The sequence below is a fragment of the Lepus europaeus genome, chromosome 5 (assembly GCF_033115175.1).
Source record: "Lepus europaeus isolate LE1 chromosome 5, mLepTim1.pri, whole genome shotgun sequence".
Taxonomy (NCBI): Eukaryota; Metazoa; Chordata; class Mammalia; order Lagomorpha; family Leporidae; genus Lepus; species Lepus europaeus.
This window is the reverse complement of record NC_084831.1, coordinates 135794677-135938855: the sequence shown is the minus strand read 5'-3', so window position 1 is coordinate 135938855 and position 144179 is coordinate 135794677.

Sequence of the window (144179 nt, the reverse complement as noted above, 5' to 3'; positions counted from 1 at the left end):
CTTTTTTGCGGTTGGTTTACCCTCCAATGGCCGCTGCAGCCGGCTCATCTCGCTGATCCGAAGCCAGGAGCCAGGAGCTTCTCCTGGTCTCCCATGCGGGTGCAGGGCCCAAGCACTTGGGCCATCCTCCACTGCCTTCCCGGGCCATAGCAGAGAGCTGGCCTGGAAGAGGGGCAACCGGGATAGAATCCGGCGCCCCAACCTGGACTAGAACCCAGTGTGCCGGCGCCGCAAGGCGGAGGATTAGCCTGTTAAGCCACAGCGCCGGCCAGGGGAGGAATATTTATAAGACACTCACTCCCTGGGCTATGTAGGGAAATCTGGCTTCTTGAACAAGCATTCAGTCACCAAGGACCCCTGGCAGAGCTGATTTCCTTGTTTATGCACCAAAGTTTAGCACCGTTTTCTGGAGAAGGTAAATAGAAGAAAACAGGGGAACAAGTTAAGAGCAGAGTTTTCTTTTGATGTATGTTAGTATAATAACCCTGTATCTGAAGTAGAGGAATCTGTCTTCTACCAAATATACACCCATATGCAATGCCCTTAACACAGAGTTGTCACATAAGGAAGAACTTTCATCTTTTGCCGATTCAACAATGGGAAGCTGTTTGGCATAGAATTAATCAAACCTTCATATAAAACCAGCAGAGTGACTGCCAGAATTTTTATACAGAACGTAATTTTTGGAGTTGTCCTGATCCTGGAAGTGCTGAGCCGCTTTGCAGAAGGAGGCCAGTAAAAAGTGGGGAGTGCTTAGGCTAAGCTAGGAATGTTGGGTTTCAGCCTTCACCGAGGTCTGCTCAAGGTTCATGCTTGGTGTCACAGGGGATCTTTGAGATAACCATACCTAACACATTTTTCAAAGGAGTTTTTAGGCCACAAGAAGATGAAAACTGGTAATATATGAAAAGACATACAACATTTTAGCTTCATAGTCTGTATTAACAGAATCTAACAGGAGCATGAATAAGTCAGATTCACTGTATTCAGTAAAATTCTTATAATTTTCCATATTGCAAATAAAAATGATGTAATACTTTCTTTTTAAGTTAAAAAGTACCCATTATAAAAGGAAATTAGATTTTTTCTTTATAGAAAGCTTTTATTTAATAAATATAGATTTTGTAAGTACAACTTTTGGATTATCGTGGTTCTTCCCCCCATACACGCCCTCCCACCCCCAAACCATCCTACTCCTACTCCCTCTCCCATCTCATTCTTCTTTAAGATTCATTTTAATTCTCTTTATATCAGAAGATCAACTCTATACTAAGTAAAGATTTCAACAATTTGCACCCACACAGACACACAAAGTATAAAGTATTGTTTGAAGACTAGTTTTACCGTTAATTCTCATAGTACAGCACAATAAAGATGGAGGTCCTACTTGGGGAACAGATGCACAGTGACTCCTGTTGTTGACTTAACAATTGACACTCTTATTTATGACTTCAGTGATCACCCAAGGCTCTTGTCATGAGCTGCCAAGGCTGTGGAAGCCTTTTGAGTTCACCAACTCTGATCTTATTTAGACAAGGTCATAGTCGAAGTGGAAGTTCTCTCCTCCCTTCAGAGAAAGGTACCTCCTTCTTGGATGGCCCATTCTTTCCACTGGGATCTCACAGAGTTCTTTCATTTATGTCATTTTTTGCCACAGTGTCTTGGCTTTCCATGCCTGCAAAACTCTCATGGGGTTTCTAGCCAGCTCTGAATGCCTTAAGGGCTGATTCTGAGGCCAGAGTGCTGTTTAGGGCATTTGTCATTCTATGAGTCTGCTGTGTATCTCATTTCCCATGTTGGATCGTTCTCTCCTTTTTAATTCTATAAATTATTATTAGCAGACACTGGTCTTATTTATGTGATCCCTTTGACACTTAATCCTATCATTATGATCAATTATGAACTTAAACTGATCACTTTAACTAGTAAGATGGCATCGGTACCTACTAACTTAATGGGATTTGGAGTCCCATGGCACGTTTCTAGCTTTACCCTTCAGGGTAAGTCTGAGGGAATGTGTGCCGAGCTGTAGATCTCCTCTTGCTCTTATTCCCACTCTTATTTTTAACAGGGATCAATTTGCTATTGGATGTAAACACCTAAGAATAATTCTGTGTTAAGTAAATAATTCAACCAATGGTATTAAGTAGAAAAAGAAAATACTAAAAAGAATAAAATAAGCCAGCGCCGCGGCTCACTAGGCTAATCCTCTGCCTTGCGGTGCCGGCATACCGGGTTCTAGTCCCGGTCGGGGCACCAATCCTGTCCCAGTTGCCCCTCTTCCAGGCCAGCTCTCTGCTGTGGCCAGGGAGTGCAGTGGAGGATGGCCCAGGTCCTTGGGCCCTGCACCCCATGGGAGACCAGGAGAAGCACCTGGCTCCTGCCATCGGATCAGCGCGGTGCGCCGGCCGCAGCGCGCCTACCACGGCGGCCATTGGAGGGTGAACCAACGGCAAAAGGAAAACCTTTCTCTCTGTCTCTCTCTCTACTGTCCACTCTGCCTGTTAAAAAAAAAAAAAAAAAAAAAAGAATAAAATAATAAGCTGTTCCTCGACATAAAATTTACCTATTTGGAAATTCGCTTTTGAATAAAAGAGAATTGGATTTATTTTAGTGCTTTTCTAAAATGAAACAAAAACATCAAATAATCCATTTGTGTCATTAAGGCTAAAATTTTCTCAGAATAGCAACACCACGTTTGGCCATTTGCTTTGTACCCTTAATTCAGCCTAAAGAGAAGCCATTGCAATCTCTTTTGGAAAATTTCTTTGCATGCTACATAACTTTTGCTCAAGTCTCCCTCTGAAGAGAACAAAGCATCATCATCTAAGAGACGCTTGTCATAAACACACCCCAAAGAATGAGAGGCTCTTAACAGCCTGCAAACCAGCGGGCATGTGGTCCAGTCAACGTGTCAGTAACTTAGCACACCTCCACAGATGAGAAAATACTCAGGGGAAGGCATCCAGAATATCAGATTCATGTACTACTTATTAGATAGCAGAGGGCTAAGTACATCAGAGAGTGCCAAGGAAATATGGCACAGCACAAACTAGGTCAAAGAGAGAACTGGTTTTCTATTACCTAGTGAGGAATGACTACCTAAAATGAAACAAAGAGGAATTGCTGGTAAGGTCTGATATATAATGAACAAGAACTAGGAGATATGCTTAGGAGCTTAGAAGCAAAAAGGACCTGAAATGTCTGTTGCAGTTTTATTAGGGAAGAGATGAAAAATGATTTACTGTCCCTGTTTCTATGGATACTCCCCAAATCTCATCATCTGAGGGATGAGAGGATGAATATTTTCATTTTGAGCCAAAGCCTAGGATTTCTGTTATTTCCTTGGATCTACAAAACTGTTGCCAGTTGGACATTGAAGCACAGTAAAAATATACTTTTTATAACATGTGTTTTGCACAATCTTTTATTGTGGTAAAATATACATAACATAAAAATTTATCTTCTTAACCATTTTTAAGCATACAGGTCAGTGGCACTGAATCCATTCATAGGGTTGTGCAACCATCAGCACCATCCATCTCCAGAATTCTTTTCATCTTGCAAAACTGAAACTATACTCATTAGCCAGGAACTCCCCGCTCCTCCCTTCTCCAGAAACCACGATTCTACTGTCTGTATAATTTTATTTACTCTACGAACCTCTGTAAGTAGAATTATATGGTGACTTGCCTATTTTTGTGCCCGGCTTATTTCACTTCATTGATATAAGATCCTTCGGGTCCAGCCATATTATAGCATCTGCCAGAATTTCCTTTCCTTCTAAGGATGAATGGTATTTCATTTCATATATACCAGATTTTGCTTATCCATTCAGCATTTGTGAATGTTTGGGCTGTTTCCACATTTTAACTATTGTGAACAATGCTTCTATGAAATATGGGTGTACAAATATCTCTTTGAGACCCTGTCTTCAATTATGCATGCAAAAATGCTGACTCTTACAGTAATTCTGTTTTTAATCTTTTGAGGAACCACCATAATATTGTTGTTTTCCACATTTTTACACTCCCACCTTTTCACCCAAGGATCCTAATTTCTTCCCATCCTCACTAACGCTTGTTATTTTCTGTTTTGTTTTGTTTGCAACAGGCATTCTAATGATTTGTGATGGTATCTCATTGTAGTTTTAAGTTTTGAAATTAGATGTGTTTGAAATCAGAAAGTCCTCCAGCTTTGTTTTTCTTTTTAAAATTGTTTTGATTTCTTGAGAGTCCTAATGAATTTTAGGGTGCACTTTAAGGAGTATTGATATCTTAATGATATTTAGCATACTAGTCCATGAATATGCAATGTCTTTTCATTTATTTTCATCTTCTTTAATTTTCTTCAATAATGTTTTGTAGTTTTCATTGTATAACTCTTTCACATCCTTGGTTAACTTAAATCATAAAGGCCAGCGCTGTGGCATAATGGGTAAGGCCATGGCCTACAGTGCTGGCATTCCATGTCGGCACTGGTTCGGGTCCCACCTGCACCACTTTCGATCTGGTCTCTTCTATGGCCTGGGAAAGCAGTGGAGGATGGCCCAAGTCATTGGGTCCTGCTCCTGGCTTCAGATTAGACCAGCTCTGGCCTTTGTGGACATCTGGGGAATGAACCAGCAGATGGAAGGTTTCTCTCTCTTTCTCTGCCTCTGCCTCTTTGTAACTCTGTCTTTCAAATAAAACAAATAAATCTTTAAAAATAATATATTAAATCATACGTATTTTATTCTTTCTGATGTTATTGTAAATGGAATTTTTTCTTGATTTCTTCTGTGGGTTGCACTAGTGCATAAAAATGCAACTGCTTTTTGTGTGTTGATTTTGTGTCTCGATATTTTACTGAATTTATTTATTAGTTCTAATATTTTTAGTGGAATCTCAAGTTTCCTACATATAAGAGCATATCATCTGTTAACAAAGATAATGTCTAATCTGGTTGTTTTTACTACTTGTCCTTACATAATTGCTCTGGCTAGACCTTCTAGTACTAAATGAAAAAAATGTGTGAAAATGGGCATTCTTGATTAAGTTTTTCCTGATTTTTCACTATTGAGTATGCCTGCTGTGGGTTTTTCATATATTGCTTTTATTATGTTGCAGTGGTTTCTGTCTATTCTTAGTTATTAGGTTGATTTTTTACCATGAAAGGGTGTTGAGTTGTGGTCAATTATTTTTCTGCATGCATTTAGACAATCATGTGGGTTCATCCTGTGCTTCATTCTATTAATGTGGTATATTGCTTGATCAGCTTTCATGTTGAACTCATTTTCCCTTCTAGAAGTAAATTTCACTTGCTCATGGTATAAAATCTTTTTAGTATGAATCTGGTTTGCTAGTATTCTGTTGAGGATTTCAAATCAATGTTCATGACGTGTATTGGGTCTGTAATTATCTTTTCTTGTAGGATTTTTATCAGGCTTTGATATGAGGATAATTCTATTCTCTTAGAATAGTTGGGAAGTGTTCTGTACTTGAGATATTTGGAAAGCTTGAGGAGTAGTGCGTTTGAAATGTATAATAAAATTCTGCAGTTAAACCGTTGGTTTGAAGAATTTTCCTTGTCAGGACATTTTTGATAACTGATTCAATCTCCTTATTAATTATGAAGCTATTCAAATTTTCTGTTTCTTAATGGTGTGCCTGGTCTGTACTGGAAAATAGCCGTATGCACATGAGAACGTGTATTCTGTTGGTGTTCGGTGGAGTGCTCTGTATCTGTGTATCAGATTTTGTTGATTGAGTGTGTTGTTCAAGATCTCTGTTTCTTGACTTACATTCTTACATTTTGTCGGTTTGATCTACTCATTATTGAAAGTGGAGTATTTAAATCTTCAATAATTCCTGAAGAACTATTTCTTGGTGTCGGCATTGTGGCATGGAGGGTAAAGCTGTGGCCTGTGATGCCTACATTCCATATGAGCGCTGATTTGTGTCCCAGCTGCCCCACTTCCAATCCAGATTCCTGCTAATAATCTGGGGAAAGCAGTAGAAGATGGCCCCAGTGTTTGAGCCCCTGTACCCACATGAAGCTCCTGGCTCCTGGCTTCTGCCTGTCCCAGCACTGACTGTTGTGATAAACTGTGACAAACTAGAGTGAACCAGAGTGGATGTAAGATCTTTCTCTCTCTCTCTCACTCTCTCTCTGTCTCTCTCTCTCTTTCTCTTTCCTTACGTCTGACTTTCAAATAAATAAATAAATTATAAAAAACTATTTCCCTCTTCAACAGTCAATTTTTGATTCATGCATTTTGATAATTTGTTCTTTGGTGTGTAATTGTTTATTATAGTTTTATCTTATTTCTGTATTAAAAACTTTATTAAAATATAATGCTCTTTATCTTTTGTAAACCTTTTGACATTTAATTCAACTTATTTTTTCTTAATTAATGTAGCCATTTCTACTTTTTTTTAAGACTTATTTTTATTTATTTGAAAGGCAGAGTTATTGAGGCCAGCACTGTGGCTCAGCAGGTTAACGCCCTGGCCTGAAGCACCGGCATCCCATATGGGTGCCGGTTCAAGACCCGGATGCTCCACTTCCAATCCAGCTCTCTGCTATGGCATGGAAAAGCAGTAGAAAATGGCCCAAGTCCTTGGGCCCCAGCACCCATGTGGGAGATCCCAAAGAAGCTCCTGGCTCCAGGCTTCAGATTGGCGCAGCTCAGGCCGTTGCGATCAATTGGGGAGTGAACCAGCAGATGGAAGACCTCTCTCTCTCTCTGCCTCTCCTCTCTCTGTGTCACTCTTTCAAATAAATAAATAATTTTTTTTTAAAAAAGGCAGAGTTACAGAGAGAAGCAGAGGCAGAGAGAGAGAGAGGGAGGGAGAAGGAGAAGGAGAGAAAGAGAGAGAGAATGTCTTCCATCTACTTGTTTACTCCCTCTGCAACAGGCAGAGCTGCAATGATCTGAAGCCAGGAGCCAGGAGTTTCTTCCAGGTCTCCCATGCAGGTGTAGGGGACCACGGACTTGAGCCACCACTTATTGCTTTCCCAGGTCATAGCAGAGAGCTGGATCAGAAGTAGAGTAGCCAGGACTCGCACCGGTGCCCATATGGGATGCCAGCACTGCAGGCAGCAGCTTTACCCGCTACACCATAGCACCAGTCCCCACTTGTACTTTTAAATACTGTTTGTGCCAAATATCTTTTTATACCCATTCACTTTCAATCTCCTTTTCCTTTTGAAGTTACAGTGAGTTTCTTGTAAACATAGTATATTCAGATCTTATTTTATCCATTCTGAAAATCTTTTTCTTTTGGTTAAATAAGTGAGGTTAATCCATTCACATTTAAGGTAATTATTTGTAAGGAAGGAGTTATCTCTGTTACTTTCTATTGCTTTTGGCTGTTCATCTTGTAATTCATTTGTCCCTCATTTCCTGCATTACTGTCTTCTTTCTTGCTTGCTTTTTTTTGTAGTGAAACATTTGTGTGTCTTGATAACTTTCTTTTGTGTGTGTGTTTATATATTATATATATATATCTATATATATATAGATATATATATAGATATATATATATATATAGCTTTGTGGTTATTCTGGCTATTGCATTTTTTTTTAACTTTTTGACAGGCAGAGTGGACAGTGAGAGAGAGAGAGACAGAGAGAAAGGTCTTCCTTTGCCGTTGGTTCACCCTCCAATGGCTGCCGCGGCTGGCGCACTGTGGCCGGCGCACCGCGCTGATCCGATGGCAGGAGCCAGGTGCTTCTCCTGTCTCCCATGGGGTGCAGGGCCCAAGAACTTGGGCCATCCTCCACTGCACTCCCTGGCCACAGCAGAGAGCTGTCCTGGAAGAGGGGCAACCAGGACAGAATCCGGCACCCCGACCGGGACTAGAACCTGGTGTGCCGGCGCCGCAAGGTGGAGGATTAGCCTAGTGAGCCGCGGCGCCGGCCGGCTATTGCATTTAACGTCCTAAAGTTATAATATTCTAATGAGAATCAGACCAACTTAATAATATACATAAAACTGCTGTTACAGCTCTTTCCTAAACCCTTTCAGTTGACATTTTCATAAAGATATATCTTTGTATATTCTGAGTCCAATGACACAAACTGATGATTCCTTTATTATATTATTATCTTAAATTATGTAGAAAACAAAATGAAGAGTTACAAACCAAAGTTATGGCAATGACAGTTTTCAGACTGCTTTCAGCATTAGTCTCATGTCATGTGGGAGAAAAGGTAGGTTGTAAATTAATGTTACAATAACATCAGATTTTATAATTGCTCTTGCATTTATCTTTATTGAAATGTTTTTTATGTATATGTCTTTAAATTGCTGTATGGAACACTTTATATCAACCTAAAGGACACCTTTGGGAATTTCACACGGAGCGAGTGTAGCAGTAACATCCTCAGCTACTGTTTATCTCAGAATATCTGAATTTCACCTGCATTTTTATTGGACAACTTTACTAAATATGAGGCTCCTAACTGACAGATTTCTCCTGTTTTAGAACTTTGATTATATCCTGTAACTGTGCTTTGGCATCCAATTTTTATGACGAGAAATCTGCTGATAATTGATGAGTATGTCAATGAGAGTAGTACACTTGTATATGATGAATTGCTTGTCTCTTGCTTTGTCTTTGACTTTCAGCAGTTTGCTGTGTGTCTTTTTTTTTTTTTTTTTTTTTTTTTTTTTTTTTTTTTAGTTTATCCCACTTAGAGTTCATTTAGCTTCTTGGATGCTTGGAAAATTTATAACCATCATTTCTTCATATAGTTTCTATTTTCTATGTCTATGTCATCTCCTTCTGGGACTCCCATGATGCATACATTGGTCCATGAATCTCTAAGTCTCTCGTCACATTTCTTTAATCTTTTTCCTTTTGTTTTCTTCAGACTCAATCATTTCCATAGCCTTGTCTTTATGCTCACTATTCTTTTTTCTTTTTTTTTTTTACCTTAGTAAAACAAACTATGTTTATTTTAAAATTTTGAGTTTAATGACAAAACTCCAAATAATACTTCCTATTTCAGTTTGTTGTTATCTGAAATGTCAAAATACTGGAATCATGTAATTTGTCAAATACCAAAGCTATGAAAAGCATTATCTCAAATGAGTAACGTGCATATTCATTGACTCATCCTCCTCACTAAATTGTACATAATAATATATTTTAATTTAATATAAAGTATTTGAAAGAAATGAAAATGTGTTTAAAGAGCAGAAGGAGTAAAATTATAAGTGAAATTGGCCCTTTAGGAGACACAAAAAGTCTTCTACTCAACTGAGTACATATTTCTTCAAAATGTCATGTTTACTAGAAGCAAATTTAGACAATGCTTTTTGAATTGCTTTAGAAGAATTTTGTATCTTCCACATTTTGCATTGGACCAAACTTCTTATAATTTTTATTGATATTCCTTGAGTGATTTAAATGAAAACTTGAACCAAATAATACCCATTATTATTTATGTCCATTCACATATTCGTTTATTTTTTCCATCTTTAATATTGTTAATAATCAATTTTAAAATGTGTGCATGTTATATGCTAAGCTCTGTACTAACTGTTTTATAGAAATTATAATATAAAACTAGATAGATAAGTAGACTGAAAGAGGGCTTCATTCACATAAGCCATGAACTGGTAAGGAGTGAAAACATAATTGGACATAGCTTCGTATGACAGACCCTATCTGAGCTTTGCTGGCAATAATTTAGAAATAATGCATCATCAACAGTATCTGAAATTATTAATAAAATAAAGACATTAATAACAAAATTTTTAGGCTTATATGTGCTATGCAATTTTATCTGCTGATGTTTAAAAAGTGAATTCATAATTTAAAATCCTTTAATATCATTTGTGTTTATTAATCAGATTTATATTATGAATTTATAATAAATGTTCAAAAAGTTCAAAAAGTTTTTTTTTAAAGATGTTGTTATACATTTTTTTTTTCTTTTTCTTTTTCTTTTTGTTTTTTTTTTTTGACAGGCAGAGTTAGACAGAGAGAGAGAGACGGAGAGAAAGGTCTTCCTTCCGTTGGTTCACCCCCCAAATGGCTGCTACGGCTGGCTCGCTGCACTGATCCAAAGCCAGGAGCCAGGTGCTTCCTCCTGGTCTCCCATGTGGGTGCAGGGCCCAAGCACTCCACTGACCTCCCCAGGCCACAGCAGAGAGCTAGACTGGAAGAGGAGCAACCGGGACAGAATCCAACGCCCCAACAGGGACTAGAACTCGGTGTGCTGGTGCCGCAGGCGGAGGATTAGCCAAGTGAGCCGCAGCGCCGGCTGTTATACATTTCTTAGTATAAATTATGGAATTTTATTCCTCTAAATGAAGTTAAATGCATTTTGTTGTTTTTAGAGGCAGAGTAGTATTTTTCCATCATACCTGCACTTGATTCATAATACCCATCCCTCTGACTCCTGGTTTTTCTTCTCGTAATAGTAACAGAGATTTCTCACCATCAGGAGAAAATGATTTGAGGAACTGCTGACAATCTAATCAATTTGATGTTCTGAGATTTTTGAAACAAAATTTATACTAAGGGCCTGACAGACATAACTAAAAATTGTTGTTTTGCATGCTACTTGATTCTTGGACCTGCTTGTGTGCTATACAGAATTTCACTTTTTTAAAAATTGAATTTAAAAACACAATTCTCTTGTTGATGCAATATTAATACAAAGAGAACAGATTCAATGTAATTCACAGATACATTCTAATAATATAATGATACTCCCCCCCCATCCATCTTCCTTTCCTCCTGCCCTTCTTCTCTTTCTTCCCTTCTTTCTTAATTTTTGAGGAACATATTTTTAATTTACATTATAGTCAAAGATTTAATGCTCCACTAAACAGAGAGTTCCACATGTAAAAAATATGAAGATCCAAAGCACAGGGAACAAAAGCAAAATTAACTGAATGGGGCTGTATCAAACTCAGAAGTTTCACAACAGCAAAGGAAACAATCAACAGAGTGAAGAGACATCCAACAGAATAGGAAAAATATTTGCTAGGTACCTATCTGACAAATTATTAATATCCTGAATACATCAACAACTCAAAAAATTTAACCTGAAAACAACCAATCTAGTTAAGAATTGGGCAAAGGATATCTATAGACAGTTCTCAAAAGTAGATACAAATGGCTAACAGATATATGAAAAAATGTCAAACATCACTAGCTATCAGGGAAATGCAAATCAAAACTACAATGACCTATCATATCATACTATTCAAAATGGCTATTATCCAAAAGACGGAGAACAATAAATGCTGGTGATGATGTGGAAAAGGGGGAACTCTTATATACCGTTGGTGGGAATTTAAATTAGTGCAACTACTGTGTAAAACAAGCTTTTTTTCTTCATACTATTTGTAGAACTTTTTATTTAGTATAGGGTTACTATTATGTGTATACAATTAATTGAAAATAGATCTTTGTGAAAAAATAAGAATGGGAATAAGAGAGAGAGGAGGAAGAATGGTGGGAGTGTAGACAGGAGGGAAGGTAGGCTAGGAAGAATCACTCTGTTCCTAAATTGGTATATATGAAATGCATGAAGCTTGTATACCTTAAATAAAAGATTTTAAGGTTAAAAAAAAAGCATGAAGATTTCTTTTCTAGTTTTGTAACTAGAAATAACCTGCCATATGATCTAGCAATCCCACTTCTGAACATGAACAACATTAAATCAGAGATACCTGTACCACCATGTTTCTACCAGCACTGTTCACAGTAACCAAAATATGGATTCAACCAAAGTGTCCTACCACATTTTATTTATTCACATTAAATATGGTGACTGCTCACCATACTCCAATATGTCAGAACAAAGGATCACAAAATAAACAAACCAGCTCTCTTACCTCACTGAGGATATGGCCAAGTGGGTAAATAAAAAATGGTGACCATTGCAGAAGAGGGAAAACGACTGAGCTCAAGGTAGCAGATAGCTGATGAATGTTTGAACTTTAATGTGAGTTAAATCTTTAAGAATATTATAATACTCCAAGTAAAGGTAGATCCAAATGAAAACATGTCTTACTCTATGAGGACACATACCAGAAGTAGCTGGAGTTATGATGATAAAAAAAAAAAGCAATCTCAAAGTGGATTTATTCATGCTAAAGTTCCATGTCACTAAACTGAAACCTAAGTTACTCATGTGTTAATCTAATCTTTCAAGAAATTAGGAGAGCAGTGGCAGCCAAGCCTCATTAAGCCAACAAGATTTCATTTATATCCCTATTAAGAAAATAACCTTGAAATGGTCAATTGCAATTTACTTCTTGGTTCTGCTGACTTCTTCCTTTCTCCTTATATGATGAAGCCTGCTGTAGTAGTTCCTTAGAGTTCCTTTCTATTATGTAGCCTGAGGGCTGCGTGGGTCATGAATTGAGTAAAATCCAATCAGATCTTTGAAATTCAGTTGGTTGAAATTTGGTCTTTTGACAATTCACATTTGATTCAATCAACTTCCCCAAGTAAGGATTTGATGCCTAATCCATTCATTTTTGCCATTTGACTTGTTCAATCTAAATCCACATGAACCCATTCATCTTCTTCAGTTTATGTGGGTGTACACATGTGAGTCTGGATAAGATTTCTCCTAAATTCTTTGAAAAAATTAATAAAAATCACAGTTAGGCTTTGCTCTACAAATATGACCAATCTGATTTCCAAGGAAGATTTTGTATTTGTGAAGATGATGGCTATTGCTCCCTTTTTGGTTTCCAATGTTGTAAATTACATGTATATATAGTATTATATATATTATATATATATAGCATATAATATTTATATAACATATAGTATAGTATTATAATACTATATATACCATACATAGTATTATATAGTATAGATATAATATGTAGTATACATAGTATAATATATAGTATATCAAATATACTATTAAGATACAATATGTATAGTATATCAAAACTACACATTTAATGTTACTATATATAAACTAAAAAATTTCTGCATTCTTAAATGTCTAAGAAAACACATAGAGAAAATGGTCAGCTGACCTAATTTGAATTTACTTCAAAAAATAAAATTGCTAAGGCAGACTCAAGAATTAACTTGTTAAGGCAGACTCAAAATTAACGAATGTGTGATGACAATGGAGCCAGTGGTGCCTCACCGTAATAGGTTCCAAAGCTATAGCAAGAATCTTGTCTAGCCCATGGAAATCAAATCCACAGATTCTATGTACCTAATATAAGCATTAAACTGGTAGCTGCATTTATAAGAGTTTTCAAAGAAAATTTTTTTGTGTCTAGAAGATATATATTTACCAAAAACAAGAACAGGTGATTTCAAAATGTAAATCAGATTTCACCAGCTCAGATCCTTTCCATAGATATCTAAAGGTGGATATAAGATATATGGGCAAACTGGAGAAACTGATTCTGTCTTTTCTTGATTGTAGGGACTTCAAGAAACTCCTCTACTATGGGCCACTCAATATTCGGACAGAGAGAAAAAGACCTGAGATTCATCCTTTTTATAAAACTGTAAACATCTATCAATATTTGTCTAGATTGTAGAACTGATTAAGTGATATTGTTATCCCTGTCACACATCAGAAAAAAAAATATATGCAGTGGTTGAAAACTTGGATCAACCATCTAGGGATTTTACAAGCATCAGAATAGAAAAAAATGGCAACAGCTATTCACCCTGATTAAGATAGTGGAAAAATAATTTTGGCTGAAGATAACGAACACCAAAGTAGACCATCTCTGGTGAAAATCGGCATTCTATGAGATTCCAGGAGGTCACAGAAAACATTTCTCAGGAGCCTACTGAGTGCATTCCAGAGTTATTCCACAGCCCCTAAGCTTCCCAATAAACGTGAGCAGTAGTGTAGTCCTAAGTCATTTCTGGTTCAGGATAAGGATGGGCCTAAAACAGAGTAATCTTCATGGATCAACATTCAATGATGTGAGTTGCTCTCTGCCTTAGTTGTTTCATTTACACATTTCATTAGTTATTTTTATTAACTTGGTATATGAAGTTGTATATAAGTAGATAACACTCAAAAGAACTTTCCATTATTTCCTTGCTATTTTTCCTGAATACTAGGATGGCATATCCTATGGCTCATGTGAAAAAGTGGGTATTATGAAAGTTGATACAACAGATATCTGCTTCCTTAAACCTCACAGCTTGTCTCACACACAATGAAACCAGGAGCTGTTTATCATGTGATGAGATGCTTGGAGAAGGCCATAGAAATTTGGATTGTCTCCAAATAGTCTAGCATATAGAAAATCTGTGGTTGAGGATTGCCCAATTTAAATAACAATTTCCCACTAGCTATTTGAGAAGGAGAAATTCCCCCTATTATCTAGCTTTTTCATCTAGCATCCATTCAACCTTCTTCCTTGACAATATTGTGAGAAGCAATGAGTCTTTTGCTAAGACTTGAGAGAAAGACAGATTGGGGAAAGAAGATACTGTTTTTTCTGTTGGTTTAGGTCTGAAATCAGCAGAGCCTTAAACTGCAGATAACTTTCTTGTCATTTCGTAGAACCTAAGAATGAAGCTAATATTTAAGAGGCAGAGCTGAAAGTGTAGAACAGCTAGGCTGTAGCAGGACCCATTGAGTCTCTGGCTACAGTTGTGTCTGACACTGCTTCTACCCCAAGACTTTTCAATTAGGAGAGCCAATAAATCCACCTGCCAGAAGTACTCTGTTTTGTTTTGTTTCAGAGGGGAGGATCATGAGCCAAATTTCATTAGATTTGCCATCATCACAAAAAGACAGGGCTGATACGGATGGTGGATAACTAAATGCATAAGATCTATTCCAAAGCAGAGATCCTGATGTTCTGAGTCAATTACATTATAAACTGGGTGTGGTGTATTTCACAAGTAGAATCAAAATTTGAAACAAACATAATTCAATGCAGAAGTTAAATTCAAGGGTAGATTTTTTAAAACCTACAATATTACAGTTGGAACTGTTTTGCAAGAGAGAGCTGAGTGGAGAGATGGGAGACAGAAGGTTCGTTCATGTGGAGGTTATGGGTAAAGCTGAGGTTAAATATGTGTATAGCTCTTAGAGAGAGGGTCTTACAAAATGTAACTCTTCCCTCCATTGCACATATCATGGATTATTATCTGGAAACCATTGAAGTTGAGGATGTTGTATATGCCTTCAGTCTCATAATTTCTAAATTCCATTTTCCTTTACAGAATCGAAATCACATACCAAAAACACTGTAATATCTTAATAAGAGGAACTTAGCATCCCTTTGGCTGCTAGATTGCTTTCAGTGCAATGAATTTTTAAACCATGCAGAGAAAATCTGTAGTGGGTGGTGACCTTTCAAGGATGGTGTTGAAATCTGGTTTATGATTAAAGCAGGGTGTGGTTAAAAGGGGCAGGGATGGAAAATTCTGTTTTGGCAACTTCTTAGAAATGTGGGGGTTAAACTGTTCAAACAGCCATAAAAGCCTGTTGCCAGAAGAGAAAAATAAAAACTCTAACAGCAGCTTTACATCGGGCCTAATGCTGTGTTAACTGCTTTAGGCATGATCTCATTCAATTCTAAAAGTCATGTAGATTTCCTAATATCATGAACACTACAGAAGAGGAAGTTAGGGTAAAGCCATTAAAGAATTTGTCCAAAGTTTCACAGAGATTCGTGGTAAAGAAAAGCTTTGAAACCAGGTCTGTCAAATACTTGCTTTATATTCTTACCTATCAATAGATAACTCATCTCTGTTGCCAATTCCAGCATAGAGTGGAATTTTTTTTTAAGATTTATTTTATTTATTTGAAAGGCAAAGATACAGATAGAGAAAGAGAAGGAGAGACAGGGAGAGCTTCCAACCACTGGTTCACTCCCCAGATGGCTACTATGGCTGGTACTTGCCATGCCAAAGCCAGAATCCAGGAGCTTCTTCCAGATGGCCTAAACGCTTAGCCTATCTTCCTACACTTCTCCAAGTGCCTTAGCAGGGAGCTGGATTGGAAGTGGAGCAGCTGGGACTCCAACTGGCACCTTTATTGGGATGCCAGCATTACAGGCAGGGGCTTAACCTGCTACGCCACAATGCTGGCCACTAGTGTGGGTTTTATGAACACTGCTCTGCTCACTCAACTTCAGGACTTTATTTTTTTTCCCCCTAATGATTCTCAAATTGAAATTTCCTCTGTCAATAGTGGACATTTGACCTTACAGCTAGGATGGCGTTTGGGGCACCCGGATCCCATATCAGAGTACCTGGGTTTGAGTCCTGACTTTGCTCCCAATTCCAGCATCTTGTTAATGAGGCCCCTGGGAGGCAACAGATAATAGCTCAAATAGATGAGTCTCTGCCATCCATATAGAAGGCCTGGATTGAGTTCATGGTTCCCAGTTTTGGCCTGCTCAAATCTCAGCTGTAGTGGGTATATGGAGACCAAAACTGCAAGTGGTAATTCTCTCTCTCTCTCTCTCTCTTTCACTCTCGCTGTCACTTTCATCTCTGTCTCATAAATAAAATAAATGATTTAAAAAAAAAAAAAAACTTCCTTTATTGAAAAGTAGCATGCAAGGCATTTTGGAGAGGTGTTTTATCTTTCCTGAAAATATTCTTTCCCTCCCAGTCTGGATTATCACAAAGAACACTTTTTTAACCTGCTCCTTAATTAGAGAAAGAAAATGCACCATTTAATTTTTTAAAGCAAAAATCTTGATATTGTTTCCTAATTCTGCCAATGAAGAGTCTTTTGTTTATTTAGTTTTTCTTCTTAATAAAATGAATATTTTTAAAACTTCTGAAATCTAAAGAACTGTTAAAAAAAAGGATCTGTCCTAGTTTACCATGAATCTTTAGGCGTGTTTTGGGATTACCTAATACCAAAGCTATCTAAGGGTTAACTTTCTAAAAACAGATATTCACTCTCATGGCTAGCTGCTTAGAAATGAGGTACAGGCTGATTGATCTTGGCTGAGATATCACAAATATGCAATAAAGGATACCGGGGGTGGGTTATGTTTTATTTTTTACTTTTTGTAAATTGATATCAGGTGAACAAATTTCACGGATTTCATAGATACAAGGAGCATAGTGGTATTTTCCACCCTACTCCCCACCCCCACCTACCTATGCTCTCACTCTCCCTCCTCCTTCCTTTCTTATTTTTTCGTTTCTTTTTTTTTTGTGTGTGTTTTCATTATTTATTTGACAGGTAGAGTTATAGACAGTGAGAGAGAGAGAGAGAGAGAGAGAGAGAGAGAGAGAGAGAGAGAGAAAGGTCTTCCTTCTGTTGGTTCACTCCCCAAATGGCCGTTATGGCCGGCACTACACTGATCCAAAGCCAGGAGACAGGTGCTCCTCCCTGGTCTTCCATGCGGGTGCAGGTTGCCCAAGTACTTGGGCTATCCTCCACTGACCTCCCAGCCACAGCAGAGAGCTGGGCTGGAAGAGGAGCAGCTGGGACTAGAACCCGGTACCCATATGGCACCAAGTGAGCCACGGCGCTGGCCCCTTCTTTTAATTTTTAAAATGACATGCTTTGTATATTTTATAATCATAAAATTAACCCTTCACTAAGCAATCAGCTCGTGTCCTTTAATACTTTATCCCTTTTAGTATTTTTTTTTTTTGCTCTACTTAATACTAATGGTTGAACTCTGTAATTAACACACAATTATTCTTAGGTGTTCAAATTTAACTGAAAAGTGATCCCTGTTAAATATAAGAGTGGGAATAAGAGAGGGAGGAGATGTACAATCTGGGACATGTTCAATCAGACTTGCCCCAAATGGTAGAGTTAGAAACGTGCCAGGGGATTCCAATACAATCCCATCAAGCGGGCATGTACCAATGCCATCTCACTACTCCAAGCGATCAATTTCACTTCACAATTGATCATAATGATAGGTTTTAGAGTCAAAGGGATCACACAAACAAGACAAGTGTCTGCTAATAATAATTTATAGAATTAAAAAGGAGAGAACAATCTACATGGGAAGTGGGATATGCAGCAAACTCATAGAATGACAGATGTCCTAAATAGCACTCTGGCCTCAGAATCAGCCCTTAAGGTATTCAAATCTGGCTAAACAGCCCATGAGAGTATCTCAGGCATGGAAAGCCAATACACTCTGGTAAAAAAAAAAAAAAAAAAAAAAAAAAAAAAAAAAAAAAACCTAAATGAAACATCTCTGTGAGTGAGATCCCAGTGGAAAGAACAGGCCATCAAAGAAGGAGGTACCTTTCTTCTTTCTCTGAAGGGAGGAGACAACTTCCACTTTGACTATGACCTTGTCTAGGTCATATGTCCAGGAACTCAAAAGGCTTCCATAGCCTTGGCAACTCATGACTAGAGCCTAGGGTGATTACTGATGCTGTAAACAAGAGTGTCAATTTGTTGGGTCAACAACAGGAGTCACTGTGCACTTGCTCCTCATGTGGGATCTCTGTCCTTAATGTGTTGTACAATGTGAATTAATGATATAACTAGTACTGAAACAGTACACTTTGTGTTTCTATGTGGGTGCAAACTGATGAAATCTTTACTTAATATATACTAAATTGATCTTCTGTATATAAAGATAATTGAAAATGAATCTTGATGTGAATGGAATGGGAGAGGGAGCAGGAGATGGGAGGGTTGTGGGTGGGAGGGAAGTTATGGGGGGCAGAAAGCCACTGTAATCCAAAAGCTGTACTTTGGAAATTTATATTTATTAAATAAAAGTTTAAAAAAATTACAGGAATGTATATTGTAAACAGATATGCATTGATATCAAAATTTGTACCACAAAAAACTTAATTTTAATTTCAAGAAAAGCAAAGAATTTAACAAAGGGTAAGAAAAGAGAAAGTATTCTTAAGTAGTAGAGACAAAGGCTGTAAACAACAATTAAATCTCAAAATGTAAATTTTGCTCATATGCAATATATTTTTATACTCTATTAGTTATCACAGATCAGGGAAAGATGAACTACGCAACTGGCTTAGTTCACTAATAAGTTGAATCCATTTTGTTGCAAAAGACAGGATATCATTCTTTTTTGCAGCTGAGTAGTACTCCATGGTGTATATATATATAAGATTTTCTTTATCCAGTCACCAGTGGATGGCCATCAAGTTTGATTCCATATATTAGCTATTGTGAATTGAGCTGTGATTAACATGGGTGGTACAACTGACTCTATTAGGCCGATTTAACTTAATTTTGGTAAATTCCCAGGAGTGGGATGGCTGGTTCTTATGGCAAATCTATTTTCAGATTTCTAAGGAATCTCCATACTGTCTTCTACAATGAATGGTTGTACTAGTTTGCATTCCCATTCATAGTGAACTAGGGTACATTTTCCCCCCCACATCCTCATCAGCATTAATATTTTTTGATTTTAGAAAGGTAGCCATTCTAACTTGAATGACTGATACCTCATGGGGGATTTTATTTGCTTTTCCCTGATGGCTAGTGGTCCTGAGCATTTTTTTTATGTGTCTGTTGACCATTTGAATTTCACCTTTGAAAAGTGCTAGTTCAAATTCTTTGCCCATTTCTTAACTGGATTATTTGTTTTGTTATTGTTGAGTTTCTTGATCTCTTTATGGATTCTGGATGTTAATCATTTATCAGTTGCACAGTTTGCAAATATTTTCTCCCATTCTGTGAGTTGCCTATTCACTTTGTTGAGTGTTTCCTTTGCAGTGTGGAATCTTCTAAGCTTGATATAATTCCATTTGTCTATTTTTGCTTTTATTGTCTGTTTCATGGGGTCTTTTCCAAGAAATATTTGCCTATGTCAATGTCATGCAGAGTTTCCCCAAAGTTCTCCTCTAGTAATTTCATGGTATCAGGTCATAGATGTAGACCTTTAATCCATTTTGAGTTGATTTTTGTGTAAGGTAGAGGTTTTGTTTCATATTTGTACATGTGGATGTTCAATTTTCCCAGCACCATTTGTTGAAGAGACTGTCATTTCTCAAGGGATTGATTTTAGTTCTTCTGTCAAAGATTAGCTGGTTGTGATTTTTGAGGATTCTATTTTGTTCCATTGGTCTATATGTCTATTTTTTTGTGCCCACCCCAGGCTGTTTTCATTATGATTGCCATATAGAGTGCCTTGAAATATGATATTGTGATGTGTCTGGCTTTGTTTTTGTTGCTTAAGATTGCTTCAGCTATTCTGGGTCTTCTGTGTTTTCATATAAATTTTATCATCATTTTTTCTAGATCTGAGAAGAATGTTGTTGGTATTTTGGGGGGATTGCATTGAATCTATAAATTGATTTCAGCAGTATGGACACTTTGATGATATTAATTCTCCCAATCCATGAACATGGAAGATTTTTCCATTTTTTGTGTTCTATTTCTTCCTTTAATGTTTTGTAATTTTCATTCTAGAGATCTGTCACTTCCTTGATTAAATTTTTCCAAGGTATTTAAAACTTTTTGCAGCTATTGTGAATGGAGCTGATCTTAGAAGTTCTTCTCCAGCCATGGAATTGTCTGTGTATACAAAGGCTATTGATTTGTTGTGTTGATTTTATATCCTGCAACTTTACCAAACTCTCTTAGGAGTTCCAATAGTCTCTTAGTGGAGTCTTGGTTCCCCAAATATAGAATCATGGCATCTGCAAGCAAGGAGTATTTAACTTCCTCCTTTCCAATTTGTATCCCTTTGATTTTTTTCCTTGAAAAATGACTGGCTAAAACTTCCAGAACTATATTGAATAGTAATAGTGAAAATGAGCATCCTTTTCTGGATCTAGAGCTTAGTGATAGTGCTTCCAGCTTTTCTCCATAAAATATGATGGTGGCTGTGGGTTTGTCATATATTGCCTTGATAATGTTGAGGAATGTTCCTTCTACACCCAATTTGCTTAAGGTTTTTGTCATGAAAGTATTTTGTATTTTATCAAATGCTTTCTCTGCATCTTTTGAGATAATCATGTGATTTTATTATTCAATTTGTTAATTTGATATATCACATTTATTTATTTGTATATGTTGAGCCATCCCTGAACAGCAGGGATAAATCTCACTTGCTCTGGATGAATGATCTTTCTGATGTGTTGTTGGATTCTATTAGTACTTCTAAAAAGATTTATTTTATTGTTTATTTAGAAGTCAGAGTTACAATGAAAGATAGAGATAGAGAGAGAAGGTCTTCCATCCACTGGTTCACTCCCCAAATAGCTGCAATGGCCAGAGCTGGTCCAATCTGAAGCCAGGAGCTTCCCTCAGGTCTCCCATGTGGGTGCAGAGACCCAGGGACTTGGGCCATCCTGCACTGCTTTCCCAAGTGCGTCAACAGGGAACTCATTTGGAAGTGGAGCAGCCAGGACTCAAACTGGAGCCCACATGGGATGCAGGCTGGGGCTTCAACTCACTGCACCACAGCACTGGCTCCTATTAGTATTTTATTGAGAATTTTTGTATCTATGTTCATCAGGGATATTGGTCTATAGTTCTCTTTCTTTGTTGTATCTTTTTCTGGTTTTGGAATTCAGGTGATGCTGTCCTCATAGAAAGTGTGTAATTCCCACACTTTCATTTATTTTATGCTTTGAGAAGAATTTGAGTTAGTTTTTACTTAAAAGTCTGGTATAATTCAGCAATTAAGCCATCTGATTTTGGTCTTTTCTTTGTTTGGGAGGGTCTTTATTGCTGATTAAATCCCTGTCTTGGTTATTGGTTTATTTAGGCTTTTCATGTCTTCATACCACAATTTTGGTAGTTGTATGTGTCCAGGAATCTATCCATTTTTTCTAGGTTTTCCAACTTGTTGGCATATAGCTGTTTGTAGTAATTCCTGATAACTCTTTTAATTTCTGTGATATCCATTGTTACATATCATTTTTCATCTCTAATTTTATTGATTTAGGTCTTCTCCTTCTTTTTTTTTTTTTTTTTGGTGAGTTGGGCCAATGTTTACCAATTTTCTTTATTCTTTCAAAATAGCCAGCTCTACTTTTCATGGATCATTTGTATTTTTTTTAGTTTTGTTTAGTTCTGCTCTAATTTTAATTAATTTTTTGCTCCTACTAATTTTGAGTTTGGTTCATTCTTGTTTTTTTAGTCCTTAAAATGCATGGGTAGCTCATTCATTTGATGCCTTTACAATTTCTTGATGTAGGTGCTAATTGCTATATACTCTCTTAATACTGTTTTTGCTGTATCCCACAAGTTTGGATATGTTGCATTGTCATCTTCATTTATTTCCACAAATTTTTTGAATTCCTTTTCAGGCATTTCATCAACCTCTTTGTCTTCACATTCTAATATTGAAATGCTGTTCTGGCCCATTTCCCCAAAAGAGGAAATGTTGTCTTCCTTGTTCTTGTTTTTGCATTTATTTTTAGGCATTCGTGGAAACACACATTGGTTTTCTTTTTTTTTTATTTAGTAAATATAAATTTTCAAAGTACAGTTTATGGATTACAATGCCCCCCCCCATAATTTCCCTCCCACTTGCACCCCTCCCATCTCCCGCTCCCTCTCCCATTCCATTCACATCAAGATTCATTTTCAATTATCTTTATATACAGAAGATCAATTTAGTATATATTAAGTAAAGATTTCATCAGTTTGCACCCACATAGAAACACAAAGTGTAAAATACTGTTTCAGTACTAGTTATATCATTAATTCACATTGTACAACACATTAAGGACAGATCCCACATGAGGAGCAAGTGCACAGTGACTCCTGTTGTTGACCCAACAAATTGACACTCTTGTTTACAGCATCAGTAATCACCCTAGGCTCTAGTCATGAGTTGCCAAGGCTATGGAAGCCTTTTGAGTTCCTGGACATTGATCTTATTTAGACAAGGTCATAGTCAAGTGGAAGTTCTCTCCTCCCTTCAGAGAAAGGTACCTCCTTCTTTGATGGCCTGTTCTTTCCACTGGGATCTCACTCACAGAGATGTTTCATTTAGGTTTTTTTTTTTTTTCCAGAGTGTATTGGCTTTCCACGCCTAAAATACTCTGATGGGCTCTTCAGCCAGATTTGAATACCTTAAGGGCTGATTCTGAGGCCAGAGTGCTATTTAGGACATCTGTCATTCTATGAGTCTGTTGTGTACCCCGCTTCTCTTGTTGGCTCGTTCTCTCCTTTTTAATTCTATCAGTTAGTATTGGCAGACACTTGTCTTGTTTGTGTGATCCCTTTAACTCTTAGACCTATCATTATGATCAATTGTGAACTGAAGTTGATTACTTGGACTAGTGAGATGGCATTGGTACATGCCCGCTTGATGGGATTGAATTGGAATCCCCTGGCACATTTCTAACTCCACCATTTGGGGCAAGTCCAATTGAGCATGTCCCAAATTGTACATCTCCTCCCTCTCTTATTCCCACTCTTATATTTAACAGGGATCACTTTTCAGTTAAATTTGAACACCTAAGAATAATTGTGTGTTAATTACAGAGTTCAAACAATAGTACTATCACAAAAAAATACTAAAATGGATAAAGTATTACATTGTACATCAACAGTCAGGACAAGAGCTGATCAAGTCACTGTTTCTCATAGTGTCCATTTCACTTCAACAGGTTTCCCTTTTGGTGCTCAGTTAGTTGTTGCCAATCAGGGAGAACATATGATATTTGTCCCTTTGGGACTGGCTTAATTCACTCAGCATGATGTTTTCCAGATTCCTCCATTTTGTTGCAAATGACCGGATTTCATTGTTTTTGACTGCTGTATAGTATTCAATAGAGTACATGTCCCATAATTTCTTTATCCAGTGTACCGTTGATGGCATTTGGGTTGGTTCCAGGTCTCAGCTATTGTGAATTGAGCTGCAATAAACATTAATGTTTGTTTGCCAATTTAATTTCCTTTGGGTAAATTCCAAGGAGTGGGATGGCTGGGTTGAATGGTAGGGTAATATTCAGGTTTCTGAAGAATCTCCAGACTGACTTCCATAGTGGCTTAACCAGTTTGCATTCCCACCAACAGTGGGTTAGTGTCCCTTTTTCCCCACATCCTTTCCAGCATCTATTGTTGTTAGATTTCTGAATGTGAGCCATTCTAACCGGGGTGAGGTGAAACCTCATTGTGGTTTTGATTTGCATTTCCCTGATTGCTAGTGATCTTGAACATGTTTTCATGTGTCTGTTGGCCATTTGGATTTCCTCTTTTGAAAAATGTCTATTGAGGTCCTTGGCCCATCTCTTAAGTGGGTTGTTTGTTTTGATGTTGTGGAGTTTCTTAATTTCTTTGTAGATTCTGGTTATCAACCCTTTATCTGTTGCATAGTTTGCAAATATTTTTTTCCCATTCTGTCAGTTGCCTCTTTACTCTCCTGACTGTTTATTTTGAAGTAGAGAAACTTCTCAATTTGATGCAGTCCCAAATGTTAATTTTTGTTGACTGGCTGTGCTTCTGGGGTCTTTTCCAAGAAGTCTTTGCTGGTACCTATATCTTGCAGAGTTTCTCCAATGTTCTCTAATAATTTGACAGTGTTGGGTCATAGATTTAAGGCTTTAATCCATGTTGAGTGAATTTTTGTGTAAGGTGAAAGGTAGGGGTCTTGCTTCATGATTCTGCACGTGGAAATCCACTTTTCCCAGCACCATTTATTGAATAGACTGTCCTTATTCCAGGGATTAGTTTTGGATCTTTGATCAAATATAAGTTGGCTGTAGATGTTTGGATTGATATCTGGTGTTTCTATTCTGTTCCATTGGTCTATCCATCTGTTTCTCTATCAGTACCATGCTGTTTTGATTACAACTGCCCTGTAGAATGTCCTGAAATCTGGTATTGTGATGCCTCCGGCTTTGTTTTTGTTGTACAAGATTGCTTTGGCTATTCGAGGTCTCCTGTGTCTCCATATGAATTTCAGCATCATTTTTCCAGATCTGAGAAGAATGTCTTCGGTATTTTGATTGGTATTGCATTGAACTTATAAATTGCTTTTGGGAGAATGGACATTTTGATGATATTGATTCTTCCAATCCATGAGCATGGAAGTTTTTTCCATTTTTTTGGTATCCTCTTCTATTTCTTTAAGGTTTTGTAATTTCATCATAGAGATCTTTAACGTCCTTGGTTAAGTTTATTCCAAGGTATTTGATTGTTTTTGTAGCTATTGTGAATGGGATTGATCTTAAAAGTTCTTCCTCAGCGTGGCATTGCCTGTGTATACAAAGGCTGTTGATTTTTGTGCATTGATTTTATATCCTGCTACTTTGCCAAACTCTTCGATGAGTTCCAATAGTCTCTTAGTAGAGTTCTTTGGGTCCCCTAAATAAAGAATCATATCATCTGCAAAGAGGGATAGTTTGAGTTCTTCCTTCCCAATTTGTATCCCTTTAATTTCTTTTTCTTGCCTAATAGCTCTGGCTAAAACTTCCAGAACTATATTGAATAACAGTGGTGAGAGTGGGCATCCCTGTCTGGTACCAGATCTCAGCAGAAATGCTTCCAACTTTTCACCATTCAATAGGATGTTGGCCATGGGTTTTTCATATATTGCTTTGATTGTATTGAGGAATGTTCCTTCCATACCCAGTTTGCTTAGAGTTTTCATCATGAAAGGGTGTTGTATTTTATCAAATGCTTTCTCTGCATCTATTGATCTATTGGGTTTTTTAATAGTATCCTGGAGATTCCCAACAATATTTTTTAGATTTCTAATTTCCTCTTCTTTTCTTTGGTTTGACTGTATACTTTACTGTACTCTGTCTTCTAAGTCCGATATTCTCTCTTCTGTTTCACAGAGTCTGTTTTTAAGGCTCTCTAATGTATTTGTCAAATGATCTATTGAGTTCTTCATTTCATTTTTATTTCTCTTCACTATCACACTTTCCTGTTCTACTAGTTTCTGCATTTCATTTTGATTCCTCCTTAAGATTTCATTTTCTCGAAGGAGATTTTCCATCCTGTCCAGTAAGGAATTCCATACCTCAAGCATTTGTTTTTGAAAACTTCTAATTGTTCTTATCATAAATTTTTTGAAATCCGTATCTTGCATTTCTTCCCTCTCTTCATCTTCATAATCTTGGCTTGGGGTGTCTTGTTCATTTGGGGGTGTCACAATGTCTTCCTTGTTCTTGTTTCCTTGGTTTCTGCGTTTGTTGCTTCCATTGTAGAGATATTCTTTGGATTCTTCTTCCCTCGCTGTGGTATTTTTTCTTGTTATACTATGACTGTAATAAGTGGACTGTCTGCTTTTAATGGAGCCTTACATTCTTGAGATGGGTGTGGCCTGAGAGCTCTGTTTGGTTCCTCAGGGTTAAGGGTGTGCCAAAGGTGACACTCCCAGGTTAGGCATGGTAAATCTCTCTCTTTCTTTCTTTTTTTTGATTCAAAAGGGAAGTAATTCCGCACAGCTGAGTGGAATTGGAGGTAGTTAGCAGGCGAATGATATACCCACAGGAGCCAGAGATTGGAAGCTCTTTCCCAAGGACCACTCAGGGAATCTGTGCTGCCCTCATTGTGGGCTCAAATTCTCCTGCAGTCGCCCACTGGGTTGCCAAGGTTACCAATTTGTAGCATCTCTGGAGAGTACTCATGTAAATTTCGTGAGTTCTCTCCCCCACCATCTCTTTTTTCACAGTCTCAGTTCATTAGCACCATACATTCACTAGGTCCTAATCTCCTGTTATTTCACCCCCACCCCCACCCCCCGCCCAGAGTCAGGTTTTTCTGCTTGGCTGAGGGCAGTTGCAGACCTGAGGTCACCCTGCTTATGACGTATGTCCAAAATGGTGCCTACTTTTTGTCTTGCTTGCCTTTGAGAGGTGAGTGGAGAGAGAGAAACTTGTGTCCGTTTCGGTCACTTTTTTTTTTTTTCCTCTCTCTTCTAGTTAACCTGGTGAGCTTTTCCCCATGGGGTTTTAAGCCTCCTTCCCTCTAGTCTCCTCTTTCCGCTTGCCCGCCCATGTCTCAGGCTATTGAGCTTCGGCTCACCTCGCATTCCAGCACTGGTGTGTTGATTCTGCTGCTCGTGTCCCAAACCATGGGCGCCCACGCTCTCCATGCAGGTGCACTGTGAATCACTAGTTACAGAAGAGTTTCCTCTGCTGTTTCTTCCCCTACTCTTCTTTAAACCTGCAGTATCTCCACTTTTATTAAACTGTCTCTTCCCGTCTGTCAGTGTGCCCCTTCCTATTCCGCCATCTTGCCGCTCTCAATACTTGTTGGTTTTCTACTCTGATGGGTTTTATCTTTGAAGTATGCCTCTGTGGCTTAGTTGAGTGTCTGCTCTTTCAATGAATATTCAGATGGGTGGGATGGTTGGGGCCAGGGAGCTCTGGTCAATGCTCAAGGTAAGGGCAAGAATTCAGGGTGATACCCAAGTTTGGCATGGTAGATCTCCTCTATTGTCAGCAGGGGTAAGTAATGCTATCATAACACCTGTTGGTGTAATTAGAACCTGAACTCCTCTCTTCCAAGGTGATCAATGCTCAGGGTTAACTCACAGTATATACAACTCCTACCCATACTGGCACCTGAACCACACAAAGGATATTTGTGGTCCTCAGTGTGAGTATAGAGCCCTCAGCAATGACCCACCCCAGGCAGTCAGGGAGCTCTGGGTCTTTCATACCAGACACAGTTATTGCCCAGAGACCCAGTTACACCCCATGCTCCAACGTACAGTCACAGAATTCCCACAGTCATAGCATGCATGGCTCCCACAGTCACAGGGTACAGAGAATCCACTCTCAGCCCTGTGAGCCTACCCTGTCCTTAGAGACAGCAGAGGCGTTCCAGCTGTCTGTGGATGCTCCACCTTGGCAGTTGGAACCCTGGACCCTGGGATGGCTAGGCACAGGAAGGTGAATGCCGCATGATCTCATTTATATGTAGAATTTTAAAAGGTAAAGCTCATAGAGAGAGAGAGTTCTTTACAGAGGTTAAGGGTGGAGGCAGTGACTATGGAAACAGAAAGTGTTGCTCAAAGGATTCAAAGTTTCAGTTAGACAGGAGGAGTAATTTAAGTGATCTATTGTGTCTAATGGTGACTATAATAAAGAATAATTCATTGTTTATTTCAAAATTGCTGAGAATTGATTTTAAATGTCTCCACTACACACACACACACAATTTATAAGTATGTGAGGTGATGGATTTGTTAACATTTATGCAAACATTTATCAAATCATCAAATTGTACCATATCAATATATACAATATTTTACACTTTAATTTTATTTACCAATTAAGAGTTAAGTTAAAAAGACATGAGCTTACTATTACTAATTACTCAGTTGTCTCACATAAGCTCGTTATCTCTCCATACATACGCCTTTCCAATTTAGGCTGAGAAGTCTTTTTTTAAATTAAGATATGCTTTGAACACAAAACTTAATAAACTTCTGTCTAGCTTCCAAGCATCCTGTAACAGAAATCAGAGGCACATTTATAACTTAGGGTGGATAGAAGGGACTTTGAAGAGAGCTAGGTCTTCTGCTGGGGAAAGTAGAATCCAACATTCTCAAGACAAGCAGAAGCCTCCATGCACAGGTTCTGAAGAGAGAACGTGGGGTGGGGAAGCGTCTTTCAGGTGATTTTCCACCAGGTCAAATAACATGCAGCCTGCCTCGGAGGAAATGTAACCAGAGAACCTCCCCTCCCTTAACTGTTACAGCTGTTCTGGCGGCAAGCAAGAGTGCTTAACTTAATTATATAAAACAACCACTACTGAGATAACTACCAGCATGCATCAGGCAATGGGACATGTGGTATGGTTGCTGCAGAATTCTCCTGGCAGACTAGTGTCACTATTGGTAAATAGTGCTGGACTCCAGGTTTTCTCTACTGTTAGGAATTATGCTCATGTTTCTTTGCAAAGACGACATGAAAGGTGGGTGTTTGGCCTCGCAGCTAAGCTGCTACTTGGGATGGTTGAATCTCATATCAGAGTCCCTGGGCTTGAATCTCAGCTCTGCTCCCAATTCTGGCTTCCTGCTAATATGCAGCCTGGGAGGCAGCAGGTGATAGCTCAGATACTTGGATTCCTTCCACCCATATGAGAGACCTGGACTGACTTCCAGGATTACGGCTTTGGCTCAGCTCAGCATCAGAAGTTGAGGGCTTTGGGGAAGTAAACCAGCAGACGGGATCTGTCTCTCTTTCTCTTTCTCTCTCTCTCTCTCATCTATCTCTCCTACGTCTTTCTCCTCCTGCTCTCAAAAATAAATAAAAATTTAAAAATAGAGGCAAATTCTTGGTAATGACACCACTATTCTCTGCACCACCAGTACTGTAACAATTAGTTCTAAATTTCTCAATGCCAATCTACCTGTGGACTGAGGGAAGAACCTCCCTGCATTTTGCCTCCATCTCCGGACTCATATCCTCCAGAGAAAACTCTCTTGTATACGTTTTAGTCACCCTGTAGGACTAGAGCAGAGTTCAATTCCTAGTCCCAGACTAGGACTGTTGGTGTTATAAGCCACAGCATCCACTGGAGTCTCCTAATAGGACCTGAGGAAGGGCCCATCCTTATCACACAGTTCTAGAGCCAGAGCATTACTCAGGCTTGCCAGTAAGACACAAGGTCAGCCACCTTTGTCTCCCTCAGCAGCAAGAACAAGGTCCAGTGCTATGGCATAGTGGATATAGCTGCCACCTGGAATGCCGGCATCCCATATGGGCTCCATTTTGAGTTCTAGCTATTGCATTTCTTTTTTTTTTAAGATTTTGTTTACTTATTTGAAAGGCGGAGTTACAGAGAGGCAGAGGAGAGAGAGAGAGAAAGAGAGAGAGAGAGAAAGAGAGAGAGAGAGAGAGAGAGAGAGAGAGAGATCTTCCATCCAATGGTTCACTCCCCAGATGGCAGCAACTGTTGAAGCTGCACTGATCTGAAGTCAAGAGCCAGGAGCTTCTTCCTGGTCTCCCATACAGGTGCAGGGGCCCAAGGACTTGGGCCACCCTCTACTGCTTTCCAAGGCCATAGCAGAGAACTTTCGGGAGTGGAGCAGCCAGTACTTGAACCGTCACCGATATGGGATACTGTCACTGAAGGTGGCAGCTTTATCTGCTATGACACAGTGCTGGCCCCTGCTCTACTTCTGATACAGCTCCCTGCTAATGTGCCTGGGAAAGCAGTGGAAGCTGTCCCAAGTACTTGGGCCACTGCACCCATGAGGGGAAAAAAAAATCTTAAAAACAAAACAAAACAAAAACACACCTCCAAATGCAATAACAGAGCAGGTAGAATCAGTACCAAATCAACAAGATGACAGGTTTTCTTATCTATCCATACTAATCCTGAATGTAAATGGATTAAATTCTCCATCCAAAAGGTTTAGGTTGGCTTCATGAATAAGAAACCAAGACCCCAGTATATGCTGCCTATAAGAAACTCCTTTCCCAAAGATACACAAAGACTGAAAGTAAAGCATTGGAAAAAGATATACCAGGCAAATGAAAACTAAAAACAAACAGATGCTGCTATCCTGATATCAGATAAAATAGACTTTAAATCAAAAACTCAAAAGCTGTAAAAAGAGGTAAAGAAGGACATTGTATCTTGATAAAAGATTCAATTTTGCAAAAAGACATAACAAGATCAACCAGATATATACAGAAAATACTATTAGAACTAAAGGGAGAGATAGACTCTAAAACAATAATAGTAACTTCAACATTCCACTCTCACCACTGGCCAGATGATCCAAACAAAAAAATTAATAGATGCATTTAAGTTGAAACATACTATGGAGCAAAGGGACATAACAGACATTTATAAGACATTTCACCTAACAACTGAAGAACACATATCCTTCTCATCAGTGCATGGAACATTTTCTAGGATAGACCACATGTTAAGACACAAATCAAGTCTTAGCAAATTTAAAAAGATTGAAATCATACCATGGATCTTCTCAGATCATAAAGGAATAAAACTAGAAATCAAACTACAAGAACAATAGAACACACAAATACTTGGAGATTATACAGTATGTGACTGAATGATCAATTAGTCATTGAAGAAATTTTAAAAAAAGTAAAAGCTTTCTTGAAATAAAATAAAATGACAACACAGCCTATCAAAAACTGTGGGATACAGTAAAAGCAGTATTAAGATGGAAGTTCATAGTATTAAGTGCTTATATTTAGAAAAGTCTCAAATTAAAGATCTAATGATGCAACTCAGAGACTTAAAAAGCAAGAATTAAAAAATGCAAATCAGCGGGAACTGACAAATAATAAGGATCAGAGCAGAGATAAATGTAACTGAAATTTTAAAAAATATAAAAGATAACCAAAATAAAAAATTGATTTTTAAGGAGATAAAAAATTAAATAACAAGCACAATTAACAAAAGAAAAAGGAAAAAACTCAAATAAAATTAGAGATGAAAAAGGAGACATTACAAGCAACAACACTGAAGTACAAAGGATCATAGGAAACTACTATGATGAACTATATGCTAATAAACTGGAAAACCTCAAGGAAATTGATAAATTCCTGGATATATATAATCTACCCTGATTAATCAAGAAGATCTAAACAATCTAAACGAATCTATAACGAGCAATGAGATTGAAGCCATAATCAAGTCTTCCATCAAGGAAAAGTTTGAGACCTGATCACTTTACTACTGAATTCTGCAAAACATTCAAATAAGAACTCCCATACTCTTCAAACTGTTGCAAAATAGTGAACAGAATGAAATTTTGCCAAATGCTTTCTATGAGGCCAGCATCACTTTGATACTGAAAGCAAACAAAGACAGGGCATGAAAATTTCAGACCTTTATCCTTAATGAACATAGATGCAAAGATTCTCAACAAAATACCAGCAAATTGAATCCAAAACCACATCAAAAAGATCATAGGTTATGATCAAGTGGGATTTGTTTATCTCAGAAATGCAGGGTGGTTCAACATTTGCAAATCAATAAGCGTCATAAATCACATCAATAGAATGAAAAACAAAACCATATGATCATCTCAATAGATGCTGAGAAAGCATTTGAAAAGATTCAACACCCCTTCATGATAAAAACCCTACACAAATTAGGTATAGAAGGAACATACCTCAACATTATGAAGGCTATCTATGACAAACCAACAGCAAATATCAAACCGAATGGGAAAAAGCTGAAAGCATTTACCCTCAGATCTGGAACAAGACAAGGATATCCACTTTCATCACTCTTATTCAATATAAAAAGCTACTGTTTTTCTAACTTGCTACTTTACTGAACTGATTTATCAATTATAACAGCTTTTTGATTTAATATTCGTTTTTTTCCAAGTACAATATCTTGCAAACACAGATAATTTGATTTCCTCTTTTCCAGTTTTGATGCCCTTTCTTTCTTTCCCCTCCTTAATTGCTCTTGCTAAAACCTCAAGCCAATATTTTAAAGAGAAATCAAGAAAGAAATCCCATTCACAATAGCCACCAAAATATCAAATATTTAGGAACAAATTTACCAAAGAGATGCAAAAGCTCTACAATGAAAATTACCAAATATTGATGAAAGAAATCGTCAAAAACACAAAAAATGGAAAGGTATTACTTGCTCAAAGACTGGAAGAATCAATATTGTTAAAATGTCTGTACTATGAAAAGTAATCTACAGAGTCAATGCAATCCCTATCAAAATACCAATGACATTCTTTAGACAATTAGAAAAAAATCCTAAATTTTATATGGAATCACAAAAGACCCAGAATATCCAAAGCAATCCTGAGCAATAAAAATCAAGTTAGGGATATCATAATACCTGACTTCAAAATATACTACAAAGCTATAGTCATTAAAACAGCATAGTAATGGCATAAAAACCAATACACAGATGAATGGAACAGAATAGAGCCCAAAAATTAATCCATGTACATATAGCCAACTGATTTTTGACAAAAGTTCTCAGATCATATAGTGGAATAAAAGTAATATCTTCAAAAAATTGTGCTAAAAAAACTGGATATATATATATATATATATGAATGATCTTAGAACCATATCTATCATTATATACAAAAATCATATCAAGATGGATGGATCAAAGATCTAAATGTAAGACCTGAGACTATGAAATTGCTGAAACAAAATGTAGGGGAAACCCTCCAAAACATTGGTGTAGGCAATGACTTCTTGGACAAAATCTCCAAAGCGTAGACAACAAGAGCAAAACTAATCAAATGAGACTATATAAAACTCAAAAGCAAAGTAAGCAATCAATAGAGTGAAGCAATCCAACATCATGGAAAAAATATTTGCATGCTACATATCCCACAAGAGATTAATATCCATAATATGTCAGCAACTTAAAAAACTCATCAATAGGGGCTGGCACTGTGGTACAGCAGATTAATGTCCTGGCCTGAAGTGCCGGTATCCCATATGGGCACCGGTTCAAGACACGGATGCTCCACTTCTGATCCAGCTCTCTGCTAATGGCCTGGGAAAGCAGAAGATGGCTCAAGTCCTTGGGTCCCTGCACCATGTGGGTGACCTGGAAGAAGCTCCTGGCCCCTGGCTTCAGATAGGTGCAGCTCCAGCCGTTGTGGCCATCTGGGAAGTTAACCAGTGGATGGAAGACCTCTCTGCCTCTTCTCTCTCTGTGTAACTCTGACTTTCAAATAAATAAATAAATCTTTAAAAAAAAACCTCAACAATAAAAATACAGCCAATCCCCTTAAGATATGGACAAAGGATCTCGATAATAGTTTTCAAAAGAATTACAAATGGCCAACAAATATATGAAAAAATGCTCAACACTGCTAATCATCAGAGAAATGCAAATCAAAACCACAATGAGATATCACCTCACCCTGTCAGAATGGCTGAAATCCAAGGCAGAGAGAGTAACGAATGCTGGTGAGCCTGTGGACAAAGGATAACATTTATACACTGTTGGTAGGAATGTAAATTGGTATAGCCACTGTGGAAAACACTGTGGAGATTTCTTTAAAAACTAAAAATAGAGTTGCCATATGATCCAGCAATCCCACCACTAGGCATTTACTCAAAAGACATGAAATTATTGTATCAAAGAAATATTTGCACCATCATGTTCATGGCAACACTATTCACATAACCAAGATTAGAAATCAACCAAGTTGTCTATCATTAGATAAATGGATAAAGAAAATGTGGTATATACGCATTGGAATTTTATTCAGTTATAAAAAAAGAATTAAATTCTATCACCTGCAGTGAAATATGTACAACTGGAAGACATCAGGTTGAGTAAAATAAGCCAGACACAGAAAGAAAATCCTGTATGTTCTCCCTTACATGTGGGAGCTAAAATGAAAGAGAGAGAGAGAGAGAAAGGAAGGAAGGAAGGGAGGAAGGGAGGAAGGAAGGAAGGAAGAAAGGAAGGAAAGAAGGACGATGAGAGGAGGGTTGGAAGAGAGGGGGAGGGAGGGAGGGAAGGAAGGAATATCAGTATATTTTTAGAATTGTATGTACAAACTATACAGCATCTTAAAAGCTAAAATTGAAATTAAAAAATAAAGAAATGAAAATTTTTGTAAAAGATATTATATTTAAGAAGGTAAATAGATAATAAAATTGTGCTCAATATATTGTTCATACTTTGACAAACTTGAAACCAAATTCAGTTTTCAGAGGAATAGTATGGCTGGGAGTGAGTGCATGGAAGAGTGCAGCATACTGTGAAAATGTTTCAGTGCGGATAAAACAAAGGGCAAAGTACCTCAGCCTTGCATTCTGTTTTTCTTAAAAATTTAAAAGGGAGAGAAGAAGACAGAGAAATGTGATGCCTCAGATATTGAGAGCAATGGTATCTGACCCATTGTAAGGCCTCAGAGGATGCCCAGCTGATCTAAAATGGACCATTCAGCAATTATTTGAGAAGTAGATATGTAAATATTTTAATGGTGGGTCATTAATTATAATGAAAATAAAATTTGCAGTTAAAAATCTGGATATAAATCATTAATTGAAGATGCCTTCAGGGAAGGAAATGAAGAAATACAATAAAAAAATTGGAAGTCCTGGTCAATGATCATAAGCATTTTTAAAAGATTTATTTATTTATTTGTAAGGAAGATTTACAGAGAGGCAGAGACAGAGAGAAAAAGAGAGAGAGAGAGAGAGAGAGGTCTTCTATCAACTGGTTCACTCTCCAAATGGCCACAATGGCCAGAACTACAACCATCCAAAGCCAGGAGCCAGGAGCTTCCTCCAGGTCTCCCATGCAGGTGCAGGGGCCCAAGTACTTGAGCTGTCTTGCACTGCTTTCTCAGGCCATAGCAGAGAGCTGGATTGGAAGTGGAGAAGCCAGGTCTTGAATGGGCACCCATAAAGGATGCTCACACTGCAGGCGGCGGCTTTATCCACTACACCATAGCATTGGAACCAGTCATAAGCATTTGATATATATGCTAATCAATGCATTCAACAAGAACAAGAAACGAAGCAATCCACTTTAAAACTCGGTTCTTTGCTTTCCAGAATCTCTCAGGAACCATGACAGGAGGTTTCTTCTGATTCAGGCTTGGCGTAAACCAGCATCAAACCAATAGACTGCCTTGTTCCCCCTGGCTGTGTACAATTCTCAGGAGTTGGGGAGAAAGAGCACAGGAGTCTACAATATGCCTAGAGAGAGTTCAGTAAGCAGAATTCTTTGTAGATATGTATTTCGTTATGTGGAATATCTGTGAGAGACTCAGGGCTAGTTGGAATACAAAAGTAGCTGGGGCCTCCACATCAAGAGAAAACAAGACTGCTTTCCAACTGCAAAGCATACATGGCTGCACATGTTCCAAATACCTCTAGCTTTTGAGATCTTGGTCTGCCATTCCACCAACAACAGTGATTAAGTTTCTGCTGGGTACAGTGAACAAGGGATTTCTGAATTCTGGGCAATTGCAAAGAACACATCTAATCTAGTCCCTCTCTCATGAGAGCTTATGGCCCCTCGGAAGGACTGCCACATGATTGCTTGCAAGAAATGCTGATCTAGAGTACACTTTTAGCTAATTTGCTTTAAAAAGAATCCAAGTGCTTTTTGAGCAGGATGCCGTTGGCTAGCAATTCCTCACTCTATGCTTTGTACCTTACACAAAATCTCCCACGTCGCACGCTCAGGAATCTCGTATTCCAGGGCACTGCCCACAGGACATACCTAGGAGTCCACAACCACAAGCTGATGCATCCTTCCTTGATATTTATGATCTTCCAGGCCTGTTGAAGTCATTATTGTATCACTATTAAAAGTATTCTTCTAGCTGAAGAAGGCTGAATGCAGTTTCTATTAACTTCTAGCTGAACCTGAAACTAATCCAATATTGCTGATGTTTGTGCTATCTAATTATTTACAGATGACCTCAGACATGTCAGTGTGCAGATGCAATGGCATTTTTCAGTGCAAGTTTTCTTCTTTTTTTAAACGCCCAGTTTATTTACTAGTTCTCTTAGTCAACTTAATTAGGACTAAGGGAAACAAAACAATAGTGACTGTGTAAAAATGGAAATCTCTTATAATAAATGTTGGAATCTCAAATTTGGGTTGGGATATAGTCAATATTTGAATGACTTCATTATCTTCCAGGAGGACCATTGTAACTTTTCTTCTTGTTATATATTATTATATGTAACTGTGTGTGTGTGTGTATGCCACCCAGAGAAATTCCTAACTTCCCTCTTAGATTGTTGTTTTTATTTTTTAAATTCTAGAACACTTAGTGAATAAAGCTAGGTAAACCATCCATGCATATTTTACAAATATGCATAAAATACGCATGCAAGTAATTTAAAGCAAACACTAATGTCACCACTATCCAGGTCGAGAGACAGGCTGTCACTAACACCCAAACACATCCTATATTCTCTTCACTCATCATAAGCACTCTCCCATAAGTAACCTTTGTCTTGATTTTTTAAAAACTAATTGCCCAGCTTCTTCTTATGGTTTTGTCACTCATGTATACATTCTTAAATAAGATGGTTTGGACTACCTGTTTTGAAGTTTCCTGTGAATGGGATCACCCTACAAGTGTTCTTTTATGACGTGCTTCATTTCCCCTGTTTGTATTTGTGACACTCATCCACATGGCTGCGTTAACCAATAGTGCATTTCCGTTGCTGCATCACAGCCCGTCGTATGAACACACTACAATCTATCTCTCCATTTGTACTGGTTCTATGAATATTTGTGCTGGTTCTATGAATAACATCTGTTAAGAATATGTTGCAGTGAGCATCTTTATATTTTCATCCTGGTACCTGAGTTTCTCTATGGTAGCAGTTCTCAAAGGCTGATCCGGGGACTCTTAGTTTGTTATCAAGATACTTTCATGGGGTCTGTGAGTGCAAAGTGATTTTCATAGTAATACTGAGACTTTATGTCCTTTTCCATTTCCACTCCATGTCTCTCATAAATGTAGAGCTGAATTTTCTACAACATCTGTGATACTGAAACAGATCAAAAGCAGAGGCTGATAAGAGAATCCAGTAGTCATCTGTTGAGCCAGATATTATAAAGATTTGCAAAACTTGAACTCTATGGTACTCAACTCCCTTACTTGTTTTTGCCTTTTGTTTTGGTTCAAATACTAAATTAACATTTATTTTAACAGTATTCTTCTCTTCAAATGAATATTTTAAAATTTCCTCATTTTTGATAATTTAGTACAGTAAATATCTATAGATATAAGCAACATAAACAAAGCTCTTAATAATTTAATAAGGAGTCCTGAGGCCAAAAAGTTTGAGAACCACCACTCTGGGACATATAAGATAAATGTCTCTCTCTCTCTCTCTTTTTTTTTAAAGATTTATTCATTTATTGTAGAGAAATGGTTACAGACAGAGCGGTCCTCCATTCACTGGTTCACTCTCCAAATGGCCACAAACAGCTGGAGCTGGGCTTATTTGAAGCCAGGAGTCAGTAGCTTCTTCCAGGTTTCCCACACAGGTACAGAGGTCCAAGCACTTGGGCCATCTTCTACTGCTTTCCCAGGCCATAAGCAGAGAGCTGGATTGAAAGATGAGTAGCCAGGACATGAACCAGTGCCATATGGGATGCTGGTGCCGCAGGCAGAGGCTTAACCTTCTGTACCACAGTGCTGGCCTCCGATACATGTCTCTTAAAATTTAATAGATAATGACAGCCTGTTTTTTTAAAGACATATGTTTTTCTCTCCACCTGGCAGCGTATGACAGTTTCCATTGCTTTACTACTAATCAACACCTGGTCTTGTTAGATGTCTGTTTTCAAACGCAGTAGAGGCTAAATGTACTTCCCTGAAGTATTGCATTTCTGTGATTACTAATGAAATTGTGTCTGTTTTCGTAGGTACATTGGCTACTCAGACTTCATTTTTATAAAGTGCTTGTTTAAGATTTTGTCTAATTTCCTATTCAGTTGTCCATCTTTTTATTAGTATGTAGAAAATTGATACATTCTGAATGTATTTTTTTTGTCAATTATACATGTTATACATGGGTGTTATAAGACAAATTAAAAACACTATTGATTGCCTTTTCAGTTTTTCTATGGTTTTTGATGAACATTAAGTATTTAGTTTAACATAACCAAACTTGGTAATCTTTTACTTACTGGTTATTATTTGAAGAAATCTCTTATCTTGATGTTGTCCTTATTGTCTCATAAAAATTTACAGTTTTATTTTCAAATTTTGGGTTTAACCTTATCTGGAATTTATTGTTATGAATGGTTTAATGGAAAAATGCATTTAGTTTCCCAGATTTTTGCTCATTTGTCCTAAATCCTGTGTTAAAAAATGTATTTTCCCTACTAATTTGTTATGCCACTTTTCTCATTTATGAGGCTCAGTCTGTGAATTGGCCTGTTTCTGGATCACTTCATACTATTTTCTCCCCTATTTGTCCCTGTGCAAAGCCACAATGTCTAAAGTCTATGTTTTTTTTTTTTTTTTTTTTTTTTTTTACAGGCAGAGTGGACAGTGAGAGAGAGAGAGAGACAGACAGAGAGACAGGTCTTCCTTTTTGCTGTTGGTTCACCCTCCAATGGCCGCCGCGGCCGGCGCATCTCGCTGATCCGAAGCCAGGAGCCAGGTGCTTCTCCTGGTCTCCCACGGGGTGCAGGGCCCAAGCACTTGGGCCATCCTCCACTGCACTCCTGGGCCATTGCAGAGAACTGGCCTGGAAGAGGGGCAACCGGGACAGAATCCGGCGCCCTGACCTGGACTAGAACCCAATGTGCCAGCGCCCCAGGCAGAGGATTAGCCTATTGAGCCACGGCACCAGCCCAAATTCTATGTCTTTATAATGAATTAAATATATGGTGAAGCAAGTTTCTATGATATTCTTCTTCAAGTGTTTTATTTCTTGGCTCTCTTGTATTTTAATCTTATACTACTTTTCCCAACAAGTAATCATGAAAAACGTGGGACTAATGCATTAGATACAATAGTAGACAAACTTTTTTGTGTAGTAAATGAGTGTGGAAGTGACCAGTTAGAGTCCACAAAGATTTGGTCTATTTCTAGGCTAATAGCTGGAGAAATATATCAATTAATTTTTTTAAGAGTGAATTTTGTTAACTAACCATCAAACTAAATTGGGATGATAAATTCCTTTTGTAAAATCTTACTTGACTTATTGAGTGGACTCTGATAAAGTAATGAAACTGGAGCAAAGGAAAAGACAAGTATGACTTTCATTTTTCTAAATCTGTAGCTAAATCCTTTATTTCCTCCAAGTTTCAGTTAGCATATTACAATCCAACTCAGCCAAAATGGTGGTGCCTGGAGTCATTTCTTTGTAGAGTGACTTGAGAACAGAGATTAACTAAATCACTTCTATATTCCAGAACCCAAATAACTGGTGCAAAATATGAAGCCAATCTGTGACTGCATGAGTGAATAACTTCATTATCTCAAGTCAGAATCCTGCAATTTAAAAAGACCATGGTCTTAATGTTAGTTTCTCCCCTAAAATGCACCTGCCCATGGGAGACCAGGAGAAGCACCTGGCGGCCATTGGAAGGTGAACCAATGGCAAAGGAAGACCTTTCTGTCTCTCTCTCTCACTGTCCACTCTGCCTGTCAAAATAAATAAATAAATAAATAAATAATAAAAATAAACAAATAAATAAATGACCAAATGTGACAGTAATAAGAGGGGGTGGCCTTGGAGGACTGTTAAGTCATAAGGACTCCACTCTCATGAAAGGGATTAGTGACTTTATAAAAGAGGTTCAAGGGAACTCCCAGGTCCCTTCTGCCACAAAAGGGCATAGATCAGGTCTCTCACCATTAAAACGCAATCGTTTTCTTCTCTTTGCACTTTCACTCACACCAAGTTACCATCTTTTATTTTTTAAATTTTTTAAACAAATCTTCACTTATGACCCTGCTTCCTCATTAATTCTTTCTTTAATTCCATGAAATTTGATTTCCATTCCTCTGTTTTTGTTTTTGAGATTTATTTATTTGAAAGACAGAGCTACAGAGAGAAGAGGGAGAGATCGTCTATCCTCTGGTTCATTCCACTGGGTTAGGCTGAAGCCAGGAGCCAGGAGCTTCTTTCTGGTCTCCCACATGGGGAGAAGAGGCCCAAGTACCTGGGCCATCTTCCACTGCCTTCCCAGGCACATTAGCAGGGAGCTAAATCAGAAGTGGAGCAGCCAGGACTCAAATCAGTGTCCATATGGAATGCCAGCATCACAGGATGCGGCTTAACCTCTACACCACAATGCCAGCCCTCCCTGTCTCCTCCCACTGTTTTTCAAGCCATGGATGTCTCAAAGGGTAATCTCCAAGTTGTCAAATGCAGTGTTTTCTCTATAGAAACATTTTTCAAGGATGGTAACTCCTTATAACTCTGTTGTTAATCTCACTTTCCTAAGGCTCTTTTGTCTTTTCTGAGAAACAACTGTAAGTAATCATTATCTGCCGAAATTTACCTGAGACTTGCTAACCCCCCCAGAGAGGGATCTCACCTTCCTTAGAACACCCATGCCTTTATTGAACCCTAGATTCCTAAGATGGGGTCAGGTTAAATCAGTCAGTTTGTAAAAGCTTCATTATCAACTCAGATCAGAAAACTACAGGACAACCTAACAGAGTGAAACATGCATGTTACCCTATTAAGGTTCTGATAAATCCCATAATAAAGGAAGAGATCTAAAATTAATTAAACATGTCTAAAATCCTTGGCGTTAAATTGTTTTTACTTGTAACACCTATTAACATCTCAGAAGGTGCATCACAGTGTGTAGAACACAGTTTAAGGAATGCTACCTTGCTATTCACTTAACTCTCGCACTGTGTTCATGCTTTTTCTCTTTCTCTAGAATTTATGCGCTTTCAAACCTGGGATTTGTCCTGTATAAATTGGTGTCCACATAAAACTATTTTTCCTTTCCAGGGATTGCTAAAAGAATTTCAGGTACTGACACAACTATAAGCTTGGATTCAGGACACAATGGAGAGATTAGCGTTCTGAAACTGAGGGATTTTATTTGTAATCCAGTAATAACTGAGGGCTCAAGTTCATAGTGAAAAGTTGAACTATCAGCTGTGACACTGATCTCTTAAGATGGAAGGAAAGAAAAGACGGTGTATGAAGTTACACTCATGGGTGATTACAGTGCGTCCATGTGTGTGCGGATCAGCTGTGGAAACTGGTCTGTTGATAGTGTGCTTCAGAATCCTTTGGGGGGAGTTTGTTAGCTACAGTTTTCTGAACCCAATTCTAGATTCACTGAATTATTTGGGAGTGGAGACCAGGGTATCTGCAAATTTGTTTCAATAAAATTCCTAAATGTTTCCATGCACATCGAAATTTGAAAACAACTGTTCTAAATGTGTATGTTTTGGCATGTTTTTGAAGACAATAATTTGCCCTTCACATTTTAAGAAAACCAGTTGCCTTAGGAGACAACATATTTATTCCAATGTTGCTGTTTCTCAATCCAGACATTTTTGGGGGAATACTCCTTTTGTGTTGTCATAATAGCTTTTAAAATATTCTTTTTGGTATAACATAGTGGTACAAATTTTCACTTTTACGGAGAGTATTTGAGTGTTAGCAACTGTCGCAATCATTTATAAGTATGTCTGATGATTGAGGTAAGTGACCAAGCTGAGTAATATGGTTTGATGTCCCAAATGTGGTGTGATTATGAAGAAACTTAAACTAGTTTTCTTGAGTGGATCGCAAAAAAGACTAAAATAACTAAGTTTAACAAAACAAATGCACTTTTTCATAGTCGCTATATTCATGCATGATGAATATTGTCAAAATATTACATTTGGCTCATGAAAATACACACTTAAAATACTGCGCTTCTAAACATTCCTGAACATACATTTATGCATTGCTTTTATACCAGAAACATGGAGAATACTTAATCATGATGCCCCAATTTCATCCATAGTGATGACTTTTTAGCACAGATGTTTTCACACCAAGCAAAAAGCTTATGAAATCAAGAGCGCTGAAAGGTAGAATTAGAAGGGACCCATGAGGACTGACTGCATTCTCAGTTTCCAAATAGCATCTTAATTATTGCTGCTTAATCAGTAATAAATCCATTGTTTCAAATGTCTACTTCTGTTGCACTAACTTCTCTCTGGACCCCAGGTTCTGTGCTAGGGTTCTGGTTTCTGACTCCTTGTGCCTCTCATAAGCTCACCTTACGGAGCCACTCCCCACGGATTCATATCTCCTGGCACCAGAGAAAACAGCATGGCCATGCGTTAGTAAAGTAGTATATGATTTGTTAGACCTGTGAGATACACACTAGTGCAACATCCAAGGCCTTTTGAATTCTTACAAAAATAATTTCAATGTTACATAGACAATCAAAACAACTTAAAATACTTTTCCTTCAATCAAGTTTGCCTTGAAAATCTTACTGAAAGTTAAGTTTTCTAAGCTTCAGTTCCATCATTTGTAAAATAGATGTGATGATTAGGTTGACTTCAAAGAGATTTTGAAAGAAAGAAAATAATGCAAGTAAAAAACAGCATAGTGTACAGCACATGAAGTGATCAAAAGTATTTATTACTACTGTCACCATGAAAGTGGCTGGCACAGTACTAGCCACATATGATTAAATAAATGAGAGCTATTAATTTTGTTATTTTAAGAATAAATCTTCCTGGTGAAATAGGCAGGAAAACTCTTTAGTCAATAATTTAGTTGACTTAGTTATATACATCCAGAGTAAATAAAATGCCAAGTTCTTAGTTTGTGGACACTCCCTGATGTATTTTTATCCTGGATAAATATTATTAAAACCATGGATTAAAATGTTGAGCATGACTTTCTGGTTGGAATTTGTCCATGCATACAAAAAAAAGTCGCTAAATTCTGAGACTTGCTAGGACTTGAGTCAATACTTTCACATCAGGGAAAAAACAATCAAGGAATGAAACTGAGATGTTAAGCATTTAAATCAAAGTTTTCAAGAGCCAAGACATGCTCAGCTTATTCACAACCAGTAAAAATAACCAAGAGTGCAGAAACATGACCCAGACACGCCATATCCTAAGTCAGACCCATTTATTTTTTATCTGAACTTGAAGATCAAAAATAGTTGAATGAACTTCGCATTTCTGTTTCCTTTCTTTCTTCTTTTTCTTTTCCTCCCTTTTTGTACTGTGCCCTTCTGTACTTCTTGGCTCTTCCCAGAGCAGGGGGAAGAACTGCCAAATTATCACAATAGGTGGCTCTCAGGGGTACTTCTTCTCAGGCAGGAAGTGCCAGAGATCTTGTAAAATGTCCAACACAAATTTTATTTTGCAGACTCTGGAGGTTTGCATCTGGATACACATCTGCATTTCTGGGTGCTGGGCCAGACTAAAACATTCAGTTTATCCATTGCTAATAAACATGTCAGCAGTTTCTCTGCTCTCACATCTGTTGTGAAAAATGTTATCTTTCCTGAAGTGTATTTATTTTGTCTTTAATACCAGCTTTCATGGATTACAAAATAAAGACACGCCTTTGCTGAACAAATTCAATAGCATATGCTTGAAAGCACCTCACAATAGTGATGAGATAAATTAGAGATGTATATTCTATCTTGGGTCCTGTGAAGGCAGCCAATGTGAGGAGTAACGATGACTCTCGGCAAGATTGTGCCAATTGAAACAGCTTGCCTCTGAAGCTAGATCTTCTCAAAATCTATTCAGACACTCTATGCATCACAGCAGTTCAGCAAAAGATTTTTAAATCTATTCAGACACCCTATGCATCACAGCAGTTCAGCAAAAGATTTTTAAATCTATTCAGACACCCTATGCATCACAGGAGTTCAGCAAAAGATTTTTAAATCTATTATCAGTTGTTTCATTATTAAGGCTGTCTTCAGTTGAGCTGATACCGTTCTTTCTCAGGGAAGCAATCTCCAGGCACTTGCATTGCATTCAGTATTTCCCAGAATACTTGACTTACCCAATTTACTGATGTTTGTGCTAATAGATGAAAAGAGGTTTTGTCACTAAGATGCTTTATAAATAAAAGTGCACACTATCATTTAATTGGTAAACTAATGTCAATATTCCTTCCACTTCCATTATTTCACTTTATGTTTTTATTTTTATTTATTTATATTTTTTTTTGACAGGCAGAGTTACACAGTGAGAGAGAGAGACAGAAAGAAAGGTCCTCCCTTCCATTGGTCCACCCCCCAAAATGGCTGCCGTGGCTGGTACACTACGCCGATCCGAAGCCAGGAGCCAGGCGCCTCCCCCTGGTTTCCCATGTGGGTGTAGGCCCAAGGACTTGGGCCATCCTCCACTGCCCTCCCAGGCCACAGCAGAGAGCTGGACTGGAAGAGGAGCAACCGGGACAGAATCCAGCACCCCAACCGGGACTAGAACCCAGGGTGCCAGCACCGCAGGCAGAGGATTAGCCAAGTGAGCTGCAGCGCCAGCATATCACTTTATTTCATAATCAAATATTTTCCCCAGAAACCTTTTATTTAAGGTACAGAAACTTCATGCATTTCATAAATACAACTTTAGTAATACATTGATTCTTCCCACTATACTCACCCACCCACTCTTCCACACCTCCCTCTCCTATTCCCATTCTTATTTTTTACTAAGATCGTAATCAAATAGTTTTATTTCAGGGTCTGTTCCATCACCCTCAGCAATTCTGTCTCCTTGGCTTCCCTCACAAATAATCCATTCTCTCAAAATGTTTTGTCAGTAGAAAAAATTGTTAGCCTCATATATGTGAGAAAATGCATGTTTGGAAACACACCATCAGGCAGTGCAAATAAGATAGTAGGAAAATCCATATAAAGTCCATATGATTCATACTGTGAATGGTGTATCTTCTTCAGATTCTTCCTTCGACATGTGAATATTCCAATAACCATGTCCTACCCTCTGAAATCCAAAGCTGTTTTTTACCCAACTGGTCCATCTTAGCTAACATCAGGAGCCAGGTGAGACTGACTGTCAATCTGTCCCTTCAGCTCCATAAGATAAACAGCAAACTCTATATTGATAAACAGAGTTCTTAGCTAAAACATTAAAATACCAAAACATTAAAATGATGTCAGAAAGAAATGTAACAGCAAGTGAACAGCAATTAGTTCATAAAACAGAATGAAACAATACAAATAGAGAAAATAAAAAATTCTATAATTTGCCTTCTAAAAATCTAATAAAATCTATCTGCCTTAAGAAAAATTAATGGGGAAAAAACATAAGGCACAAATAAATATTAAGAATAGAAAAAGCAACATAACTAGAGAAGCATCTCAGTTTAAAAAAAAAAAACAGAAGACTATTACTTAAATCTATCTGGCAGTAGATTTGAGGAATTTGGTGAGATGCACATATTTTTAGAAAAATGTAACTTACCAAAACTGAGTCATAGAAAATAAAAATCCAGAATTTTTTATTGTGAAAGAAAGTGAATTTGCAGTGAAAAATTTTCCACAAAGAAAACATCAGTTAAAGACATTTTACAAATAACTTCTACCAAGTATTCAAAAAACAGATCATGTCAATCTTACACAAAACTTCTTCAGACAGGAGATAAAGAGGAAAAATGCCCAACTCATTTTCTGAGGCTATTTGTAACCAAAACATTCTTAAAGGCATATGCTGAAAGAACTCACCCTACCAGATATCTTTCCTTAATATAAAAGCTCTAATAATTGAGGGATCATGATGTTGGTGCAGGGATAAACACAGCCCAGTGGAACAAAATAGGCTGTTTACAATAAACCCATCCAATCATGGAAATTTGATGTATGTCAGAGCTTTCATTACAAATTAGTGAAGAAAGAATAAAAATTTCAATAAATAGTTCTGGTCAATTTGGTTATTCATAAGAAAAAAATGAAATAAGATTCCGTTTCATAGTACACACTCATGCAATCCACAGAGAGCAAAATTTTATAATAATTTTTAAAATAGTGTAATAAATTTTTAAACCTGTGACAAGGAAGGATTTCTTAGACAATTTACAAAAATTAAAATAATACAGAAAAAGAAATAGAGCTACATTAAAATTAGAAACTTCTGAACATCAAAACACAAAATTAAAAAAAAGACACATCACAAAACAGCAGAGGATAATACATTAAGAACAAAAAAAATAAAAATCTTAGAATCTAAAATTGTGAAGCACTATAAATGAGAAAGAAAAGGACAATTTAACTTTTTATTTTTTTTAATTTTTTGGTATGTATTTTTTTATTTAGTAAATATAAATTTCCAAAGTACAGTTTATGGATTACATTGGCTTCCCACCCCCCCGCCATAATTTCCCTCCCATTCACACCCCTCCCATCTCCCGCTCCCTCTCCCATTCCATTCACATCAATATTCATTTTCAATTCTCTTTATATACAGAAAATCAGTTTAGTATATATTAAGTAAAGATTTCATCAGTTTGCACCCACACAGAAACACAGAGTGTAAAAATACTGTTTGAGTACTAGTTATAGCATTACTTCACATTGGACAACCCATTAAGGAAAGATCTTACATGAGAGGTAAGTACACAGTGACTCCTGTTGTTGACTTAACAATTTGACACTCTTGTTCTCTTGTTTATGGCGTCAGTAATCTCCCTAGGCTCTAGTCATGAGTTGCCAAGGCTATGGAAGCCTTTAGGGTTCGCTGACTTTGATCTTATTCTGACAGGGTCATAGTCAAAGTGGAAGTTCTCTCCTCCCTTCAGAGAAAGGTACCTCCATCTTTGATGGCCCCGTTCTTTCCACTGGGATCTCACTCACTGAGATCTTTCATTTAGGTCTTTTTTTTTTTTTTCCAGAGTGTCTTGGCTTTCCATGCCTAAAATACTCTCATGGGCTCTTCAGCCAGATCTGAGTGCCTTAAGGGCTGATTCTGAGGCCAGAGTGCTATTTAAGACATCTGCCATTCTATGAATTCTGCTGTGTTTCCCACTTCCCATGTTGGATCCTTCTCTCCCTTTTTGATTCTATCAGTTAGTATTAGCAGACACTAGTCTTGTTTGTGTGATCCTTTTGACTCTTAAACCTATCAGTGTGATCAATTGTGAACTGAAGTTGATCACTTGGACTAGTGAGATGGCATTGGTACATGCCTGCTTGATGGGATTGTATTGAAATCCCCTGGCACGTTTCTAACTCCACCATTTGGGGCAAGTCCGATTGAGCATGTCCCAAGTTGTACATTTCCTCCCTCTCTTACTCCCACTCTTATATTTAACAGAGATCACTTTTCAGTCAAAATTTAAACACCAAAGAATAATTGTGTGTTAATTACAGAGTTCAAACAATAGTACTATCACAAAAAAAATACTAAAATGGATAAAGTATTACATTGTACATCAACAGTCAGGACAAGAGCTGATCAAGTCACTGTTTCTCATAGTGTCCATTTCACTTCAACAGGTTTCCCCTTTGGTGCCCAGTTAGTTGTCACTGATCAGGGAGAACATATGATATTTGTCCCTTTGGGACTGGCTTAATTCACTCAGCATGATGTTTTCCAGATTCCTCCATTTTGTTGCAAATGACCTGATTTCATTGTTTTTGACTGCTGTATAGTATTCTATGGAGTACATGTCCCATAGTTTCTTTATCCAGTCTACTGTTGATGGGCATTTGGGTTGGTTCCAGGTCTCAGCTATTGTGAATTGAGCTGCAATAAACATTAAGGTGCAGATGGCTTTTTTTGTTTGCCAAATTAATTTCCTTTGGGTAAATTCCAAGGAATGGGATGGCTGGGTTGTATGGTAGGGTAATATTCAGGTTTCTAAAGAATCTCCAGACTGACTTCCATAGTGGCTTAACCAGTTTGCATTCCCACCAACAGTGGGTTAGTGTCCCTTTTTCCCCACATCCTCTCCAGCATCTATTGTTGGTAGATTTCTGAATGTGACACTTAAATCTACGACCTGACACTATCAAATTATTAGAGAGCATTGGAGAAACCCTGCAAGATATAAGTACTGGCAAAGACTTCTTAGAAAAGACCCCAGAAGCACAGCCAGTCAACAAAAATTAACATTTGGGACTGCATCAAATTTAGAAGTTTCTGTACTTCAAAAGATACAGTCAGGAAAGTGAAGAGGCAACCGACAGAATGGGAAAAAATATTTGCAAACTATGCAACAGATAAAGGGTTGATAACCAGAATCTACAAAGAAATGAAGAAACTCCACAACATCAAAACAAACAACCCACTTAAGAGATGGGCCAAGGACCTCAATAGACATTTTTCAAAAGAGGAAATCCAAAAGGCCAACAGACACATGAAAAGATGTTCAAGATCACTAGGAATCAGGGATGCAAATCAAAACCACAATGAGGTTTCACCTCACCCCGGTTAGAATGGCTCACAATTTAACTTTTTAAAAATAGATAAAATGCATGACCAAGTACCTTCACATATCACAGGAAGACACATGAATGGCCAGCATACTTATAAAAAGTGCTTTGTTTTATTTTAGCATTTCAGTCCATTTTCACTACTATCATGGAATTCTTGAGGTATGTTACTCTATAAAGAAAAGATGTTTATTTGGTTCCAAGTTCTGGAGGTGTAAGGTCCAGGAGATTCACCTAGAGATGCCTTCTCGATGCGGAGCCTCCAGGTGGTGGACCACCACACGGCAAGGGACATGGAGTGCAAGTGACAATATGTCTCTATCTTGCTGCTCATAAAACCACACGGATCAGTTGTGGAGGACTCACTTTAATGCTCTTGGTTAATCCTAATCACTTCCAAAGACACCACCTGTAAACAACATAGTGGGATTAATTTTTCACTCTCTTAATATCTCGCAAAGGAGTTAAGTTTCAATATACGAACATCGGCAGATACTTAGTATCCAAAGTATAGCAATTAGTAACTTGGGAAATGCATAATAACATCACAAGTAAGACAGAATTTCACACACATAAATTAGTAAAAAAAAAAAAGTTGGACAAATCCGAGTATTGCTGGAAATATAGAGCAGTGGGAGTCTAAATTGGAACAGCCATTTTAAGAAATAATTTGATATTACCTAGTAATGCTGAAATTACTAATAATCTATGATCTAGCAATTTTACTCTTAGTTCTATGCCTTAGAGCATTTATTTAATGAATAAGCCAGGAAACATGCCTGAACATGTTCATAACAATGATTTTGGTAAAAGCAAATAACTGGAAACAATCCAAATATCTATCAAAAGTAGGCAGTATTAACTTGTGGTATATTCATATCATAAACTCCTTATGGTAATGAAAATTAATTAAGCAACAGGCACAGATAAGCATTAATTTAAAAAGAAATAGCATTGTAGAACAGCCCTCAACCTAAGTGGAGTTGTTACTATAGAATGTCCAAACCTGGGTCACACAATCACTGACATCAAAAGAAGAAATTAAGAATTGCAAAGTGGAGAGCAATGAGCCAGGAAGCTATTACTTAATTCCCTAGGCTCTCCAAGAAGTTAGGCATGAAGTTTCTTATAGAACGGAATTGAGACTTAGAGGTATGTGATCAGCTAATGTTCAGGCTCCTGGTTGGTCAGTGGTGCTCATGACCTTGATTGGGTTTGTCACTGATGCTGTGCTCTTTATGGAATTTATTATGGCTACGTGGGCTTCAGCTGGTCTGAGGAATTACATGTGGGTGGTAGTTACCTTCTGCCCAAGATTGGGCATTTCCCTTCCTGGACCTGGAATTTTCCTAAACAAACCCCTCCAGACAATATTGGCCAAGAAGATTTCTTATACTGGAAAATTTCTTCATAGTTCAGTGATTAGAACCTAGTTACACCAGCTCTATCACTCCCTCAATTCAGAGAATTCCTTTTGATAAAGGACAAGAACACCCTGGGCTAAGGAAGATGGATGAGAGGCTGGGTCCTGCCTTTCCATTTTATAGGGGTTCAAGATCAATAGTAAGCTGGAAAAGCAAGTCAAAGAGGGCTGTATAGATATGCTGCCATGTTTGTAAACTTCAACAAATGCAAGACTAAACATCTTTTAGCAATATATGAGTAAGTGATAACATTATAAAGATTTGTAAAAAAATAGTGAGATATAGTCAGGAACAGGCTCAACAACTTTGACAATAATCTATTTCTTAAGCTTGATAGTGTTCATCTTATAATTCTTTAAAACTGCACCCATGCATATATTCAAGAGTAATAGCAGATTGATATACATGAATTTGTATGTATTTGTATGTATTAATTTCAAAGGTAATGAATATAGAAAGTAAGAAGAATCTAGGATGTATCAGTAAAAAAGATGTTAAGCTCCATGGGGACTCTGCAGGGTGCTGAGCACTAGGACCTGGATAAACAAAAACATGTCAATCAGAGCTCCAGGTGACAATGAGTATCAAGATTCCTTACGTTCTTGAGGAACCATTTTGATTGGAAGCCAATAAGGTGTTGGATATGCAACTAAGACAGAAACATCTAAAGAGAGAGCTGAACTTGACCTGGGGAACGGTGGATAAGCAAAAAGAAAGGGAAAAAAAGCAGTAAAGGGTGGAGTCAACAAAGCCTCAATTCCAAGAAAAATGGGCATCATCAACAATAATTTGGTAAGTCTTTACTGTGGGAAAGCTGCATCGGAACTCTGCTGCCCTTTAAGAATCTACCACAAACATTCCTATTTGTAAGGGATCAAATTTTATGTTTATGTGGACCTGGGGTGTATAAAACATGTTCTCAAAATATCCTTTTATGGAAATGAAAGAAATGGACTAAAGAGTGATATTTGAGCTTTCTCCTTTGGAGGTAGTAAAACAATCCTTCTATGAGGTACCAAAGGATGGCAGAGGGGACACTTATTACATGACCAAAGAGGAAAAATGAAAATCCCAATGGGAATGTATATTTATTTTGATGTTAGTGTTCCAGCGACATAAGTGGGTTTAAGTTTGACTCAGACTGAATAGAACTGGACCTTGGGGAAGTCACAGCCTTTCGCTCTGCTCCAAAGTTCTCTCCGCAAAATAGAAAGCCGTGCCTTTGCGTTCTTCAGGGTTCCTTGTCCTGATATTCCACAATGCTAATATTCATAAATTCAATGATTATGTTACAATTATGCTTTCCCTACTTTGACAGAGAAGTTAAGAGAGAATAAAGTCCACAAAAAATTTACTTCCCCCAATTTTCCATATCTTGGTTTGGCTTAGACTAACTTCCTTTCTACAGAAGGACTGTGGGCTGGCAGCCCAAAGGGCAATCATCTTCCAGCTTTGAAGTCTTGTCCACCTCCTCACCATCACTGGACATTGGGTGCTTCAATCCCAAAATATATTTTTATAACTAGCACCCCCATTGCTCAGCCTGGAGTAGCCCTTCATCAAGAAAGTGCCTTTCAAAGTTAAAAGAAATAAAGACCTCTTTGGCTTCAGTTAAAGAGTGCTTGAAGGTGAGCATGAGTGTAACATATATTTTTTTCTCTTTCTTCACATGGATGTTGATTTTTATGGCCTTCAAAAATAAAACAATTTTTATCTTAAAAGCAAATATTTCTACTGCTCTTAAAATGCTAACATTTGAAAACCAATATATACTGGCAAGTAACGTGGGAAATAGACATGCAGAACACTTAATAATGATTGAATGCATAAAGCATTTTTCTTTCATTTTTATGTGACAGCTGGATGAGTTTCAACTTCCTGCTCACGGCACAGGCTCTAAACTTCCAATTCTGCTTTTTTTTCTTCCTCCTCCCTGCCTCCCCATCCACTTCTTGCCTCCTCCTTTCTCTTTGGGAAAACACAAATGTTTTTGATTACATAATAGCTGTAAACTTTATATCTCCCACTTCAGTTGTTATACATCATAAACAGAGGAGTGAACTTCAGACTCCATTAAGACAAAGACTGGGTCTGGATCGTTGGAGGCCTTTCGTATTGGTATTGTGGAAAAAATAAGTTTCTGTTGACAAAGGGATGCACCGGGCCTGGCTCGAGATCATGATCTGACCAATTACCCACTGAACACAAAGAGTGACAAGAGATCCAAATTCTAGTCAAGGGAAATGCAGCCTGGAGACCAGAACAAATCAACACCTCTCCTGAAGGGTTCACTTAATCCAGTGGAAGCTTTAATATGTGAAGGCCAAGAAAGAAAAACGTTACGCAAAGACAGGCAGAGTCTACATAAAAGTTCATTCAATGTGCACATTCTATTGATTCAAATTCTCTTTCTAATCTGGAAATTGTTTTGTTTTACAAATTAAGTTTTATTATTGCCAGGGTGCTCATGTAAATTATTTGGAAACAAGGTAAGGCAGCATTTTTATTTAAACATCTACAAATATTTATAGAGCATCTATAAACAGGCACGGTTCTAGATTCTTGGGCACCTTCAATGAATGAAAGTAAGAATTGTCTCTATTGGAAGGGAAAAGGTCAATTTAAAAAGCAGTAGGAATAAGTGTATTAGCGTCTCTTAGAAGATGATGAGTATTGTGGAAAAAATAGAACAAGGAAGCAGTATATGGGAAAACTGGCTAGGGTGGGGAGTTGTGATTTTAAATAGGTGATCCATGGAAACTATGTTTAAAAAAATGGCATGCTCAGAGACAAGTTTAAATTCTGGAAGAAAGGAGACTGGTGACATTTCCATATTTGAAAAAAAAAAAAAACCTGGATAATGATCTCATTTTGTGTTTTCCCTTGATAATTTCTATGCTATCTGGTAGTGTGACTCCAAATGATGATATTTATAGCTTGCTTCTGAGTACATTTAATTCAATGCAATATAATAATTTTTATTGAGTTTTGACTACCTAATAGGGGTTGGAGCAGAATCATTCAGAAGGAAATGGGAATCTTTGTGCTCTGGAAGTCTCCAATCTAGGTAGGAAGGCAAACTCATAAAGGAACATGATTTCAAACAGTGGTGAAGGTTTTGCAGAAATACGCTAAAACCAGATAAGTGGAAGGACAGGCCTTACCCAGATGGTCAGAGCCAGACTCTCTGACTTGATTGCAGACCTTTCCCAGCCTAAGAAGAATATGCCATTGATCTATTCTAGGAGCAGAGTGAAGGCCAGTGTAAGCGAGAGTAAGAAAGAGCATAGCAAGAAATTTCAGAGAGGTAGGTTCCCTTATGAGTTGAATTTTGTCCATCATAAAGGTATTAAAGTCTTAACCTCTGACATCTGTGAATGTGTCCTTATTTGGAAACATGCTCTTTGTAGATAATCAATAAAGGTGAGGCCATCAGAAGAGGCCTCAATTTAATAGGACTGGTGTCCTTACAAAAATAGAAGGTTCGGACACCAGAGAACACCAGGTGGAAAGGAAGCAGATACTGTGATGTTGCATCTACAGCCCAAAGATTACTCTGGATGGCAGAAAGTCTCCAGAAGCTAGGGGAGAGGCTTAGAATAGCTATTTCCTCACGACCCTCAAAAGCAGCTGATCCTGCTGGTGCCTTGATTTGGGGCTTTGAGACCTCATAACTGTTACGTGTTTGTGTGTTTCGGTCACTCAGTTACACCAGTCCCAGACAACACATAAAGGCAGTGAGAAGCTATTGGAAGACTTTAAGGACATAAAATGTATCTACACTTGTAAGCTTAGCAAATGCTCACAGTGTTTAGCAAAAACAAACATAAAAATATCCTATTTTCTGGATGTGAAGAGTGAGCTGAGGAAATTGGTGGAAACAGAAGCAGGGGATTAGCTGGGAGGCTGTCACACTAGTGTAGAAATGATTGTGTCTTATTTCTACGGATGGGAATAACTTAAACATATGCTATACTTGCCAACAATGTACACTATTTATTCTGAATATAAACATAGCATGGTTATGATGGGACAACATGTTTACTTATCATAAATCAAAGAAATTGAGTCTGTACCCAAACAGAGTTGTAATATAGGCAAAGCATGAATATATATTTTAGGGTTGAAAGAAATCTCTTTTATAGGAAAAGATGATTGGAATGTATGTGTTTGCTTATGTTTCTGTTTACCAGTAGAAATGTGGGCTCAATCAAAGATTTCATTTATTGACTGAGTACTTCATAAGAAAAATGGAAACAAGACTTTGATTCATGTATCTAAATGCACTCATAAACACATCTATATTTGTGCACATGACATGCAACTATCTGTATTTATACCTGCGTATTTTCATATCCAGATACATCCCATGTCTTATTGTCAGATTCTAGACCTCTGCCTGGAAACATTCTTAAATATTGGATCCACAAGATATAAATGCCAGCCATTTTAATATGGAAGTCAGTCCCAATTCTTATGACTGTTGAAATGAATAAGCCATCTGCTAGTGACAAAGTCGAGGAGAAAAAACAACTGTGGTTCCAAAGTTAGCTATTTCCTTCATCTGTTATGCTAGACGTTTTCTTCTGAAGCTTTGATGACTTAAAACTTTGGAAGGTTTATGAATTGAATGTAAAATTCAGACACTCCTGAAAAATAGAGTAACAGATAAACAAATGGTGGGGGGGGGGGGAGAAAATGAATAAGGAGGAACCCAAAGTGTAAAAGAGTTATAAACCAAAATCACTCTAAGTTCAGTACGTGAACCTCTTAAACACTGACTAGAGACTTGATTGTACAGTACTAAGAAAGTATTTTTTACTCTTTCTAAATGTGAAAATTATATTTCACTTACTAATTATTTTTAAATTTTTATTGATTTATTCCACCTACATATTAACTCCCCAAATGCCACAATAGCCAGGGCTGGACCAGGCCAAAGCCAGAAGCCAAGACTTAATCTGAGTCTTCTACATGGGTGGCAGAAACCCAAGTAATTGAGCCATCTTCTACTGCCTTGCTGAGTATGCATTAGGAAAAAGTTAGAATAGGAAGTGGAGCAGGGACTTAAACCCAAGCACTCTTAAGCAGTAGGCTATATGCCTACTTCTCATATTTTTTCAATATACAGCTTAATGATGGATATGTGATACAATTACAGTACTGTTTAAATTATAGCAAGAGTGTTTCATAGTCATTAAGATGCAGCTTGGGATGCTTGCTTGCATCCCACATCAGAGTACCTGGGTTGGAGCCTCACTCTGCTCTGGATTCCAGCTTTTTGTTAATATGCATTCTGGGAGGCAGTGGTGATGCCGCAAGTGCTGGGGTCTCTGTCACTTTTGTGGGAGAGCTAGAATGAATTCCAGGTTCTTGGCTTTAGCTTGGCCCTGCCCTGGCTGCTGTGGGCATTGTGAAGGGTGAGAAGGGTGAACCAGCAGATGGGAGGTCTCCTTCTGTAGCTCTCTGTCTCTGTCTCATTCTCAAATGCATAAAAAAGAACAAAATTTTAAAAACAAAAAATTTAGAAGACCATCCTCTAAAAATAAGACGGTACAACGTGTCAGAAACGTTTTAGTCTCTACCTCACCAATGTTCAGCCTCACTCCAGATTCCAGTCCTGGAGGCTTCCATTCCCTTGAGCTGACAGCACCGCATCTCAAGTATGCTCTGATTTTGCTTTCTGCCCTAGGGCTTGTCTGACATCTCAGCGTGGGACGCCAGCGTGATGCCACTTGGCAGGCATCCGTGGAACGCTGACCCTTAAACAGGCGGGTGATGAAAAACCATGTATAAACACTTCTTCTGTCTTGGTAGGCAACTCTCAGTAGGATCCTATGTAATTCTCCAAAGAACTTGGTGAGCTCAAGCTCTATTTACCCAAAGAATGACCAGTTTGGGAATACATGTTTGCTGTGGATTTTCTACCTTCTTGGTTCTACTCCCCTTCTTTTCATCTTGCTCCCTAGGATCAGCTCTGAAATAGAATTCTTTGCACACGTTCTTATTAGACACTCTGTTTTGGTATGGGATGTAGCCTAAAACAAGAGAATGATAGGAAGTAGTGTTAAACTTGAAGTATTTATTATTCTCACAATGTTAAAAATTCCAAAACTGACAGCTGATGCTAGTGTTTATTGATATTCATTTGCATTCCAAAACCTTAGTTGTAAAATAAGCATCAAAGTAGACTTTTAGGTAATTATATTCAGGGCAGTGTTTCCCAAATCTGGGTGCACCTTGTAATAAACTCAGGTACTGTTAAAGAGCACCCATTCTTCCTGGAAATGATACTCAAGAATCAACATTTTCTGAAAAAAATAATACAGGTTATTCTGATGCTCAAATTGGAGAGTCATTGATTTAAATGCTTTGCAGCACTAAGATTATCTCATGAAATACTTTAGGGGCAATTTTCTTACCTTGAGGCCAAATTAAACAAATTAGATGGCTTAGACATCAAGCACATGGATTCTGGTGCCTTTTTCTCTGATAATATTAGAGCTATTTTGAATACTTTCTTTCACAGTTTAAGATTTTTCTTTTATCCCATCCTACAGTAAAATGGAAAACAGTTTGAGGACTTGGTCCCAAAATGTGGATTTGGGGTACTCTAATCACCGTGAGCATTTTTCAGATTAGAAAGTCCACTGTCTTTGTTTCCTCAGAACTTTATTTTGCAAGTCTTCAAGTCATTATTATAGATCTAAGCTATTCTTTTTTAAAAAAATTACTATTTTAATTGGGCATATTTATGGGAATAGTACGATAATACAATACAAATATTCAAGGTGTGATGATCAGACAGTGTTAGCATTTTATCTCCTTCAATATTTATAATTTCTTATTAATATTTAATAATAATATAAATGTATGAGGTACTAACTGATATTTCAGCAAATGTATATAACGTATGATGATCAAATCGGCATAATTAATATTTCCTTCCTTTACCATTATTTTATGTAGGAGCCTTTAGTTCCTCTCTTCTATTTATTCATAAAGTCTATAATAGGTTATTGTGATCAACAACAGAATAGAGTCCTTGTATCTGACTGTGTTTCAGTATCTATTATACTATGCCCCACTCCCCAAACCTTTACAACCTGTAGTACTCACTATAATACATTCGGATCGATGTTTTTGAGCTCCCACTTTTGAGAGGAAACATGTGGTATTTGCCTTTTGTGTCTGACTTATGTCACTCTACATGATGGCTAAGATCCTCTTATCAGCACATGCACTTAAAGAATTGAGTCTATTTTTCAAAACCAGAACAGTCTGAACAGCACTTTGAAAAAGTCTTCACATAAAGCTTCAGTGTTAAGTGATATGAATAGATACTCATATTCTTCAACAATGAACCAGCCATTCCAACCCCGTTAGCCACTAGCTCGAAGGGACGGCTAAGGCAGTTGGAGTCAGTCTCCTCCCTGTGAGGTTCCTTTACTAGACCTCAGCAGTGGTTGTCAAAGCTAAGCATGCACTTAGTCCACAGATTGCTGGGATCCACCTTTGGAGTTGCTTATCCAGCAGATCTGGCTGAATTTGTGTTTCTAACCTGTCCCCGGGTGATGCTAATGCTGCTGAGCTAAGGACAACATGTGGGAACCACTGGAATAGGGAGAGCACTGCTTTCATAGACACAGTGCCTTCACACAGAAGTGGACCTTAGAAGTCAAGTTGTCTAAGGTTTTTATTGTCCAGAAGTTGAAGCTGAGGTTTAGGGATCCAGTGGATATTGCCTGAAGAAATGGAGCAGAACTAGTAGCTCTCTTGTTCCATCTCTGAGTTGGCTGACATTGTGTAACTCCACTTACCCAGTCTCTGTCACCATGACTCCAAGGTCCCATTAATGTCCAGAGTTAATGAATGCTTCAGATAGCTACAGCTCATTGTTTAGCCTCTCAAAGGATGATTTAATCTATTTTGCATGAAAATTTTTCTAAAATACATTAAATGTTTTTGGACTGAGGGCAGATTATGTAGGTTTAGATATACAAGTACCTACCACTGTACTACAATTGCCTTCAGTATTCAGTACAGGAACATGTTGAACATTTTTGTACCCCAGGAGCAAAAGCAAATAGCATATACCCTAGGTGTATAGTAGGCTATATCTGAACATATCTGGATATAGAAAAGGTATAGTAAAAATATGATTTAAAATATAAAAACAGCAATGGGTGATTTTTTTTAAAAGATTTATTTATTTATTTGAAAGGCAGAGTTACAGAGAGGCACAGGCAGAAGAGAAAGAGAGGTCTTTCATCCCCTGGTTCACTCCCCAAATGGCCGCAAAGGCCAGAGCTGTGCCAATCTGAAGCCGGAACGAGGAGCTTCCTCTGAGTCTCCCATGTGGGTATAGGGGCCCAACCATTTGGACATCCTCCACTGCTTTTTCCAGGCCCTAGCAGAGAGCTGGATCAGAAGTGGAGCATCTGGGGCTCGAACCAGTGCCATATAGGATACCAGCACGGCAGGCAGCAGCTTTACTTTCTACGCTACAGCCCTGGCCCCAAGCAATGGATGATTGACCTAGCTGTTAAGACACCATTTAGGCTGTTCCTGTCCCAAATCGGAGTACCTGGGTTTGATTCCTGGCCATAGCTTTTATTTCAACTTTTTGCTATTTGCAGATCCTAGGAGGCAGCAGTGGCAGCTCAAGTAGCTGGAATTCTGCTGCTCATGTGGGAGACCTGGACTGAGCTCCTGGCTTAGGGCTTCCGTTCTCTGGCCGCTGTGGGCATCTGGGCAGTGAACATCAGATTGAAGTGTTTCTCTCTCTCTCTCTCTCTCTCTCTCTGTTCCTCTAAGAAATAATTAAAAATTTAAGAAAGATGATTAAAAGGATACACCTATGTAGGACAGTTACCATGAATGAAGTTTTCAAGACTAGAAACTGCTCTGGTTGAGTTAGTGAGTGGCAATTGAATGTGAAGGCTAGGATATTATTGGACACTACTGTAGATTTTTAAAACACTGCAATTAGGCTACATTAAATTTATTTTGAATTTTCATTCTCCAATAATAAATTAACTTAGCTTACTCTATCTTTAAATTATGAAATTTTACATTTTAACATTTTTTGTTTAGAATTTATTTACATTTTAACCTTTTGACTCTTTTGTAATAGTACTCATTTTAAAACAGAAACACATTGTATAGATGTACAAAAAGATACTCTTTCTGTATACCCTTCTTGTATAATTTCTTAAAAAACTAAGACCAACACCCACATTGGCATAGGTCTGCACAGGGCCAGGATCATCAATATTCCTCTTTCACCCTTACATCTTTCTTTAAAGATTTATTTTATTTATTTGAAAGTCAGAGTAACAACAAGAGAGAGAGAGAGACAAAAAGATCTTCCATTTGCTGATTCACTCCTCAAATGGCTGCAACATCCGGGGCTTGTCCAGGCCAAAGTCAGGAGCCTAGTTCTCCATCTAGGTCTCCCAGATGGGTTGCAAGGACCCAAATACTTGGACTATCGTCCGTTGCCAAAGTGAAGCAGTTGGAACTTAAACTGCTGCTTCTAAATAAGATGCTGGCATCACAGGCGGTATTTAACTTGCTGCACCCACTGGCCTTTTCCCTCCACATCTCGTGCTAAGGGAGGTCTTCACAGGCAAGAACATGCCTGCAGCTGTCATCTCCTTTGACAACAATGCCTTCTGCAGGAATTCCTCCATCAGGACCCACCTAAGGCTCTCCTGAAGGAGGTGTCACTCTTTTCAGAATTATGTCCGTGTTCATTTGCTTATTTTTTCATTGTATATTTGATTGTAAGCAGATAATGTACAATGAGCAGTCCTTTCTATTAATGGAAGCTGTTGTGTTTGTTTCATGCTTTCATCTTTTCTAAGGTGTTTGTTGAGGTCTTCAAAGTTTTGGCTAACGCTTCCCTGTGAATTTTCCCACTAGTTCTTCATTTTGTTCTTTTCCTGATTCCTTAGCTTCTTTTTAAGCTGTGCTCTACTGTTTCAGTTCCAGTGACTCTTCGTTAGCCAGTTTCTAGGAACTACTTCTTAGAGCTGCTCAAGTCACTCTCATTCAAATCTAGGTTAGTTGGTCACCTCAGTCACAGCCTTACTGATTACAGCAACCTCCTCATCTTTGACAAGTGTTTTGAAGTTATGGATGAACCCCTGGATGACATCCTTCCAAACCCAAGAATGGTTCTTGCTGCATTCATAGATGTTGTAATCCTTCTAGAATGGCAGCAATTTCTTTTCGTGTCATTCAGTCGCAGCAATAACCTGGTCAAAAGTTCTGTGGAGATAGTAGATTTTAAAAGCTGCCATTGGGACCAGCACTGTGGCACAAAAGGTAAAGACGCTGCCTGTGGTGGCAGCAACTGACAAGGATTCAAGTCCTGACTGCTCCCCTTCTGTTCAGATCCCTGCCAATGTGCCTGGGAAAGCAGCAGAAGATGGCCCAAGGGCTTATGCCCAAACAGCCATGTAGGGCACCCAGATGAGGCTCCTGGCTCCTGGTTCTGGCCTAGCCCAGCCCTGGCCACTGAGGCCATTTGGAGAGTGAATCAGCAAATGAAAGACCTCTCTCTCTCTCTCTCTCTCTCTCTCTCTCTCTCTGCTTCTTCCTCACCCTTTCTGTAACTCTGACTTTCAAATAAATAAATACATCTTTAAAAAAAAACAAAAAAAAAAACAAAGAAAACTTCCGTAACTCCTGGATTCCCTGGTTGGATAAAAGAGGTGGTGTTTTGGCAGTGGAAACATTGCTTTGATAGTTGTATGAATATCACCAATAGGAGGAGGATGTATACAAGTATTATCAAGGATAAGCAAAATCCTGAAAGTTTTATTATTCTTTAAATGCATTTCTCCATTCATGGCACAGTAATTCCGGAGGGCATCTTAGGAGATCTGGGCTACTCATGCCTTCCTATTGTTCCAGTAGTGCACTGACAGTGATTGCTTATTTATGTGCCTAAAGGCCTTGGGTTTCTTACTACAATCTGCTATATTGCCCCAAAGAAGGCTATCTTAGCTTTAAAGCTTCCATAAGTATTTAAGTCCATTGACTTAGCCTCCATATGTATTAAAATTCTTTCAGGCATCTATTTCCAGATTAGGAAAGATTCATCCATAATAAGGATTTGCTCTGGCACATAACTTTGCTTCATAATCATCTTATGCAGAGTTTCTAAAAATTCTCTGGCTGCCTTCACATCAGCACTCACAGATTCACCACTCACTTTCCCAGCTTTTGAATCATTTAAACCATCTAGAGCTATCAGTAAATTCAGCAAGGTCAGTTGATCCAGACTTCTTTCAGCATTACAAACATATTTTGCTTTGGCCATGATCATCATGGTGCTAAGAGGGATAAGCAGCCATGTCTGGTTTTCAACCCAGGTCAATACAAGCTTTTCCATATATCATTCATGTAGGCTGTTCTCAGGCTTTATTGGTATCATTACATTCAATGAAGCAGATCCTTCTACAACGTCTATCACTTTATTCTTGTTCAAGATCATAGCCATTGTGGAATGGGACATGCCCGAATGGTGACCACAAGCATCACTAATTTTCTATCTCTATAGTCCTTAATCACTTTTAATTTCATTTCCAGATCAATTGAGGTGGCCTCTTACTGGTGACATTAAGAATGGGTTTTGTATACTTAGAAGTCATGATGAACAAAGGTGTGCTAGATTAAGGGAAGCACAAGAGAAAATGATGAAATCAAGAGAGGTCTGGTAAGCACATGATATGTGAGAGTGCTCCTGGCCACTATATTCTATGCTGGCTATAGTTGACCAAAACAGCGTTAGGTTGCTGAGTATATTGAATACATTTTTAAAATTAGTCACTATTATTTACATTTACATTTATGGCGCACTTGATTTGTGCCGAGTACTTTACTAGGAGTTAGAGAACAAAACTGTAAAAAAATAAATAAATAAAAAAGATAGAAACTCCTATCCTCATGGTGTTTGCATTAGAGTGAGGGCAGCTGAATGAAAATAAATGAGATAGGGGCTGGTGCTGTGGTGTAGTATCAGGTAAAGCCACTTCCTGCAGTGCCAGCATCCCAAATGGGTGCCAGTTCAAGTCCCAGGTGCTCTACTTCTGATCCAGCTCTCTGCTATGGCCTGGGAAAGCAACAGAAGATGGCTAAAGTCCTTGGGCCCCTGTACTTATGTGGGAGACCCAGAAGAAGCTCCAGGCTCCTGGATTCGGATCAACTCAGCTCCGGCCATTGCAGCCACTGGAGAGTGAATCAGCAGATGGAAGACTTCTCTCTCTCCGCCTCTGCCTCTCTGTAACGCTTCCTTTGCAATAAATAAATAAATCTTTATAAAAAAGAAAATAAATGAGATAAATAAGTAAAATGTATGGCGGATTGGACAATAAGTGCCAGGGACAACAACATAAGAGAATAGAAATACAATAACTGTTAAAGTAGAGAGAAAGTTGCAATTTTAAGTAAGACAGCAAAGGGAATCTCTTATGTGAAGAAATTTATTGAGCAGTTAATTTGTACAAAATCTGAAGGAAGTGGTCCACAAAAAGTGTTGGAAAAGAATTCTGATTGAAGTTAGAGCAAGGACAAAGGTACTGCCGTAGGAACATGTCTAACATGTTGAGGCCATAGAAGTACCAAGTGCTAGAGGAAATTGGAAGAGAAGAATAGAATAAGTTCACAAAGGTAATAAAAATATTCCACAGAGATAATTCTATGAACTTGAGTTTTTATTTTGATATACATGGATGTTCATTGTAGGGTTTTAAGTACAGGAGTGATATGATCTGACTTATATTTTAGTAATTTTTTTTCTGACTGTTGTGTTGAGAATAAATTGAAGAGACACAGATGGATATAGGGAGCTAAGTTAGGTAGTTAATGCAAAACTCCAGATAGAGAAATGATAGTGGCTTGAGTAAGAACAGTAACAGAGGAGGGGGTGAGACGTTGTCACATTCTGGATATGTTTTTGAAGGTGAAGGCAAAATGATTTGGTGATAGATCAGAGGTGGGTTTTTAGCTTGTACAATCTGAAGAATGGAGTTTGCATTCACTGAAATGGTGAAGATGGCTGGAAGAGTAGTTTGGTAGGGGAAAGTCAGATAGCAAGAGCTATTTTAGAATAAATCTGAGATGTCTGAGTAAAGATACAAATAGATCATTGAGAATGTTCTCAAGGGTATTCTGAATAGTCGCAGTTATTAAGTGGATAATTTCTTTGGGATCAAATCTGAAGCTACATCCAGGCTTTATTATCGTGATAAGAAACCATGAGTAGCCAGTTTTCTCAACTGAAAAATGAAGTTCCCTGAGATTACTTCTCCCAGTTAGACTACAATCCTCTTGAATCTGGGACCACGTTTTATATGTTTTGGTATTATCTAATTGAGGTCAAAGAAAGAGATTCAAGAAGCAGATATTCGACCTCATGCTTAAGTCATCAGTTAAGATGCCTGTGTCCCATATTGTAGTGCATGGTTTCAATCCCTAGCTCTGGTTCCTAACCCTAGCTTTGCATTAATGCAGACCCTGGGAGGCAGCAGTGATGGTTGAAATACTGGATTGCTGTCATCCACATGGAGATCTAAATTGAGTTCCTGGCTCCCAGCTTTAATGCAGTCCAGCCTTGGCTGTTGTGGGTATTTGAGGGAGTGAACCAGTGGTGAGAGTATCTTCTCTCTGTCTTTCCATTTTACTCTTTCTCTGTCTCTCTACTTCTAAAAACAAAGATGTTTAACATTTTTCACAAGTAAATAAATACATGAGAATCCATAGAAAAAATTATTTTTAATAAACAGCTAAGCTGTATGCAAACGAATAATGTAGTATACATGTCAAACCACAAATACTACAGCAAGCTCTATCTTGGGAGGGTTTGGATCCTGTGAGGCACTTGAAAAGAGATCAAAGAATGGAATTATACGGGGAAAGGCTGGAATGATAAATACAAACTTATATTGAACCCACACACTCCTGAATATATCTCCTATATCTCCAAGTACCAAGTGTGGTACGAGGAGTCATGGCTTACCAAGTTGTCTAGAGCCTATAAATGTTATCTTCAGAGACTTTGAAGGTGTGATTAAATGAAATCTGATGAGATGGGGAAATTACCCTGGATTATCCAGATGGGCCCGGTGTAGTCACAGGGATCGTAGTAGGAGAAATGAAGGAAGAACGTGATATGACAGTAGAGAAGAGTGAAGATCTGAAGACCCTATGCTACTAACCCTGGAGACTTAGAAAGCTGGCTATAAAAGCATGGCTGAAGATGATCTTCAGAAGGTGGAAAAGGCAAGGAAGTGGATTCTTAACCAGAGACTCCAGAAAGAACGAGCTCTGTTGGCACCTTGACTTTAGCTCACATAAAACTCATTTAAGGGGCCAGTGCTGTGGTGTACCAAGTAAAGCCTGCAGTGCTGGCATCCTGTATGAACACTCATTCAAGTTCTGGCTGCTCCCCTTGCGATCCAGCTCTCTGCTATAGCCTGGGAAAGTCACTGCTCCTGTCCCCACAGACATCAATCTGAATACCTATTCATGTGGTTATCTATATTTATAAGCGCTAGAGGAGCCAGGTGAGAGACCATAGTGCCTGGATTTATTATATTAATAAGAAAAGACCCACTGAAAAAGCATGCAGGAAAGAGTTGCCTGCATCACCACTCCACCAACTGCAGGAAGAACACCATGGAGAGACACCTCCCACTTGAGAGAAGTGAGGCAGTGAAGTCTTGGCTTTACTACCAGGCCCAGTAACAGGACTGCCACAGTGAAACTCATCACCAGACAGAGCTTCATGGACCCGGGCCCCAGGCTGGGAGACTCCGACTGAGCCTCTGCAACTTGTTAGACAGGTGACCAGGAGACAATGTCTCCCGTGCTTCCTCCATGCAGATTATCCGCTCGGGAGTCAGATGGGAGAATGAGCACAGAATTAGATACTGCAGAGCATGAAGATACACTGTGATTATATAAAGGAGAGAACTACATCTGCCATTCTATCTCTTCAGGTCAACCCTGAACCAAGAATTTCACTGGGTGGGGAATGAGTAACCGGGAGACCACTGGAAGTCTCCACTCACGCCACTGACACCTGAGGGATTTACCTCTGGAGAACCCAGTGGCCCTCACAGGCCCTTAGTATAGGGAGTTGCTGAGCTACCACACTGCTGCATTGCCCCAAAGAGCTTAGCCTACATGGATCTTTCCCTACCAGGCTTTGCTAAAGAAAGCTGTCCTGAGTCCCTACCCACCTAGGGTCCTGTGAAGCAGCCAAAAACCTGTTGCCAGCAGCTTCACCAGGCTAGCTCTATGAAGCAGCCTGGATGCAGGCTTCATGCACCCTGTCACATCCAGGGAAGACCTTGGTAGTGGTGGTGGTGAAGGGGAGGTGCATACGGCCACCTATAGAGACCCCCAGAAAACAATTTGGCAGGCTAGCCTTCATTTCTACTGCCCCAGATGCAGTTAGGCGACCCTAGTCAACCACCCTTCTCCTCAGGAAGCTACTGGGCAACCAGCCCTGAAAAGCATGGCCCAGGGTCACACGTAAGCAGATGGGTCTCACCTAAATCCTAGAGAGCAATCCAACAGCCTTTCCTGAGTTAGGCACCAAGTATCAGTTAATATCTTGACATCATTCACCCTTCTGTGGCCATAAGCATTTGAGTAGCCTTTCCTCAGAAGTAAGCCAGCTGAGTAGTAGATGTTTAGTCATGCTCACCCACCATTAGTACCAAGAAGCAGTGAAGCAGACCACTGAATAGGTTGACCCCTGCCTTGAAGTTACCTGTACAGACTTCGAACACTCATAGATGCCGTCTGTCAGCACACTGATGATACCCAGCCCCTACACAGCCCTCAGACATTAACTGGCACCCTACTCACTATCAGGCATGTTGTACCACACCACTTGGGCCCACAAGGGTGTCCTGCTCTCGAATGACACACAGAAACATGAGTGCACCATACTTACAGATAACACTCCAGAGTTGCCAGTGAAACTGTCCCATCTATGGGAGCAGCATTCCAACTGATAGTGCAATCCCACAAAAAGCATATCCAATCAACACCCTAGGACATTCATTAGCAGTAACTCTTTTAATGTAAAAGCCACCATATAAAGTTGATGGAAAAATTGACACAGATGCACAGATGCACAGAAACCAACATAGGGAAGCAAGAAGCATAAAAAAACAAAGTAACATGATACCTCCAAAGGAAAAGAAATACTCTCTCAAAATAGACCACAAAGAAATGGAAGTTGAAAAATTGCTTCATAAAGAATTACTCTAAGAATTAATGAGAAACTTAAAGATAATATAGACAGACAATTAAAATTGGGAAGACAATTCTTGATATGAATGAGACATTCAGCATAGAAAAAGAGATAACAAAAAGAGCCATTCAGAAATCTTGGAGTTAAATAAAAATATATTTCACAGCCTCAACAGCAAACTTAAGTAGACATTATGGAAGAATTTCTGAGCTTGAAGAGAGGTCTTTTAAAATAACTCAGACAAAAAAGGAAACAAAAAAATTAAAAGAATATAGAAAGCATTTGAGAGTTATGGGACACCATTAATTGAGCAGACACTTGTATTATGGGTGTTCCAGAGGAGAAGAGAAGAACAAAGACAAAGAAAACTTATTCAATGAAATAATTATTGAAAAGTTTGCAAATCTTGGGAAAAATATGAACATTCAGATCCAGGAAATGCAAAGCACCCATAATAGATTTAAATAGACTTCAAAAATAATCCTCACTGAGGCATATTATGGCCAAACTCAAAAATATGAGAGGGTTGGGGAAGAAGAGAGAGAGAGAAAGAGAGAATCTTACAAAGAAAAAAAATCATCAAATCACTTGTAAGTGAATTTCATGTGGATTAACAGCAGACTTTTTGGCAGAAACCTTACAAACCAGGAGAGAATGAGAAAATATTCCAAGTTCTGAAAGAAAAGTATTGCCAATGATGAGTACTACACCCAAGAAAGCTATGCTTCATAATTGAAGGAGAAACAAAGACTTCAATTAAAAGCAAAAAATTGAAGTAATTCATCACCACCAGGCTGACCCTACCAGAAATGCTTAAGGGAGTTCTGCATTATGAGTGAAAGAACGATACTCTCCATTATGAAAGCGTTAAAAAGTACAGATATCAAAAGTAGAGCAAATTCATGAAAGAAAAATCTGATTATTCATATTTTATATTTTCTGGGTTTGATTTGGTATATATTTTACTAAGATTGTCTTAACCTGTGTTAAGACTATAGTTCTGGATAGGAAGGGAGCACACTGATAGTCCAGGAAGACACAGGTTAATAAAAGTGGAGATACTGCAGGTTCAAGGAAGAGCAGTGGAAGAAACAGCAGAGGAAACTCTTCCGGAACTAATGATTCACAGTGCACCTGCGTGGAGAGCATGGGAGCCCAAGTTCGGGACACCAGTGGCAGAATCAACACACCAGCGCTGGAACGCGAGGTGAGCCAAACCTCAATAGCCCGAGACACCAGCGGGCAAGCGGAAAGGGGAGACTAGAGGGAATGAGGCTTGAAACTCCGTGGGGAAAAGTTCACCAGGCTAACTAGAAGAGAGAGAGGAAAAAAAAAAGTGACCGATACGGACAAGAGTTTCTCTCTCTCCACTCACCCCTCAAAGGCTAGCAAGACAGAGCAGGCGCCATTTTGGTCATACGTCATAAGCAGGGCGACCTCAGGTCTGCACCGGCCCTGAGCCTAGCAGAAACACCTGACTCTGGGGGGAGGGGTGAAATAACAGGAGATTAGGATCTAACTTGGCAACCCACTGGGAGACTGCAGGAGAAATGGAGCCCACACTGAGGGCAGCAGAGATTCCCTGTGGGGTCCTTGGGAAAGAGCTTCTGATCTCTGGCTCCTGTGGGTATATCATTCACCTGCTAACTACATCCAATTACATTCACCTGTGCGGAATTACTTCCCTTTTGAATCAAGAAAAAGAAAGAAAGAAAGAAAGAAAGAAAGAAAGAAAGAAAGAAAGAAAGAAAGAAAGAAAGAAAGAAAGAGAGATTTACCACGCCTAAGCTGGGAGTGTCATCTTTGACACACCCTCAACCCTGAGGAACCAAACAGAGCTCTCGGGCCACACTCATCTCAAGCCTCTAAGGCTCCACTGAAAGCAGACAGTCCACTTAATATAGAGCCATAGTGTAACAAGAAAAACACCACAGTGAAGAAACCAAATATCTCCAACATGCCAAACAACAAACACAAAAACCGAGGTAACAAGAACAAGGAAGACACTATGATGCCCCCAAATGAAAAAGACACCCCAATTCAAGATTATGAAGATGATGAGATTGAAGAAATGCAAGAAGCGGATCTCAAAAAATTGATAAGAACATTAAGAAGTTCTCAAAAACAAATTCTTGAACTACAGAAATCCTTAATGGACAAGATAGAAAATCTCTCTCGTGAAAATGAAATATTAAGGAGGAATCAAAATGAAATGAAACAACTAGTAGAACAAGAAACTGTGATAGTGATGAGAAATCATAATGAAATGAAAAATTCAATAGATCAAATGACAAACACATTAGAGAGCCTTAAAAACAGAATGGGCGAAGCAGAAGAGAGAATATCAGACTTAGAAGACAGAGAACAAGAAAGGAAACAGGCAAACCAAAGAAAAGAAGAAGAAATTAGAAATCTAAAAAATATTGTCGGGAATCTACAGGATACTATTAAAAACCTAACATTCGGGTTCTAGGAGTTCCTGAAGGCATGGAGAGGGAGAAAGGATTAGAAGGCCTTTTTAGTGAGATACTAGCAGAAAATTTCCCAGGTTTGGAGAAGGAAAGAGACATCCTAGTACAGGAAGCTCATAGAACCCCTAATAAACACGACCAAAAGAGATCCTCACCACGACACGTTGTAATCAAACTCACCACAGTGAAACATAAAGAAAAGATCCTAAAATGTGCAAGAGAGAAATGCCAGATTATTTTCAGAGGATCTCCAATTAGACTCACAGCAGACTTCTCATCAGAAATCCTACAAGCTAGAAGGGATTGGCGAGACATAGCCCAGGTACTAAGAGAGAAAAACTGCCAGCCCAGAATATTATATCAAGCAAAGCTCTCATTTGTGAATGAAGGTGAAATTAAGACTTTTCATAGCAAACAGAAATTGAAAGAATTTGTTGCCACTCGTCCTGCCCTGCAAAAGATGCTTAAAGATGTGTTACACACAGAAACACAGAAGCACAGTCATTAATATGAAAGAAGGTAAAGGAAGGAAACCTCACAGCATAAGATCACAGGAAGCTCAATTTCTCTTTGACATAGAATTAAAATCTGATGCTCTGTTAAAGCAATGTGTTAAAGTAATCTATTATGTTCTCTTGATGTCTGTTAAATTCTAATTGTTCAAAAACAGCTGAATTTTTATTAAGAGCTATGGGTTATTTAAATATGTGCTTATTTTCAAAGATTTGAATAATCACCTTGTAACAATGATCAAATTTGGTCTATGTTATGTCATGATTTTAAGGAATCTTATTTCAACCAGATATTTTGTATTTTGAGCCTTCTTGGCATTCTTGACAGGCATTCAAAAAATCAAAGGTTCAAACAATCTGGTCTCTAAAATTTCCAGTAAATCTTGGACTTTGGTTTTTTCAGTTTGGGCCCAACTGAAAAAATCGAAGGACCTATGTCTCTCATCTTATAGAGACACCAACTAATCAGGCTATTAGGATTATGTTAGAAGTACTGTTAAGATGTGACGTGGTACCAAATTTTAAGTTTCTATAATGGAAAATGCTATTAATACAAATGTTTGAGAATTAAAAAGTCTAATGATTTTGTGTTACTAGACATGATAGTTATCTTAATGAGAAAGCCCCAGAGGCCTAAAGAGTTAAATACTTGTAAAATCCTACAGGTGCTTTCAAAAATACTGTGAAGTAAGCAAGTGCCTCTTGTTGGCTGATGAGTTTATAATTTTAAACATGGCGACTTAAAGTCTTTTGTCATCCACAGTTATATATGATTTGCTGCTCATAAAACTAAAGCATTGTTGGTTATGCATTTAGCTGTCCTCCTATAGGTTCCTATGGACTTTTTCCAGCCACTTCTATTGTATTCAGTACTTTGGGATGGCTCTGTAAACAGATGAAGCCAATAATGTATTAACAGTACCAACTGAGAGAAAGTATGGTTAACTGAGGTTACTAAAAACAAAAAGCAATTCAAATCAATTGGCAATCTACAAAAAGAGTTAAAGATTTTGAAAGCTATTATTAAAATTGCTATATTGGTCTATTATGCTATGTTATATGTGTGTACATATTGTATGTCCACATGGGAAAATTTTATTGAGTTTTATTTTAATTGGCTTATAGATAAGATTGTCCATAAATTTAAGCTGCTAAAATTAATCAACGATACATTTTAATTTGTGTGATCTGAATCTCTGCATCATATGTTTTATACTTGTTGGTAGAAAGAAACTAAAAACATTTTATATGGTTGTGCTTAAGTTTACTGGTTAAACAAAGTACACCATGTTAGATATTTAAGAGGTGTTTCCAAATACATGATTCTTAAAATTTATAGAAGGCATTGGACCTTCTGGTAAATGTTTTCTTAAGTTGTTATCTAATGGTTGAAACGGTTTGCTAAGTATTCATGTGATATTGCTATTGTCAGCAAGCGATCTAGGACTTGCTCCCTCATTTCTCTATTCTAAGCCCAACTTGTTCTTTCATTTCTCTATTCTCTTCAAGGTAGGAAACTAATTCTATTATGAAGGAATCTGTAGGACGCACAATTTAATCTTTAGACCTTATAAAAGATATGGCTAACATTTTTCTGTAATAGCATAGCCAAAATAAGAACTTAAATAATAATCTCATAGCTAGATTCACTTCACCATCAGCGAAGTATACAGTAAGTAGAAAAAACCTCCCTTTCAGACCAGAGGGAAAGAAAGTTTTAAAGTGAGAATATAATTTTCCTCATGGGCATTGTCTACCTTAGAAAAACTACTACAGAACATGCCTGTGACTATAGACTTGTCGTTCAGGCCACTGAAGATTAGAGATGGGACTTGGGTACTCCCTTGACTTGCATCCTCTGGTCTGCTTTAACACAAACCAGGAGGAAAAGAAAGCTAGGCATCAAAAGCAATGGGTGGCAGGCCTATTAATGGCTTATCTGTACAGTGATCTGCCCTCAAGGAGACCCAACAGGCCAGTCCACTGCAGTGGCTTTCAATGTGGTAAGCCTGGGCTTCAGCAGAAGTCAGCTTGTGAAGAGCCCTGGCAGCTCTGCCAAGAGTTGGATCACTGGAAATGGACCTGCCCTGGAGTCGAAGGATGCCCAGGTCAGAGCCACAGGTCTTATTGGCTCTAAGCTGAAAAGCCCTTCACTCAGCCCAGCTTCCAAAGTGACCACTGCAGCTGAGGGGATGGCCAAGTAGGGTCAGCAACACTGCAGGCAGAACTGTAAATTTCTTGTTAGAGATGCCCCCTGCCTTTACCTGGCCAGCTCTCCTCCCAGGCCAGCCAAGTAATGAAAGTCAACAGAGTGCCTTCCCCTAGGAGGTTCACACCTCCCTTAGGATATACCCCATGTGAAGAGATAGATAGGTCTGGCCTCTTAACTTACAAGGCCTAAAGCCCACCAGATTATTATCAAGCCCCTTCCATCAGGTTCTATTTGCCTCTCAATCAGAAAACTTAATTGTAGCTTAGCACCTTTCTTAGCTCCTCTAATAATGACTCTGTCCTTTGTTCTAGACCCTGTCTAGCGCACTTGGGCCTCATTCCTTTGTAATCATAACCTCTACTCTACCACCAATGGCTCTATTCCCATCCTGTGTGTACTGATGGTCCTCTTCCCCACTTAATGCTGTATAATTGTTCAAACCTGGTAAATGCCACTCTTAGGATCATTGGTTACTATCCTCACTCTGTCTTTTATGACCTTGTCTAAATATGATCAGAGTCGGCAAACTTGGAAGGCTTCCATAGCCTTGGCAACTCATGACGTCAGCCTAGGGTGGTTACTGGCGCCATAAACTAGAGTGTCAATTTGTTGGGTCAACAACAGGTGTCACTGTGCACTTGCTCCTCATGTGGGATCTCTGTCCTTAATGTGCTGTACATTTTTATTTAATGCTATAACTAGTACTCAAACAGTATGTTTCACTTTGTGTTTCTATGTGGGTGCAAACTGTTGAAATCTTTATACTAAATTGATCTTCTGTATATAAAGGGAATTGAAAATGAATCTTGATGTGAATGGAAGGCAAGAGGGAGCGGGAGAGGGGAGGGTTGCGGGTGGGAGGGAAGTTATGGGAGGGGGAAGCCATTGTAATCCATAAGCTGTACACTGGAAATTTATATTCATTAAATAAAAGTTAAAAAAAATTTAAAAAGACTATAGTTCTGAAAGTTTTTTTCATATACTCACTAGGTTTTGCTCTCTGAGTTTGTTGGTCTCTTAAAATGATTGGAGGAGTCGGTGCTGTGGCGTAGCAGGTAAAGCCTCTGCCTGCAGAGCCAGCATCCTATGGGCGCCAGTTCGAGTCCTAGCTGTTCCATTTCCAATCCAGTTCTCTGCTATGGCCTGGGAAAGCAGTCCTTGCGCTCCTGCACCCCCATAGGAGACCAGGAAGAAGCTCCTGGCTCCTGGCTTAGGATCGGAGCAGCTCTGGCCATTGTGGTCAATTGGGGAGTGAACCAGTGGATGGAAGACCTCTCTCTCTCTCTCTGCCTTTCTTACTCTCTGTGTAACTCTGACTTTCATATAAATAAATAAATAAATAAATAAATAAATAAATAAAACTTTTCCAAAAAAATGATTGGAAAGTGTTTTATCCTTTTCCATTTTCTGAAAGAACATATAATTGCACTAGTATTTCTTCATTAGCTGTATAGTAGAATTCACTAGTGAAATTATTTAGGCCTTTAGTTATTTCTAAAAGATTTTAAAAATATAATTTCTTAAATACATATCAGTCTATTCAAAACTATCATTTTGTTAATTTTCTGAATTCTTTTGAATAAATATGTGCAAGGGCTATTTTTGCGGTGCAGTAAGTTAAGTCATACTTTGCAAAGCCAGTATTCCATGTCAGAATGCCAGTTCAAATCCTAGCTGCTCTGTTTCCAATACAGCTCCCTGCTAATATCCCTGGGAAAGCAGCAGAAGGCTTGGGCTCCTAGATAGAGTTCCAGGCTCCTGACTTCAGCCTGAGACAGCTCTGGCTGTTGCAGTCATTTGGGGAGTGCACCAGTGGATGGAAGATCTCTTTCTTTCTCTGTCTTTCCCTATCACTCCGCCTTTCAAATACATGAAATAAATCTTTAAAAAAGAAGTATATGTGTTTCATACATGTTGCCAAAATTGTTGACTTAAAACTCTTTAAATTTCTAAAAAAAAATTATAAACAGAGTTACACTATGATCTAGTAATCTCATTGCTGGTGTCTGTCAAAAGAAAATGAAATCAGTATATTTAGGAGGTGTCTGTGTTCCATGTTTATTAAAGAATTATTCACAATAACTGTGATATGGAATTGGCCTAAATGTCCCTCAAATGATGAACATATAAAGACAATGTGATTATATATACATATATATAGAGAGAAAATGAAATATATATATGTATATAATGGAATACCATTAAGCCATAAAAAAAGATGAAATCTTGTCAAGTGCAGGAAGGTGGATGAATCTACGGGATGTTACAGTGGTGAAATAAATCAGGCACTGAGTGCCAAATATTGTGTGATCTCACTAATCTAAAAATGTTCACCTCAAAAAAGTTATGATTATCAGAGTAGCTACTAGGGTTGGGAAGGGGAGGAGGGGGAGTTTCTTCAATAGGTACAATGCTATAGTTAGATAGGGGTACAAGTGCTGGTGTTCTATCACATAGTAGGATGACTACAGTTATAATGTACTGAATATTTCAAAAGAGGTAGAAGAGAGATTTTTAATAGTCTTGTAACAAATAAATGATAAATATTTGAGACCATATACATGCTAGTTATGGTAATTTGACCATTACACAATATATACTTTTATCAAAACATCACATTGCAGTCCATAAATATGTATAATTATGTACCAATTAAAGAAAGAGTAAAAGTAACACAAATTACATCTTTGTAAATAGATTTTCTACTCTAGGGAAGAATGGATAAGTAGAATTTTTATGATTTATCACCCTAATCAGGTTCTCCTAGTTCCCTCTAATTCAGCTCACCTTAGCAGGAATATGTTTTTTTTACCTTACTCTTCTGTAATGGATACTAACCAAATCTTTGAATTCCTGAAAGAACGGAATATGTGGTAAACCAACGTAAACTACGAATTGATCCAAGAAAATAGCAGGTGTTCCAATACTAAAGAATCAAGGTCCTCTCTAACAGTCTGTGGTCAAACCCAAATGAAGGGATGTGGTTAAGAATGCTGTTGCTCAAAGTGACCAAGCTGGTCTCCAGAACTTTGTCAATAGCTTTGCCATCTGGGAAGGTAGAGATTTTGAAAGATACATGTGGATATATTTTGGCACACAGTATAAGAATATCAAATGTAAGTGAAAATGTTTGGCTGTGGCAAACATTAAAAAAAATTGTCCAAAGGAATAGGCTACCTAAAGGCCAGTTAGTATAGCAAGACTCTTCACTTCCCTACAAATGAGAAATTCAATCACTAAGATGTAGGCATGGTGATACACTCTTCACCAAAGCTTTCATTACAGGGGATCATAGTCATTCAAGTGAACCAAGAACACTGAAATCATCTAGCACATGAGCTTCCCACACTCATACTGTCAGGGGAATTGGGATGGTGATGCTATCGGACAGCACTTGCTTGTTACAAAACAGCAACAACACTTAAGCTGGCTAGGATGCAATCAAGACTGCTCACCACCTACAAGGAGACATTCAAAGTCTTTTCTACATATAACGAAGACTAAAAATTCTAGATATAAAGCATAAAGACCACATGTAGAATTTTTGTTCTGTCCCTAAGAATGATAAAATATTTACCTCTTATTTTTTGATACTTGGATGACAGTTAACCTATCAGGTCTTTAATCTAGAATGCTAATATTAGAAGGGATTTCTCAAGATATAGTACAAGAAGTAATTACCACCCTAACTTTATGGAAGCTGTTTCTGGCTCATTAGGAGCAGAGGAAGAAAATTGGTCAGAGAAGGGAATTTATGTACTCTGGTCTAGAGCAAATTTATCTATTGAAGATCTTAATCCCAAGGTGTAGCCTTGAAAAGTCATGACAGAGTCATGGTATACACAATCACATGTAGAGAATCTGAAAATTGAAAAAGTCATCTCTAGATAGGGAAGGGACTCTCAATGGAACAAAGGTGTTGAGAGAATGGAGATTGATTCCCAAAGCAAAGGAGGCAAGAAGCATGTTTAGTATCCAGGCTCACTTATATACTCTTGAAGAGCCTCGGCAGAATATGTCCTCTACCTAAGATTGTTTTTCACCTGGGAAGTTTCCCTCTGAGATATCTAGCTTCAGATAGGTATTCTGGGTCCTGGACCAGGTCAGGTCTCTACTCCCATACTTCCAGAGAAGACTTTGAAAGAGGCAGGTCTTATTTGTATAGAAATTCACATAATCTATGGGAGAGAAAAGTGGTAAGCAGAAAATCTACCAGCCTCTTTCAGGCAAAATTCAGCACTGTATTGCCAATATCTGAGTGTTACTTTATGTGTCACATTCTATACAGAAAAAAAGAAGCAAAAGGAATTGTCTTGTTTTTGTCATTCTGGGCTCCTAGAAGGATAGACAAAAATCTAAAGAAAAGACTAGGGAAAGACATACCATGAAGTGAGCATCAGAGGTGACAGATTTTTTTTTATATAATAATTTGGATATGGGTCAACTTCATAATATGAGGTCATGGATATTCTGTGGAAACTACAAAAACTAAAGGAATGGTAACCTGACTTTTTGGGGTACAGGAAGATCTTTAATTCTTCCATGTGCCTCTTTAACAAAGTTTTCTATTTCATCTGTTGCAGGGGGTGAGGGTAGTAAATAAGAATTGCTAGCTACAGTGCTCTAGTAACATTCTGCATTTAAGGGATAATGCCAAATCTGAAAAGGATGCTAGAATAGAAAACAAGTTAGAGTTGTTACGGACTGTTTAAATCCTTTCAGCATCTGCTATACTGCTTTCAAGTAACATCTGTCTTCTGACTTGATCTTCCTACCTCAGTGGAATAATGAGGACAACATTTACCCGCTTATTAGGAACAACTAAAATGACTAGGCAATGTTTATGGAATGATGATCCTTAAGACTCTGAATATTAAGCAAAAGAAGACAGTGATAGATGAGAAACAGAAAATGGACAAGGTGAATCCTACAATATCCTCAGATTTCTGTCTTATAAGAGTTGCCAGGTCACAGCACATAAAGAGGAAAGCCAGACAAGTCCAAGGACTCCCTATGTTGAGAGTACATTGCTGAGAATCCCGAGAACCAAAACAGCTACAATTTATAGAGAGAATCAGAGTGTACAGATCTGCACAGAGAAATAACTGGGAGCTGACAGAGTATTCCCCTTGAGTATTCTGTAGACTGTTGATCAGTACATGTGTGTAAAGAACTCATCCAAACCAAGTAAAATGTGCTTGAAAAGTTTAGTGGTAACCATACCATACCTAGCAAACATAGGGCCAAGAAACACTAGGAAATTTCACAATTCACAATGAATTAGGAAGAACACTCAGTAGGATCTTGCCTCGGTAGTATGGGATAATTAGTGCTAGATCAAATACTATTCTGCTCCCATCTAATGAATATTGTAAGAGACACTGAAAAGATGAAAATGTTTCTAAGTAATTTAACTGATCCCAGAAGGAAGATCAAGAATATTTATAGAAATACACAAACATTATCCAAAAAAAGTGAAAGTCACAATGTCTGGTGCACAATCAAAAATTATCAGGCAAGAAAAGAAGCAAGAAAATGCAACCCATAATGAGGAGAGAAGACAATCTATTGAAATCCACACAGAACTGACACAGATGTTGAATTAGCAGACAAGGATATAAAAACAGTTACTGAAACTAAGTTTCGTATGTTCAAAAAGTTGCATGAAAACATAAAAGAATATTTTAAAGCTAAATCAAACTTCTAGTGATGAAAACAAAATCTCTGAGATGAAAAATATACTGAATGTGTTTAACTCATTCTGCATATAAGACTTTGCAAAAGGAAAGATAAGTGAAATTTAAAAACAGAGCAGGCATTGTGGCACAGCAGGATAAGCTGCCATTAGGGACACCCAAACGCCATATTGGTATGCCTGGGATCAAATCTTGGCTCCTCTGCTTCTGACCCAGCCTCCTGCCAATGGTAGGCAGCAGATGATGTTCCAGATACGTGGGTTCTTGCCACCCATTTAGAAGAATTGGATGGAGTTCCTGTTGCAAGGTTTGGCCTGGCCCACTCCTGGCCACTACAGGCATTTGGAAAGTGAACCAAGAGATGGAAGATCTCTCTCTCTGTCTCTCTGTCTCTCTGTCTGTCTGTCTCTCTCTTGTTCTGTATTTCAAATGAATAAGTAACTAAATCTTTAAAAAATAAAAATAAAATAGAAACTTTCTAATACAAAGCACACAGAAAAAAACATGGTCAGTGAGCTGTTCCAGCGTCTTCAATCATCAGTCTAACACACAGATGTATCCAACACAGAGATGTTCCTGAGTGAGAGAAGATGGGGTTCAGAAAAAAGCAATTGAAGAGATAATGGCCCTTTAAAGATGATTAAAAATGTATACCCAAAGATCCAATATGCACAATTAATTTGAAAAAAAGATATATGAAGAAAAATCAAACAAATGCAATGATTCAAAAAAACTCATATATCATGAATAAGTGGGGCTGTTCTATGAATACACAGTTGGTTTAGCATATAAAATCAGTCAATGTAGTTCACCATATGAAAGCCTGAAAAGAAAGAACTAGTATCATTTCAATGTGTAAGAAAAACACTTGGCAAAACTTGTATCTATTACAGATCCAAATTCTCAATGACTAGGAATAGAGGAGAACTGCCTCCACTAGATAAAGGTCATCTATGGAAGATCCATAGCTAACATCATCCTTAAAAGTGGAAGCTTAAATGTTCTCCCTTTAAGTTCTAACATGAGACAAAAATTCCTACTCTATCATTTGTATCCATTATCACTGGAAGGTTTACACACTCTGTGAAATATGGTAATAAAAATAAATTAAAGGCATCCAATTTAGAAAAGAAATAAAATGACATTTATTCATAGAGAATATTATTATTTATGTAGACAATCCAATGGAGTCTATGAAAAATTATCAGAACTTATTAATAACTTTGGTAAGATTACAGGGCACAAAATCAATTTAAAATTTGTATTACTATATATGGAAGAAAAAAATTAAAATAAAAACAAGGTCATGTACAAAAGCCTCAGAAAATGTAAACTACTTAGGGATAAAATTGATATTTTAAAAAAAAAATCTATACACTAAAATCTGAAAAAAAATACTGAAATTGAAGAAGACTCAAATAAATGGGAAGTGATATTGTATTTGTGGGTAGAGAGATTAAATCTAGTTAATATACTATTTCTCCCTTCAGTTAGTCTATAGATTCAATAGATTCAAAATTCCAGAAGATTTTTTAAAGATTTATTTATTATTTTATTTGAAATGCACAGTTACAGAGAGAGAGAAGGAGAGACAGAGAGAAATCTTCCATCTGCTAGTTCACTCCACAGAAGTCTGCAATGTCCAGAGGTAGGCCAGTGAGAAGCCAGGAGCTAGGATCATCTTCTGGAGCTCCCATGTGGGTGCAGGGTCCCAAGAACTTGGGCCAAATTCTGCTGCTTTCTCAGGTGCATTAGCAGGGAGCTGGATCAAAAGTGGAACATCCAGGACTTCAACCAGTACCCATATATGACGCTGGTGCCCCAGGTAGTGGCTTTACCCACTACACACAGTGCCAACTCCCCAGTAGATTTTTTTAAAAAAGAAGAAATTTACAAGCTGGATGTAATATTCATATGAAATAGCACAGAGCAAGATTTTCAAAACATCTGAAGAACAGAATAGAGGCCAGCATTGTGGTATAGCAGCCTTGGATAGCAGCATCCCATATGGGGTCCGGCTGTGTTCCAGCTGCTCCATTTCCGATCCAGCTCCAAGCTGATGATCTAGGAAAAGCAGCGGAAGATGGGTCATGTGTTTGGGCCCCTGCCATGCATGTAGGAGACCTGGATGAAGCTCCTGGCTCCTGGCTTTGCCCTGGGCCAGCCCTGACCATTACAGCCCATCTGGGAAATTAACCAGTAGATGGAAGATTCTCTCTCTCTCTCTCTCTCTCTCTCTCTCTCTCTGTAACTCGTACTTTCAAATAAATAAATATTTTTAAAAAGAATAGAAGAATAAAGTTTCTAAAATGAAGACTTATTTTGCAACTACATTAATCATGACACTGTGGTATTAGCATAAGGATAGAAAATAGATTAATGGAAAAGAATAGAGCCCCAAATATATCTACACATTTTCTACCAAGATGTTAATTAATTTTGTGGAGAAATAGTATTCAACAATTAGTGCTGGATAAATTGGATGCCCAAATGCAAATATAACTATGATCTGTACTTTATACCATAAGCATAAATTCAAAAAGAATCATAAATCTATTTGTTAATCCTAAAATTCTTGGACCTCCAGAAGAAAAAATTATATTATCTTTGTGACTGCATTAAGCAAAGATTTCTTAGAACATCAAAAATGTGATCCAAAAAACAAGCCAAAAATCAGATAAATTGTACTGCAGTCTACAGTATAACAAAATGTTTCTGTTCTTTGAAAGACACTACTAAGAACATGAAAAGACGAGACAGACTGAGAGAGAAATGCAAATATTTGCAAACCATAACTCTCTTAAAGAACTTGTATCCAGAATCTATAAAGAACACCTAAAACTCAATGACTTACTTTCTACATGTAGAGTTCTTTATTTGCTGGATGGTTAAGCCTGTTATTATAAAGCACTTTTTTCCTCATTTACAGATGAGGAACAGAAAGCCCTTGTGGAAAAAATGACAGGGAAAGCCAGTAAGAAGGTGCTTACCAATGAAAAACTGTTCATGGCAATCACATACAGTTATTAGATTAGATTAGCAATAATGGGTATCACAAATTAGTTCCTATTTAAGACTGTAGAAATCTTACAGGATTTCTGTTCTTTGGCATTTCAACTGAAAGTACGTAATTGCAAAATTAAAGGAAAAAAAGGAAAGGAAAGGAAGGAAGAGGGAGGAAGAGAGGGAGGGAAGTACCATCATATGCTTAAAAATGTATATATGAAATCTATTCTTTTTTATAAATAAAAAATTCAATAATAAAAAACTCAATGATAACAAAACAACCCCCCAAAATGAGAAAATATTTGGACACCTGTTTCACAAAATATATCTATATTGGTGCTAAAAACATGAAAATATGCACAGTATTATCGAACATTAAGGAAATGCAAATTAAAGCTATAGCTTTGCAAGTCTACTGAAACATCTAATTTTAGTATGACTGACTGAACCAAGGACTGGTAATGATGTGGAGGAACTGGAACTGTTGGTGGAATGCAAAATAGTGCACCTATTTGAGAAAAAGAGTTTGATAGCTTTTTTTTAAAAAAAAAAAAAGTTAAACATGCGCCTACCACATTATCTAGCCATTCTACTTCATAGAAATGAAAGCATATATTCACACAGATACTTGTACACAAATGGTAATAGCTGCTTTATGTGTAACAGTTCAAAGCAAAAAACAACTGAATGTCTTTCAATAGGTGAACGGATCATTACACTATAACTCTGCAAGGAAAAACTATTCAGAAATAGAAAGAAATGAACTCTTGATAAATGCAACAATAAAGGTATATCTCAAAATAATTATATTGAATGAGAGAAGCCAAACAATATGAAGAGTATGTGATGCATAATTATACTTATTTAAAACTCTAAAAATTTAAGCTAATCTAGAGTATTGGAAAAAGTTCATTGGTTGCAAATGGAAGGGGAAGAGAGAAGAGGAGACTACAGAAGGGCAAGAGGACCCTTGTGGGTGACAGATAGGCTCACTGTTGATTATGTTGTTGGTTTTGCATATATCCACATCTCAAAACCTATGAAATCTCATAATCTAAATACACGCAGTTTAGTGCATGTCAATTATACTGCAATAAGCTTTAAAGATTTTCTTTGAATTCTGTTTACCTGGCCTGTTTCATTACTTAATTTTTTTTCCTTAATTAAAACTTTGCTTTCTGCTCCTTAATTTCTCTCAGAAACCTACCTTTTATTCAAAATTCATTATTCCAGCTCATGAAAGTCTGAGGAATATTACCAGTGCCACTTAACTATCAGCTAAGATGTTTCCAGAGTTCAGATTTCATATTTCATAAACTTTTCAGCTATGCAACGAGCTGTTAAGCAATCCCTATAGAAACTACAGGGGGGAGTATGTATTCTTAGGAGCATAAAAGGCACCAAATCATATCAACTACATACCTGGCAGACAAAAAGCTTTCTATATGCATATTTTCATTCATACACTCACTCATTCAAAAAAGGTCTAGTTACTCAATGCCTACAATTTGCAAGCACTGTGATATTACTGAGTGCCCTATACATGCTGGGTAGTCACTGTGCTCAGTATCGAGTCCATAATAACAACTCTCCCATAAAGGGATTTTTTTAAAAGATTTATTTATTTATTTGAAAGTCAGAGTTACACAGAGAGAGGAGAGGCAGAGAGAGAGATCTTCCATCCGATGGTTCACTCCCCAATTGGCCACAACGGCCAGAGCTGTGCTGATCCAAAGCCAGGAGCCAGGAGCTTCTTCCAGGTCTCCCACACGGGTGCAGGGGACCAAGGGTTTGGGCCATCTTCTACTGCTTTCCCAGGCCATAGCAGAGAGCTGGATTGGAAGTGGAGCAGCTGGGACTTGAACTGGTGTCCTTTTCAGATGCCAGCGCCTTAGGCCAGGGTGTTAACCCACTGCACCACAGCGCCAGCACTCCATAAAGGGGTTTATTATTATCAACCATAGACTGGTAGAGTAAGGGTCAGAGAGCATAAACACTTGCAGATTTTACATTACCTAGGACACAAGAAGTCTTGAAAGAATGATTTTTGTTTTCTTTTATACAAATATAAAATTGGAAAATCTCATCCTTCTGGTCATCCTCAAATATTTCTTTGATTTTCTGCTTTGGGATATAAAAGTGTTTATCAATTACATGTTTACATACAGAGAAAATTTTTTGTAGGCCTTGGAAATTTTCTTTTGATAAAGTTATTTACTTGAGAGGCAGACATACAGAGAAAGGCAGGTGGAGAGAGAAAGAGACAGAGACAGAGTCAGGGAGTGAGAACATCCACTAGTTCACTCTCCAAACACCTCCAAACCCAGGGCTGGGCTGCACCACAGCCAGGATCCAAGAACTCAAACCAGATCTCTTGTGTGAGAGGCAGGGTCCCAATTACTTGAGCCATAACCACTGACTCCTGGAGTCTGCTGTGTTAGCAAGAAGCAGGAGACATGAGCCAGGTATTGAACCTAGGTACTCAAATATGTGCTGTGGGTCTCTTAACTAATTGGGTAAGTGCTGCCACAGCTTTCTTTTTAGTTCTGAGACTTCATTCCAGTTACATTAGGACAACTGTCATTCATTTCAGACTCTATAGCTTCAGATTGTTTCTAGCTTTCAAGACTCCCCTGTGAGAAGAGGATCCCAGGGACATGAAGGAGCTTGAGTAGCAAATGTCAATAATGAACTTCAAAGAATCTGGGATATATAAATTGAAAGTATTATTCTTCCTGTAATAGAATAGTTGGTTGAAATGCAGAATTTCCATTAAAAACCTTTCATTGGTAAAATGGGTTATTGCCAAAGGAGTCTAAACTAGTGGTTTCGTGTATGGTAAGGATTTCTAAAATAACACTTGAGCAGCATGAAGTGCAGGTATTTTTCAAAGTAAAATAGGACTGGAAGCAATGGGGTCATGCACCTTGCTGTAAGGTGAGACATCAGTTATGCCCCATGGGCTGTTCAAAGGGGCATAGCAGCTGTTGAAGAAGGAGAAGCTGGAATGGAGCCATGTACCATATATCTTAATTTCATTTATGGAGCAGACTGAGCACAGAGCAGATGGCCTCTTACTTTGATAAATGTTCAGAAGGGAAGTCCATGGATGCCATAGAAAATAGGAAAATTCAAAATGTGTTTAGGGGACCATGTGTCAAGGAGAGTTCCAGGATGGATGGTTAGCTTCCTCTTCTTACCTTCAGATCAAAATCCATTAAGAAATTGCAATTAGAATGGATGGTCAGTAGAGACAAACAGGATGAAGTGGCTGTGGTGTGGGTGAATGTTTCTTCTTCATTAGATTGCTTTCCAGTGCCTTTGCTCCACCTACCTCATCACGTCTACTCTGAAAGTCTGTCCCTGTTCCCTCTGCACAACCTAAGCCCATCTGTTCTTCAGACTGTAAATTCCATATCTCCAGTTTTCATAACCCATTATTGATTGCTCCTTCTTTTTTTCCAATTTGCTCACATTTTGAATCAACCATTGTTTCTTTAATAATAAATAATAATCAATGAAATATTTGTTATTTTATAGATAAAGAGATCGCTGGTTATCAGTAACTTGCAGTATGAGACAATTTTAAAACTCATTAAACCTCCCCTGCCCTGCAGAATATTTACAATATAGCAAATGTTGTATCAATTGTCTTTGTGCCAATCATGATGTGTACACCTGTCACATTTCAGATGCTAAAAGAAGAAGCAAATCTAAGAGCACATTGCAGCTTGAGAAGCATTGGCCTTAGGGAAAGTCTACATGGAATACCTGGACTATTTTAAACTTATCAAAATATTCATGGAAGGTCCTTGGTATCTAAATGCCATGGGCATAAACAGGCTATTTGAGATGCTTGAAATAAATGGCTCCAAAGTAGGGGCAATTGACAGCTCTTGGTTCCTATTAATCTTAACAATGTTCTTTTATTCATCAGAACTTTTTTCCCATTTTTTTAAAAAAATTATTTATTTATTTAAAAGGCATAGTTACAGGGAGAGAGAGAGAGAGAGAGAGAGAAACCCCAGTGGGAGGAGAGATCTTCACATGGGCTCACTCCCCAGATGACTGCAACATCTAGGTCTTGGCCAGGCCAAAGTCAAGAGCCAGGAAGGGCCGGCGCTGTGGCGCAGCAGGTTAACACCCTGGCCTGAAGCACCGGCATCCCATATGGGCACTGGTTCTAGTCCCAGCTGCTTCTCTTCCAATCTAGCTCTCTGCTATGGCCTGGGAAAGCAGTAGAAGATGGCCCAAGTCCTTGGCTCCCTGCATCCCCGTGGGAGACCTGCAAGAAGCTCCTGGCTCCTGGCTTCAGATTGGCACAGCTCCAGTCATTGTGGCCATCTGGGGAGTGAGCCAGCAGATGGAAGACCTCTCCTCTCTCTCTCTCTCTGCCTCTCCTCTCTCTGTGTAACTCTGATTTTCAAATAAATAAATAAATCTTAAAAAAAAAAAAAAGAGCCAGAAGTTCTTCCAGGTCTCTCATGTGGATGCATGGGGCCCAAGCATTTGGGCTATCTTCTTCTGCTTTCTCGGGAACACTAGCAAGGAGTTGGATGGGAAGTGGAGCAGCCAGGACTTGAAACACACCCTTATGGGGTGCATGTGTTGCAGTTAGTGGCTTAACCTGCTACACCACGACACTGGCCCCTGTGAGGACTATTTTGTTTCTGGTGACAGAAATCAACTGTAACTGGCTTGTGCAGAAAGGAAATTACTTTATTCACAAAATTCTGGTGCATACTTGAGCAAGTTACTGAACTCAGGAAGATACAAGAATCAGAGCCTCAGGACCTGTAGGCAGACACTCAAAGCCATGGGACTCCTCTTTCTGGACAGTCGTCTCCACTTGGTTTTCATCAGAAAGCACATTACCTCCACATACCAGCTTCAGGTTCATAGCCACCTGTCTTGGGAACTCACATTCGTTCCAGGGAAGGATTACAGTTGGTCTTCCTCAGGTCATACACCCACGTTTGATGCACTCATCAGCTAATGGGATGGGACTGGGTGGACCCATGCTATCCACCCTTGCCCTCATAGCCAGGTGACAATTTTTATAATAGGAGAGATTGAATAGAAAATTTGTTGATCGATTTTCACAGTCCTGTGTTGTTAAATGCTGGGTAAGAGTATTCAAATTGGCAGAAAATTGTGAAATTATTGACATAATAAAGTGTTTAGTTGCATAAATCTTCATCAAAATGTTCTCTGAGTCAGGCTGTGTCCCTCGCACAGCTCACCTCCTGTATGCCACCTGCGTTTTTGAAGGCAATCAAATTTCCCAAGACTCTGTGAGCAAAATGGGTATCTAGGCTATCAAGTTAACCTCTAGTTTATTAAGGAAGATCAGTGCCTGACAATAGCAGTTAGGAGGATAGGTCTTGAAAGAAATATATTTCATTGTATTGAAGTTGTTCTAAGTCAGGTCATGTGAAGAGCACTAAGTAAACACGAATCATCATGTGAAGTTCATTCCCCTAGAATTCTCACAATAATTTCGCGACTGTTAGAGAAAGTGTGACAATAAACCCAAGGAACAGTTCTATTTTTTTATTCTTAACTCTGAGGGAATTTGTTGCCACCATCATATTAAGAAAGTGTAAATTGAAGCTGGCGCCATAGTGCAGTAGGTTAGTCCTCCACCTGCGGCGTCAGCATCCCATATGGGTACCGGTTTGAGTCCCAGCTGCTCCTCTTCCAATCCAGCTCCCTGCTGTGGCCTAGAAGCACTAGAAAGCACTAGAAGGTGACCCAAGTCCTTAGGCCCCTGCACCTGTATGGGAGACCGGGAAGAAGCACTTGGCTATTGGCTTCAGATTGGCACAACTTTCATTGTTGCAATCATTTGGGGAGTGAACCAACGAAGGGAAGACCTTTCTCTCTATCTCTCCCTCTCACTGTCTGTAACTCTACCTCTCGAATAATAAATACAATCTTTATAAAAATAGAAAAAGAAAGTATAAATTGTTTCCCAAAATACTGAGGAAGTTTGACAGTCTTTAAAATTGCTTTTTGCAAAGATAAATGTCATATCAAAATGAAGACCGTTGTTGAGAACATGAACATATCTGTGGTTGCACTGTTGTAATTTCTATATAAATAGGCACATGAATGGGTTAGTTTCCAAGTGTATATAAGAAGATACATTAAGAATTTCTTTTTCTATTATTCCATTGGAGTCTTAGTCTCTGCTTTGAAGAAGTATCTTAGCCATAGTGTAGAGTCTTTGTATAGTCTTTTACCCTGCTTCTAGAATCTCCAGTTCAAACTAAATTGTCCTGTCTTGAAATGTGCTATGAACAATAGTTTGTCAGTTGAAATGGTTTGCCAGCTTTTAGATAAATACTCAATAGCGCTGGCGCCGCGGCTCACTAGGCTAATCCTCCACCTTGCGGCGCCAGCACACCAGGTTCTAGTCCCGGTCGGGGCGCCGGTTCTGTCCCGGCTGCCCCTCTTCCAGGCCAGCTCTCTGCTGTGGCCCGGGAATGCAGTGGAGGATGGCTCAAGTGCTTGGGCCCTGCACCCCACGGGAGACCAGGATAGGCACCTGGCTCCTGCCATCGGATCAGCGCGGTGTGCCGGCCGCAGCGCGCCAGCCGCGGCGGCCATTGGAGGGTGAACCAACGGCAAAGGAAGACCTTTCTCTCTGTCTCTCTCTCTCACTGTCCACTCTTCCTGTCAAAAAATAAATAAATATCCTAATATTTGTGAAGAGATAGATAGGTCTGGGCCTCTTAACTTACAAGGCCTAAAGCCCAACAGATTATTATCAAGCCCCTTTCTTAGCTCCTCTAATAATGACTCTGTCCTTTGTTCTAGACCCTGTCTAGCGCACTTGGGCCTCATTCCTTTGTAATCATAACCTCTACTCTACCACCAATGGCTCTACTCCCAACCTGTGTGTACTGATGGTCCTCTTCCCCACTTAATGCTGTATAATTGTTCAAACCTGGTAAATGCCACTCTTAGGATCATTGGTTACTATCCTCACTCTGTCTTTTATGACCTTGTCTAAATATGATCAGAGTCGGCAAACTTGGAAGGCTTCCATAGCCTTGGCAACTCATGACGACAGCCTAGGGTGGTTACTGGCGCCATAAACTAGAGTGTCAATTTGTTGGGTCAACAACAGGTGTCACTGTGCACTTGCTCCTCATGTGGGATCTCTGTCCTTAATGTGCTGTACATTTTTATTTAATGCTATAACTAGTACTCAAACAGTATGTTTCACTTTGTGTTTCTATGTGGGTGCAAACAGTTGAAATCTTTATACTAAATTGATCTTCTGTATATAAAGAGAATTGAAAATGAATCTTGATGCAAATGGAAAGGGAGAGGGAGCAGGAGTGGGGAGGGTTGCGGGTGGGAGGGAAGTTATGGGAGGGGGAAGCCATTGTAATCCATAAGCTGTACACTGGAAATTTATATTCATTAAATAAAAGTTTAAAATAAATAAATAAATAAAGTTAAAAAAAATACTCAATAGCAAATAAGGGAGTGTTGTTGTATATGAATTCATTCTAGTCTGTTGGTCTCCTAGGGATAGATTTGCTTTGGTCTTCAGAATTCTTTCTTTAGAGTTGACTTTCAGAGGCAGTTTTTGCCTTGGACTCCTTTATTTTCATAACTCAGAGCTTTCAAATATTTCTATTCATACCTTTCAGCTTTGTCATTTTACAAGAAAGTTTAATGCTTACTCACCACCTGCACCTTTTCTCTCTGGGTCTGTGCATCAAAAGGCAGATGTACTGTTAAATAACTACCCCATTTATCAAACAGTGATCCAACCTTGGGGGTCCCTAGTGCTCTAAATCACAGGTTACAAAATACAGCATACAAATGTCCACATTTTTCTTTATTAATCAAGATTAATGAGAAGGATGTCTCATTTAAGAAAATTATCCATACATAACAGCCTCAAAACCAGAAGTCATGATTGAATACTAATTACAGGAAGATTGAAAAGAGTTATAATCCTTAACCTTTGATTTTTAAAATCTCAAATTCCCATTGAATAGTGAAAATCCCTTTGAAGAAAGTCAAACTCAGATGAACTACACTCAGACTCCCTTTACATTCCTTTTCAGAGAAACAAATAATTTCCCTTAATGTGAACAGAACTCCCTTCAAAATATTTTCTCCTTTCTTATGTAAATACATGTGACTCATCATAGTACAACTTAATATTCTTAAATTAAATATGTCTATGGGATGAGGAAGCAGGCATAAAACAAGAAATCATCAGAACACCTGAAAGCCACCCTTGTGTTTCTCTCCAATTGCTATGCCATACCCCCTTCCCAAAACAACATAGCAATTCTGAGTTATAATGCAATAAAAAACTTTGTTTTATTTTTGAAATGACTATCCCTGCTAAATATATAACTGTTGTATCTTATTCAGGCATCTTTGATTACTGTCATCACTATTGAGTACCCCACTGTATATGTGGAACACTTTTTGTGGGATGTGACTCTTCAAACATACTGTCCATTATAATTATATTGTCAATCTTTTGCTTATTGATTGGTAGGGGGTCTTTTAACAGGTTTATGTTTTGTTAATATCTGTTTCTTCTGTGGCTCTTCTTTTCAACCTCTTAATGATATCTCTTTATGGATATAATACTTTTTTTTAATAGATAAATACTTTTTTCAAAAAAAAAAACCTTTTATTTCAGGAATACAAACTGCATGCATTTCATAAGTAAAACTTTAGGAATATAGTGATTCTTCCCACCATACCCATGCTTCCACCCCCACTACCACCACACCTCTTCCTCCCTTTCTAATTCCTAGTCCCATTCCCCACTGAGATCCATTTTCAATTAACACAGAAAACCAACTCTATACTAAGAAAACAGTTCAACAATTTTTTTTCCCTTTTTTTTTTGACAGGCAGAGTGGACAGTGAAAGAGAGAGACAGAGAGAAAGGCTTTCCTTTTTCTGTTGGTTCACCCCCCAATGGCCGCCGCGGCTGGCTCGCTGCAGCCAGCATACCATGCTGATCCGTAGCCAGGAGCCAGGTATTTCTCCTGGTCTCTCTTGAGGGTGCAGGGCCCAAGCACTTGGGCCATCCTCAACTGCACTCCCAGGCCATAGCAGAGAGCTGGAATGGAAGAGGAGCAACTGGGACAGAATCTGGCACCCTGACTGGGACTAGAACCGGGGTGCTAGTGCCACAGGCGGAGGATTAGCCTATTGAGCCGTGGCACCAGCCCAGTTCAACAATTTGCATACACACACACACACAAAACTGTTCCTCAACAGTTGAGACAAAGGCTGTTTAAAGTCATTACATCTAAAAGTTAATTTCACTTCTTTTTTTAGAAACTTAATTAACTTTAAAGAAGCAACCAAGAATGATTCAATTTTTGTGAGAACTTAGACATAACTATAACTTATGAGACATAAGAATATTCTCCACTTAATACATTAAACAAAAGTCCTTAAGAACAAGTTTTATCATTAAAGAAGCACCTAAGAAAACAAGCAATGGAGTTGGACATTAAGCATAACTAAAACTTATGAGACATAAGAATATCCTCCACTTTATATACTAAAACCAAATCAATTTTTGAGAACAAGTTTTACTGTAAACACTCAAAATACAGCTGTTGAGAACTGAGGTCCTTCATGGGAAGTTAGTGCACAGTGATTCCTATTGTTAATTTAACAATTAACAACTTTGTGTGTGATGTCAGGGATTACCTGAGACTCTTGACATGAGCTTCCTAGGCTATGGAAGGCTTTTGAATTCACAAACTCTGTCAGTATTTAGACAGGGCCATAAGTGAAGTAGAAGTTCTCTCCTCCCTGCAGAGAAGAATACACCTCTCTTTAATGACTACTTCTTTCCACTGGGGTCTCACCCACAAAAGTCCTTCATGTAGGACAATTTTTGCCACAGTGTCTTGACTTTCCATGCCAGAGATGCTCTCATGAGCTATTCAGCCAGACCAGAATGCCTTAAGGGCTGATTCTGAGGTCAGAGTGCTACTTAATGTTATTGTCATACTATCAGTCTGCTGTATGGCCTGCTTCCATGTTGGAGCATTCACTCCTTTTTAAATCTATCTATTATTATTATCAGACACTTAATCCTATCCGTATGATCACTTTAACACTTAAGATGCTATTTTTACCACCCAACTTACAGGGATTAGGGGTCCCATGACCAGTTTTTAAACTGTACACTTAGGAGTAAGTCTGTAGGAATGTATGCAGAACTAGAAATCTTTACAGTTACAAACTACATACACTTCATAATTACAACTTTAGGAACAAGGTGATTCTTCCAACTGTGCCTGCCCTCTCACCCGCACTCCCACCCATCCTCCACCTACCTCTTATTACCACTCTTATGTTTTGCTAAGATCTGTTTTCAATTAACTTTATACACATATGATTAACTCTATGTAATTAAAAACTGTTCCTCAACAGTCAATACAAGAGCTATTCAAAGTCATTGTTTCTCAAAGTGTCAATTTCACTTCTATGGATTGCCTTTTACGTGCTTTATTAGTAATCACAGGTCAGGGAAAACATATGGTATTTGTCTCTTTGGAACTGGTTTATTTCACTAAGTATGATGTTTTCCAGATTCATCCATTTTGTTGCAAATGACCAGATTTCTTGTTTTTTTAACCACTTTGTAGTATTCCATGGTGTACATATCCCATAATTTCTTAACATGGAGGTACAGATCATCCTTTCATATCTGATTTCATTTCCCTTGGGTAAATTCCCAGGAGTGGGATGGCTGGGTTATATGGTAGGTCTATATTGAGATTTCTGAGGTATCTCCATATTGTCTTCCATAGTAGCTTTACAAGTTTACATTCCTAGCAACAGTGGGTTAGGATATGTTTTCCCCACATCCTCACCAACGTTTGTTGTTTGTTGATTTCTGCATGAAAGCCATTATAACTGGCATGAAGTGAAACCTCATTGTGGTTTTGATTTGCATTTCCCTTATGGCTCGTGATCCTGAATATTTTTTCATGTGTCTGTTGGACATTTGGATTTCCTCTTTTGAAAAATGTATATTTAAGTCCTTTGACCATTTCTTCACTGGGTTGTTCATTTTGTTGTTGTGGAGTTTCTTGATCTCTTTATGTATTCTGGTTATTAATCCTTTATCAGTTTCATAGTTTACAAATAATTTCTCCCATTCTGCCAATTGCCTTTTTACTTTGCTGAGTGTTTCTTTTTCAGTACAGAAGCTTCTCAATTTGATGTAATCTCATTTAATTTTGGCTTTGACTGCCTGTGCCTCTGGGATCTTTTCCAGGAACTCTTTTCCTGTGCCAATGTCTTGCAGAGTTTCCCCAATGTTCTCTAATAATTTGATCATGTCTGGACATAGATTTAGTGGATTTTTGTGTAAGGTGCAAGGTAGCAGTCTTACTTCATACTTCTGCATTAGTTTTAACCATTTATGACTGGTCCTTGATGGTCCTGCCTATGATGATTAAATTCACACTGAATCTTCAGGATATGTGACATATTTCCAAAACTGCAACAAGCTTTTAAATCGAGAGGTACCCTTGGTTTCATAAAATGACAACACTTTTATTCATGCTATGAATCTGTCACTGACTTGCAGGCGCTCAGCATCTCCTGAAAGACAAAGTGTAATTTCAGCCTGCTTTTGAAATGCATACCCTTGTTCTTTCATTCAACATTACATCCTTGGCGATGCACATTAACTGTAGATTGACTACTATCATTGTTATTTAGAACTCAACTATGTATGTAGATGGCAATGTATTTATCCATTTTGTTATTATGGACATTTGGCTTGTTTTCAGTCACACTAAACTATTATTACAACAAAACCATATATGAATTCAGTTGCAACTCTGAAAACCTGGAATTTTCCTTCAGAATTGCTAAAGTTCAGACTATGGGTAGGACCTTTGTAAGTTCCAGTTTTGGGTCAAAGCTCCCCTCAAAAAGTGCAGTGCAGATGAAGGAATCCCAAGAGGTTTGACAGATAAGTGCCCTCACCAAGCAGCTAGGGAAGTAATTATCTTTCCCACCTAAAAGGTCTGTTGAGAGTGCATAGCTTCCCCTACAAAACCTCTCCACATACGCAGTTTTTCAAGAAAATTCTTAAGTCAACATTCATCAAAATTATGAGATCACATTTCTCCATTATGTGGATATAAAAAAATTATCAAGGGGACAACCAGGAAGCTAACAGAAAAAAATTCTTATTGTAACCCAAATGATTGTAACCAGTATTTAAAAGTTCTGTTTCATATGAATTTGTCTCTTTCTGCTCATGGGTACCTTAAACCTCACAATTTCACCAAGTTATCTCTATTAGACCCTGAGAGAGGCTTTTCTGTGCAAAGGATAGGTAGACTCACACATCTTGGCAACCTCCTTGTCAGAGTATTCGGTAGCTGCCAGTCCCACCAGTGCCCTGCCCTGCCAGGCAAAGCAGTATGTGCTAGTGGACATTTTGAGCCTCACAGTGTGAGAACTTACATTGCAAGATAAGAGACACAGAGAGTTCTTTTCTGTTCTGGGCTCTGTTTTGTTTTGGGGCTCCACAGTAGTTCTGTTTGTACATAAGTTTCCACAAATCTTTGTGGGTCACATCCTACAGCTTTGGTCCCTAAAGCCTCTCTTCCAAAAAAAAGGAAGAAAAGGAAGAAGGAAGGAAGGAAGGAAGGAAGGAAGGAAGGAAGGAAGGAAGGAAGGAAGGAAGGAAGGAGAAAGGAAGGAAGGGAGAGAGGGAGGAAGGGAGGGAGGAATGAAGGAGGGAAGGGAAAGAAAGAAAGAAAGAAAGAAAGAAAGAAAGAAAGAAAGAAAGAAAGAAAAGAAAGAAAGAAAGAAAGAGAGGAAGAAAGAAAGACAAAAGGAAGGAAGGGAGGGAGGGAGGGAGGGTGGGAAGAAGAAAGAAAATGAGGAAGAAAGAAAGAGAAAGAAACCAGTGCATAAGACCAAGTGGGAAGGAAGACATCATGCTATTGTCTCGGGCGTTGTTGTCCACCCTGATTTTTTTCCTTTACCCATAACACATCTCTTGGCCTCCTTTGCAAAGAGCCTAAACTCACATAAACGCATGCAAATAGATAATTCACAGAGATCACCAGTCTATCGTCTCCACAAGCCAACATGGAACATTCTATGAGCACAAGGTTTCAAAATGCTTATGGTTGGCATATTTGAGAAATAAAATTATATTCAGGATATGCCAATGCTTTACATGTATTTGCAAGTTTAGTTCTCCTCAATAACCTACGGAGTTAGGTACCATTACAGATAAAGAAACTTAATAAGCACAGGGAAGCTATCTAACTTTGCCAAGATACAGTTACTAAATGGCAGAGCAAATGTTTTTATGGCAGAGTCCACTGTGTTGCTCACTAACCTCCAGATGGGGACTAACAGGCTGCCAAGTCACAAAATTGGTAGAAGTATGAAATAAAGAAAAAAATCACACCTTATACATTGTTAGAGGCTAAATTATGCCCCACTGCAAATGCGTATGGTGAAGTCTTGACCCCAAATACCTCAGGGTGTGACTGTCTTTAGAGACAGGATCTGTAAAGAGGTAATTAAGTTAAAATGAGGTTGTTAGTGTGGGCTTTAATCCAGTATGACTGGTGTTCATATAAAAAGATATTAGGATACACACACACACAGAAGGAAGACCACATGAGGACACAGGGACGAGAAAATAGCCATATACAAGCCAAGGAGACAGACCTCAGAGGAATCTCACCTTACCAACACTCTGACTTCTGGTCTCCAGAATTGTTAGAAAATAAAGTCTTGTTGATTCAGCCACTAAATATGTGGTACTTTGGTGTGGCTGTCCTAGAAAACTAAAATGTGCATACTTTAAGTTAAAACATTAAACTCTATTCATTTGTCAATTTCCAGTTGGAAGAGCAAGGCTTTATTTTGAATTAGTAGCCACTGATTGGAATATCCAATTTTTTCCCTCTTTTATTAACCACACACACAAAGTATACAAGTATTCTCTAGGATTTTAATTTTTTATTCCCCTCAGGTGGAGGGAGAATTTAAAGACAGTGTGAAACAACTTGAAAGCAAATTTTAGATTTAGATGTGTTTTCCGTCTTCTTTGTCCCAATGTTTTCTAATGTAAAAACAATCTTTTAGCCATTTATATTTATCAATCCTTTGCAAAACACTCACAGAACTAATGATTTCCACAACATATCTTTCATCACTTCATACACTTCTTAAATTATATAAAATAGTGCATACAGTATTAATAAGTTTAAAAAAAAACAATTTAGTCTTGATGAGCATAACTTAATCTGTAGGTGTGAGGTACACAGACACACTAGAGTATCCAACTAGCTACAGACTTTGCTAAGCTATGAACACAGTGAATATGCTTTAGAGAAATCAAGGAGAGTCAGTTAAAGTAACTTAAAAGAATTTGTTCAAAGGGTCCTTTCTTTGGCACCTGCAGTGCCAGCAACCCATATGGGTATGGGTTCAAGTCCCAGCTGCTCCACTTCTGATCCAGCTTCCTGCTAATATATCTGGGAAAGCAGACATATTAGCCCTAACTGCTAGGGCCCCTTTACCCACATGGGAGGCCAGAAAGAAGCTCCTGGCTCCTGGCTTTGGCCTGACCCAGCCTTGTCCATTTCAGCCATTTGTGGAGCTAACCACAGGATGGAAGATCTCTCTCTCTCTCTCTCTCTCTCTCTCTCTCTTTCTCTCTCTGTCTCTGCCTCTTTGTAACAGGCTTTAAAATAAATCAATTTTGTTATTATATAATTTAGTATTTTAATTTTTAATTAGTTTTTAACTCATTCAAAGTGTTTTTAATAATTTTTAGTTATATAAGGTGAAAAAATGTCACGTATTTCATATATACAGGTTTAGGAGCATAGTGATCCTTCCCACCTTACTCTCCCTCTTTCTAATACTCTCACCCTCTCTCCTCCTTCATTTCTTATTCTTTCTTTTAATCTTTTTTGTTTTGACAGACAAAGTTAGACAGTGAGAGAGAGAGACAGAGAGAAAGGTCTTCCCTCTGTTGGTTCACTCCCCAGATAGCTGCCACGGCCAGCACACTGTGTCAATCCAAAGCCAAGAGCCAGGTGCTTCCTCCTGCTCTCCTATGCAGGTGCAGGAGCCCAAGTACTTAGGCCATCTTCCACTGCCCTCCTGGGCCACAGCAGAGAGCTGGACTGGAAGAGGAGCAACTGGGACTAGAACCTGGAGTCCATATGGGATGCCGGGGCCGCAGGCGGAGGATTAACCAAGTGAGCCATGGCACCAGCCCCTCTTTCTTTTAATTTTTACAAAGACATACTTTCAGTTTATTTTACAATCATAAGCTTAACCCTCCACAAAATAAAGATTTCAATACATAGTAAGAAGAAAAAAAGCACTGTTTAAAGACAAGGATGATAAACAATAATCAAATCTCAAATGTCAATTCTGCTCATATACATTATATTTGTATTTTATTAGAATAGATCTTTAAAAAGTAATTTGTTCAATATTTAGAAATAGCAGCATGACATTTCCTAAAGACGTTCTATTTGAGGAAAACATTCACAAATGCTCTAAATTTGAGGGTCATGGAACATTGCTTGATATGCATTAAAAATGAAGATGTGATTTTTTTTTAAATTTATTTTATGTATTTGAAAACAGAGTTGCAGAGAGAAGTAGAGCCAGAGAGAGATCTCTTCCATCTTCTGGTTCACTCCCCAAATAAACGAAATGGCCAGAGCTGAGCTGATCTGAAGCCAGGAGCCAGGAACTTCTTCTGGGTGCAGGAACCCAAGGACTTGGGGCCATCTTCTACTGCTTTTGCAGGCCACAGCAGAGAGCTGGATGTGAAGTGGAAGAGCCAGGACCTGAACCAGTGCCCATTTGGGATGCTGGCACTACAGGCTGGGGCTTTAACCCACTGCACCACAGCACTGGCTTCAAGATGTGATTTTTTTAAAACCAATATTTTTGTTTTTATTAAATTATCTTTTCAATTTTGGAATAACATGCAATGCAATTATATTTTTATGGGTACAGTTCAATACTTCAACACATGTATGCAGTATGAACTAATCATAACAAGCAATTAACATTTCCATTTCCTTATCCTTTTTTTTTCTTTTTACTGGCTTGAAAGAAGATGATATTTTTAGATAGCAATTTAGTATTTTATCTTTCTGGTATATTGACATTTCAAAATCCCCATTGTACCTATTACAATTCTCATCTCTTTAACGTCTTCTTTGTATGGTGTTAATACAGCTTGTTATGTAGTATGTAATCTTCTTTATACTTAAAGAGTATCTCATATTCAGCATTCAGCTATGTGTGTATTTAACACAAGTCTGATGATTTTAGTCTTCTAGATAAAATATTTAGTCCATTTATATTTAGTGTTATTACTGTACATCTGAATATAATATTATTTACTATTTGTTTTTATTTTGTTATCTATACATGTGCATTATTTTTAATAATTAGTCTAGAATTTACAAAATGTAAGATCTATGATTTATAAAATATTGATTTATAAATTTCTGAAATGTTTATATAAATTAGTGCCTTTATAATTTCCTATAAAAGCATGTACCTTAAGAATTTAACTCTTATTTCCATCCATTTGTTGTGCTTCTGAAGCCAAGTATTTTGATTCTATCCATTAACCCCACAAGACATCATTATTATTATTTAGTTTATTTTGATATTTTTCCAGTTTCTTTTTATTCTATTTTAATGGCTCTTTATTTCTTTCTACATCTCCATGCTTCCATCAAATATCACTCATCTCCTATCACTGGATTTTCCATTTTATTTTTCCTTAATTTTTGAAGATATTTATACAGGTACACAGTTTGAGGAGACAAATTCTTTTCTTTCAGGTATTTCAGTATGATCTTCTTTTACATATTGGCTTACATCATTTCTACTGGGAAGTTATTTTCTATAATTGTTTCTCTTTGAAATAACGCTAATAATTTTTAAAATCTGCCAGCTTTTTATTTTTTCCTTACTTGGATTTTCTTCACCTTTATTATCATGTTTCTTTGTTATGATGTGATTTTCTTCATGGTTTTGTGCTTGGAATTCATATCACTCCTTTAATGTATGTCTTGCTATTTTTCAACAGTTTTTGAAACTGTTTAAATTGCTTTAGATGTTGTTTCTGCCTCATTTGTCCTCTTTTTCTTTTTCTAAGAATGTAATTACATGTCTGATGGACATTCATTTTGTTCCAGATGTCTTGTATCCTCTGTACTTTCCTTTATTTTGTTTCTCTTTATTTTTATGACTATTTCTTGCTAATGTATCATCAATTCACTAATTTCATCTCTGGCCATGTTTAACTGGGTCTTAAATCCACTCCTTGGTTTTTAAAATTCAGTTATTTCTTATTTTATTCTAGAATTCCAATGAATTATTTTTATTAATTCTAGTTCTCTGTCAAAACTCTCCACGTTGCCTTCTATTACTACTAAAATAAAAATTATAGCAATCATAGTTATTAAGGGTCCATGTCTTGTAACCTCATAGTAAATGATTTTTCTTTATATCTGTACATTTTTTCTAACAGTTTTTCCTTCACTTTTGATCATTTAGTCATGTCTCTGGGAACTTCTAGTAGTATCTTATTAAAAGCTAATATTGTATATGAAATATTTTAGGGATAATCTGAGGTTTTTGATTAAGTTCTCTCCACAAAGCCCTTAACATAGCTTTGGTGGATTATTAACCTAGGAAGTTCCTTGAATTTAATCAGGAATTAAACAGACATGAGAATATTTCCGTCTCTGCAAGGGCTGCTTCTGTTCGTTTTTACTCTTAATTGACAGTCTTTCAGGATTCAATTGAAACCCTGGTTGTTTATCTCTCCCTACTAGATTTACAGAAGCCAGTGTCAAATTTTCGTCCCCTTAGTCCTACAGCACTGCTAAAATCAGTCCCCAGTTTTTTTAATTTCCTGGCTGGTTTTAAATTGAAACATACCTGTATGGGAAAAGCAACACCAAATGTCACACTCATTTCTTTGTTTCTATGTTAATTTGGGAACCTTGAACTCTCCATTTCTAACTATGTTATAGCTCTCCAATATCATCAAAAATTATTTTTAGAAATGTATCCAATTTTTGAAGTCAGATTTACTGAGTACAAACCTAAAACTTAATTTCTTGGTGAACGTTGTAGATAAATAAAAACTCTGCAACATTTTGTCTATTGTTTATATAACGTTTTGGCTATTCTTGGTATAATAACTAGGCTTAGTTTTAAGTGAATATCTATACTTTTTTAATTTAGGAAGAAGAGGAAAATATTTTTATCCTGGAAAAGATATTTTTCCCACTCTTCCAGCCATAAAATTTTATTAATGGAATTTTTACTTTATTCTTCACACACAGCAAAATGCCTCTTTGGGCTTGATTCAAAAAATATTAGATTTCATCCATAAAAATCTTTTATTCCCAGGAACATGTTTCAGTTTATATCAAAGAGAGTGTTCCTGTGAAATTCATGTTTTAACTTTAAATGCAATTATTTTAATAACTGCAGAAATAGATGCCTGATGATCAAAATTTAGCAAGAAGTGTAACTGAGAATTTTCCACATGCTTTGACATTCCCAGCATATATGTGTACCATAATAATGCCCAAGCGTGTTCTGTTGTCACCCATAAGGAATGCACTTTCTAATAAGCATCGGCATATGGTGTGGTTCAGCTCATGAAAAGTACAAGAAATTCAGTTTCCAAAGTTTGGAATGACAGGACCGAATTCTGTGTGACTACTTTAAAAAAATCTATGAGAGTGTGGAGGTGGCCTGGGGATATCTCAACCCACGAGACTGACCTCAAATTACCAGATACGTCTATTATGAAGTGTTGAAAGGAGAAAGAAAAATAAATAATAAAGTTACAAAATAAAGTTTATTTTATCAAAATTAAAACTGCTTCCTTCCCTCTACTTCAGAGGAGCCTTGAGATGGAGCAGTCGGAGGATTACATTGCTGTAATCCCTTAGCAGTTAGTTCCACAGCGGGAGGTGCCTGTTACAGACAAAATTATAGGGTTAGGAATGTTCACAATTCAACAACCTGATTGGCTGAGTACTCCTCAGGGCTTTAGAATCAAATATTTATACATCTAAATGAGAGCAAAGAAATGAAAATGGTTCATAAAGAGAGTCCCAGAGCATGTATTATTGAAATAACAGATGGAAATATTATATTTTTGAAACATTCTTTCTATAAAGAAGCCGTTTGAAGTATGTTTTGGTAGGAAAAGTTAAGCCAAAAGTGAAGAAGTGGGGAGTGGGGGAGAAAGGTTTTATTTTCAGTGCTTGGTGTCAGCAGAGTACAAGTTAGCACTTTCCAAAAAAAGTCATATCCCAAAATGCTCTGCAACACAACATATTTGCAAAGTCTCTTACTTCGCATCAATGTCCCGGGAGAGAAATAACTCAAAACACACTTGATTATTGCTTCTCGGTTTGTGTGTTTAGTCTCTGAAATCTTGATCGCTGACGACTTTGCAGAGGGCATGCAGCCTCTCGTCACTGGGTCTTTCATGTTTCCTAAAATAATTGAAACCCAAGCTAAGACTCCTGACATGTCTCAAAAAGGTTGTCGGCTTACTCATACTTGGTGAGATTTTGTTACAAAGTCAATTAAGATTATAGATTTTATGCCACATGAGCAATGCTGATGAGTCATCTAATCTGACTTTACAGAATAAAAAGAGACATGTAATGTGGGGCAGAAAGCAAAAAGGTCAGATGAGAATTTTATCACACTTGCTTTGGATTCCTGTGCATGGAGCCTGTACCCATGACAGAATCAACAGTTCAGAATTATTCTGTTGTCTTTCCAGGAAAAACATCCCATTACCAAGCAATCAGTTTGAAATGCCCCATGGTCAGTCCAATTTCTCTGTTACTGAGTTCTCAGGACATGGTTCAATGATCCAGCTAATCTCAGCTATTAGCCGGATCTGCCTATGATGATGTGATTTATTTATGGCAACTGGCAGTTACTCTGGCTGAGGAAAGAGAGAGAATTCACAGGAACAAAATTATTTGACCTTGTATCCAGACATGATTTATATCTGTGACATAAATTTGAATGTAATTTCTAGTTGAGTCCATACTTAGGGGTGAGAGTAGTCAATGAAAGGAATACTAGCCTTGGAGAAGTGATAATGACTGGGATGCAAATGATAAAGGAAATGCCAATTCTCTTTCCTACTGTAATCCAGGCAATCGCTAGACTTGCAAATCAGATGATCTAGGAATTTGTAAGAGATCGGAAAGTTGATGGTTGTATATAGGCCTTGAACACTGGACAATGGCGAATTGACAAAGGGTGAAAAATCCAGTAATCAATGATTTCTGAAAACGCATTATGAGCCATTGAGTGGCAAATTCTGCCAAAATAAAGAAGCAAGAAGAAAAAGAGACAGCAACTCACTCCCATGCACAGTAGGAGCACCTCAGAACAAAGCAAGAAAATGCTTTAGTGATGGCTCCTTGGGCGACAGCATCTGCCGCGGGAGTGGACTCAGGGAGCTCAGAAGCTCAGGGTTCCAGCCAACAGCAGAAAGGACTCTTGGCAGAGCTGTTTCCTGTACCTCCTTTGATCACAGGGCTCAGGCTTGGAAAGGTTCTCACCAGGCTTGTGGTTTCCCGGTTGTGCGTCAGTACATTCTGGCTGAAACACTTCACTTCCTTCAGGCCAGCCCCTCCACCAATGGCTCCCTGCTCCCTGGTTCACTCTTTGTCTTTGAACTAGAATCCAAGGACACTGCTGGCTTCAACATGAACCTTGAGTGAGAGGGCTTGCAGCTGGGGTGGTAGCCTTCTTCTTGTAAGAGAGATCCTAAAGGAAAAGAAGAAAAAGGCTTAAAGAGTCCCCAATAGCTCACGTAAGCAGAGAATATTGACATCATTATTTCCTTACAATGTCTTCTCTAATTCAGTCTGCAATAGTATCACCTTGGCAATTGATTCAAATAGAGATTTCCAGTCCAATCTCAGCTCTTCTAAAGCAGAATCTTTGAGAACTTGGAATCTGCTTTTAAAACTCTTGTAATTCTGATGTACAGTCACTGGATAGTATAACAAAACCAATTTCATAAATTACGAAATTCAGACCCCAAAAATTTGTTAACTTGTTAAAGTGAAACAAGTAGTGTGAATCTCATGCAGCGCTCTTTCCATTCTACCACACTGCTCTTCACTCTTCCATTTAGTGATTCCTGCTTCCTAACCATACAATCTTTCTGCGTGCTTTGATCCCGTATCTTTCTTTAAAAGGACCCATTCTGTTTACTTGGGAGGTCACATCAATTACCACTGCTCTCAGCTCAGGTAGGACTAGAAAAATGTCTAAATTCAGAACAGCTCTCAAAGAAGATACCGTTCTTAATCATCTGTTCTTGGTGAAAAGGTTTGTGACCAGAGATACTGACAGACTGCATCACTCACAAGTGCTAAAAAGGACTTCCTCAGATATCTCAGTTAGTAATGATTATAAACGCCGTGCATATGTCCAGATTTACTTACAGAGCAAGATTTCTGCTGAGTAGTTTGGGATGTGGTACAAACTAAGAGAGGCTGAATATCAAAAGATTTCACAGTTAAAATGACTGGTTTTCCTCTAGACACTGAATGGCATAAAAAACACTAAATTTTCCCATGGGTCTGACCTATAATGTGCTGAAAGTAGCACCAGGAATGATACAGGCTTCTTCATAACTGTGATTATAGACCCAAATTTTGACTATGCTCAGAGCCACAGAGTAGCTCAGAGAAGTCATAACACCATGTGGTTAAGTGCTTAATGGCATATGTATAGAAGAAAGTTTTAAAAGAGTAAAAGACTAAAATTGTGGTTGCTAATTCAGCTTTTGAAGTCAGATAGAACTGAGTCAAAATCTCAGATCTACTACTTACTAGCTATGTGATTTTGAGGAAGTTACTTAACTTTGTTGAATCTTAACTTCCTCATCTATAGAATGAAACATGACAGGGCTTTTGAGAGTATTGAAGCGTGGGAGTGGGGAGGAAGAATTATGGAGGAAGTGTTGAGATTATTGAAGAAACCAAAAGGAACAGGAGAAGAAAAAGATAGAGTGAAAAATTCAGGTGAATCAAAGTTATCCAAAGAGAAAACTAGAAAAGAGTAACAAACTGAAAATATCTGTATGATAATTAATGTAAAACCTCAATCTAAATTTTCTCACCAAATCCACCAGAGTCCTATGTGCACAGGAGAAAAAATATCTATCCAATCTTAAACCTATTAAATGATTGTTGAACATGACTAAAACACATGCATTGGATAAATCCCTTGAAACTGGAGTATTTCATTTGTTTTGTTCACTCCTGTGCCCAGTGTTTAGTTATGAAATGAATGGGTTGGTGGGATCTCATAAACATCAAACATCTTGATTCTTCTATAAGAGAGGAGGCCAATAAATATATAATGAACATATAAATACCTCTGGGTGGATTCTGTAGGCCATAACAACCAGGGAATAAAAGTTAGGGCTTGCTGTAAGAACAAAGTAGATGCCATATTATGTTGTTAAAATACTTTAAGTTGAAAAAAAAATCAGCAACTATTTGGAGAGATGTTCTGATATTAGCAGCAATGTATTCAATAAATAGAAGGTATTGTTATTATATCACATTACATGACATGTCAAGAAAGCCATAAATATTGCTACAATGTAATGGATATTTGATGTTAGAAATAAACAGTAATTTCATAAATTCTTATTGTATTAGAGTTGAAGTCAAAGTCTAAATAGGAAAGATGGTGGGAAGAAAGAGAGGAAGGTAGGGATGGATGGGATAAGGAGTATTAGACTATTTTTTGAACTATAACAGATGGTCACAGACTAATTAAATTATAAACAATATAATTTATTGGGTTCATTGTTCTGTGGCTGGGAAATCCAAAATCATAGGGCCACACCTCGTGAGGGCCTTCTTGCTATAACATAACATGGTAGAAGGAACCACAGGCTAGAACACATAAGAGGGGGAGAGAGAGAGAGAGAGAGAGAGAGAGAGAGAGGGAGAGACTACTTTTATAATAAGTGACTCTTGAGATAACCAACCCGCTTCCATATAACAATCCATTCAGGAGGCAGAGCCCTCATGAGCGGTCATCTCTTACAGGTTCTACCTGTTCTTACAGGGTCAGCACAGTTGCACTGAGGGGCACACTGAAACCATAGAGGACGGAGAAAGGGGAGGGAGAGAGGGGAGGGAGGGAGGGAAAAAGAACCAACAAAGAGAGCAGAGGATCACATACTTAAACCAAAATTAAGCAAGCTAAAATTATGCAGCTGTTTTCTAACTGATATTCCCTTACAACATCATTAGCTTAACAAGTCAAATTAGTCACCGTGAGTCAAAGTAGCACCAAGGAAACAAGAATAGCTTTCACTTCCCAGTTCACTGATGAAGGCCCGGGCCCTTGGTCAGTGGTGGTGGCACAGCATACTGGTTACAAACTCCAAGGATCAGAAAGAAGAGGATTGGTCCTGCCTCCCACTGCCTTTGTGACTTTATACAATCCACCTATCCTGATTGAGCCTCAATTCTTTTTCTCTACCTCCATAAGATAGATAAGATTATGTATGTCATGGAACCTTTGTAAAGTTGTGAGTTTGAGAATAAATCCCAGAAACCAGTACACTTTTAATTCTTAACAAAAGACAACCACAATTTCCTCCTCCACTTCCTCCTCCTCCTCCTCCTCCTTCTTTTTCTTCTCCTTCTTCTCCTCCTCCTCCTTCTTCTCCTCCTTTTCTTTCTTCTTCCCCTTCTCCATCATCATCATCATCAATATTTCTGAGATACTGAAATATGCTTTGTTTATTTAAAATGTATAATATGGGGCCAGCCATTGTTGTAAGGTAGTGACACCAGCATCCCCTATGAACGCTGATTCAAGTTCTTGTTTGCACTTCCAATCCAGCTCTCTGCTAATGAGCCTGAGAAAGCAGAAGACAGCCCAAAAACTTGGCCCTCTTTTACGCATGTGGGAGACTGAAATGGAATTCTAGGCTCGTGTTTTTGACCTAGCCCAGCCCTGACCATTGCAGTCACTTAGGGAGTGAATCAGCAGATGAAAGATACATATCTCACTCTGTGTGTGTCACTCTGCCTTTCAAAAAAAAAATAAATCTTTTAAAAAAAAAGTGTAATATTATTTGTGTGGAAAATGTATCTGGGAATTGCATTCATTGCTGGACTCCTGGGAAGAAGATCTATAATCTCCATTTCCCCATGGCAGTTGAGATGCCTATACTTTAGATTTCATATACAGCTTTATGCTCACAAATTGCATGCAACATTTACTATCCTTTGCAATCAACCTTTTGGTTACACACAATCAACCTTACCTTCTGTTAATGGAGCAAATACAGCAAAGAAAAATAAAGTATTTGGTCCAGGATCATAAGATGAGCCATAATTATCATAATTCCCCAAATCCCAATCCTGAGTTTAGTCAAACAAATGAGGCTTTCTGTGAGTTTTAACAGGGAGTCAACCCTACACATACTTGGGACAATATTGAAACAATCCAAGTATACTTTGCATTTTTATTTTGTGTGAAAGAATAAAGTGAAACAGGTAATGGAAAGACACAAGAGAATGAAGTAAGAAAATAAGGAGTCTTTTTAGGATTTGCTTTAATTCATAAGGTATAGGAATGGTGTTCTGCAACAGAGAACCAAAGGAGCAAGGTCAGTTTAGAGAAAATAATGAACACAGTCCATGTGATTACTAAGTGGCCTTCATAGAGACCTAAACCTGGTTAAATAAAAAAGCATTTCTGAGGGGTCAGAGAATAAAATAGGAAGAACATACAAGTAGGCAGGAGATCTGGTTCTGCACATCCTTGATTGAATGGTTTTTTGGAGAGCACATAGTTGTTTAAATGGGAATATATAACCTAACCCTACAGGATAGCCATGAAAACGCAATACTAGTGCTTTAGAAAGTAACCCTAATATTCATACTTCAGATAGTATTGAAATGTATTTGGAAACATTGATTATTTTTTACCATTGTCACCCAAAAAAAAAAAAGTATAGAAACTGTAGCCTTAAGTTCCACTCTCTTTTATCCACAAATATCCTATTAACCACTAGTACTAGAGATTATAAAGGATTCAAATATATATAAAACACAAATACTACCCTGGTAAAATTTAGTGGCAGGAAAAACATAAAAGATAGAAAGATAAATCTAGAAATAGTTTGAAAAATTACCAAGGGATTGCTATGAAAAACTGCTACAGAAATGCGTCCCTGTTAAAAGATGGACTAGTCCAGGAAAGCATGATAAAAAGGGGCTAGAATTGAGATCAGATATGAAATCAAAATGCTTAAAATGGAAGTGTATTTTTAATATCCTACTAAAGGTGAGAACTTTATCCTATAGTCACTGGGAAGTTTCTAAAATATTTTGAATAACAATAAGCCTTTAGAAAAACTAATGTAACACAGGTGTTTTGGAAAGAAGATAAAAGCAAGCATTTATTAGGAGACATTTATGAAGTTCAAATACAGGAATAAGGACCTGAAACATGATCATAATTGTGGGAATTAGAATGAAGCAAAGTAGGTGAGAGATGTTTTTGAGAATTTTCTTGGAATAAGCCTGCATGGAGATAGTAAAAATCAGGACAAAATTCAGGCAGACATGACTATGATTGAAAGCTTCTGTTTATAGACACAAAATGTCAAAGGAAGAATATGTTGATATTTATTGAGAGTAAAATTTTCAGTACAGTGTTTTATGGGTAATAGAGTTAGAAATTAGTACTGCCAGATGCACTCAGAGATGTCACAAGAAAACAAGGGTAGGGGTGGGCATTTGGTAGGTTGGTTATGATACTGTGTGGGTGTCCACATCCCATATAAGAGTGCCTGGGTTTGAGTTTCAGTTTTACTTCCAATTCTAGCTTCCTGCTCAAGTACTTTGGCCCCTATCATCCACATGAGAGACCCAACACAGTTTTACATGAGAGACTCACATTGAGTTTGATGCTCCTGGCTTCAGCCTGGCCCAACTCTGGTGTTGTGGGCATCTGAGGAGTGAATCAACAGTTGGAATCTCTCTCTCTCTCCCTCACACACTCTCTCTCTCTCTCATCTCTCTGTCTCTCTCTCTGTCTCTCTCTCTCTCTGTGTGTGTGTGTGTGTTTGTGTGTTTCTCTCTGCCTTTCAAATAAAATGAAAATAAATTTAAAATTTTAATTGTGCTTTCTGATGGGGAGACAAAATTTGATAACAAAAAAATTTAAAAAAATAGATCAAGGATAAAGAAAATCAGAAACTGGGAACCTAAAAAAAATTAAGATAATATCCAGCAAATCCCAATTGTCTGTTAATATGCTATCTACCTTGTAAGCTAGGCATCATCCACTATGGCATAAACAGATATACAAACTTCACATGACCAGCAGCGCTGTGTCAGAGCAGGTAAAGCCACCGCCCACAGTACCAGTATCCTATATGGATGCTGGTTCTAGACTCGGCTGCTCCACTTCCAATACAGCTCTCTGCTATGGCCTTGGAAAGCAGTAGAAGATGGACCAAGTGCTTGGGCCCCTGCACCCTTATGGGAGACCAGGAAGAAGTTCCTGGCTCCTGGCTTCAGATATGCGTATATCGGCACAGTTCCAGCTGCTGTGGTCATCTGCGGAGTGAACCAGTGGATGGAAGACCTCACTCTCTCTCTCTGCCTTTCCTTCTCTCTCTGTATAACTCTGATTTTCAAGTAAATAAATAAATCTTTAAAAAACAAACAAACAAATAGGTGGCTGGTGCCGTGGCGCAGTAGGTTAATCCTCTGCCTGAAGCACCAGCATCCCATATGGGTGCCAGTTCTAGTCCTGGCTGCTCCTCTTCCCAGCCAGCTCTCTGCTGTGGCCCGGGAAAGCAGTAGAAGATGAACCAAGTGCTTGGACCCCTGCACCCATGTGGGAGACTGGAAAGAAGCACCTGGCTCCTGGCTTCAGATCGGCCCAGCTCCGGCCACTGCGGACATTTGGGGAGTGAACCAGCGGATGAAAGACCTTTCTCTCTCTCTCTGCCTCTCACTGTCTGTAACTCTGCCTTTCAAATAAATAAATAAATCTTAAAAAAAAAAAAACTTCACATGACCTTAGGAAAATGAGTAGCCAAATTTGCTAAGAAGTAATTAAAGTCCAAGTGCCCTAAAGTCCTTCAAAATGTATACAGAATTTTTCAATGAATTTCCTTTCCTTATAGTACCTTCTGATTACCATTAACTGATTATCCTTATAACTCACAAAACAATACCTAGATGGTTTCAGTATGCAAAATAATGGTCTCCCACATAAAGCTGTTTCCTAACACCTGGAAGGCCTACATATGTGACCTGACATTGTCCAGTTGTGTTTGCAGAGATGAGAAAGCTAAGATATTGGGGTGAAAAGTTTCTTGGGTTAGCCAGTTGGGCCCACTGTAATCACAGGGTCCCTTAGGGCGAAAAAGGAGGCAGGAGAGCTAGAGTCTGAGAGCAGCTATGGGTCTCTGCTTCTGAATTTGAAGATGGAAAGGATGATCAGGAGCTGAGGAACACAGGTCACTACTAACACCTGGGAAAGGTAATTCCTCAGAACCTCTAGGAGATATGGAGCCCTCCCCATTGAGATCTTTGCTGAATGTCTCACCTACAGAATTGTAAGGTAATAACTTTGTACTGTTCAAAGCCATCAAGTTATTGATAACTTGTTACAGAAGCAGTAGGAAATTTACAAAATTATATTTATGTATATTTTCTGAGTAATACATAATCATTGCAGAAAATTTAGATGCCATAAAATCATTTTAAAAATATAAGCATGAAACTTTCTTTTTTGGATATGACATTTTAGCTAGTAAGTACCTGACTTGTTCTTCTGTTGTAGACAACTGAGCAAAATATTAAGAAACAATTCTTCAGAATTGAAGGGAAGAAAACGAGGTGTTCTCTACAATGCTTCTGCTTGCTTCCCAAAAACACTTTGGAGACCATATATAAAAGTTCAACCATTTAGAACAGAGAGGCTCTCTTGAATATCTGTACCATGCAGTATATGCTTAAGAAGTACTGCACCTTATTTGTAGAATAAAACTTGCTCTGGAATACAGGCAAATCTAGACCTCCACAAAGAAACTTAAAAAGAAGCCTCAAAGAATCTAACTGAATTTTTATTAATTTGATTAGCACTCAAACAAAAAATTCACCACTCTTTAAAGACAACAAATGTACCGACAAAATTGATGTAATAGCCATAACATCAACAATTTACCAGAAAGTATTTTATATGGAAAGAAGCCAGGAACTATGACCCATAATCAAGGAAAAAGTCAATCAATAAAAGTGGAATAATAAAAATGCAAAAATTAAAAAGTCAATTAAAAAATGCAGAAATAGAAGGGATGGTGGAATTATCAAAGTTATGGAAGCAGCTATTAGAAATATGTTCATGAATTTAAAGCAATACATGAGCATAAGAACAAAAGAAATGAAAACACTAAATGAGAACCAAATCAAACTTCTAGAGGTTAAATTCATGTCTAAAATTTCACTAGATGGGAAGAACATCAGATCAGATATGAAAGAAGAAAAGATCAGTGAACTTGAAGACATAGAGAAAGAAACTATCCAAGCTCTAGCACACGAAGAAAAATGGCTAAAGAAAAAAGACAATATTCAATGACTTGTGGAACAATATCATCTGGTTCAGCATACCTGTAAGTCAATTCCCTGGAGAGAAACTATTTGAAGACAAAAGAATAAATTTTTGAAGTTTGAGGAAAGCTATAATGCATATTTCCAAAAAATCCACATATTCAAGAAGCAATTTAAAAACAAAGAAAATCAGAGGAAGGTTTATTATTATCAAAGTACTGAAAATTGGGAATAAAAAGAAAATATTAAAATTAACCAAAAAACAAGATATATAACAAACAGGGAAACAAATATGAGAATTAGATGTATGATGAACAGGTCCAGAGATCTAATGTATAATGTTAGGTACCATGGCTAATAAAACTGTACTGTATATGAGATTCTTACTCATTTAGTAGATATCAGCTGTCACACAGAAAATGGTAACTATGAGAGTTGATGAATATGTTACTATAGTAATCTTTCTTACTATCTGTATGTGTCCTACAGCATCATATTATATTCCTTAAATAAACAATGAAAGCTTTTAAATTAGTAATGATTTCGCAAAACAAAAAAAGCAAGAATATAATGCAGAAATACCTTTAAGGTGCTAAACATAAAAAAGTCAATCTAGAATTTTATATACAGAAAAAAATATTGTGCAAACAGGGAGATGAATTAAAAATATTTAAATATAAACAAAAATTGACAGAATTTGTAACCAAAAAAATGTTCACTAAAATAAATGTCAGAGGAAATTCTTCAGGATCATAGCGATACCATATGGAAAAACAGCATCTATAAAGAAGCAGAATTAAAATTAATGAAAACAACTATATGGATAAAGACACAAATTTTTATTTCCTTTTTGGCTATTTCATTGTTTAAAAATCAACTGTTTAGAACAATAATAAGAATATAATTGGGGCTTGTGATACATATAGAAATATAATCTGTGACAAAGTATTAGGGCAATATTAGCACAAGGTGTGGTAAAGACCTTACACGATTAATGAAGTAGCATATTACTTGAAGGTGGGCTTAAATAAATTAAATACCTGGTAGGTGTTGTGATGAGGTGGATTAACTTGCTGCTTGGGATGCCTGCATACCATATTGGAGTGCCTGGGATTAAGTCCCACCTCTGCTTCCATTCAGCTTCTTACAAATACATCTCAGAGGCAGCAGATATTGGAACAAGAATTTACATTCTTACCACCATCATGGGGGATATGGATGGATTTCCTGGTTCCTAGCTTTGGCTTGGCCCAGCCCCAGCTATTGTGACCATTTGAGGAGTAAACCAGCAAATGGAAGAGCAATCTCTATTTCCCTTTCCTCTCTTTCTCTCACTGTAACTCTATCTTTCAAACAAAATAAATACATCTTTAAAAAATAAATGGAACCAGCTACTTCCGTACAAGGATATGAAATATAAATCTCAAAAGTACAACTTTTGGATTATAGCAGCTTTTCCCCCCATAACCTCCCTCCCACCCACAGCCATCCCACCTCCCACTCCCTCTCCCATTCCATTCTTCATCAAGATTAATTTTCAATTATCTTTATATACAGAAGATCAACTTGGTATATGCTAAGTACAGATTTCAACAATGTGCACCCACACAGATACACAATGTACAAAGTACTGTTTGAGTAGTAGTTTTACCATTAATTCACTTAGTACAACACATTAAGGACAGAGATCCTACATGGAGAGCAAGTGTACAGTGACTCCCATTGTTGATTTAACAATTGACACTCTTGTTTATGATGTCAGTGATCACTCAAGGCTCTTGTCATGAGCTGCCAAGACTATGGAAGCCTCTTGAGTTCGCCAACTCTGATCTTATTTAGACAAGTCCATAACCAAAGTGGAAGTTCTCTCCTCACTTCAGAAAAAGGTACCTCCTTCTTTGATGGCCTGTTCTTTCCACTGGGATCTCACAGAGATCTTTCACTTACGTCATTTTTTTTTTTTTGCCTCAGTGTCTTAGCTTTCCATGCCTGAGAAACTCTCATGAGCTTTTTAGCCAGATCCGAATGCCTTAAGGCTGATTCTGAGGCCAGAGTGCTGTTTAGGACATCTGCCATTCTATGAGTCTGCTGTGTATCCTGCTTCCCATGTTGGATCATTCTCCCCTTTATAATTCTATCAGTTGGTATTAGCAGACACTAGTTTTCTTTATGTGATCCCTTTGACACTTAATCCTATCATTATGATCAATTATGAACTGAAACTGATCACTTTGACTAGTAAGATGGCATTGATACATGCCACATTGATGAGACTGATTTGGAATCCCCTAGCACGTCTCTAGCTCTACCATTAGGGGTAAGTCCCAGTGAGCATGTGCCAAACTGTACAACTCCTCCCACTCTTATTCCCACTCTTATATTTAACAGGGATCACTTTTCAGTTAAACTTAAACACCTAAGAATAATTGTGTGTTAAAGAGTTCAGCCAAGCAGAATCAAAAAAATACTAAAAGGTATAAAATAGTAAGTTGTTCCTCAACAGTCAGGACAAGGGCTAATCAAGTTATTGTTTCTCATAGTGTCTGTTTCACTTCTACAAGTTTCCTTTTAGGTGCTAAATTAGTTGTCACATATCAGGGAGAACATATGATATTTGTCCCTTTAGGACTGGCTTATTTCACTCAGCATGGTGCTTTCCAGATTCCTCCATTTTGTTGCAAATGACGAGATTTCATTTTTTTATTGCTGTATAGTATCCCATAATTTCTTTATCCAATCTACTGTTGATGGGCATTTAGCTTGATTCCATGTCTTAGCTATTGTGAATTGAGCTGCAATAAACATTGAGGTGCAGACAGCTCTTTTATTTGCCAATTTAATTTCCTTTGGGTAAATTTCAAGGAGTGAGATGGCTGGGTCATGTGCAGGGCTATATTTAGGTTTCTGAGGAGTCTCCAAACTGTCTTCCATAGTGGCTTTACCAGTTTGCATTTCCACCAACAATGGATTAGTGTACCTTTTCCCACACACACACCAGCATCTGTTGTTAGTTGATTTCTGTATGTAAGCCATTCTAACCAGGGCAAGGTGAAACCTCATTGTGGTTTTGATTTGCATTTCCCTGATGGCTAGTGATCCTGAGCATTTTTTCATGTGCCTGTTGGCCATTTGGATTTCCTCTTTTGAAAAATTCCTTGGCCCGTCTCTTAAGTGGGTTGTTTGTTTTGTTGTAGTGGAGTTTCTTGATCTCTTTGTAGATTCTGGATATTAATCCTTTATCAGTTGCATAATTAGCAAATATTTCTCCCATTCTGTCAGTTGCCTCTTCACTTTCCTAACTGTTTTTTTTTTTTTTTTTTTTTTTTTTCAGTACAGAAACTTCTCAATTTGATGTAATCCCAATTGTTATATCTGGCTTTGACTACCTGTGTGTCTGGGGTCTTTCCCAAGAAATCTTTTCCTGTGCCTATATCTTGCAGGGTTTCTCCAATGTTCTCTAATAATTTGATGGTTTGGATCTTTAATCCATGTTGAATGAATTTTTTTGTAAGGTATAAAACTGGATTTCTACATGGAGAAGCATGAGTAATTTTCTTTTTCTTTTTTTCTTTTTCTTTTTGACAGGCAGAGTGGACAGTGAGAGAGAGAGACAGAGAGGAAGGTCTTCCTTTGCCGTTGGTTCACCCTCCAATGGCTGCCGCGGCCAGCGCGATGCAGCCAGTGCCCCGCGCTAATCCGAAGACAGGAGCCAGGTGCTTCTCCTGGTCTCCCATGTGGGTGCAGGGCCCAAGCACTTGGGCCATCCTCCACTGCACTCCCTGGCCACAGCAGAGAGCTGGCCTGGAAGAGGGGCAACCAGGACAGAATCTGGCACCCCAACCGGGACTAGAACCTGGTGTGCTGGCGCCACAAGGCGGAGGATTAGCCTAGTGAGCCATGGCGCAGGCCAGCATGGGTAATTTTCAATAACATTATGCTGACTGGAGAAACAAGAAACTAGAGTCCATACTATTGTACTGCATGATAGTGTTGTACATTACACAATATGCAACCTAGAAAAGGCAAAATTAATACATATTGACAGAAAGTAGATCTGGAAGTATAAAGGGGAGAGAGAATGACAAAAATGAGGGAACTTCTTGGAAGGATGGGTATAGTCTATATCACTCCAGATGACAGTTATATAAGTTTATAAATTTGCCATTATTTGTTGATTGTTCACATTGCTTTTATTGTATGTGGCTTCTATTTCAATAAAGGTAATTTTAAAAGAAAAGTAAAACTATAAAAAGAATTCCTATACTTACCACTCAATTTTGGCTTAGTTGATTTTAATTTTTCCAAAATTTTTATGTATATTTGAGATTATGTTCTATATACTATTTGATGCCCTTTTCTATGCTCCTACCATTTTAAGCAATTTATATATATATATAATCAATACTATTTGCAGACATTGAATAGCTTAATGGTCCCTGTTAATTATTATTTTTTTTTTTGACAGGCAGAGTGGACAGCGAGAGAGAGACAGAGAAAAAGTCTTCCTTTGCCATTGGTTCACCCTCCAATGGCGCCGTGGCCAGCGCACCGCACTGATCTGAAGGCAGGAGCCAGGTGCTTCTCCTGGTCTCCCATGTGGGTGCAGGGCCCAAGCACTTGGGCCATCCTCCACTGCACTCCTGGGCCACAGCAGAGAGCTGGCCTGGAAGAGGGGCAACCAGGACAGAATCCGGCGCCCCAACCGGGACTAGAACCCAGTGTGCCGGTGCTGCAGGCAGAGGATTAGCCTATTGAGCTGCGGCGCCGGCCCCCCCGTTAATTATTTTAATAAAAACTTACAGTTTAGAGTTTTATTTTAGTTTTCCACTTTTATAAATAATATTCCAATGATTATGTCTGTGCAGATAATTTTGTCCACATTTGTACCATTTTCTTGTGAAAGATTTCTAGTGAAGCTATGTTGAACTAAGTTAAAGAATAAAGGTGAGTAGATTTGTGATACAGGCAGTTAACCTGTGAATTGTGATGCCCACATCCCATATCAGAGTTCCTTGTTGAGGTCTCACCTGATCCATTCTTCTAATCCAGTTTCCTGCTCAGTATTTGAGTTCCTGCCATCTACATGGGAGACCAGATTAGATTTCCTGGCTCCTGGCTTCACCTGGTCAACCTAGCCTTAGCTGTTGTGAGCATTTGGGGAGTGAACCAATAGATGGGAGATTTTCTCTCTCTCTCTCTCTCTCTGCCTTTCACATAAGTAAATAAATTTTCAGGGCTGGTACTGTAGTGCAACAGTAAAACCACCACCTACAGTGGGAGCAGGTTTGAGTCCCAGCTCCTCCTCTTCAAATCCAGCTCCCAGCTGTGGCCTGAGAAAGCAGTAGAGAATGGCCCAAGTGCTTGGGCCCCTGCACCTGCATGGGACCCTGGAGGAAGTTCCTGGCTCCTGGCTTCTGGTTGGCCCCAGCTCCAGCCATTGTAGCCATTTGAGGAGTGAACCAGGGGATGGAAGACCTTTCTCTCTATCTCTCTGACTCTGCCTTTCAAATAAATAAATAAATCTTTTTTAAAAAGTAAAGAAAGAAACAACTTTTCCAAGATCCAGTTTAAAAAAATACTAAATCTTCAAAAATAAAAGGAAAAAGCTATTATATGTGACTCCTATTTTTCTAGAATTTTACTCACAAAAATTCTACCTAAAAGCTGAGTCACATGGCAAACTTCATTTAAGATTCTTATTTCAAGAAAATTTGGAATCCATATTTTACTTAACTAGCCCCTTAGAAATCAGGGCAAGATAGATGTTGGGAGGATAGTTCTATTACTGGTAGACCCCTTGCTGTGTGGAATCCTGGAGGTGGTCACCTGTGAACAGAGGTGGTAGGACTCACAGGATACGAATTCTTCCACGGACTCTCATGGTTCACTCCTGCTGTTTCCGTCAGCTCTTTCACTCTCACATACATTTCCTTATCAAAGAACTGTCTTCCCCAGCCTCCCCATGTAATTAATGACCCTGTCCTCCCACACACATTCCAATCACTCCTCTTTCTCCTCACCTGGATGCATATTTTTCTTCATGGTACTTATCACCATCAGACATCTGCCAATGACACCACCCTGAACCCCTGAGAGAAGTAAGCTGCACAGTAGCAGGTGTGTGTGTGTGTGTGTGTGGTTGTTCACCATCAAATCTCCACTACCTGGGATGCATCTGTCTCACATTAGGTGACTGTCTCACAGTAGGCCCTCAAATGTTTGTCGAGTGCAAGTATAAATGAATGGGCACAGAGGAACATTAAACTGCTGACGAAAAACCCTAGAGGAAAGGAAAAATAATGAAAGGCTGGCTATTATGTTCTAGAAGAAGGAATCAAAACAAATCAAACATCCCTTAGGGAAAAATTAAAATGCTTATTGGAGATCTTTAAGAAGTTAGGTAGCAGTCGTATTTAAGTGGTTTCCTACATGTTTTAGATGAGAATGAAACATCTACCTCCCTACAAGCTCTTTAGTTAAATCTACAAGTGTACATGAAAAGTGCTGAGTTCTACTGCAAGTTAACAAGGAAAATTCAGTCCCATAGCAAATATTGCAAAAATTTAGGAAAAGGCACATTCTGGAACTTTTATTCTTTTTGTTAAAAGATTTTATTTATTTATTTGAGAGGTAGAGTTACAGACAGTGAGAGGGAGAGACAGAAAGGTCTTCTGTCCACTGGCTCACTCACCAAATGGCCACAAAGTCTTGAAATATACACTGGAAATAGAATGTTAAAGTTGTGATCAATGAAGATGATGAAATATGATTACATTTTTTACTTTAACGTTTTATATTAAAATCATTTTACTCCTTCCTTCATCTTGACTAGGTAAGACAGAAAATGCCATTACATGAGTATCTCCACAGGAAGGCATTTTTCTCATCAGAAAAATAACACTTTTTACAGATTCCCAGATTATAGCAGCAGTAAAAAGTCCAGATGATCGCTTGCTAGTTTCTGTCTAATGCTATAAAAAGTTAACATATTACCTTGATTCTAGGTTGTAGTTGGCTATCATACGCACTATTGATTTATTAACAAGTTTTAATACAAACATTTAAAAGTAAGCTAATATTCTCACAAGGAATGTCAGGTATATTGCAATACAGAAAAGACCCTTTATGGGCATCATACATTTTGTCATTGAGAAAATACTGTACTTTGATCACAGCAGATGTGCATTCAGTGAGTTCGCTGTTTACTGGTTTTGAGGTTTGTAACAAAACTTGAGGGATTTTCTGGTTCTTAATTGGCTGACTAAGGGAGACCATTTCCTTCTTCCAGGGAAGATGGAGGAAGGAAAGGACTGGAGGAGGAAAAGACAGATCAGATGATTTCTCAAGAACCATTGTAGCTCTACGGCTCTAAGATTCCATGGTTTGAGACAGGCAATAAAATTACTGGATGGGAGCAGTTGCTAAATTGATTCATTCATAGAAACCTTTCTGTTTGCTTTCATTCTCACCTAAATCTTGGACAATTTCTACCTTTGTAACCTCTAATTTGGAGAACGGACTAAGAGTTGTTGATTTTAGGAGTCGGTGAGCCAGTCTTTCTTCATAAAACGCCGATGACAAGCTCCCATAGTTAAAGCAGACACCGCTCCCAATGAGCAGGACGGCAGCTCCACTTCTAATAAGTTAATCCAATGGTTTTTGTCATGAGCAAAACAAGAAATCATGTTTTTAATCATACTAAAAGGTCTCTGCATCTTGTTAACATCTGGAGTTCAATCACTTCTGTGCTAAAAACCGGGGAATGCTTCAGCAGGGCATAAATCTTGCCCCTCATTGTACATGCGATCCAGATGCAGAGGAGAATTAACGTTCGTTTGCAACACATCTGGTGTCGGCAGCTTTGAGTAAGCTCTAACAGAAAGCGTGCGGAACTAACATGGCATTACACCTTCCCCCGGGCCAGAGGTTCTAGACTGAAGGTAAAAGCCTGCAGGTGCCCCTGGAGGCTTAATAATACACTGCACTAATCAGCTCTGGCATTGTGTTAAGTGCAGGGTGTTTTGAATTTTCCACAGAAATTTCACAGCCCAGTAATTCTGCATTCCAACTGTCTGCTTTTGACAACTCTTTAGATTTGCCACCATCTTGAAACTCCCTGTGAAGAAAAGGCTCCAGCCAGGATTTGGACTCTTCTGTGGATGGGACAAAGCAGATCACCAACAGGGCAGCAGTGAGCGCACACCAAGCCTTGCTTCACCTGTCCGTGCAACCTTTGGCTTGGCACCCACCAGTGGAAGGCAATGGAATGAAGGGAAACTGAATCTGAGCTTCAGTCCTGCCTCTGGCGTGTGTGTGCATGTCCAAAATTACTGGGTCAGTGTCTCACAAGAGATATATGGGAACCAAATCAAATGATACGTTTTGTAACCAAAGGATCAAGTTCAAATTCCTTACATTTGCATTTTTAACTCACTTTGTAATATAACCTTCCTTTCCAACCTTTACATACACTTAGGTTTTAAGCTGTAACAAATCTGCTTTTTATAAATGTGCTGCATGACTGATGTACTTTGGAGTCCTGTGCATGCTATTCCTTTCGGTTATGTTTTGCCTCAGTCTATTTGTCTACCGCTTATTTCCTGGACACTTAGCTTTCATTTCTTTCTTTTTTTTTATTTTGACAGGCAGAGTGGACAGTGAGAGAGAGAGAGAAAGGTCTTCCTTTGCTGTTGGTTCAGCCTCCAATGGCCGCCGCAGCCAGCGCGCTGCGGCCGGCGCACCGTGCTGATCCCAAGGCAGGAGCCAGGTGCTTCTCCTGGTCTCCCATGCGGGTGCAGGACCCAAGCACTTGGGCCATCCTCCACTGCACTCCCGGGCCACAGCAGAGAGCTGGTCTGGAAGAGAGGCAACCGGGACAGAATCCGGCGCCCCAACCGGGACTAGAACCTGGTGTGCTGGTGCCGCAAGGCAGAGGATTAGCCTGTTGAGCCATGGTGCCGGCCAACACTTAGCTTTAAGACTTTTTCTCCATGGAAAGTACATGTCTCTCTTACAGCACTTTCCATGGTGTACTATGTCTTGTCCATTTTTATTTTTTACCTGTCTTCTTGGCTAGAAGGCATTCTTACTACATAAGAATCTTAAAGAAAGGCAAGGCTATTGAAGGCATTTAACAAAGCCTTGGGAATACATTTCACATTGTTGCAGATGGCCTCTAATTAATAAATATCTATGAGAAAATTATTTGTGAAAGAAAGATGACAGGGCATACAAACACTTCTGGTTAAATGGAGGGTTTGTGTTAGAATTTAAAAGAATATTTACTGGAGTCAGAGCTGTGGCTTAGTAAGTAAATCTGCTGCCTGCAGAGCCTAGCATCCCATATGAGCATGGGTATGAGTCCTGGTTGCTCTACTTCTGATCCAGCTCTCTGCTAATGGCCTGGAAAAGCAGTGGAGGATGGCCCAATTCCTTGGGCCCCTGCACCCCTGTGGAAGATCCGGAAGAAGTTCCTAGCTCCTGGCTTTGGATCAGCGCAGCTCTGGCCATTGCAGCCATTTGGGGAATAAACCAGAGGATGGAAGATTTCTTGCACTCTCTCTCTCTCTAACTCTGCCTTTCAAATAAATAAATAAATCTTTGGAAAAAAAAAGGAATATTTACTGGGGCCAGAGCTGTGGTGCAGCGTGTAAAGCCGCTGCCTGTGGCACAAGCGTCCCATGTGGGTGCCAGTTGGTATCCAGCTTCTCTTCTTATGATGCAGCTCTCTGCTTTGGCCTGGGAAAGCAGTGGAGGATGGCCCCAGTCCTTGGGCCCTGGACCCACGGGAGAGACGGAGAAAGCTCCTGGCTCCTGGCTTCAGATCAGCCCAACTCTGGCCATTACGGCCATTTGACCAGTGCATGGAAGAGCTTTTTCTCTGTCTCTCCCTCTCTGTCTGTACCTCTGCATCTCAAATAAAAAAGGAAGGAAGGAAAGAAAGAGAAAAGAGGGGCCAGCACTGTGGTGTAGTGGGTTAACACTGGCCTGAAGCACTGGCATCCCATGTGGGTGCTGGTTCGAGACTCGGCTGCTCCACTTCCCATCCAGCTCTCTGCTATGGCCTGGGAAAGCAGTAGAAGATGGCCCAAGTCCTTGGGCCCCTACACCCACACGGGAGACCCGGAGGACACTCCTGGCTCCTGGCTTCGCATCAGCGCAGCTCCAGCCATTGCGGCCAATTGGGGAGTAACCCAACGGATGGAAGACCTCTCTCTCTCTCTCTCTCTCTCTCTCTCTGCCTCTCCTCCCTCTATGTAACTATGACTTTCAAATAAATAAATAAACCTTTAAAAAAAATAAAGAAAAAAGAAAAGAAAGAATCTTCAAAACTGAAAAAAAAAGACTATTTACCTATAAGTGTGTTTATGTTGGCACTGTGCTCTGTCAAGGGCCAGACTGAAGTCAGAGAAGTGAGGAGCATGAGGAGAGGCCCTGTGGAACCAGAACCATCTGAAGAGGGGGCAGAGTCCCACATCCCCATTCACACTCTGCCCTGCTCATGTGTTCACTGGGGCAAATTTTGAGTAAAATCTTCCTCCTTACTCAAAGTCTTCTTCATTTCAAGCTGGTGCAATGTTGAATTTTATGAGCAGGATACACATATGATGTGGCTCCACTTATCATGTTTTGAATTTGATATTTATAACTACAGCCGGAATCCCACAAAAAGCTACTCTCCAATCAGATTTGTAAACTGCCTCCCCAACAAATGAATCACAGAGAATAAAAATTATGACATGAACTTTGTTAAATGTTTACAAAAGAAAAATGTGGACTAAAATGGTGAGACTGACAAGGGTATTGAGGTCTTAAAGAAACAGATCTCTAGCAGTAATAAGATCTTAACTAATAACTTCTCTTTGCTTAAGGTTAACACTTATGTTTTCTGAAGTACTTTCATACATTCATTTATCTTCTCTGCCTTCCTGAGAAGTAACAGCCAAGACCAAGTTTAGGGAAAAAGGAAACTCAAAGGATGGATACAAAAAGCATCCAAAACCTCACTGGCCAAGAGGCCTTAGAGCCTACTGCAGGGTCAAGGTTCCTCTCACCTCGTCGTGTTCCTCCCCTTTCCATCACAGGAGAGAATTTCTGCAAAGTTCCCTTATCTGCTTGGCCAAATCTGCCAAAAGAGGATCACAGTTGCCTTCACCTTCATCTTCATCTTCATCTACTGAAATTTCACCAATCAGAGAAGACTAAGCTCATATCACAGGAAGAAAGATCAAAGCCTGTCAACACATTTGGGCTGACTTTGGTCAAACACCATTGTCTATTTTTCTGGGCCAACTCATTTGCTCTAAAAATGATTCTCAATATTCCTCAATATTGCCTACATCTTCATTTCCCTTTCCCTTATGAAGAAGATATTTAAGCTTCATTATCTGACCTTTTCTTTTCGTCTTGGATTTTGGGTATAACTTCCCTGTTTCTGTATGTTTTGTATTCGTATGTTCATTTTCCTCTGTCTATTGTCAGTTTTATTTCAAGGACCAAAATCAAACCTTCACAGGGAAATTTTTAACTTCCTTACAAATCTAAAAAGATGTACTAGTATCCAGTAGAAAAGTTTAAATGTATAAAAACTTGTCCTAGAAAGCAGCTTAGACGGAGCAAGGCATATTCAGTTCAGGATTGATGAATAAATAATAGAAGAAAAAACTGGTAAAGTACTTAAAGAAATAGAAAACACATACCCAGAAGAGAATTCATAGCCAACAGAGTTTCACTGTAAGAAATACTCAAGGACATTTCTTCAGGCTAAAGGAAAACGATAAAGGTGGAAATACAAGAAGCAAAGATGTTTTGGAAAAGGTAAGTATGCAGATAAGTGCAGAAGGATATTTACTGTCTGATACAGTAGTAATGGCCCTGTCTTGTGGGGCTGGCAATGTATAGAAGCATATGACAAAAATAGTGGAATGACAGGGATGGAGTAGAGTGCAAAGAAAGTACACAGCTCCAAATGTTTTGCATTGTTGGAAAAGTAGCAAAGATAGACCATAAATAAATAAATAAAAAATTTAAAGCCTGGCTTAAGTCTGAGCTACTCAGCTTCAAACTCAGCTTTCTGCTAAGGCACACCCTGGAAGGCAGCAGATGATACCTTGAGTCCTTTGTCCCTTCCAGCCACGTGGGAGGTCTAGGTTGAGTTCCAGCTCCTAACTTTGGTCTGGCCTCATCCTGGTTGTTGCAGGCATTTGGAGAGTGAACCAGTGGATGAAAGAATTCCTTTCCTCTCTCCCTCTACTCTTCTTTCAAATAAAATTAAATAAATAATTTGTAACTGTGCTGGAATGAGAAGGCCATGCCAAGATTGCCGCTGGCAAGCGAGCATCAGTTACTCAGGAGTGGCTTTGAAACCCACCTGGAGCCTGCCTGGCAACAAGTTGTGATTGGTTAGGGCTTAAATCGCCCCTTGACCAGATTGGCTGTCTCAGCTATATAAGCTGCTGTACTAACTGAAATAAACGAGTCTGCGAGCTGCTCTCCAGCCCGCTTTCACCCAATTCCCGGTGTCTCTGTCGTGACTCCGCATCTCTTGCCCCCACCGCACTCCTCCTCTCAGAACAAATCCACAGCAACATGTAACAAATATCCATCCTAAAATGTTAGCATATGTTTTATAATTTTTTTATAATCACTGAAGCAGTGATATTAAAAAGTATAACAGGAGCTGGCATTGTGGAGCAGAGTTAAGCCATGCCTAGGATGCCTGCATTCCATATTGGAGTGCTGGTTTGGGTTCCACTGTTCTACTTCCTACAGCTTCCTGCTACTGCACCTGGAAAAACAGCAGATCCTGGCACATGTACTTGCATGCCTACCACCCTTGTGGAAGATCCGGATGGAGTTCCTGGTCCTGGCCTCTTTCCTTCTCTGTTTCTCCTTCTCTGTCATGCTGCTTTCCAAAGTAATTAATTAATTAACTTTTTAAAAGTACAGCAAAAGCTTAACAGAGGACATAAAATAGAATAGAAAGTGCATTTGATTATATTACAGAGGAAGATTAGAATAGAATAATAAAGAAACAGAAGGTAATTTAGAAAACAAGTAGCAAAATGGGAGACTTAAGATGCTGCATAAGTGATTACATTATATGTAAATATATGAAACACTTCTGTTAATATGTTTAGATGACTTTAAAAAAAAGATTTATTTATTGGGGCGGGTGCTATGGTGTAGTGAACTAAGCCCCCACCTGCAGGACTGTCATTACATATGGGTGCCAGTTCAAGTCCCGGATGTTTCTCTTCTGATCCAGCTCTTTGTTATGGCCTGGAAAAGCACTAGAAGATGGTCCAAGTGCTTGGACTCCTGTACCCACATGGGAGACCTGAAAGAAGCTCCTGGCTCCTGGATACAGATCGGCTCAGCTCTGGCCATTGTGGCCATCTGGGGAGTGAACCAACAGATGGAAGACTTTTCTGTCTTTCTCTCTTTCTGTCTATAACTCTACCTCTCAAATAAATAAATAAATAATTTTTTAAAATAATTATTCATTTTGAAAGTCAGAGTTACAGAGAGAGGGAGAGATAGAGATATTCTTCTATCCATTAGTTCACTCCTCAGATGGCCACAACAGCTCAGGCTGAACCAGGTTGAAGTCAGGAGCCAGGAACTTCATTCAGGTCTCCCATGTGGGTGGCAGGGGCCCAAACACTTGGGCCATCTTCTGCTGCTTTCCCAAGCCATTAGCAGGGAGCTGGGTCAAAAATGGAGCAGCAAGGACACAAACCGCTGCACATTCAGGATGCTGGCATCACAGGTGGTGGCTTAGCCTACTATTCCACAACAACAGCCCATAAATGATTTTTTTTTTTTTTTTTGGACAGGCAGAATGGATAGTGAAAGAGAGACACAGAGAGAAAGGTCTTCCTTTTCTGTTGGTTCACCCCACAATGGCCGCTGCACCCGGTGCAGCACCAGCCTATATATTCTTTTAAAAATGTCATTTAAGGGCACTATATTCTTTTAAAAATGCCATTTATGGGCACTGCGGCTCACTAGGCTAATCCTCCGCCTTGCGGCGCTAGGACCCCAGGTTCTAGTCCCAGTTGGGGTGCCGGATTCTGTCCAGGTCTCTCCTCTTCCAATCTAGCTCTCTGCTGTGGCCCGGGAAGGCAGTGGAGGATGGCCCAAGTGCTTGGGCCCTGCACCCGAAAGAGAGACCAGGAGAAGCACCTGGCTCCTGGCTTCGGCTCAGCGCGGTGCGCCAGCCATAGCGGCCATTGAAGGGTGAACCAACAGAAAAGGAAGACCTTTCTCTCTGTCTTTCTCTTTCACTGTCCACTCTGCCTGTCAAAAAATAAAAAAAGAGTATATATAGCTGTTTATAAGAAATTCACTGTAAATACAAATATATGTAATATTTAAAAGTAAAACAATGAAGAAAAGACATACCAAATAAACACTAACCAAAAGACACTTGGTAAGATTAGACTGATATCGAAGTAAATAGACTAAAATGAGAAGACTTAAAAGAGATAAAGAAGAATAATTTGTAATAGACAAAGAGCTAACTCATCACAAGAGCACAAAATAAAGAATAATTCCTGGCAACTTTAATTTAAAAAACAAGTGGAGAAATGTAAATGAAGAGGGAGAGAAAAAATTATCAGTATGAAAAATCAAATGGAAGACAGTATTCATTACAAGGAGTAAAAGGATAATGAGAAATACTAGAAACAACTTTGTGTCAATAATTTAACAAGGTAAGAGAACAAGAGCCTTTAAAAGACAGCCTAGGAAGGTTTATGATCAGGTGCATCAGGCGGAAGACTACCTTTCCTGCCCTGCTCTGTTGAGTGTGCCACAACAGAGCAGCAAGTGCTGAAGGCTGCTGAGATACCTCCTGCCCATGTGGACCATAATACCCCCATAATTCAGGCCTCTTACTATTTCTCCCATATTTTCTCTAAAATCTCTCCACCCTGTGCATTTACAATAGGCTCCAGCCACAAAGATCTAAGCATATCTTTCAAAGTTCCTGTTTCCTGTAGAGACTTGCTTGAGGACTTAGTCATAAGGCACAGAGGAAAGACTGAGTCAAAATTGTCAATCAGGCAACCAGGGCATGTGCAGAGGAGAAAAACTTAGCCTGTGGAACCAAGAAGAAGTAGCATGACCAGAACCTGAATGCTGGAATGCTTTCAGAAGCAAGGCATCCATGCCCTGGGAAGATCCAATGCTAACGTTCATCTTACTACAACTTTCCTTAAATGGCCTCATTCTGAATGCCCCAATCAGAATTCGCCTTGCCAGCAGTTCCACATACCAGTTTTTCCTACGCAAAGCTTACCTAACTCACAATGCTTGCCCTAGACCCCCAACTGGAGAATCAGACTTTGGTTGTACCCTGCCTGTGGCTGAGAGCCATGCAAAAGCCTTTCTTTTTCCAAAAACAGGTATCACACATTGGTCTTTGTGCACATTAGACCAGGTGGTGAGGCTACCTTGTTCAATACATACATGGGAGACATCCAGGAAAATGAGTAGTTGCCAAAGTGTTAGCTTTGAATCCCACTCTACATAGCATCTTCAATAAAGAACAGTAACTTTTTTTCATGTATGTATTTTTTTTAACTTTTATTTAATAAATATAAATTTCAAAAGTACAACTTTTGGATTATAGTGGCTTTTCCCCCCCATAACCTCCTGCCCACTGGCAACCATTCCATCTCCCACTCCCTCTCCCATCCCATTCTCCATCAGGATTCATTTTCAATTATCTTTATATACAGAAGATCGAATTAGTATTTACTAAGTGAAGGTTTCAACAGTTTGCACCCACACAGACACACAAAGTATAGAGTACTATTTTTTTTAGTAGTAGTTTTACCATTAATTCACATGGTACACACATTAAGGACAGAGATCCTAAGAGGGGAGTAGATGCACAGTGACTCCCATTGTTGATTTAACAATTGACACTCTTGTTTATGACGTCAGTAATGACCCGAGGCTCTTGTCATGAGCTGCCAAGGCTATGGAAGCCTCTTGAGTTCACAAACTCCAATCTTACTTGGACAAGGCCATAGTCAAAGTGGAAGTTCTCTCCTCCCTTCAGAGAAAGGTACCTCCTTCTTTGATGGCCCCATTCTTTCCACTGGGATCTCACTCACAGAGATCTTTCATTTAAGTTTTTTTTTTTTTCCACAGTGTCTTAGCTTTCCATGCCTGAGAAACTCTCATGAGCTTTTTAGCCAGATCCGAATGCCTTAAGGGCTGATTCTGAGGCCAGAGTGCTGTTTAGGACATCTTCCATTCTATGAGTCTGCTGTGTGTCTTGCTTCCCATGTTGGATCATTCTCTCCTTTATAATCCTATCAGTTAGTATTAGCAAACACTAGTTTTACCAAACACTAGCCTTGTTTATGTTATCCCTTTGACACTTAATCCTATCATTATGATCAACTATGAACTGAAACTGATCACTTTGACTAGTAAGATGGCATTGATACATGCCATCTTGAAGGGATTGAATTGGAAGCTCCTGGCACATTTGTAACTCTACCATTAACTTTTTAGAGTGGTGCCAATCAACAATACAGGCAAGAAACAGAATTCGATGAATTCAGCACCTCCCAATCTTTATTGTAACCACATACAGTTCACTGTGTTAGTCATAACCCTTATATTTTTTAACCAAAGTTACTTATATTTTACTAAAAATAAAGGAAGATAGGATTTGTGTTTTTATTTGACCCCTTAAAAAAACCAATGAAATTATTATTCTTTAATTTTCTTCTAAAACACCCTTTCAGAGTAATAATTAATATCATGCATGTTTAGACCTACTTAAAAAACATGATTGAAGGACTGGGCATATGACACAGTAGTTAAATCAATACTTCGGATGCCTTTTGGCTGGTGCTGCGGCTCACTTGGCTAATCCTCCGCCTGCGGTGCCAGGACCCCTGGTTCTAGTCCTGGTTGGGGTGCCGGATTCTGTCCTGTTGCTCCTCTTCCAGTCCAGCTCTCTACTATGGCCTGGGAAGGCAGTGGAGGATGGCTCAAGTGCTTGGGCCCTGAGCCCGCATGGGAGACCAGGAGGAAGCAACTGGCTCCTGGCTTCAGATCTTCGCAGTGTGCCGGCCATAGTGGCCATTTGGGGGATGAACCAACGGAAAGGAAAACCTTTCTCTCTCTCTCTCTCTCTCACTGCCTATCTCTGCCTGTTTAAAAAAAAATACTTTGGATGCCTGATTCGAATCCTGGCCAGTCTGCTTCCAATTCAGCTTCCATTTCTTAGCTATCTTTATGGAAATAACCTGTGTAGTTACAGGTGTACATATGTATATGTTTGCACAGGTGGGTCCTCCATATGTATACATGTATATATAAATATGAAACATTCATGTATTTACAGCACTAATTTTAATGTACTTCACATGTGTTCTTCCTTGTATGTGAAATACATTTCAAAGACAATACCATATATTAGTACTTGGAAAGTAATACCTCAAACTGTGATATTTGGACATGCAAAGTACTTTGAACTAAAGAAACAGCCTCAGAGCCAAGATCTCTGACCCTTTCTTGCCCACTTGCTAATCTTTTTATTTATTATTTATTTATTTATTTATTTTAGAGTAGGGAGGGAGAGGAGAGAGAAAGGGAGAGAGATCTTTCAAACTCTTCTTCACTTTCCAAATGCCCAGAATAGCTACGGATGGGTCAGGCTGAAGCTAGGTACTTCATTCCTGTCTCCCACATGGGTTGCAGACCCAGCACCCAATTCTTTTTACCCTCTGAAAGAGGGTATGTAAACTTCCAAATCTTATTGCATTATTATGTATTTGCATTCTTGTGTTGACTCATACACACAATAAATATGTATACCTTTATCCTGTTAATTGATCTATTGACAACTCATTTGTTAGGCTTCAGTGCTGAACACAAACAAGGGAGAGAAAAGGAACAATCTCTTCCCACATGTATCTATATCTTACTCTTTTAAGAAGTTTATATTATTGCATTGTATGTATATGCCATAACTCATTTAACCAGACCCATATTATTAGACATCTAGGCTGTTTTAAAACTTTTTGCTATCACAAACAATACTGAAACAAATATCCTTGCTATGGTTTGAAAATGATATGGCTCCCAAGTTCACACAGATGTTTAAACTGTAAACCCCAGAGCCTTGTGTTGATGCGGCTGGCTCCAGCTGTTATGTTTAGGAAGTGGGCCTACTGGGAAGTCTGAGATCATTGGAGACACACCCTTGGAAGAGAGATCTCATGAGGTAGTTGGTTATTGTAGGGTTAACTTTACAATCATTAAGTAAACTGAAAATATATCTTTGTAAAAATTAAGAGTGGGAATGGGAGAGGGAGGAGGAAGAAGGGTTGGAGCATGGTGGGAGGGTTGGAGCATGGTGGGGTGGGAAGTATCACTAGGTTCCTAAATGTGTAGATAGGAAATACATGAAACTTGTATAACTTAAATAAAATTTTAAGAAAGTAAAAGAATAAATATGTGGAAGTTGACCTAGCCATTCTCTCTTCTTACTGGTTCATCACACAATCATTCCTCTCCACAGGTTCCACTGCTGTCACCCTCTGTACTCTTCAGATTTCTGAATCAATGGGGCCTGTTTGAGCTTGGACAATGAACCTCCAAAACTGTGAACCAAAATAGATATCCTTCCTTCCAAAGTAACTTGTTTTAGGTATTGATTTAGAGTGATGAAATACAATCTTTAAACAATACAATCTTTATAAATATATGCATTTAAGTGTGCTCATAGGGTAATTTCTACATGTGAAAATGCAAGGTCATAGGCTATATGCTTTTGTAATTCTGATAGTATAGGAGGGGAAAGATAATCTTCTCTGTACTTTTTTTTTTATTTTTGACAGGCAGAGTGGACAGTGAGAGAGAGAGACAGAGAGAAAGGTCTTCCTCTGCTGTTGGTTCACCCTCCAATGGCCGCCTCGGCTGGTGCACTGCGGCCGACGCACCGCGCTGATCTGAAGGCAGGAGCCAGGTGCTTCTCCTGGTCTCCCATGGGGTGCAGGGCCCAAGCACTTGGGCCATCCTCCACTGCACTCCCGGGCCACAGCAGAGAGCTGGCCTGGAAGAGGGGCAACCAGGACAGAATCCGGTGCCCCGACAGGGACTAGAACCCAGTATGCCGGCGCAGCAAGGCGGAGGATTAGCCTGTTGATCCACAGCACCAGCCTTCTCTCTACTTTTCACAGTTTTTAGTTCAACAGACCACCATAACAAAAATCAGAAAGGGGTGAAAAAGAAGCATATATATACACACACACACACACACACACATATATATACATATATACACATATATATACACACATTGGGGGTAAACATGGAATGAGTAAAAGCATGCATTGCTTAATGGTGGAGATACTTCCTGAGAAATGCTTTTTAGGTGATTTCATCATTGTGTGAACATCACAGAATGTCCTTCCACAAACCTAGATGGTGTAGGTTAATCCCTCAACATGGCTTCTTGATGAAACCAAGAGAAGTGAGGAACATGAGATACATGAGGTTGCTGCCAGGATAACATGTGTGTTGCTTTAGAAGTACAGTCAACATTTTTAATAAGCAGAAGGAAAACTCTCTAAAATGATGATAAAAAGTATAGTGTAGGAAATACATAATCCAGTAGCGTTTATTGTCATTACTAAGTATCATATGCTATACATGATGGTGTATATTATACATTTAATATGATTATCAGCACAATGGGTTTGTTTATAACAGTATCACCAAAAACATGTGAATAATGTGTTGCATATGATGTTATGGTGGCTGAAACATTACTAGGCAAGAGGAGTTTTTCAGTTCCATTATAATCTTGTGGGATCACTGTAAAATGCCATTTATACAGCATGCAACTTCGTTGGTGGCTTGAAGTTCAAGCTTAAGCAGCATCGTCAATTGAAACAAAAAGGAAGGGTGTGGGGAAGGCCCACCAGATAAAGACACTCAGGAAAAGCATGCTAAATAAGAGTAAGAGTTGTTTTGCAAATTTCAGTCAGTGCCTTCTTCATGAGTAAGATTCTAGTGATTAAGAGTCATCCTTCTCTTGCTGGTATGGGGAAGAGATACCCTTATCAGTCAAATCTTCTTTCATCAATAAACATTTCCTTTATATAAAAGTAACTTCAAAACTATTTCCAAGCTTACCCTGTGTCCACAGTTTCTCAGAGCAGTCAGCTCAAATAATCCTTATGCCAAAGAGGCATGCTTTCAAATGGCATGTTTCAGTCTCCTACAATAGCTATCACAATTAACAATATACCAACTCACACAGTGATTATTAAGAGTGTCTGTCACTCACCCTCACAAAACATACTGTGCTATTATCCTTTTTTTCTGGTAGGTGAAAAGTGGTATCTTAATGTTGTAATGTGGGTGCTTTATCTTATATGAACCAGAATAAGAATCTTTTCATCCTTTTAGAAGAGATTTATTTTATTTCTTTTTTATGAACTATTCATTTCAACTCTTCCAAGACACCTATTCTAGTATAACTCTTATACAAGGCATAGAATTGGACTTTTTGTTATGACCTACCCTGAAAACAAACTAGGAATATACTTAACCTGAAATAAGATGACTATGAGGAAAGATTTTAAATGCTATTTTTAAATTGTTTATATTTTTATTTATATAAATAAAACAGATTTCATTTATTTCACATGTACAATTTTAAGCACATGATACTTCTCACCTCTCCTTTCTCCCTCCCTTCCTGTTCCTCCTTCCTTCCTTTTTTTGTCTGTACTCCTGCAAAATAGTGATGTTCCTACTGTATACTAGTTGAATTCTTTATTTGGTGGAGGATTAAGCCTGTGGTTATAAACTAAATTGAAAGTATGTTATCACAAAAATTAAAAAAATAAAATGGAATGCTACTAAAAGTCACGAAATACACATACACATTCCCATAAACATACATACAACTAAACATACATACACATGAACACATACACACAGGAAAGTATATTATGTAATTGGAAGGAACACCCAAAATTATGTAAAATTAACAATTTTGCCTAAGTTAATTTGATGCATTTTAACAAAGTAGCTGTGACACCATTCTCTAAATGTTAATGTGTAGGTGTAAGTATAAGAAATAAATCATAAAAATGGCAGGAAAAAATCTATGAAAGAAATTTTACTCTTCATCTCAAGCAAGAAAGTTTTTCTATTGTAAACAAAATTTAGACCTCATAATAAATATAAATGAACTTGACCATAAAATACTTACAGAAGATATTCTGTATGACAAGAATCTCAATAATCCAGGTCAAAATCAAGCCAAAAATAAGGAGAAAATGTTTGCATAAGAAAAAGGAGCAGTGATGGGCATTTGATCCATTTGTTAAGGTATCCCATTTGGGATATAGACTTCCATATTAAAATGCCTGGATTCAAGGCCAGGGTCCAACTCATATTCCAGTTTTCTGCAAATGTGCTCCCTGGGAGGCAGCAGGTGATGACTTCAGTACTTTGATCCCTGTCACCTGCATAGGAGACCTTGATCAAGTTCCTAGTTCCCAGCTCTTGGCTTTGGCCCAGTCATTTGTCTCCAGCCATCACAGGAATTTAGGGAGTGAACCACCCCATGAGCGTGTTCTCTCTCTCTCTCTCTCTCTCTCTCTCTCTCTCTCTCTCCCTGTGTGTTTCTCTCTTTCTGCCCCTCCAATAAAATAAATAAATAATTTTAAAATGAAAAAAATGAGCTAATTTTTCTAAAATCTAAACAACTCCTACTAATCATTAAGAAAAAGACCCAACTGTCCAGTAGAATGATGTGTAGAAAATATAAAGAGCAGATCACAGAAAAGGAAATACAGACAGCTCTTTCACACAGGATAAGATATTCCATAAATGAAGGTTTCAAAATACACTCTGGGCGCAGATGTCTGATGTAGCCATTAAGAACCATCCGAAATGCTTACATCCTTTATCAGGGTGCCTGTATTTAAGTCCCAGTTCTTCCCTCCATTCAAGCTTACTGCCAACGCACATCTTAGGAAGCAGCAGATGATGCCTCAAATAATTGGGCTCTTGACTTTAGCATAGCCCAGTTCCAGCTATTCTGGGCACTGAGGGGATGAACCAGCAGATGCAAGATCTCTGTCTCTGTCTTTAAATGAAAGGAAAATAAATATATGAGCTACATTGCAATAACAACGTTTTACCTAGAAGACTGGCAAAATTCAGAAAGTACTTGGCCAGAGTTCAAGGAAACAGTTTCATTCATACATTATGTGTCTTTAAATCAATAAAATCTGTATTCAGAGTATTTTGACCAGGTCTATCTAAACTGTAAGTGCCTACAGGCTTTAACCAAAGAAAGTATATTTAGGAAAATATTCTTAAAATTTACTCACATTTGTTAAGATTATTCACTTCAATCTTGCTTATAAAAGCAAGTTATGGGGCCGGCACTGTGACACAGCGAGCTAATGCCCTGGCCTGAAACGCCAGCGTTCCATATGGGCTCTGGTTCGAGACCCGGATGCTTCACTTCCAATTCAGCTCTCTGCTATGGCCTGGGAAAGCAATAGAAGATGGCCCAAGTCCTTGGGCCCCTGCACCCACGTGGGAGAACCAGAAGCTCCTGGCTCCTGGCTTCAGTTAGGCGCAGCTCCGGCTGTTGCAGCCAATTGGGGAGTGAACCATTGGATGAAAGACCTCTCTCTCTCTCTTTCTCTCTCTCTCTTTTTCTCTCTCTCTGCCTCTCCTCTCTGTGTAACTCTTTCAAATAAATAAATAAATCTTTAAAAAAAGCAACTTATAGTTTCAACCTAAATATCCATCAATAGAATACTACTTATGTAAATTGTAATGTATTTATAAAATAGTGTATTATGAATAGTAAATAAAGAATAAGAAAAAATTATTGTGTTTAAAGATCTTAATTGGCTTTATTTCTGATTCAAGAATTGGGCAAAATTCCCTTCCACGAAATAGAGTAAGTTTTTCCAAGATTTCTGTGAGTAAACATTGAACAATCTCCAAGATATGCTTTAAAAGAAAAAAATATTTTAAGTGCATATAAAAACATTTGAGCAAAAATTAATTGATAGATTGATAGGAAAATATATTTTTACTGTGGCCATTACATTCTACATTTCAATAGCATCAGGCTACTTCCTTTGTTACAGCTACCATAATTTTGATTACATTCTTCCCTTTCATTTCTTTCCAAAATGCCTTTCATTCTTACTTTACGTCTGTCAAAATTCAGCCTGCCTTTAGATTCTCCTATAAAGTAATCTTTGTCTTCTGCTGAACCTGCATTCTTTTTCTAATAAAAAGTAGTAACATCTGTTAAATCCACACAACACTAGATGAAGATAAGGGAGAAAAAAGGAAGGGCTACTTACAAAGTACAAATCTGCCAGTCATTTCAATGTTCTATTTCATTTAATTCTATAAAACCTCATAATACAAGTATTATTCTAATTATAAATGTTGAAACCAGTTTCAGGAGATTAGAGAATGTTCCCAGTGTCACACATCTGATAATTAGTGGGAGATTTAAGGATTCTAAAGATTTCATTTTCCCACTTTACAGCCTTATTCTTGATAGACTGTCTGTCACTTTCTTTAGAACCCAAAACTTTGAGATCATTTAGTTTGACACTCTTGATTTACAAATGAAGAAAAGAAAGCACGAGAGGTTAAGAGCTTGGCAAACTAGTTTGTTAGTGTCATTGGGGTTGGATAGAGGTCTATAAAAACACATGTATGTAATTAGGACTAGAGATGTAAGGTCAGCCTAGTACTTTACACTTTTATAACAGTGTTTAGAATGAACAAGATAATTGATCGTCTTTAAATTAAAATGTTAGCACATAAAACAAATGGCAAAGTTTAGGAATGGAAAATATAAACATCTGAGAACTAATGTCCATCCGTGGAAATGAATGCTCTCTGAGACACTTCTAAGAATGCTTTAGTGTCATTAATTCTTAGCATAGCATGTTTCTGTGCTGAAAACAAAATGAGTCTTTGACATTCTGGTACAAAGTCCATTACCCTACGATAAAATCCTGAGGTTTCCAGGACTTACTTGCCTCCTCCCTCCAATATCTGGCTCCCATCCCATAGCCTGTACCACACTGGCTCAGGAAGTAGGCAATTTCCTGCCCTGGCTGAGCCGGATATTAAGAGCTCTTTGTTCCCTTATCTCTAAGAAATAACACCTCTCCTAACACTCCACTGGCTGACTCACTCAGGATCACACTTACCTAAAGAACTTTCTGCTCTCTTTAACATTCTCGTTAGCTGAAGCCAAATGATTCAATGATTCACCCACATTCTAATTGTAAACTTGTGAGGTGATGTGGAGCATGCTGGATTATTAGAATTTGGAGGCTGACTGACATTTGAATAGAGGAGATTTTTGGAAGAACTATAAAGGCAAGGGATCTTCCTTTTTGTCCCTACTCCCACCAATTCATCCATAGACAAACCTGTTTTATGTCCTTTTACATTTATGAAAGCATTCTCTCTCACAGAGACATCTTAAATGAATTCATTCATACTGATACAGACTAAACTGAAACTTGCAGGCTGTGTAACATGGCAATTTGACTATTCTCCTTGGAGGCAATACGTACAGAGATAACAACTGTTGACAACTTCTTGGTACATCCCAATGTACAGAGACACATGACATATCGATCTGTACACATAGGCTATGTTCTCTACTTGACTGATGGTTAGTAATACCATCTGCACATCCACAGCTTGTCCAGTTTCCAGGTTTCTTCCATTTGGTGGAATGTTCTTAATACAATATTCCTATTCAACACTTCAAAGCCCTTTCAAAACATTTCACTTTTCATGTAATGCATGCCCTACATTCCAGCTTCTTCTGTTTGGTACTCTGATACCAGGAAAAGCTAAAAACAGTAAATCATAAGGACAAAGCATAAAAATGCAAAATTTAAGTGCTAGGGTTAAAGGAACTAAAATATTAGCATTTTAGTACTTCAAGAGAGTTTGGAGATCATTTGGTCTCACCAGTATGTTTTACAAATGTGGAAACTAGGCTTAAGATGATGAATAGCGTTTTAAATTGTGGGATGAAGAGGTTTCCAGGGAGCAGAAGCAGCATTTGTATAGACACAGGGATGCTGACTGTGCTATGCCTCTAGCAGAGAACACTATCCAAATGGATTTATCAGGAAAAAATATCAAACAAATAGTTAATAGTAGAGTTAAATAAATTGACAAACTATCTTGAAATTTCCACCTGCAATTTGTATTTGAATTATCTGCTTCCTTGGAAATTTAGGCATTGATAATATAGATTAGATCTGGGAAGCAATTGAGAATCTCAACCCTTACATCTTCCTACAGAGTGTAGTTCAGTTGGAATTTTTATTTATTCATTTTTAAATCCTTGCCATCCACTACATCTTCATAGCTTTTGGCATGGTTTGCAGACCTATAGTAGGATCTCAAAAACTGTTGATTGAATGATATCATCTGAATTAATCTCCTACATAGAGAAGATATCTTTCTTTATGGTTTTCTGAACAGTTGACCCTTTAACTGTGGTTTCTATGAATATCCTCAGTAATGAAGTGTAGCCATAACCAAGGCATGCCTATGTCTGGCAAACATATTGAACAGGACTGCATTAGTCAACTTTTCATCACTATAATGAAATATCTGGGGCAGGATAACCATATAAAGGAAAGAGGTTCCTTTTGGCTCATGGTTCTGGAGATTCACAGTCCAAGATAGCTAGGACCTTTCAGGTCAGCCTCTGGTGATGGCATCCTTGCTGGCAGATTCCTGTGGTGGCACAGGGCATCCCATGGCAAAACACAAGGAAAATGCATGTCTTTCTTTAACTATCCGTCTACAAATCCATGAGGATCCAATCACGTGGCCCCACCCTAATGAGCTAATCTAATCCCAATCACAATTTACAGATTAAGTTTCCATTCTTTTAATACTATTAACATAAGACCTTGTGTATTAAACTCTTACATGATTTGGGATGAGGGGCAGATCATATTCAAACCATAACAAGGAAGGACAGTCTCTGGCTCACTAGGATATTCTATGTCAATTAATGTGAGAATGCGGAATGCTTCCTCTGTTCTTGATAGGCATTAGTCCTTAGGTAAGAACAGAAGGAAATAAAATGCTAGTGTGTTTTTATACTTATAAAAAATTGGAATGAAGCATTACTATATCTATTTTACTGAGGGTATGGCTTCACTTATGAGAACAATGAGATAACTGAGAGTATGGCTTCACTTCTTAGAGCAATTCAAAGTCTGGATTGAAGCTGGTATTCTTTTTTTCTTTTTTCTTTTCTTTACTTTTCTTTCTTTTTTTTTTTTTTTTTTTTTTTTTTTTTTTTTTTTTTTTTTTTTTTTTTTTTTTTGGACAGGCAGAGTGGACAGTGAGAGAGAGAGAGACAGAGAAAAAGGTCTTCCTTTTTCCGTTGGTTCACCCCTCCAATAGCCGCTATGGCTGGCGTGCTGCACTGATCTGAAGCCAGGAGCCAGGTGCTTCCTCCTGGTCCCCCATGCATGTGCAAGGCCCAAGCACTTGGGCCATCCTTCACTGTCTTCCCGGGCCACAGCAGAGCTGGCCTGGAAGAGGGGCAACTGGGACAGAATCCGGCATCCCGACTGGGACTAGAACCCGGTGTGCCGGCTTGCAGGAGGAGGATTAGCCTAGTGAGCCGCGGCGCCGGCCTAAGCTGGTATCCTTTCTCAGGTGCTACCACATCTCTATGAAAAAATATAAAACAGAATTGCTACTTTCAAAGAAGTTACAATGTAGCTGGAGAGACAGATTTGTAAGTATTGACTATAATGTCTATCTCTAGTCCATAAAATGCACTAAGCCCAGAAAAGATATATATTCATTCTGCCTGGAGTATGAAAATGTCAGGGAGGGTTTCAATGAGGAGATGGTTTGTGACCTAAGTAATGAAGGTGCTGTCAGGTGGAATCTAGGAAGATTGCTCAGCCAGAAAAGTTTTTATTATGGCTTAAAACAGTATGTTCCTGCTAGGCTGGAGGTTAATATGGAATTAATATGCAATATTTCTAATGTTTATTGTAGGAGTTTGCTCTCCCACCTCCACCTAAGTGCACATACCCACCACCACCACTGCCACTGCCACATACACCCCATTGCATTGCCCAGATTATCTTGATAATTTTCTGGTACATTCATTGCCTCTGAGTATTAATAAAGCATTCAGTTTATCTGAATGCAAGAATGCAAACAAAGGAATTTTAAATGTTGAACACAGTTAATTAAGCTGATTTCAAAGCCAAAAATACCAAAATTTTAGCACCAAAATTTTAGAGAATTTTCTAAAACTTCTGAAGTTCATTGGCAATACACAAGTTAAGATGCCCTGTCCCTTGATGGAGTACCTGAATTCAGTGCTGGTTTCTAGCCTGACTTTATTTTCTTCCTAAAGCAGGCATTGGGATACAGCAGTGATGACAGCGATGGCTCAGGTAATTGGTTCTGTGCCACTCAAGTGAGAGATCTGGATTGAGTTCCCAGCTTCTGGTTTCAACTTGGCCTTGTCCTGGCCATTAAGGCTTTGGGAAGTGAGCCAGTGGATGGATGGTATCTCTCTCTGTGTCTACTCACTCTCTCTCTCTCCCTCAAATGAATAAAGAAGAAAAAATTTACTTTAGCTTGTTCACCACGTAGGAATTCATCTAATACTAACAGGCTATCAGCAAATCAACCTTGCTGGTTTAAGGTATTTAAATAGAACAACAGTAGTTGAGAAATTAAGTAAGTGATGGATTTGTGATTGTGGCTTTACTGTTAATAAGTAGTACGACAATGCTCTTTCAAGAAAAGCATCACTACTCTTGAATAGTGTTTCTCATTCTCAACAAATTTGAAGTTCTTGGGAGAAAACACTAGCATTTATGATATTTCCATTGAACACAAATCCATACAGTAGCCAGTAAAGCAGAGAGTGATTGTAGACCTAAGACGGACTGATGTGACACCTACTTCTATAACTTGTCATTGACACTGAGGTTGAGGGTGTCTGTGTCAGAGACTGGGGCACAATTCTGCCACCGGGTTAAGAAAAACACTGAAGAATTGTGGTGGGAAATTATATGAACACTGTAGAAGGAAGCAGAATTTGATTTCTTTAGTTTTGAACTTGTTACATCTCGAATTCCCTACACATCATGGTTTATACAACTGGATAGCCTTAACGAGGTCATGGAAGATGATGTGGATGTGTGGATGTGTCATTTAATCCTTACAACAAGTCCTTAGAGATCTAGTGCCACTGTTGCTGAACACGCTTCAGAGAGTTCTCTAATGCAGAATTCTAACACATTCAAAACAGCCAAGTATACTTTTGAAAAGAGACCCTAAAAAATGGAAACTGTAGAAGTGGACTGACCCGTGACACAGTGACTTAGGAAGAGAGGATAACATAGGCATCTTAAAAAAAAAAAAAAAACAATTACATCCAGATTTATGGAAAGAATCAGAGGTATACTAGTTCAGGAATAGAAAGTTGGGATAACTATGCCTTAATTTTTTCTTCTTTTAAAAAATAGCTATTTATTTAAAAGGCAGAATGGCACAGAGAGAAAGGGAGGGAGGCAAGAAGGGGGAGAGAGAGAGAGAGAGAGAGAGAGACAGAGACAGAGACAGAGAAGCAGAGAGAGAGAATCTTCCTTCTGCTGTTTCAATCTCCAAATGCCCACAACACACAGCAGCCAGGTCTGAGCCAGCCTAAAGCCAAGAGCCAGGAACTCCATCCTGGTATGCTGTATCAGTGACAGAGGGACAAGTACTTGAGCCATCATCTGCTACCCTCCCAGGCACATTAACAGGGAGCTGGATTGGAAGCAGAGTACCTAGGACCCAAACCCACATCCCAATATGAAATACCAGTGTTGCAAGCACCAGCTTGTCACTGTGCCACAACTCCAGCCCCAGAAAGGTCTTTTATCTAGTTTGTCACCCTTCCTCTCTTAGAGTAAAGAATTTTGAAATCTTAGAGCTAGGTGGAATATTAGAGATCACGCATCCCAACTCCATTATTATACAACTGGAAAAACTGAGATGTTTGGGGTAGAAATTAATGCAAGGCTGCACACTTAGTTATTAGTTACTGACAACTAGAACCTAGCTTTCAGACTAATGGTGTTCTCCAGTTTAGGAATTAGAAGACAAGACCTTATTCTGGCTCCTGCACCAATTAGCTATCATATATGATAGAGATTTCAAATAGTTCATGGACAAATTGAATTAAAAGATAACGTTCAAAATACTTTTGCAAGTGATTATATCAGTCAATTTGCCCATCCTATGTAACTAAGATTCCTGGAAGTAAGAAAAAATAGATATCTTTTAAAGATTTTTTTAAGCTTACAAACCAAATTAAAAAAAAAAAGTCAGAAGGAAGCAAATAGGGACTATAAAGTGGATGCTAATGATTTTCCATTGGAATTCTCTCAAAATCGCCCTTGTTTGATGAGAGAAAGGAGCGGGAGCATTGTTCTGGCAGCGAAGGAATCCGTGGTGAAGCTTTTCTGAGAACTTTTCTGCTAAAGTTTTGGCTCACTTTCTCAAAATAATCCCATAATAATCAAATGCTTATACTTTGGACTTCCAGGAAACCCACAAATGAAATTTTTTTTATTATCCCAGAAATTTTTTGCAACAACCCGTGCTTTTGCCCTACTTCTTTTGCTCTGATTGGTTCACTGCTACTTCTTGGTAGCCTTTGCTTTGATTGTGCTTCATCTTCAAGATCACACTGGTAAAACCACGTTTCCTATCCTGTTCCCACTCCTCAGAGAAACTCTGCATGATCTTGACACCACTTACTGCAACTTTCTATTGAAAGCTCTTTTCCTGTGTGCTCCTGATCTGCTTCCGCAGTTCGGCATCCATTGAACAAGAATCATACTCTGCTTTAATTTTTCAGTCAGAATCGTGCAAGCTGACAATGAGATGGTCTATGGTGTTGACTACCGTTTCTGCTGTTAGTCATTGGACCTCTTCAATTAGGGCACAAAAAAGATTAATTTTTTTTCCACTCAAATTGATGTTGATGCTCTGTCCCTGAAAGCTTCATCTTCTTTTTTTTTTAAAAAAAGATTTATTTACCTTTTACTTGAAAGTCACAGTTTCACAGAGCGAGAAGGAGAGGGAGAGAGAGAGAGAGGTCTTCCATCCACTGGTTCACTCCCCAGATGGCCACAATGGCCAGAGCTGTGCCCATCCAAAGCCAGGAGCGAGAAGCTTCTTCCGGGTCTCTCACATGGGTGCAGGGGACCACTGACTTGGGTCATCTTGTACTGCCTTCCCAGGCTATAGCAGAGAACTGGATCAGAAGTGGAGTAGCTGGGTCTTGAACCCGTGCCCAGATGGGATGCCGGCACTGCAGGTGGAGGCTTTACCCTCTAAGCACAGCACCAGCCTGAAAGCTTCATCTTCAACATTGTTTCATCCCTTCTTAAAATGAGTTGCTCATTTTGAAATTGCTGATTTCTTTGGAGTATTGTCCCCATTAAACATTACAGAGCATCAACAATTTTACCATTCTTCCACCCAAGCTTCACCATAAATTTGATGTTTGTTCTTGCTTCAGTTTTAGTTGAATTCTTGTTGCCATGACAGGGGCTCCTTTCACAATGATATCTCATGCTCCTTAGTGCCCCAAACTGCATCCTGTTCAGACATGCTATAACAGTAAAAGTTTATTTTGGTGCAAAAAAATTTCGAGGGGTAGGCGTTTAGCCACTTCTTGGAACTCCCATATCCTATATTAGAATACGAAGCTTGTGTTTTGGCTTCTCTGCTTCTAATAGAGCTTTCCAGCAATGTGCATCCCGAGAGGCAGCAGGTGATGGCTCGAGTGCTTGAGTTCATGCCACCAGTGTGAGAAACCAGGTTTGAATTCTAGGCTCCTACTTTCAGCCTGGCCTAATCTTGGATGTTTTGAGCGTTAGAGGAATAAACGAGCAGATAGAAGATCTCTCTGTGTCTGTCTGTCTGCTGTCTCTCTTTCTCCCTTCCCTTTCAAACACAATGAAAATATATGAATTGAAAATAAAGAAAAATAAATTTAGGTATTATTTTTTCATAATATGCTATTAAAATGAAAATTTTGAAGATTCGTCCTATTAGATTCTCTCTCTCTCTCTCTCTCTCTCTTTTTTTTTTTTTTTACAGATTTTGAGAGGCAGTTATAGACAGAAAGAAGAGACCAAGAGGAAGTTCTTCCATCCACTAGTTCACTCCCCAGATGGCTGCAAAGGCTGGAGCTGGACTGATATGAAACCAGAATCCAAGAATTTCTTCTGAGTTTACCAAGTGTGTGCAGGGCCTCAAGCACTTGGGCCATCTTCTACTGCTTTCTCAGACCATAGCAGAGAGCTGGATCAGAAGAGGAGCAGCTGGGTCACAAACCAGCACTCATATGGGATGCACACGAACTGGTGCCCATATGGGATTCCAGTGTCGCAGATGTAGGTTTGGCCTACTATGCTACAGCACTGGTCCCTTCATATTAGATTCTATAAGCTCTCTATGTCCAGTTTTCTCATCTGCTCCTGTTCATAGTTGTTAAAACAAAAATAAGATCTGCCATGTACTTTCACTGCAAAAGGCAAATAGCACTGCTAGAAAACAAAGTATTCCAACCAGATGGTATCTTTTTGGAGTTTAGAGATGGCTATTAACTTTGTTTCTTTCCAAGGTTCTAGCTTAGACATTGCATAAGTATCAATTAAGTGAGCTGAGGTATCTCCCATTTTTATGAGCTCAAAATAACTCAATTGTATATAGCAGGGAAACCATCCAGCAGAGCTACTTCCAAGAAGTCTGTATTTTGTTCTCAAAACAATAAATGTACTCTTTGGGGAGAGGCAATACCCATATGCAACACACTCTTAGATCTGATGATTGCATCCAGTAAGAATTTACTGATACAGAGCTAGTTGGAAAATACTTTTTTTATTACATTTCCAGACTTTGGAACCCAAGAAATAATTTCTAATTATTATGCTCCTTATTTTACATATTTCCCTAGGTCTTTAGGGGAAAAGACCCTACTGAAACTCTTCTTTCTTATATTAGCAAGCCAAACAAATTAAATTTAAAAAACACACAGGACCATTCAGACAGATGGTTAGTTAATCAATACAAATGACATATACTTAAATACTACTGTCAGCCTGTATGACCCAACTGATTCATTCACTACCTGAACCAAATTATACTTCAGTTTAAGTTTAGCCTTTGAATTTTAAAAACAAGGTCTATCCCATTAATACAAACTGTCACTGTTTTATATACTATCTTGTTTTAAGTGGAGGAATATATGTTAGATATTGAAATCAATAAAATGCTGCTCTCTAAAAATGGTTTCTATTTGTCCCCATATCTTGCTAAATATCTTACTGTTAATCAGAAGATCAAATACCTGATGCCGACATTTATTCTTTTTTGCATCTTCTCAGGGGACATTTATCATTCAGCACATAAATTCTACACCCTCCCACATTTTAGAGGTGAATCTCACACTTACTTTTTCTGAAATTTTGATCAGCTTGCTACCAGTATGATCAGGAAGAAGAATTGATCTAAATGGCAAAATTTGACTTTACTTCACAATTGAAAAGCATGGTAGTATTAGTTAATTTCATTAAAAGATTTCCAACACCACATCTCACTAGGTGAAATAGTACCATTGTAAAGGAAATAAGAAAGGCTGGTGTAGTGTAGCGGGTAAAGCTGCCATCTGCTACTGGCAAACCACATGGGCCCAAGTTTGTATCCTGGTAGCAGCAGAAGGTGGTCCCTGTTTGGGCCCCTGTCATCCATGTGGGAGACCTGGATGAAGTTCCTGTGGCCACCTGAGGAATGAAGTAATTAGCAGAGGGAAGATTTCTCTCTCTCTCTCTCTCTCTCGATCTCTCTCTCTCTCATTCTAACTTGGACTTCCAAATAAATAAAGAACTCTTTAAAAATGTTACCGGAAAGAAATAAGTAGCTCTCAAATTTGGTTTTCCACACTGAACACATTTCAGATGGTGTATTTTTATATACAGAGCCATTACTCTACCATCATAAAGACACTCTTGGGTTTTAATTCCTGAAAACTTTCAATCTGCAAAGATGAAAAAATGCTCCCAGATGCATGGTCATCATCCCCACATCTTGTGACAGCAATGCTTTGGACTGGTCTCACACAAAGATGTTGTTGTGTCAAATTGTGCTCACAGGGGGACTTTGTAATCTCAGGACAGATAGCAATATTTTAATGTCTATTAGCAGCTCCCTGAATATTTAAGTTTAAGGAAAACTTATTCCTGTCTCACACTCAGATGATGTTCTAAGGGAAAAAAAATTATCTAGCCAGGGTAAAAGAAGACGTGCACATAGTTTTGCCTTAGCAAAACCTAAAACAAAGGATTTTCCTTCTAACAATCTCTGGGTCAGGGAGATAAGGGGCGAGCAGAAGAACTGGAGCATCATTGTGTGACCTGCATTGTCCACAGTGGTAGGTGGACTTTCTCTTTCAAAAGTCCACCCAATGTAGATTAAGGAAAGTGATTGCCTACAGAAGCAGTTCAGTGAGGATCCAGAAAATGTTGCAAGATAAGAGGTAAAACATTACTTCGGAAGGCTTTGTGGAATCACATTTCAGAACACAGTCTTTGCGTTCAGATAGATCTGGATTTGAATTCTGACTCCATCACTCGCTAGATGAATGACCCTACACAAGTTACTCGATTTTTCTGAACCTCAGTATCTACACCATCCCTGGGAAAGGAGGACAGTGTTGAGTGCCTATGTGGGCTCCTATGAAGTTGCAGTAGCATGGGAGTGTGAATGCTTAATTCAGTGTCTAGCACACAGCAATAACGGAAAGAAATGACTACTCTAGAGGATCAGAGATAGGACCACAAGTCTTTACAAAAGGTTATGTGTAAAAATTATAGAGGCGCAATGTGCTAGTGTCACCAGTGAGAGGTCATACAAGTCCAGAGACACTATTGAAAGCTATTTTTCTAATAAAATGATTATTAGTAACCATCTAAATCACATTCACAAATAAAATTAAAAATAATAGAAATAGTAAGTTTAGGGCCAGGGTGTGGCTCACTTAGGTAATCCTCCGCCTGCAGTGGCAGCACCCCAGGTTCTAGTCCTGGTCGGGGCGCCGGATTCTGTCCCAGCTGCTCCTCTTCCAGTCCAGCTCTCTGCTGTGGCCCGAGAGGGCAGTGGAGGATGGCCCAAGTGCTTGGGTGCCTGCACCCGCATGGGAGACCAGGAGGAAACACCCGGCTCCTGGCTTTGGATCAGCGCAGCGGCAGCCATGGTGGCCATTAGGGGAGTGAACCAATGGAATGAAGACCTTTCTCTCTGTCTCTCTCTCTCTCACTGTCTATAACTCTACCTGTCTAATAAGAAAAAAAAAAAAGAAATAGTAAGTGTAGATGACTTTAAGAACTACTTGGATAAATGATATTGAGATGTGTTATAATTTTAAAGTTTATAATTTTGCTATGTACATAAACTGATGCCATATTTATATCACCAATATATCTTCTGCTCCAACAATTTGGGTTTTTTTTCAAGATTTCTTTATTTCAAAGTTGGAGCTACACAGAGAGGGAGAGACAGAGAGTTCTTCCATTCACTGGTTTACTCTCTAGATGATCATAATAGCCAGTATTGGGCCAGACCAAAGCCAGGAACCAGGAACTTCACCCAGGTCTCCCACAGAAGTGGTAGGGGTACAAACACTTGGGCCATCCTTCACTGCTTTTTCCAGTCCATTAACAACAAGGAACTGGATCAGAAGTGAAGCAGCCAGGACTGGAACCAGGACCCATATGGGATGCTGGGTGATGAAGGCCACAGCTTTACCCTCTGGGTCACAATGCCAGACCCTAATTTATCTTAAACATTTGAGCAACAGTGCTATTTCCAGTTTTCAAGACAAATCACCTATCTAGAGAGACACCATAGAAACTAAATACAAACATAAATAGCTCAGATAAAAATATGTTTAATATTATATTTTTAAATTTATAGACAAATAAAAGATTTTTTCTAAAAAATCTTTGATACCCTCTTCTTGGCCGGTGAAGGAACCTAGAAAACAGAAAAGAAAATG